At 38.2% G+C, this 121,896-nt stretch overlaps 1 protein-coding gene across 3 annotated transcripts; it reads left to right on the plus strand.

Moving 5' to 3' along the window:
* The first annotated feature begins 55,081 nt into the window (after positions 1-55,081).
* SLC9A3 (solute carrier family 9 member A3) lies at positions 55,082-116,587 on the plus strand. Of its 3 annotated transcripts, none has more exons than XM_042806938.1 (16): positions 55,082-55,549; positions 81,615-81,917; positions 88,721-88,881; positions 90,938-91,016; positions 91,950-92,127; positions 93,035-93,255; positions 95,241-95,443; positions 96,248-96,337; positions 98,156-98,226; positions 100,471-100,600; positions 103,675-103,790; positions 104,416-104,545; positions 105,078-105,254; positions 105,813-105,888; positions 107,539-107,652; positions 112,248-116,587. In XM_042806938.1, the coding sequence occupies exons 1-16, from the start codon at positions 55,354-55,356 to the stop codon at positions 112,799-112,801; spliced, it is 2,799 nt and encodes a 932-aa protein (XP_042662872.1). In that variant the 5' UTR covers positions 55,082-55,353; the 3' UTR covers positions 112,802-116,587. The 3 variants fall into 3 exon arrangements, with proteins under 3 accessions (XP_042662872.1, XP_042662873.1, XP_032854798.1); XM_042806939.1 differs by having other exon boundaries at positions 95,241-95,377; XM_032998907.2 differs by lacking the exon at positions 112,248-116,587 and adding an exon at positions 109,402-110,595.
* Positions 116,588-121,896: the final 5,309 nt, after the last annotated feature.

Genomic DNA, 121,896 nt, shown 5'->3' on the forward strand with positions numbered 1-121,896 from the left:
CCCCAAGGATTTCTGTGGAAGTCCTGTAGGAAAACAATTTCTCAACGGAACAATAGTAAAGCTAGAAGATGAACTGTGTTCAAGACATATGACTACATTTTTCTTCAACAGCCTAATTTAGGGGAAAAAGTTGAGAAGGTGCTAAACCAGGATTTATTGGCCAAATGAAAAAGGGAGAATTGGAAGATATTAGATAAGGTTAAAAAAGGTCAATAAAATATTAAAAAAAAAAATCTGTGGCTTGAAGATACTGGCATTAAAAGAGCTACAAATATGTTATCTCAGTTTCAAGGTCATTAAAATATTTTTTTGATCAGTCAGTTCATGTTCCAGGAAACAGTTAAGCTGCGTGGGTTGGAAAAAAAAAGGAGGAGTAAGGACACCTAAATATATCCAACACTACATAATCATAAAATTATCCAAGTGTAGCAGCTTTAAGGATTGCGTAAGTGATTAGAATTCATTCTTGCCTCTGTTCCTGAGGTCTGAGATTCTCTATACCTGACTAGGAGCCCAGCACTTTCTCTGTGTGAGTGCATTTCTTTGAGGTCATGGAAGGGATCTCTTGAGATCATCTGTCCAGTTGCCCGCAGCCCAAAGCAGGCTCACCTCAAGCTGGTTGCTTTATGCATTGTCTAGCACTTTTCTGAATACCTCAAAGGATGGAGACTCTGCAACCTCTCTATGCAATCTGTTCCATTGTTTGAGCACCCTGATCATAAACATTTTTTTTTTCTTGTGTTTAAATGGTATTTCTTGTATTTCAGTTTGTGCCCATTGCCTCTTGTCCATCTGCTGGATACCACTGAGAAGAGTCTGGCTCCATCTTTATATACAGCGGGAGTGAGTGCACCCTGGCCAGGTTTGCAGGTAACACCAAGCTGAGTGGTGCAGTTGATAAGCGAGAGGGAAGCAATGCCAGGCTTGAGGAGTCAACCCATGTGAACCTCATGAAGTTCAACAAGGCCAAGTGCAAGGTCCTGCACCAGGGTGTGGGCAATCCCCACTGTCAATACAGGCTAGGGGATGAAGGGATTGAGAGCAGCCCTGTGGAGAAGGACTTGGGGGTATCAGTAGATGGGAAACTGCCTGTGAGCCAGCAGTCTGTGCTCACAGCCCAGAACCCCCCCGTGCCCTGGGCTGCAGCCAGAGCAGGGGGGGCAGCAGGGCCAGGGAGGGGATTCTCCCCCTCTGCTCCGCTCTGGGGAGACCCCCCTGCAGTGCTGGGGCCAGCTCGGGGGCCCCCAACAGCAGAAGGACACGGAGCTGCTCGAGCGGGGCCAGAGGAGGCCATGAAGATGCTGGGGGGGCTGGAAGAAAGACTGAGCGAGTTGGGGTTGTTCAGCCTGGGTAAGAAAAGGCTCTGGAGAGACTTTATTGTGCCCCTTTTATAAAACAGGGTTATACGAAAGACAGAGAGAGACATTTTATCAAGGCCTGTCATGGTAGGACAAGGGGTAATGGTTTTAAACTGAAAGAGGGCAGATTTAGATTGGATATAAGAAAGAAACTTTTATGATGAGGTTGGTGAGACACTGGGACAGGTTGCCCGGAGAAGTTGTGAATGGCTCGTCATCTTTCACTTGAAAAGGCAAGTACATAGCCTGCTGTGTTGTGTTTTGTATCTAGAGAGAGAAAAAATTTGGAATGTTGGAGACTAGTTCTCATTTCAGATCAATGTTCTCTATTGTGGTGAAGAAATAGTCAAAAATAAAGTTGCATTTTTTTCCTTTTTTTTTTATTTTTTAATTTTGGAGAAGACAGAAAATTGGAAGTTGCTGCAGGTTTGAAGTTTTGATGGAGCCCTGTGTATTAGTGGTCTGGAGTGAGTAATATTAGGACTGCTCTATCGGGTTTGGGTCATTGAAAAGCCTCATGTATAGAGCATTGAAAGGTGTAAAACAATTCAACTCTTCACTGTCACATTATGGTAAGCACTTGTACTGATCTGGGGACAGGATTTTATAAAGAGTCTAGGGAAGGTAAGCGCTAGAATTCTTTTTAATTTCTATGAGTTTAATGTGCCTAATTCCTCTAAAATCTCTTCAAAATCTGATTTTCATGACTGAAAGAATACAATAAATTAGATGCCACTGATTTCCATTAAATTCTGACTTGAGTTCTAGTATTTATCTATATACTTACACTTTATATGTATGTATGTCTGTATATATATATGTGTGTGTGTGTGTATATATATATATATATAACTATAAAGCTATAAAGTCCGTATCTTTTCTTATTGTTCTTTTCTCTCTTGAGTTCTTTGGCATGTTCAACTGCTCACCAAAGATAATACTTTGCTTTGATAACCACTAAGAAAAGTCTATATGCTTTAGTGAAGATGGTTAATATGAAGTCAGAATTGATTAAAGGAATTAATATATTATCAAGAGCGAAGAGTAAATAACTAGAAGGTGGTGAGATAACTGGAGTATTTTAACACATTTTTTAATAAATATTTCTACTAGATAAAGGCCCGGAGGAGTTGGTTATCCTAATCAGCATCATACCACATTTTTGACTCCCTTTTTTAAGCACTTCGATGGAAGCTGTAGGCTTATTAAGGCTATTCATAACAAACTAAAGCAGGTCATAGGACATTTTGTGCCATATTGTTTTAAGATAGGATGGGAAGGAAAAATATTTCTTACTGAAATTATGAAATAGCTTGTTAGAAACAAGTGTCACCCTAGAACCAGTTACCATAAAAATGCTTGGGTTGCATGCTCCTTGTGTAAAGGATTATGTGCTGCAAGGTCAGGAATCTGGACCTGATGACCACAATTTCTCTTTTGGAAAAAACCAAACCAACCAAAAAAAAAAAAAAAAAAAGACAGAAAAAAAGTAAACCCACATCTATTCTTTCATTTCTTAATTCTCAGTGATAAGGCTTTACAGGTATCCTGCAGTGTGCCACAGTCAGGGAAGCAAGTGTGAAACCAAATGTGAATACCAATAAATGCTTGCCATAGGTGTTTGTCAAAGCACTTAAAAATCTCTGCATGGAGTCCAGATAAAATCCTTCATGTGGAGAAACTTGTTTGTTTTCTGTTTCTTCATGCAAGTTTTACCTTTCTACTCTGCAGAACTGGCTGCTTACATCTACTTGCCATCAAACACAGATCAAGGCATTTGTGACTAGTGACAGTCTGATCTTCCACGGGAGAAGAGTTCTTCTCTAATGTCTACTCAGTCTTATGCTCACACTCCAAGCCAGCTGGGCACCATATTAAGGTCAGTGTTAACATCATTACTAAGGATGTTAATACACCTTGCCTGTCAGCACTGCCTTAAGTGAAGCTATGCAGCTATCGCATGGTCTAAATTGACTTAGTATGTGAGCAAAATGGTTGTGTGTCAGCCTGTGCAGATAAATGCTTCTTATCTTTGAGACATTGTCCTTACTATTACTGAGAGAATTATTTTACTCTTACAGTTTTCTTGATCATGTGTTTCCAACAGCAAATTTATTTTCCAACATGGCAGGGGAGGGAGGGGTGGGGGAAAGGTAGCCAGGTGGAATAATAAATTTCAACACAATTTATGAATTTGATTACTTCAAGGAGAAGCAGGGGTTATTTCCTCTGAAATACTAGTATCAGTGGTCTGTTCCAAATTTTCACAGTGGTAATGCAGGAATTAATTGTTTTCTTGCATTAATTACTGCTCAGTTTAATAAAATAGCCATTCGATAAATATCTGATGCCTGTTAATAATTGGTACTCATCATTAAGGCACGTTAATATTCTTTCATTTACATTCTTATAAAGAATTAAAGTTATGACCCATTAGACAATAATGTAACAAGCAAGAACTAACCTAGTAGTTTCAAGAATTTGAAGATCTCCTGTGCTTCCTGGCTTGCATACTTTATGGGGATACAAGATTAGCTGGAATTAAACGAGTGGTTTTTCTGTGCCTTAAAAGCATACAACCATTCCAGATGCTCTTCACCAAAAGAAAGCCTTCCATTTTCTAGTAGGGTTATTTTTAAATGACCTGTTTCTACTGAATATTCCCATTATTTTCATGCCATCTAGAACTCTGCTCTACCTGAGACTCAATTGGCATTAGAAACTGCAGATGACATTAAGAGCAAATTTTTACTTATTTGATATTCACGTCTTGTCCTTTTTGTGGTTTCAAACAAGTGAGTGAGAAATGCTCAATGTTCTAAATGGTGAACATTGTTACTAATCAAAATGGAGAGAATGGCTTCTGCTGCATGAATTAAAAAGACAAATATTTGTTCCTGCAGATTCTTAAAGATCAATGAGTTTAAAGCATATTACTAGTAAATACATACTTGATAAGCAGTATGATGACCAGGCAGGAACTATCAGAATATATAAACAACAATCATATTCTTGTGCAGTTTTTCAGGGTTTGTACTTGTGATGATAATTTTTAGTAAACTAATGTAATTAATGTAAGATGTGTTTGAATTCTGATGAAGCATGAAAAATTAGTAAATCAATTACATTAATATTCATTACTAATCTTTTTATAATCTCTTCTTCAGGTAGTGGCAGCTACTATATCATCCCTTTTGTATACTGGAACTGTTGGAGTTAGCTTACCTTTAATATCATGACAGGTACCTGGATAAGGTACCAATTTGTTTGTAATAACTCTTTGCATGTTGGATCATTACTATTTCTGTATTTCCAGCTTATCTCTATGATAAATTCCTGTATTTTCCCGTGTTTTTCATTCACAGTTAGAAGGTTGACCTTTTCTTTGTTCAGGAACTCACCATTAAACTTCCTTCAGCACACTTCGTGACTGTCGCTTCTGCTTTTCTGATTTTCTTTAAGTCGTTGCTCTAGATTGCTGGTTCCCTGAAGCCAAATAGGGGTGCCCCTCTAATGACCTCAGTAGCTTTCAGGATAAATGTTCCTTTATGAAACCTATAAATTTCATATAAAGGTGGACCAACTTCCTAACCTTAGAGACTTGCATAAGATGTTTGTATGACGGAGAACTGCAACACTCTTGTCATGCACTTGCAACAAGGGAATCTAGAAACTGTGGAAGTAACTAATTTCCAGAGGAGGGTAGTGATTTATCAGAGATGCCACTGCTTCACTGAAGCATGGAGCACAGCTGGGCATCTACCTGACTCCCAGGGGAATCCTCAATACCAGTTTAATGAAATTCTGCTGATTCTACTTCTCCCATAGCCAGGGGTTAGGACTACTTAGCATTCCCTGTTCCTTAGCATTCTTTGTCATAACTGGTTAGTTGAAGTAGCTCCAGTAAAGGAGACGTGTGGCTCACACTGGCAATCTGGGGTGTAGAGCTTTTTTGACAATGTAACACCTGTAAGTAGTTTGAGAATTATTCTTAAATCAATATTTGATTATGTGTTAGCAGCTTTCTTTTCATCCAAGTTGTTTCACTGACATCTATCACCATGGGTTTGGTCCTTATAATTTCAGAGAAGCCAAAATGAATGTGCTTTCAAAGTAATGCTCCCATTAATTCCTGTGCTACAGTCAATTTATGTTATCTTCAACCTGACTTTTAAACAATCTAAACATATTCAGTAACATATTCAGTTCCTCTGAAAAGGATGCAGGTTATGTTGTAAGACACATAGCAGTTTCTTTCATGACAGATTCAGCCCACAGTGTGTAAATGTCTTTAAGGAAATTAATTGGGTTGGTTTGGACTTTCTAACTTCAAGACATAGACATTGCTCTTGAGTCTAGCAGCTGGTAGGTTTTTAGTTCTGGGTCAGATAAATCCATGAGCTGATGTAAAGCTTGGCATTGAAATTTACATGCTTTCAAGAGACATGATGAGTTCATCCAATAGCTCACCACTACTGAAACTCTCATCTCCATCCCCATTCCTAACCATATGATTTCTTCCTTCTCACTTGCACAAGCTGTGGCACTCGCTAAATCTTTTTCTGAGCCAATTCTACTCCTCAAGGCTATTTGTTTCTGCTTTTCCTTTTGCAGAAATGGTCTGATAGGACTTGGAAGCATATACCTGCACCATTCTGACAGATTTTAGAAAGAATTTCGGAGGTTTAGAAGACTGGTGTGAAGAGTGGAAAGTTAATTGTTTTCATATTCCTCACTCCCAGAGTAGTTCTGCACTTTATGCACTTATGGATTTTTTTTCCTGTTACACATTTCAGAAACCTCTGCTTTGCTAAATGCTCCATTAAAGTTAGTAGGAGAGCAGTACTGCTTACCAGCTGGTGACTGATTTGCCTATGTAAATTGAGCTCCTAATAAATCTTCCAAAGGACAGAAAAAAATATCTAATTAATATAAGTCTTCATGATAGGCATAGAACTGAAGATAGCAGAGGGAAAGCAATTGCATTTATTGTTTACTTGTTTCTATAGATGTCAGTGACTGTCTCAATATATTTTCAGAATAAGTATGGAGGAAAAAAAATACCTGTTTTATAAATTCAGATCAGTCCATTATGGTGAAGTTAAAAGAAACAGCTGAGCCAATCTAGTAACTGCAACTTCTGGAAAGAGGTATCCTCGATCCTTGCTCTGCTTCCAGCTACACAGTTCCACTCACTCCTTTGTACCGACTTGATTTTTTGCTGGACCTTTCTGTGATTGATCCAACTTATTAATGTAGCACAAGGCTGTCTACCAAGCTAAAGCCAGGGTAACTTTGGTGACACTGAGTGTATAGCAGGAGCAAGACAGCCATTCACCAGTGGTAAGCCTTTAGATCTCCTGAGTTTGTCTTACATTTCAGTCCGAAGATGTTTTTTTTTTTTGTTTTTTTTTTTTTTTTTTCCCTAGACCACCGTGGCTGTGCAAAGTCACATTTTGGTACTGTAGCTACAAAAATCTTTGTCCTGGATTCAGTTGCTTAGGACAAAGACTTCATTCTCACTACACTATTTTGTACACAAATAGATGGAGTAGTGTGTGGGTAAGTGTGGTTCTGTCATGTTTCCCATGTCATGATGCAAAAAGTCTATTTTTGACTCAGTTCTTCACTAGGGTGCCTGCTGAGTGATGATCTGGGACAAAACACAACCTTCATGTTATACGTCCATGGGTGACTCCTAATTTTACCAGCACACTAAATAATTATTAGTGTTAGGAGATAAGGAAGGAGAACACATAATGTGGTTTGGGTAGATCTAAGATATATTGAATAATTCTCATTCACTTTTATATTTTTAATTCAATGCAAATTTTAATATTGTATCATTTTAATGCAGACAAAATCTGTAGCACGTTTCTAATTTTATCAGTCTCTGAAATGTTATGACATTAAAATTACTATGAACGATAATAGGTTATTATTATTTCCCACTTAAGTCAAAAAGTTTATGCATAAGAGGAAATATTTTAATCCTAACTATTTGCAGATAAGATACTGTCATGAGATATACTGGTAGGTATAGTAAGTAAACCCCTCCCATTCTGATACATTAACATATAAAAAAAGGCATCTCTTTCCTCAAAGTAGGTAAAAACCCAGTGGTAAGAAAAAGAGTAGGATAAGTCTGTTTTAGAATTCTTACTTTCAGCATTGCATCAAGAAACAAAAGCTTGGGGCTACAGTGTTAAGGAATTTAGAGAAAAAGAACAGGTGGAGTTCAGTCAAAGAAACAGTCTGTAGCTCTAATTGTTGTCAAAACTAATTTTTTAAAGCAGAAATTTTTTTTGTCTGTTTTTTTTTTTTTTTGTTTATTTGTTTGGTTTTTGGTTTTTTTTTTGTTTTTTTTTTTTTTTTTTTTTGTGTGTGTGTTTTGTTATTTGTTTGGTTTGTTTTGTTTTAAAAAAAGGGGGGATCAAGATGACTGGAAGTAAAGTTTAGTCATGTTGAACAAAGGCTTATTACTGGGCAGAACAGGAATAACTGGGAAATAAAGTCCAAAATCAGGGCAAAGACACCTGTAGCAGAATTGTTAACAACAAAGGCAAGGAAGTTTAAACTGTCCCCTGTGCTTTTGGCCTTACTTGTGTGCAGGCTGGGGAACTAGCTAGAAGCATCTTCTCTTTGGCACTTCAGTTATGGTGTTCAAAGCATTCCAATATAAGGTTAAATTTCCAGACAGATGAAGCAGAAGTAACAGAAATGATATTAAACATACTTGCTCTCTGTTGACACAGTGTTCATGTACCCTGTCTCATTTCTTTCTGGATCCTAGTGGCTCTTGGATCTCATCTGGGTAAGTGAACTATTAGGTGCTTACTTTGTTATTTCAGATGCACATCCTTATGATATTGAAACTTTACTTGTAGTTTGTGTGAAACATTGTTTGAGTCAGTTGTTGGAAATTTACATTATATCAATATACAAGTTTTAGAATAAGCTGTCTTCTCAAAAATGTATCTTATTTCTGCAAGTGTAGTAAACTGAATTGGCTCTCCAAGGAGTCCGATGAGCCCCAATGCTGACAACAGGTAGTTCATAAATATATACGTGCCTGTGTGGGAGGAGAAATAGGAATTAGACCTACATATTTCATCCAGGTAAACCAAACCCTAAAACTAAAATTAAAAGGGTCTCTTTCTGTTTCATCCAGTAGCTGTCAGGGGTCTCTGCCTTGGTGCTTGCCTGACATTTTGTTTTCCGCACGTTAACGTGTGGGGCCTTAGTCAAGGGATGCCCTGATTCCGAATGCAGCATGTTAACCCTTATACTCAGTTTCTTCTTTAAAATACTCCTGGAGTTCAAGATATAATCTTCTCCTGAAATTAAAACCTACTTTCCTCCTTTTTCAGGACATAACTGTCTAATCAGAATGAGCAAGTATCTTTTTGGTAGTCCCAGTGGTCTCTCTTGTACTTGACTGGCCAGCGAACAACTCCTTTTCCCTCCGTGACTCATTGTCTGTGCTTCATGGTGAAGTGAGCTCTACACGGGATTTTTGTATTCTGTTACCATGCCCGTACAGAAACAAACCCAGCATAAACACCTACACGTGACAGACCTGTGTAATCTGCCACTGTTTCTTCACTACACCTAATAATAATGAACCTCCTTGGAGTGACAGTATGTGTGGTGTGACTGATTCCTGAAATCCCCTACAGCATAATGTAATAAAAAGGAAGTAACCAGCTGTTTGCCAAACAAAAATCAGCTTTGTGTGAGCTGTTCCGACTTGTTTTTTCAAATCCTATTCAGAGATACAAGCTTTCCTGAGGAATTTTTATTTGGAGTGTGGCATGTGGTTTGCTGATGCACAGTGGCCAGCAAAATTAGCCTGATGAGCTGACTGTGTTGAGTGACGTGCCAGTTCAGAGGTTGAGAAGTGTGCCTTTTAGTGTTAAGGATGTTGTGCTTCATTACAGACTAATGAGAAAATTAAATTATTGTTACTACAGCTTCAGAAAATGTCTTTGAAACTGAATTGACAATTGATCCTAAACTTGCTATTGAAATAAAATATTTTTTAATTTTTCCATTTTTTTATTTTTTAAAATTCACGGGGTGGCTTTCCAAGGTACTGATGAATTTGTTCTGATCTCTGTTAAATCTCAATTTCCTGAGAATTAGAAACACTGTATAAAGTTTATTGTATCTCATTTGAACTATCCAGGTCTGTTCTGCAGCAAATAGATTTCTCATTAATATCAGTTTTGGTCTAAGAAACAATGAAAATATATTTGTTTTTATTATCCTTTTACAGAAAGGTAATAAATTAGAACTTTTCTTGTGTTCAACAGCTATCTAGATAAAAATTATTTAAATTATTGACACAGTATAATGAAACACAAATATACCACTTTACTATCTGTAGTTTTTCTAGTCATAATTTTGGAATTCCATCATCAGTCATTTAATACTGTGCTGCAATGACTGTCATCATTACAATTTTTTTCTATCCTTGACCTTTTATTGATTTGATTGACTAATTCATCAGCAAATACTAAATGTTTTACAACTGTTCAGTTTTGTAGATGAAGCAGATGAGTTCTTTTGGAATACCAACCTGTTCCAGAATGCCATCTGCTAAAATTCAACATCTTCTCCAGTTAATGATCATGGTGCTTCATCCTCAGTGTCATATGTACTGTCCCTGTATATCTACACATAGAAAATATATAAAATTAAGAAATACACACACATTATATTCACTCTAGTGAGGAAAATTACAGACTGCTAAACATTGTACTTTGGAGGAATGCATCCTCAGCATATAGAAGGGTATGACTTTTTTTTTTTTTTTGTGATTTGAGTATGTTTCTTTTTCAAATAGCAACTAAAACCATAGTTTTAAAAAAGCTGTTTTAATTGACAGTGATATGCTTCTTTACATGCATGTTGTTATGAAATCTAAGAACACTTAAGCCCTGCGAGAGTCTAAAATATATGTGCATTGAGAGAAATATATTTTTTATTGAAGATTTTTTTAAAAAAATAATGTAATACATGTGAATCAAGTGTAATACTGTTGCTTTTGGCTGCAATATATTTTTAATCTCTAGGTCAATGATATTATTAGAATTTTTTTACCTGCAACTGAGATTAGAAACTATTTCCATCAGACACGTGATGCTTTTCTCAACCTGAAGAAAAGATAATCTTCAGGCTTTTGAATCATTTTGGTATGGTGGGAAGAGCTGCCCCCACGGTAACATCATCTACATTCAGAGAATGTACAGTGCAGTAATCTGTAATTCATGTCTATTTATATTAATGCATTGTAGACCAGTTCTGGGGGAAAATAAAGTAGTTTATATTTGATACTTTACAGTGAGACAGAGTGCTCCAGACTCCACTGCTCTGGCTGGGCTGAGAAAGAGTGACAGCAGCCCAGGACTAAGGAGGCTGTTGTATTTAAGCCTGTGTCACAGGGCCCTTGATATATGTTTAAGCAACATGCATCCATTGCAGTCCAAATTGTTGTATGAGTTACTACAGTCATTACTAGAATGAGAGATTCCCAAACTGTACGAGGTGCTGCACCCACAAGCCCTGTTCTGGCAAGAACTTGTACACCACTGGACAATCCAGCAGTGATCTTACCATGGTAATTTTAGCTTCTAAGTCTCTTTTAATATAACAGAGCAGAGTGGCTATAATGCAGGTGAGAATTTGGGACTGCAAAAGACCATGACTACTTTTTTCTTTAATTTTCAAAACATTACAGAAAGGAAGAAGCTGGTTAATGCCTGTCTTTATCTGTCTGTGTCAGTATGACAAAAATTCAGTTTAGAATTTTAAACATCATTGTTTACAATTTACTATAGCACCTCTGCTGGTGTTTCCTTCTCCAGGATCTGTTCAGTTTTCTCTAAAAGGAAGTCTCTTGAAATAGCAGGTGGCTGCAAGATATTCTGTGAAGATGAAGCTGTGAAACACTGGTAAGGGACTATGCATACTGACAGCTATGAATCTTTGTCAGGGGACATTGTGGTCTGACTTTTGCTGGTTTTCTTCTGGAACAGATTCCTTGTGCATGCTAACATTTTCCTGTGAGTGTTCTGATGCGACTTCTGCAAGGAACAGGCAGCATTCTATATCCTCTGTATTATGTGGAATACTTAGTGGAAAAAATAGTGTGCTTTTCAGTGTGCAGATTACAACCAGTTGCATAGAATTATTTTAGTGCATATCAGATTGCTTCATATGGAGACAAAGACCTCCATATCTGTTAATATGCTTTCAGTGAACTATGTGGGTAAAACACATGCTAAGTTACAGAATATGATTATTCTCCTCACAAAGTACACAGAAGAGATCGCTGGAGAGAGGAATTTAGAAATGTCAGTCCTTCCTGTCACATGTAGAGGAAAGAAGCCCTTACTCTGATCTTTTTGTTGGGAGAACGGAAAATGATGTTCACTGAATTTAATTATTAAATAAAAAATAAAATTAAGCTTCTTTTCTTGTATACTTTCAAGATCAAAGTTGGGTTGTAGTATTTTGATATTTTAATACAGTCTGGGAAGGCCAGTATAGAAACTGTTTTTCAAATACCTCAATTTGATTTTTCTATGTATTATTTATTCTTTATAGAAAATGCTGATAAACCAAGTAGTTAAGCATAGGTGTGGTACACTGTTGTGTATTTATGTATATACAAGAAATAGGCTATGTTTTAAAACTTGTTCAGGTAATATTACATAACTCAACTCTGAGCTATTAAATTATCAACTTTTGTATAGCAATTAACTTTTGCTTGAAGTTACCTGTTAATATTTATCACATAATAGTTCTGCCCTAAAATGATTACTTGTGAAACAACATGTTGATTTGCAACCTTGTTTGAAAACATAAGAAACTACACTCCTTCATACTTACTAAACTTACTAAATAAGAGGGAAAAGTAGTAACTGATATGCTTTTTACTGTAATGTCACTTGAATTGGCACTCATAACAGGTATAAATAAGCTAGCATCAAATCTGTAATCTGAACACTGAGGCATGCTGTGTTCAGTGTCTTTTGTTTTGCAAATGAGATTACATGAAATAATTAATCTTATTTTACTTTATGGTGTTTCTGGTGGTTATTAGGGTAATGAATAAAGACCAGGCAGGATTAGACCTTTGTGAGGAAACCTGCAAATATCCGTAAATGTTACAGCAAGGAGTGATGGTTACTTGCCAGATTCCTTGCAGCAGGTATTCAGTCAGTGCCATGGCAGGACACTTCAGTTGTCAATCTTACAACTAAAACCTTCCACTCATATCCAAAAAGAAACCCATTTGCCGATGTCATGCAGCTAGTAAATTAAGTACTTGATTTCCTTTGGATACTGTACGTTTGAGATACTGCAAAGTGTATAAATTTACATTCTGAGTGTATTTTTCCAATTTCTGATGATAGTCTCATTGACTTACAGAGCACAATGCTAAGAACAGTGTGTCTTTACTGTTCTCTAACTTTCCTACTGGTCTTTTAATTTGGATTCAACTTCTGAAGTAAAGTAGTATTCAACTTAGAAGTGTCACATGCCTGTACGGTACAGACTTAAAATAAAATTTGAAAAAAAATGGAATTTTAAAAACGAAAGGAAATTATATAGGTCTTTAGACTGTAGAAACAGATGTTTAGGAATTTCATAGTGCAAGAGATAGGTACTAAGGTATTTAAGCTCTCTCACTGATCTTATTTTTTTTTTAGTTTTTTTTTTTTTTTTTGACCATTGGATGTTGAACTCATAAGGTCACTGTCTTGAACTTCAGTACCAAACTGCTACTCAAGCCCTAGAGTAGGTGTCTAAAATTACTTCTGTGGAGCTTGTCCTCAGTGATCAGCCAAGGTCTGGATGTACTCTTGAGAAGTGAGCAAATCAGTGTTACTTTTGGAGAGACAACCACCAAACTTATTCACACTTTTCTCTGTCCAAATACTTTCTGGATGTATTATTCTTTGTATACATGTGTCTATTAAATGTAACATACAGCCTTTAATCTTTTCTCACAATAATTGCCTACGTTTCTTAATTTAAAAAAAAAAAAAGACAATTGAACTGTAACTAAAAAAATGACATTTCTCTTCTAGACTGACTTTTTCAAGGGATTTATGTGAAAACAGATTGTGAATCTCAAGTTTTACAGTTGGTGATCTGATCAGATGCTTGCTTACTCCTGAAGGTAGCATGTTTTACAGTTTTTTTTCTCTTGTGCTGTTTTTCTCTGTCCTCCCTTATTCCAGGTCCCGTTACTGTCCCTTTCTTTGTGCATGGCTGGTGCTTGTCTGACTCTCCTGTGAGATGTTTTAACTCACTAGCAAGGCAGAAAACTGACATATTTCTTGGTAAGCCAGGTTTTTGTTACTTTACTCAGTTAAAGGCACTCATGGAAAGGTCCAAAATCCACCAGAGAGAGCAGAAGACATGGCACATGCTGAAGACAGGAAGATGAGGGGTTACATGCAGAAGGGAGCAGAAACTCACTTTTTGAAAGCAGTGGACATCACTTTATGTTACCTTATACGGAGGCATCTCAAAATTGGATCTTCACATCTAAAACTCTCTTTGTAGTCTGTGAAGACAGACCTCTCCACATGATAATTCACCTTGTAAGACAGATATCTAAGACAAGGTGTAAAATAATTTTTTTAATTACTTTCTCTCCACGGTTTACAAGGGGAGTTTGTAGGTGAACGGAATGTTCACATTATCTTTTAAATTAAGGGAGATCCTGGATTTCAACAGGTCTTAGAGATAACATTTTCTTTCACTCTGTATTTTAGGGGAGGATAAGGGCACACACATATTCACTTACCACAGTTTAACTGGTGAGTGGTCACTGGCTATGATCTGGTACCTCGCCAGCTTGAGGTCACTAGTCCATACTCTCAGCCTCTGCTGAGGCCGTAGTCTGCACTGGCAGGAAGAACAATTTCTGAGATTGGCTGATGTAAATTTGTTTGTTATTGTTGCCCTGGGAACAATAGGAATAGTATATGACACAAGCCAGAACTGTATTATCTTAAAAGACATCTGCAAGGGATGCTGTTGTTGTAAAGAGCTGTCACAGGTCAAGTGGAAGAGTAGAGACGATAGTCATCACGGGGGTGTGGTGCAGAGTATGGGCATGACATTGATTACAACTGGTATCCTAGAAGCAAGCTTTAACAACAGTTCCAAAATGGGGCCTTACAACATTTGTTTCATTTATACTTCCTTACCTGTAATGTCTTTATACCTGAGCTAACAGCCCCTGATAATATTATTGTAACAGTTTTTACATGTCATAAAATACTGAGCATTTATTTCCAGAAAGGATATATACTCCATATATTTCCAGAAAAGGTATATACGCCAGATCCCTTATTGTCAGTGTAATGTAATTTCTGTATTTTATTACTTTTTCCAACAGATGGCAGTAGCTGCTTACTGACTGGTAAATTAACACCATTCGTAGTACACTCTATAAACAGAAAGCAGTGAAACCCAAGTATGTTCATATATAGGTACTTAACACATAACTGACACATAACTGTGTGTGTTACAAGTGTGTCACCTGTTTTCCATATATGAACACGAAATCCTTTCTGAGTATTTTCCTTTTGAGTCTGTCAGTTTGCTCAGAATTGCATGAGAGTATAAAACTAATAAGCCTACTGTTGGACTACTGAAGGCTAAGGACAAATATATCTCAGATCATGCTTTGTTCTGAGGTCGTTAGGGTTTGTCTATGCTTGGATTCTCTTGTGGGTTACCTTGAACTGGTTCATTTTGCAATGTTTTGCATCCAGATTAGGATGCTTTATTGCAAACTATCTGGCATTAAATTGTGCTTTTACGTTTGTCATTTTACACTTAAATAATATTACAAGTTTAATTGCACCAAAACCATTATGGATGATTATATATTGTGAAACATGTCATGTTGCAAAACTGTCAAAACCTGCCACTGTTTATTCTAATACGCTTGGCTGCTTCTAGGCATTCTGTTCATTCATGTTGCCTCTTCTGCCCTGGAGTCATGGTAGGGAGGTGGTTATTGTGCTGTTTAAACATTGATCTGAAGACTTTTACATGCCTAAATCATAAGGAGTTCACAAACCAGAGCTCTTGGTGCTTCAAATGCCACATACGATGATGGCTGAGGTCATATACTGAGAAGCTTAGAGTGGAGACTTTTTTTTTACCAGAATGATCCTCATTACTTTAACTGATCTGCAGTTATATAAACAACCAACATGATGCAGATGAAGGAATACATGAGATGAGTTCTGGTTTTACTAAATACTTCATAAGTAGATTTGGGATGAGAATTAATATGATCTTCTATTTCTATGAAAAGTTTGATGGTATCTTGCTAACTAGGCTGTGGCACTTTCAGTAACACAAATACAAGAATGTCAGACACATTGGATCTCGTAAACCCTGATAGAGACATGGAGAATTAGAAGACCCTGAAAAACACTGAAGGATTAACATGAACCACAAGCAGAGGACAAAACCTGTGCATGGGGCCGAATTCAGTGAATAAAAATTGATACAGTGGAATATAATTTCAGAGTAGGTGGGTAGGGGGATGTAAATAGCTTAATGGCTTGATTTTTCCAGACTTTCTTTGCTTCATGGATGAAGGGCCTTTCCTAGCACCTTGCCTGCACGCTGGCTGCTGTTCGGCTGTCCTGCACACCACCTGCTAGCACTTCCCTATTTCTGTAAGTACCTACAAACAGGAACAGTGTCCCACTCTGTGTCCCTGGTCATGGTGCTTCCCCTCTTCACTTCTGCCTAGCTGACTCTGAAAAGGGTGATAGCCAGGTGACTGTTCTAAAGAAAGACGTACAGAGAAGAGGGACTCAGTACGTGCTATCTTGGAGAGAAGGAAAGAGCACGTGTAACTCTCAGCTTTTCACTAATACACTGTCATCATGTGGCTTTATAATCCTCCCAGGAACAGCCAGCTTGTCAGTGGTCTTTTATTTCTCCAGGTTGGCAGGGCAACAAGTTTTTGCTGTGATGCTTCATATCACACCTGGGGAGTAGCAGTGTACAGGAGGATGCTGATTTTTTTCTGCTTTTTGCCTTATAGCTCTAACGCCGTGGAAAAGAACGGTGGGAAAAGGGAAAGGGTAGGGAATGATGTTGCAAAGGGAAATATCTTTCTTGAAATACATAACAAGGTTGTCTTTCAAATGTACATAGTGCTATGAAAGCATAGGCCATAATTTTTATAAGAATAGTATTAAATTTTTGGTATTGCTATGTGTTGAATAAGAGAGTTGACTTTTTCTTCTCACTGTTTTGGGTCACAGATCCCCCTTTTATATCATCATCACCACAGCATATTCAAATACTCTGAAACAACATGGGAACTTCAATCTTGTTACAAACACTGTATTACAAGCTATGCATGAATGTGTAGCAAAAATAACACTAAATATGATAACACTTATCAAATCTGATTAAACTGTGATGCCAGTACACTGAGCCAAGAAGACATGTAGCATTCCTAAGACATGTCGTCTGTGAAAAAAATGCGTACTGTTGAAAAGCTGAAATTAGTATCAGTGTATGAGTACAATACATCCCTCATTTTTTGAATTTGTATCATTCCACTGAGTCCTCCTTTCTGACTTACAAGCTTACATTTCTCCTACTCCCTTGTGCAAGATTCTCTTTTACTTGCTCTCCTGAGCTTCTGCAAAACACATCAAGCAGCAATCAAAAGGAACATGTTTTTTTTTTCCTCTGGAATCTCTGTCTGTCTTTCAGTCTTTTAGATGTGCCACTGTATTATGTCTTGGTCTTTTTTATATATCTCATTACTTTACATATACAGACCAAACATTAACTTACTTTGGAGAAACATTTTTCTTTGTTTATGAACCTTGGGGTATAGAGTAAAAAACCTGGAACATTTGTACAATCAATAGCCTCCTTTGATTTAGAGAATGTCAGCTATGTAAAACAATTTGTAATAATCAATATAGACAGAAGATATATCTTGAGTTGTCATATGGTTCTTGGATAGAGTCACGTGTCTCTATTATGACAGACTTAACATTTGAGATACTTATATGCCAAATTAATTAGTAGTAACCAGGGTGATAAAATAACCACTGTCACATGCTTTTCTGTCTTGAGGTTGTTCTCATGTATGGGAGGTAACCTCTGCAGCTATGGGACAGACTAGGCAGAGAGTTCTAAGAAAGTGATTTTGAGATCCTACAGTTCTGCTACCGTTTCATGCCTGTCTTCTGGCCCACTAATGAGTAGCATTTGACTGAGCCCAAACCACTGCCTTCCTTTGCAGGTGACCCCGATTCACCGGTTATTCTCTGCTTTGCTGTTGGTAACACAACTACCTGCATTCATCACAATTTGCTCCAGACTGTCTGACTTCACTTTGAAAAAGAAATAGTGTTATGAAACCAAAGTGGTAAGAAGATCAATAGCAGAGAAACTTTGCTAATGACAGGGGATCTTCAAGGTTGAATGAAGTTGCAACATAAGTGCAGTTGGTCAGACTGACTGGGCCGTGGGAGTGCTCACAATAAGCTTTGTACAACTGTACAGACATCAAAAAATTAGTGGAATCTAGTGCCAGTGGTCACAGACATACCACACAGTGTCCTGCTCCATCCACTGCTGATAAGCATTACAGAGGCAAGATGGATGACTGGTGAGCCACATCCTGTAACAGGTCATTTCCACGTAATTCCCATGCAATTGTAAAGGCAAAGTCCATTTTTGGACAAGTCAGATAACTTTGACTCCTGGACAGTGACCAGCTTCCCTGCTCTCATGGAGTTATATCCCACATCCCCAGCAAACATGGATCACTCCTACTGTTTCAGGCACAGGGCTGAAGATTACTTCTCTGACCTGGAGAGAGAGGACATGGAAAAGTTGTGCTGGCCTCTCCTCAAACTGGGTACCTTCTCAAAACATGCTTATGAAATGCAAAAGTGCTCCTAGGCAAGACACGGTAAGCTGCCATAATGCCAAAATGATTTGCTGTGACCTTGCTCCACTGCAACTCAGTCAGTGCTAGGTGCACTGCAATCTGATGAATATTGTACTGTCAATGACATATTTCCAGTGAAAACTGTATCTTTCAAGTTGTTGCGGGACTAAAAATATGACATGCCTTTGGCTTCTAGACTAGTCTGTTCACACAAATTCTATACAATTGGGTATGCCTGACCTTCCTGACACAGATATTGTCAAGTTTCTGGAACACAAAGAGAACATAAGCTTCGGTAGGCAGTGAGAAGTTGTTCACTGCTACAGACTGACCTTTCCCAGTCCATGTAAGTGTTTATCACACGTGCATTCACATCTTGATTTCCTGGCAGGAATATTTAGATGACATGTAAAATTTGTTGGAGTGCACGGCTTGTCCTGGAGATGATAGTGTTTTTCTAGGTGTATAAATCCATGCATTTGTGTGAATCACGTCGCTGCTGAGATAAGCAAGTAGGTTACTACACCTAGGAGCCAGCTAGCTCCTGTTCCTAGGTATAGCCTCTAACATCTGTTTACAAAGCTGTTTGTATGAACACTCCCTAGTCTTTTTTGGTCAAAATAAGCTGACTGAGCAGCATCTTATCATTCATACTTTTTATCCTGATCCCGTCCAAGCTTGTTTTACTATGAGCTTTACACTCAATATGGAGCATGTGAACAAATACACTGCTCCAGGGAAGGCAGAGTTCCTTATATTCCAAAGACTGGCTGTATGATAAACATTACTTAGTTTGAATCAGAATTAAAAATCCTGTCTTAGTACAAGAATGCTATAAGAAATTCCATAAAAGCATTTCTTTATATACTAGTTTGAAGAATTCATTCTGGTTCTTTTTCTTTGCCCTTAAAAAAAATCACTCTATGGCAGCTCTGAGTAGTTTTAGGTTACAAAAAGATGGGTTATTTTGGTCATTCTGTGTATCCAACTACCCCCAAGGTGTGGAAACTTAATGAACAAGCTCTAACAGCAAAAATCTTTACAAAGTGTTTCAGAGTTTTCCTCTAATATTTTTTTTCACATGAGGAAAGGATGTACACATACCAGAGTGCTATGGGGCATAACCAACAAATAATTATGGTCTGTGAGTGATTGGAAGGCAGTCAAGGATACCATGCCGAGTCTACATTCCCAGTATTGTCTTGTGCTTCCTACTATAACATTCTTCAGCAGATGGAAGCAATCAGTATTGAGCATCATGTATGTGTAAATTGTGTCATTTACAGTCCACTGTCCACATACTGCCACGTAATTCTTTAAAAATACAGTCAGGCACATTCAGGCTATTGTGAAAAGTAGCTAAGATGGTATTGTTCCTCCTTCGTTTTCAAGACCTCTGGAGGTGCTTGTGGTCGGGACAGGAAACTGATAATTTCTGTGCCAGAGGAGCTGCCTTGTTCCTTTAGTCTTTGCAAATGGAACTGGAGCCTACATAATCCCAATTTTTATTTGACCACAGAGAATTCACTTGGGAGAGTTCATAGCTGAACGTTGGCTTCCAGAACTGTGCCATCCAGTTTGAATGCAGAGTCAGCAGGCATTACACAAGTGGAAACAGCTTGGCTGACAACAGTTGCAGACATAGTGAAATGACAGGTGAGATGAAGGATCTTCTGACTCAGTAAAACAAGATATTTCACTAATCAGCTAATGTAACTGTAAGGGCACGGTCTTTTGTCAGCAAAGAAACAACTGAGACAGCTTTGAGGCAAAAGCTGACTCCTGAAAATAATAGATTTGACAGGTACGAAGACAAGTCACTAACCTGTATCCTCTCAGGAGTAAGGAAAATTCCTGCTTTTTTTTTTTTTTTTATTTTTTTTCACCACTAGAACAAAAGGTTATTTTATTTAAAAGAAAAGAATGTTGACATAGTTGGGTAATTCACTTAGTCTGTGAAATCGTAAAGCAGCCAAGGACTTCTGCTTGATCACTAAACTAGTGTTCTTTTTTAATTTTAAGTCTGACATTCATAATGGTGTAAGACAGATTAGAAGTACATTAATTAGAGTTTAAAGTTTTAGTCTCTCTACTTCTCTATGTGAATGTTAAATGTAAGATTCTGAGTTTTGTTTAATTATAAGCAAGATCATAATTCCAAAAACTATGCAAGTTTAACAAGACTGAACAAACCTGATCAGGGGGTTTTTGTTATAACTTTCGAGGTTTTGACCTTTATTTTTCTGTCTTTCAACAAGACGCAAAGCCCTGTGGGCATTTCTCTGCATAAAACGTCTGCTTTTGAATCAGAACTTCATGATTTGGTGCTGTCTAAGCAGAAGACATCCAGCATCTAAAACACCTCTCCTAGTAGAAACTTGGGATCCCGATGGAAACATTTCACCTACAATGGGACTCGGTGAATAAAAGTGCTGGAAATTTGTCAGTCAGCTGCACCTGGAATGCATGAGGTCTAGGGAGGGGGAACTGGTAAGTTTGGTGTAAGCCATCTTTGCTAAATAAGGTTCTTCCCCTACTATTCTATCTCCTCACAAAATCATGTATTTTAGAAAGTTCTCATTTCCATATACCAAAAGGCATCCTAAAATATACAAATTAGTTCTATTTTAAGATGTGTGTTTAAATAGCTTAAAAAAGAATGCATTTTAAAACTTTCTCATGAACTATATTTCATCATTGCTAAGCCTACACAGACTAGTTTCTGCTGATAAACAATCTATTCTGAGGATTTCAATGCAAACTGTATGAATTGTTACAGGGTGCAGTCTTGAGACTACAGTATCTGTTGATTAAAATATTAAAATGGATGTGTTCTTACATTCTAGTATCAGGAATACAATTTTGCTGATATCTAATAAGACAATTGGTAACACATTCAGTAATTCAGACAGTAAAACCAAGACTGTCCCTGCTGCAGGGTTGAATACTTACAAAAAGAAAATCCATAAATATCAGTAACAGGAAACTGCTGTTGTGCAAGCACTGTTATATCTTCTGCAATAATTAAGAGGTAATAAATACTTACAATGATACGCACATGTGCACAAACAGACACAGACACATCCTTTTGTATGAGAGTTTAAATGTCCCTAGAATTCTTGCATTTTTGGCTCAATTTGATTCAGTTACAAGCTTTGAATACCCCACCTAACTTGCGGGAAATCCTTTCTCTGTGTTTACAGACTTTTTTTTTTTTTTGTGTGTGTTTACTTCATGCAAACCGAGAACAATGGTGGCTTTTTTTTTTTAATGCTTTTTATCTTTTGGAATTGTTAGAGGTCCCACAGCTCTGCTGTCACTAGGTCACTTAACAGATAGTTTAGCTTTTCCCAGTTGCGTGTCCTGTAACAGACTACCTGCTTTGATACTTAAAGTCAGGATTCAAAGGCATCTGTTTTTTAATGCTGGCTGAAGTGTTGCATCTTTTTAGAAAAGGTAAAACTGATTTCCTTTTTCAGAGACAGCGTTTCAACTGATATAGTAATGGCAGAGGGATGTGGTTTCACTCCTTGCATCTGGTCACAGGGTATCCTGTCACATATCCCTGGCGAAGCTCGGTGACAGGGACATGCTTGTGCAGGACCACAGGCACAGCCCTACCCCAGCCACCCCTCCCTAGGGCCTGTAGCTCCGTGAGCACTGGCTGGGACAGGGACCAGGGCTCCGCAGGTCTCAGCTCAGCTTTTGAGGTAGTCAGTGAGCTTAGGCAATCCACTTTATCTCACTGTATTTCGATTTTCAAGTGGTAATGATTAAGACCTCTTTCCACAGCACATTCAAAAATTCCATGTCAGATCTAAGTCAGAGTATTGTTCAACTTCTCATTTTGTAAATACCTGGAGTCTAAGTATCCTCATCTGGCAATCACAGACACTCTTTTCCCCAGGTACTTTTTAGCTTATGTTAAATAAAATACAGGCATAGTGTCCTGGGTTGAGTGAGTGGTGGAGTTTTTTGGTAGCAGGGGAGGGGGCTATCGGGGCAGCCCCCTGTGAGAAGCTTCTCGAAGCTCCCCCAGCTCCACGTCAGCTCCACTTCTGTTTGGGAAATTGAGCCAATTGGCTGTGCCTCTGCAATAACGTATTTAAGAAGGGACGTGGTGATGAGCAGTGGGACTGGTGAGGAGGAGTTGCTGCGGCTGCATGAACACCAAGGTCAGTGGAGGAACAGAGGAAGAAAGGAGGGGGGAGGTGTGCCGGAGCAGAGACCCCCCTGTATCCTGTGGTGAGATGGCAGGGTGGCCCCCCCCTGCCACCCATGGAGATCTACGGTGGAGCAGACATTGATTTATGGCCTGTTGCTCCTGCTCAGATGATCAAGGTTCTGTGCCCGAAGAAGGCTGGGGTCTCATGGGAAAAGGCAGCCCCGCTGTTGTAGTTGGGTGCTGGGAGGATTGCAGCATGCGGGGGAGTCCCACGCCGGAGCAGCTCGGGAAGGGCTGCAGCCGTGGGAGGGAATCCAGTCGGAGAAAGTTAGTGACCCATGACGGAGCAGTGTGGGGAACGCTGCGGCCCGTGGGAGGAATTCAAGTTGGAGAAAGTTTGTGGAGGACTGTCTCCTGTGAGAGGGGGACCACGATGGAGCAGGAGGAACAAGTTCCGGACACTCCCCTCACCGAAGATGGAGAAAGTGGCAGCGCTGACTGCACCCCCCATTCCCTGCCCCTGCGCCCCTGGGGGAGGAGGTAGAGATATCAGGAGCAGAGCTAAGCCCGGGAAGAAGGGAGGGGTGGGGGGAAGGTGTTCTCAAGATGTGGCAATGCTGCTCACTGTCCTACTCTGTTATGTGTTGTTAGTGTCTGTAATAAATGTATGTTCTTTTTTTCTTCCCCTAACGAGTCTGACTTTTTCTCATGATCATAAAAGGGGGATTTTATCCCCATCCCAGTCCTATCTTGAACCCCAAGCCTGGCTCTCTGTCCCTTCTCATTGCCGGAGGGGAAGGGAGAGAGAGCTGCTGCATTGTGGTTGGCTGCCAATCAGGCCTAAACCACGACACATAGGTAGAGATAGAAACCTATCACTCAGACACCTAGATTGTTTATAGATCACTTTACTTGATTTGATTTGGATCTTTAATTGTATAGTAAATTCCAGTGTATTGTAACATTAATTTGGCTAAAAATTGACAATTTGATGTATACAGATGATGAATGGGGAAATGTTTCTATTCACAAGAGCTTAACATTGCCAAAAGAATGTTTAAAAGTCATGATATACATAGTCTTGCAAGAAAGAATTTGTTCAATTTTTTAAAGGTTACTTATTACAAGTTGTCATATGTATAGTGCTAGAACCTAGCTCATGAAACAGAACTTTAAATTCTTTTTCATTCAGAAGTTGATGAGTAGTATTATGCAATTTGTCTAGTAAAATTAAAGGTGATCTTAAAGACTTTGTAAAGCATTAATTCTTCGTAAGAAGGTAATTCATGTACTTTCTAGCAAAATCCAAAGAAATAGCTGGACAGCTAATTTGTAAGGGTGACCCATGTCTTTTGTTTGTAGTTGAGTTTAATTATGAGAGAAAAACATACAAGAGACATGTTATTTAGAAGATAATACAATATAATGAACTTACTATATGTTATTTTTACTGCGTAAAGAAATAATTTAGTAAATGCTGCTAGTAGGTTTCTTAAATCTCAGGTGCTATCTACTTGAGTTTTGTCTTTGCTTGTGTGGTAGTGGCTGGGGAACTTTTTTCCTTTGTTGATGCTTTTCACTTTAGACATAATATTATGGGGGTTTAAGTATGTCTTAACTGATTTTGAATCTGGTCTGTTACTTCTTCCAGGTTATTTTTCCTTGTTTGTAGCATTTCATAAGTGTAATCAGTAGACCAAAATCTAGGTCTTGTGTGGCTTTGCACATATGTATTTCTGTTGCCTGTTCAGTTCCTCATTACCAAGTCTGCAGCAATGCCAAACAACAGTGAAGAGATGTAATCCTGTATCAACCCAGTGGTTCCACATGGAAATAGTCTGTTAATCTGGTGGTTAAAACCCTACAGATCATGCATCTGAAACATGATGATATCGATGGCCAAACTGGAATTCCATAGAGCTGAAAATCCACACTAGGTCTTTGCAGGATAATGCCTTCTGAAAAGAAACAAAATAGCTGTTGGGGTTAGCTGACTGTTCTGTGCATACACCTTTGAATCTTGTTACTGTGAGTACCTGCTAATGTACAGTATGTTTAATATACAGTAAAAAGAATAACAGTAGCTCTGTTTTCAACTTTTTGTGAGCTTTGCATGCTGCACATGATGCTTTTGCATCATGCAGCAGAAAGCTTTTTATGCAACAAGGATTATCAAGATTTCTCTCCAGTCACACTCAGTGAAATATCCCTTGCTAGATATTCCATCAAAAGTTCCAAGTTTCTTCCAGTGAGCAGTGGGCCCCTATTTCAGATTTAACTCAACAGTTCTGTCAATTTTAGTGGTAGGGAGGCTGCTTTAAAATCACTGTTCTGACTTGAGTTTCTCCTTTTGCTTCTCTGTTTATCAGTTTCTTGATTATATTCTGTATTTCTCGTATTCCCATTGGACTGATGGTTCATGTATTTCACCAAAATCAAGTGATGTGCTGAGTTAGTGGACTGTGAGAATTTCTTTGAAATCCTGTGCCATTCTGCTTATCTGCTTTATCTCAATTATGAGTAAGTTGATGCTGACTGAATAATGGGATGTTCCTAACACATGCATGCAACCTGACCTGTCATGTCTAATGAGTCCTTGACTCCTTCAAGACTATTTTAAGTGTTTGGATCATACTGCTTAGAACAGCAAACAGAGATGAACTTGCAACATGATGCTTTCCATTGCACACTTAATAAATGGCTCATTACTTCAGATGGACTCCCCCCGATAATGGTGCAATACGGTGGAATCTTACTTTCACTATAAAGCATATCCTTCTGTCCAAAGCCTGAAACCTTGGGTGTGTCTCCATCGCAGAGTGCAGCTTTACGTAGCAAAGCTGGAGCTAGTTCTGATTAAGCTGGTATGTCTACAGAGGGCATCTGAGTGCCATACAGAGATACTAGCCTTGATTCCCAAAGCAATATAATTACATCAGCCCAGACTGCACTCTCAATAAGATATCATGCTTCCCGGTAAGAATAATTACACAGCAACAGACCTCTACACTGAAGTGACCACAGTGCTGACCCCTTAGCTAGGTAGTTTCAAATCATCGTAACTATCTTGATAAGCCTGTGCCTTGTGCTGCAGGGAGGTATTCTATACGGCAATGCTGAGATATTGTATCATCTTGTATTGTTGAACAGGGGGTTATGGGTTAAAAAGGTAAAACTTTCCTAACTAATCCAACTCTGCTTGCAATTTCAGACTTGCATTCAACTGTTTCCTGTAATGCATCTGAAAATAAACATGCTGCTTCATTTCATTTCTGATAAATCAGTAATTATTCTTTTTCCCCAGAAACAACATTCAGTCAGCTATCAAAACCCTGGGAAGGGCAGAGCTCACCTCAATTTTATTAAGGGTGCAACGTGCTGTCTCCTCAGTGTTCAGCACAGATCTGTTCTCTGCTCTTTGCCCTGAAAACAATATAGTAGTTGTGTTATACTCAGACTATATATAGCACTTAAGAGATATCAAGGGTTGACCTTGACCTCAAGCCCTCCCAGATACTTAAGCTTTAAGGAGTCACCTGATGGAAGGTAACAGAGGTGTTTTAGCCCATTTGCTTCTTTCTGAAAATTTTATTATCAATGCTTGAGGAAACACACTGACTGAATATCTTTCTCAGTGTCATATTTTATGTGCATTTATTTAAAAAGCCAACGGAGACAATGGGTGCATTGATGGTTATGTTTAACTGTGTTTCTCTATACTGCATATTTATTTTGATGGTGATCCTCCATTAACAATGAAACCTCTTTCCCTCTCAGTTTCCCCACCTAAGCTCTTTATAATGAGCATAAAAAATAGCAAGGTTTTTTTCCCATTTCTTAGGAAAAAATTATCAGTACAGTCCTGAATTACCTGAAGTATATTACAAAATAAACTGCCAAGGATTGACTTGCATGCTATGGCCATTTGTTGTAAAAGAAAACTAAGCAAAGTTTATACTATTCCAAGTCTACACAAGATTTTTTTAATGCAAAAACTATGTAGCCATAATGTGTGATATTAAAATCAATAACAACACAGTGCCTTACCCCAGTACTAAGCTTTTCCTACAATAATAAGTTTAGTAATAATAAGCTTTCATGAGTAGTGTGTGTGTGTGTGTGTAAATTGGTGTTGTCTCCCTGCTCTCAGCTGTGTAGTTCCCCCTCCCCAGCTTTTGCCAATACTCATTGGATCACATGGTAAGTTGACTCAATTCACTAACCAAACAAAAAAAAATTGCATGTTTATCTTTAATTAGCTCACAGTGCAAGTAGACAAGTGCTAAAGTTAACAGGAAGTGAAAAGTTTGGTTAGGAAAGGAAGATGGAGGACAGAGGAAGTGGGATTTCTCCTTTGAGTTATGAAAAATTATTAATTTCACCTACTGTAATAGAAAACCACATTTAACTATACAAATAGACTGCAAGTACGGTGGCTGTTCTGCAGAGACAAGGATTATATCAGTAAAGAACATGTTCTAATGCACATTTCTCATTTCTTTAACTTGTGTGCTTGAGAATTTATAAAATACAGTCATTTGCAGAATGGTTTACAGTCATTAATAAGAACAGGCACAGTGTGAATGTAACTCATCTTCTGGAGGAAAGCTACACATAACTGTTGAAGTATTTTTGATAAAATCCTCTATTATCATCTACATCTAATATATACAGCAATGTGTTACATTCACCAACATTAATTGCTAATAAAAAAGGTATTAATTAAATGACTCATTAGGTTACATATTGCTAAAATCTGTTTTTAAAGAAACCTGAAATAAGTGTCAAAGCTGTTAGACAAATTTAAGATTACAGATTCTTTGCTCTTAAACAATTTCAGTTCAAAATTCAGTCAAGCTAGTACAGAATATGCTTGAATATGCTAAAGAGTAAACATAGTTTATCAGAGAAGAGGAAGAATATCTCCTGATGTTACATTTCTAAACATGATCTTCAGAAATTGTTTGGTTTTTTTTTTTAATTTTGTTGTTCATAAATCATTTGCAGGTCTGAAGTAGAGAAGCATCTAGACCCTTCTTTGAGTAGCCCTACCATTGCCAGCAGAATAATGATCTGAAAATTCTGTCCAAACTTCCAAGCTGAAAAGTATAGATACATCAGCTTACCCTAGAAGTTTTTGAGGTGGATCCATCAGGAGCTGGAGTCTTGAGGCTTTTGTGCTTCCCAGTGGGATACAAGGGATGCCCACACCATGACAGAGGAGAAAGGATGAGCACTCTTACCATCAGCTGGGTAACTGTTTTGTTCATAGGTACACAAGTTATAAATTATGAGCTGCAAGTTATGAGTTAGAGAACTTGTAAGTTAGAGACCTCATGAATTAAGTGATGAATTAGTGAATTCACTTGTTAGACTAGTCTGTACAAAGGGATCTGAGCCCTTGTTTGTCATATTTGTTAGTTTTCTTTCCTAATGAGCTCACAAAATAAAAGTTTAATTTACAAAATACATTGTCCTGTACGTTTGAGAGACCCAAACAGACAGTGACAGATGAGACAAGAAGAACACTGAGACATTCGGCCCCACTTTAGAAAAATCACTAACAAATGGGGAAGAGACAAATGCTACAGAGGGATGTAAATTTACTTTGAAATATGCTGGACGGATCTGACCCAGTCCCACCACGTACTGGTGTGGTACTTGTGTCCTGATAGGACAGATAGCCACTGCTGTTTCCATCAGTGGAATCACAGGTCAAATTCCCAGCCTTCCAGGTTAATCACTTTAGGGACAACATGGCTGGAAAGTCAGAAATAGAAATTTAGCAAATAATTTTAAAAAGTCATCTTGCCTTCAGAACACTTAGATGTTGGAGATGCACCTTATTCAAGTCTGATTTAACTTTCTGTGTGAGCCCAGATTCTCAATATCTTAGGTTAGGCAAAGCTCTCTTGCCTGCAGGACATTGCTTTCTTTATTACCGTTTAATTTCCCATCCCACTGCTTCTCAAGCATAGTCCTTCGTGGAAGCATCAAGCTTCCATGCAGTGTGACAAGTGTCAATAATACAGCATGCTAATTGTTGCAGAAAACCTAATACATATACTCAGCATAAAATGCAAACTGGTATTTGTAATTTTACTCAGTTTTGCTCTCCCTCTGTCCTATCCCCTTCTAGTCAAAACCATTTTTTATAGTACATCTATATGTACTTTCCCAAAACACTAAATTTTGTCCACTCAGAATACTTAAAGTTGAATTTTATTTATTATTCAAAAATATATACTCCAGGCATATAAACTTAAAAAAATCCACAAGCGTAATGATTATTACCCAACAATATATTTTTCCTTGTACACCTCAACAAGAGAAGCATTAAGGGAGTACAATAATAGGTTGGATTTTGATGTCTGCTCATCTCAAGATGGCCAATCAATAAAGGAAATGCTGGGTTTTTTGAGTTTGAGCAGTGATCTGATTATTTACCTAATGGAAGAATCTTATTTTTAAGGTTACCAGTCCATTGTGTGCTATCAGATCAGGTAAAGTTTAATATATTACTTCCTGTCGCACACCTGGTCTAGTATTGGGAAAGGATTTAGGTGCTTATAGGAAGAGAATTAAATGGAAGAACATCACACTCATTCAACTGCAAAGTGCAGATTATTTTGCACTTTTTCTCATCACTTGATATGAGCATAATCAAGATATTATGGGCAAGTCCAGAGGAGGCCACGAAGATGCTGGGGGGGCTGGAGCAGCTCCCCTGGGAGGCCGGGCTGAGAGAGTTGGGGGGGTTCAGCCTGGAGAAGAGAAGGCTCCGGGGAGACCTTCGAGCGGCCTCCCAGGGCTTAAAGGGGGGACAGGAGAGGTGGGGAGGGACTCTGGATCAGGGGATGTAGGGATGGGATGAGGGGGAACAGTTTTAAGCTGAGAGAGGGCAGATTTAGATGAGATCTAAGGCAGAAATTCTTCCCTGTGCGGGGGGCGAGGCGCTGGCCCAGGGTGCCCAGAGCAGCTGTGGCTGCCCCCTCCCTGGAAGGGTTCAAGGCCAGGTTGGATGGGGCTGGGAGCCCCCTGGGCTGGGGGAAGGTGTGTTGGAACTAGATGATCTTTAAGGTCTCTTCCAGCCCAAACTGTTCTATGTTTCAATAATGCGCATGAATAACAATGGTAATGTATTATGTACATTTTGCATTCAGAAAGAGGTCATGTCCCTTCATTTCACTTTAGAAATTCAGAAGTTTCAGAACTGGTTTGACTGAAGGTGTATTTGTCAAGAATGGTTCTACCCTGAGAAAGCCCAGGCTTAGAAGTTCTCCCACTTCAGCTGAGTTGGTAAACTCTTGGAAATAAATAACAAAAGGTGTCCTTCCTCAGTGTTGTCAATGGAGATCAACAGTCTACAGAAAAACAAATCAATAATAAAAAGGTTCTAAATTACCTAGTTGTAAAGCCTGTCCTTAACTAATGAATACTGTTAGCTTTCTTAAATATTGCAGTGCCACAATTGTACTAGTTATCCAATTGCCATGAAGTCTGTATGACAGATAAGAGAGCAGTCTAAAATATATCTCGTAAAGGTCTAAATATATACACACATGCATATATATAAAAATGAAAACAGCATCACATTTTATTCATACCATTTAGTTCCCTTCTGCTACTCCTGTTACAGATTTAGAAGGAAACTAAATTATAATATCAGACCATGTATTTTTCCATATATCATTAGGTCAAAACTTTAAAACATCCCGCCACATTGTACTTTAGATTTCATGACCACACTTCTTTATTTAGCTCATCATTCAAGCATGAAAGGACTGTGTAAGATAAGAAGAAGAACAGAAAGGATCAGTAGAAAGAACAAGGAACACCTAAAGCCTTATGAACAATTGTAATGAGTCAACATCTTGCATCTTGAAAGATGCTACACCTAGATGGGACAAGTTCAGTATCCAAAAGTTTCAGAAACTAGTTCAGGTTTAAATACGTTCCTTAAATACAACCTGTGCTGGGGTGAAACCCAGAAGCAATGAGAAATTTGGATCCCATTTTATTTGAGCCAAATTTACCCCAAGAACACATTCTGCAAGTCCATGAAGGAGCTGAGATCAGAATTAGTATAGAGGACAGTCCAGGGGAGTGAGAAAGTCTAAAACTAGTGGCAGATGTTGAGTTCCAGCAAAACTTGCTGTAATAGGAATAAGCCAGAGAAACTTGTTCTTTAGCTTAGCTTGACCCTGTCAATCAGCAGAAATGTGACAGAGAGGGAGCTTAAAGGCAACCTTTTCTACAAAGAAATAGGAAACAGTTGTTTACTTATAAGGCTTATTGCCCTAAAACTTTATCCAGTCTGGTCCAGGACCACACTATAGAAATCTTAGTTCTGCTTTCACTCTTTCGAATAAGTTTAATCCTTTACCCTGAAGAAAGAAATGCATGTGGACTATTGCAAATTAAATAATACAGGGAAGGAAAATACTTCAGGTTTCATAGAAAAAGAATGTGAAACATATATACTGCCTTTTTGGTGAATTTGAATCAATTTTTACTTCATTGCAGTCTTTGTCCAGGAGAATTTTTACGTGTTGGTTACTTTAAAAATGAAAACCAAGGATGGAAGCAAACAAACAAAATTTATAGGGAAAGCAAAATTCTAGATGCTGTGTCTGGCTAAGTCTGGAAAAAATCTTAGTTAAAGCAAGACTTTTAGGATTCTGGCTCTTTAATATGTTCAAGTGGAGTCTGCAACCTTTTATAAATTTTCTTATTTTTCAATAATTATATTTTCCTAGAACTTTGCATACTAATCTAGCTATTTTTATATATAATTAAAACAAAGTCCTGCATATAAAGTCTTGCTTTTAAGGTTACTTGTATGAAATAATTAAAATGAGCAGAATAAGTATGCTTTTCTTCCCTCCAGACCTTGTTTCATCACCCTTTTCCATCAGTAAATACTGCCTTCTATTCCTTTGCCTACAACTAGGTGAAAATGAATTAGAAAGAAGCAGTAAATCTAATTCATATAGAAAAGATGAACTAAGCACCAAAAGGAAAGTGTCGGGTCTTGTGGAGGTCAGAATTCCTACATAAATATGGTCAGAGATTCAGTTCTCCTGTGACTTATCTGGACTAGGCACTTACAAAAGGAATTGGGGAAGAAAGATCCTCTCATACACACTTTCTTTTTCTTCTCTGTGCAGGCTACCTACCATGTCAACATCCACAACCATCTCAGAGCATGGAGTCAGACAGAACACATGGAGGAGGAACAGTCTAAGCCTGACATCGCACATGCCCCAAGATGATGGCCCACACTGCTGATTGAGTAGTAAATTATTACCCCCTTGAAGCAATGAGGAAACGATGTATATGTTTTTGCCCCTGAGGTGTGTCTCTGGGACATAGTGCCTCCTGTGACTCCCACTCCCATAATGAAGGTTAAACACCAACCTTTGCTTAGGGCTGTGCCCAAAGGTATAGTCTACCTCTCAGAACCAGATTCAGGCTTTTATTTCTGGCCTCAACTGTATGCAGTCAGCCGAGATAATGAATCAGGCGAGTGCATCCATGGAGGCCCTGTCCTCCATTGTAGTGGTGCTAGGCCATGTTTGATACTCCTGAATCAGTTTTGCATTATCACACTTGGTTGTGGGTGAAACGTTGAGGCTTCTGGGGCTCTAGTTTTGTACAGATGCAGACGACATTCAGTCTCACTGTATGTTTTTGTTGCTGCTTTTGCTTTCCCATAGGTGGGCTGAGCTTTGAATCTCAATGAGACAGATAACCAATGCAAAATGAGAGCGAGTGGAATGGGCTGTAGAAAACTTTCAGTTGATAAGACATATTCTCAGAGGGACTGTATATTCATTAAAGAATTCATGATTTGGGCGATGGTCTTTCAATTCTGTTCTGCTTCCTGTATGTATGTGGCTGTGGAAGCTAAATGTATTTTCTTTTCTAGACTTTTCCAATATTCTCTCAGATTTGAACTTGGCTGCTAATGTGCACGTTGTAGTATATCTCACGGCCATTATACAGTGCTGCTACTTCATCACATATGTGGAAATGGTTCTAAGAGTGTTTGATTGACTCTATATGTGGCCAAATAGAGTTCTAAACTGATGTGAATATATTCTACCAGTACTATTTGTTACTTCACGTATTCAGTAAATATTACCCAATTGCCATAATTTTCTACAAGGCTTCCGTGGTGCACTTCTACATTATATGAATTTTACAGTGCAAAGTATGTTTGACTTAAACTAGGAGGCATGTATAGGCTTCTCACTTGCTTTAGCACTCACTTTATCCTGCTAATTCTTTATTTCAAGGCTACTGGATGGCTTGGAACAGTCATTAGGATGTCCTACATCTTATTATCTGCAGTATTACTAGCAATTTTCTGGATGTCCTGAGTTGGTGGTCACTGGAGGCAGTAGTGTGAAGGCCAACACCTGATGGAATCCCCTGTATTTTTTAGTTTGCATATCTCCACCAGGCTAGGTTGTTAAACTTTGGGACATATTGTAAGTCTTTTTCATGAGGAAGTAGGATGGAGAGCATTTTGGATAACCTCATATCTTCTTGTATTAACAACTAAGGAACTTACAGGATACAAATAGATATGATTAATATTTATATGAGCAGCCCGGAGTTTCCCGAAAGTGGTTATTAAGTCTCCACACATGCATATTACTTCAGTTAGTTTATTCAGAGAGATTCCCAGGTAAGAGCCAAAGGTCACAAAATGGCCCTTTGCTCTCCTTGGTTAATGATAGGCTATAGGCAATAGAACTCCCTGGTTCATCAGAAATATCAATATTCCTGTGTCCTGAAATACAGAGGGTAATGAAATGTTAAACAGTGATGTACAGTGGTAGGTGGTAATACAAGAAGAGAAACGTGTTCCTAATGGGTTAATAACCATGCACTAGTCTATCACAGAAGCTGGAGAGAAATTTCCTATTCTTTTATCTTGGCTATAGTTACTAATATGCCCATTTTTTCTTCTCTGTCTCACTTTGATGTCAAAATAATTATTAAACAACTAAGTACCCCCATTTGGCAAATGCTCTGTATAGAAAGTCTGTCCACAAATATAAGACGGTGAGACTGAATGACAAATAAGTATACCTTGTACCGACTGGTGCAGATTTGCTAAAATGCTAGCAGAAGCCCCCACAGAAAGAAACTGTTAATTGTCTGTGAATAATCCTGTCACAAGGAAGAATGCGTATGTGTCTCAAAGTGTGAGTAATTTTTTTAATGTGATCCACTTCACAAGAGCCTTCATAACAGTTAAATGTGGTTTAGCAACAAAGACACTATGGTTTAATGGCCTCCTTTGGTAACTCCCTGACCAATTAATTACTAACATGTACTGAAAGAACACATTGCATCTGCCGAACTTTATTCAGGGGCCTGGGTATTAGCTTTAAGAAATACAGTTATGTGTTTTGTCTGGTTTCTGTGTATTTTTGTTCCTGTAGAAATAATGCACTGAAGTATTCTTCCTCCTGGGCATAGAATAAAGACAACCACATATGTTCTGTACAAGTGATTCCCACTTGCTTATTAATGAGTGGTTCACAGGCATAAGACGCATGGGCACTAGAGGTGAAGTGTAGCACAGCACCCAAATAAGTGGATCCTCCGTCTGTTCTGCTGTCTGCACCAAACACTGCTGGAAGCAGATGTGTTGAGGAGCACAGTGCAGGGGCACAGTGAGAATTGCAGAATGGCATTAGCTGATCTTGTCTCTTTGGCCTTGGAAGACAGAAAGTGGCAGCAGCAGCCCTGGAGCAGGGCAGGGTGGAGGCTTGGATTTGGAAACTCACCCCAGTGAGATGCAGAACATTGGCAGATTTTTCCACGTGATGCAAGCAGACTCAGAATCCACAGCCTGAATCTGAGCTGACTGTTACTTGGTGTTCCAAAGCAAGCAGTTGTGTGTCTTTTCTGCCTGACAGTAACTTTTTTTTTTTTTTTTTCCATTTTCTTTTTGCAAATGTATAGGAAAAACACTCACTGGTATTCCTGTGTATCTGTTCTACAGTTCAAGGAAATGCTTCTCCTTCCTATCTCCCTGTAGATTCCCCCGGTGTATATATATATATATCTGACAAGACACACTGTTACTTTAAGGTAAAGGTTTGAGTGTACATGAACACCAAGACCAATGTGCTTCAAGCCATCTAGTCTTATTGGAGCCAAATTACTTCTTGTGAAGTTATTTCAATCAAAATCTCAGTCCAATTAAAATATTTCCATAATATTAATCTAAAGTTATTAAAAGATATTCACTTATATTGTGGTCATTTGAACTCTTACCATGTTAAACCAATAAGGGAGAAACATTACCACTGAAAAGGGTTTAAGTGCATGGCTCTTAGTGCTCTTTAATTTCTTTTGTAGCAGATAAAATATGCACCCCCCTTTATTCAGTGGCAGTAACTTCTTTATCTACTGTTATGGCTCAAAATTCTGACTTGACTATACCCCTCAGATGAGTAGGAGGGCATCAGAGTTTCAGGAGCAACAAAGTTTGCCTCTGGAAAAGCAAAAACAGGATACAGGATTTGCCCCAGGAAATTTAAGCTAGTTTTAAAATGAAAAGCCAGTAGACTGAAATGAATAGGTGAACAGTGACTAACATGTCTGTGTACTAAGTATTCTTTATGCTGTAAGATACTTTCTTATTTGATCAATGAGCAATAGAAGGAAAGATATTAATTTTCTAATGTTATTGTTTTTATTTCAATTTTCAGTTTTAAAAATTTTAATGATCATGTAAAATTTATCCTTTTGTTGCTTTGGTCCTTTCACTATTGATTGTGTCTTGTTGTTCAATAAAACAGGAATGTTCTTGTCTAGAAATGCTTTACTCATGTTATTTTTACTGTTCAAAAACATCTACCTGACAAGATCAGGTTGTTGGATGGCCGTGATACTCAGGTATGCAATTTGAACTATTCTGGGAGTGGCAGCTAAAAGGAGTTTGAACAACAAAGTCTACCAAGGACAAGTCCTCGTGGATATGACTAAACCAGCTGAAAAATCCAAAATGAAAGTAAACCCTTCACAAAATTCAACCAAGTGTGCTAATGGGACAGCTGAATTGTCTTCCTTTCACTAAGAGCTGCTCTTAATGGACTCCTTAGCCACCCTACATGTGAACCACAGCTGTAGAACATGTAGTCAGCAGAGTCTAATTGCTTAATCCAAACAGAAGCAATTCAATCACAGCTTTTGACACAGATGCAAATTCCTTCTCAGTGTATATCATGGAGGAAGTAGAAGTTCTGCAGTATTACTTCAGAACTGTGGGAGGATGTAAAATGGAGGAGAAAGACAGGATGGCGACAGTGGAATAGCTGATAAGAAATAAAGGACTGGAAAATTCAGTAAGAAGACATTGTCCTATAGCATATAACAGCATGAAGATCCAGCCTCTTGAAACTAAAGGAGTTACAGTAAGTTAAAATTAATATAAATAAGAAAGAAACAAAGCTTTATTTACCAACTTTTGAAGCAGACGTTCCTTGAAGTAGAATGCTAGTTTTATCTTAACAAATTTTGCCTTCACCTTAAAAATAAAGTATGATTTCTTGAGTCTTAAAAAATCTTGCTATGATAATATGAGTCATCAAATCTGCAAAGATAGGTACCTGCAAAGATATTCACCTCCTCTTTTACTTGCATGAGAAAGTAAAAATCAACCAAAAAAAGAGAATCTTGGTTATTTCTCTCCCCCACTGAAGTCTGATAATATTACATGCTCCATCAACTGTAGAACTCTAATAACTGGACAACACTATCACAAATCTTACAGTGGACGGGAAGGAATGGCAAAAAAGGTTTCCTCCTGTTGTGCACGTCTCTGTTCTCAGCTTCAGCCTCTACTATTACAGAATCTACCACCACTGACTGTGAGACAGATTTTTTTCCAGATATAAGAATCAGTATCGGCCTGAGAAAGAAGAGCCCTGGTTCCTAGCAAGATAAAATTATGCAGAGGCGTCAAGACATGAAGTGTGTGCCAGAACCACGGCCTTAGGTCTGGTTTACTACAGGTAAGCTTGCTTAAGTAGTACCTACTTAGCACTTTCTATTTCAGGGAATTTCCTTGCACTTCCACATAAAAATAACTCATCCAGAGTCTCACTGTACTCTTCTTTTGCCCTGTGCTCACCATGTCCGTTTTTCATTTCAGGTGTTTCTGATTTTCATCATTACTCACACTATTTATACTGTGGCTTCCATTAATACCTAAAACCAGGGTCTCTGACTTTCCTTCATTCATATCTTCTCTCTTTATTAGTTCTGTAATTGAGTGTCCTGTGGTTACACCTTGACAGCGAAAGCTGGGGCCATTCATGCTAAGAACCTCCTCTAAAACCTAGGGAGTGAGAAAGCAAGAATAATTATATTCAGTTAGTCAGCCACATGTATCCAGGCTACCAAAACCAGAAGTATCAGTAAGACCATAGGATGGCTTGCCAGCTCTTGCTATACAGTTAAATAATGATGTTGTGATCACTTCTGCATCCATATCTCAGAGAGACAGTCACCATTCATGGGTGATGCCCTATGGTTGCTCAGTCTTTGAGGAGATGCAGAAGAAGGATAAGCTGACATCCCCACTACCCTTAGTAGAGGGGAATGTGCAGTGTTGTTCTCTGTTCCATTGCAGGCAGAGAAGCAGGCTGCCATAGCTTGCATTTCCTGGGATCTCTCAGGGAAATTTCACAGCCATTTCTCACTCCCTGGTGCATCTTCTTCATGCTACAGTTAGTTACAAACCTTCCAATGAACCAAAAATCTGTCAGAAAATATTGATTTCTTGATCCATGATATCAATACTTTTTTTTTTTGTTTCTTTGCTGCTGAAAGTCGTGGGAGCCTGATCTGCCCCTCCACACTGGGGATCCTGAAGGGCTGGTGTGGGTTTCGGGGTCCATGGCCGCTGGGCAGCCTGCCTCGAGGGCAGTGTTGATTCCCACCCAGGATGCTGCAGTTTCCCAGAGAAATTGTCATTCCTGTCAATTCTGATTAATAATCTGTTAGAAGAATACTAATAGTTACATGAACTTTAAATTCCCTGAGCAGCTGTAGGGCACCTGGGGCACTTTCCTTAGAATATCAGGTTCTGAAAATATAGCTAAATAGGTCATCAGTCCTTTTCAGACCAAATGTAAACTAGAGGAAGCAAACCCTGCTTTTCACTGAACTTGACAACTCCTTGCACTTCACACCTCCTTCTGCACGGACTGCATTTTAGTAGACATAGTCTAGACACCAACATTCTGAAATTAACTCAGTCTCTGATATGTTAAACCTTAGCTCACTTCTTTCTTCATATGTTACTGTACCAGAATAACAAGTTGTACTTGAATAGACACCTATTGTAAATTGGAAGAAATATGGGATGTTTGTTAGGGGATTAACGTCTGAATTAATACAATCTAAGTTTGTTTTCCAAATATTTCTGTCCCCATTGATCAGTGTCATTTTGTTCATCGTCTTGTGTATTACAATCAATAATAGGAAAACATTGTTTTTCACTACACTTAGTGGAACTACGCTGGAATATGGCGATTCTTAATCAATTATGATTGCCAAAAATGAACTCCATACAGAGCAATCAGAACCAGGCCAATTTATCCCATTCACGCAATGTTTACAAACAAACTAGTGAAAACAGAAATGGAACCCGGGTTCCAGTCAGGTATTACTTTGTTTCAGAATCTGCCTTATTAATAGATCAGTACTTGAAAAGCTAACACCCGTGGCAGGAAAAAAAACTAGAGAACAGTTAATTTGCCCTAAAAAAGAATTTAAAAGAACGACTATTTCAGCACTAATAATAAGTCAGCTCAGAGAATAAAATCAGTGATTACTTTGCACGTGATGACCACTTCCATCTTTGTTATTTATAGTCAAATACAAGATGAATTATTTTTAAAGCAAATTCAATGATAACCATAATTCCAAGAGAACTAGACTGCTTACTAGAAAATGTTTTCCCTGAAAAAAATTAGTGAGTCATGAAAATATTAAAAAGTCTGAACCACTGATTTTGAATGATTCAGAATAGAAATGATTAGTTTTGAACAGTAATATGAATTTTACATTTGTTTTACTGTATGAAAAAAACTGAAACCAAGTAACTTGGAAAATAATTTAAGGTAATTATCTTTTCTAGAGTGAAGGATTTCAAGTTTCCCAGAAATTACTGTTTTTCTTTTCAAAAATTTTATATGAACTTCTATTGTGATTTCACCCAAACCGATATCTTTTTTTCTTCAATTCTAGTGATGTAGCCACTGAATGAGAAAAAAAAAAATAAAATATTTGCAGTGCTCTAAGTACATCCCTCCAGAATCCAGTAGAAAAATAAAAATATAAGCGACAGGTGTGTTTGCTGCTGTTGAATTTCATAAGTCTTATCAGGCCACAAACAGCAGTCAGGCTGAGAAAAAGGTAGCACTTCTGAGTTTAGGACATGGGACACATAACATAATAAATGTTATGAAGGTGCAGTCTGCATTACTCCTCTCTACAGTGATGGCAGCCCTTAAGTCCTAAAGAAAATAATTGTACAAAACCATTATAGATACCAGAGTATTTGGCCAAAGGGGTTATCTATTTCAAGATCAAATTAGGCTTCTGAACTAACCTCACACTTGTAATGTTGGATTAGAATGATCACTAAATTGTTATGAATTTAGGAAAATCCTGATCGGAGTAGGCTAAAAATTGTTGTGAATTATAAAGTTCTGGCCTTGAAATTATACTAATGACTATATGAAATATGATGAAATAATCAGACAGGTAATGTGCCCGCTGCACACAGTGCTTCATGTGTACCAAATCTGTGACTGTGTAATATAAACCGGAGACTTCCAAGCTAGTAGCTGGGTGTTGTGATGCTATATTGCATTAGACAACCTAGAAAATGCCTTCCATCACTCCCAGTAAGTCTGTGAGAGATTCGGTTAAATGACCCAACAAGTCTGTTCCTTATACTCAAGATCTTATATGTAAATTATTTGCTGTGAACGTGCCAAAGTGCAGACAAATAAATATAAAACATTGCTCAGTGACGTGCATCCTACAGTAATAATGTCACTTTTGTTTCTCCAAACAACATAATGCTTGTACTGTAACCTCTAGTTCATATTTATAAAATAAGGTATCTTTCCTTAAAAACTCTCATTTTGGCTGAGCTTTTGAGGTTATTTCCTTAACCATGCTAAATCAATTGATTTCATGTAGCCCACTTGGAGCTTTCAAAGAATTCCTGTAACTTATACTGCATGTATGATTTTTAAATGTTGGATCTTTCCCTTGTTCTGTTGTTTGTTTGTGGTTTGGGATGTGTTTTTTGGTTGTTTATTTTTTTTTTGTTAATTTTCTTTAGCTATTGGAATTAAATAACTGAAAGCAAAAGCAAACATTTCTTAACAGTTGGATTAAAATAATTCTTTTCCTTCTGTCAGTTTTCAATTTCTTGTTATGTCAATATTTCACTTGTTCTGCAGTCTTTACACAATCCTCCCATGTATAGCTATACACTATGTTTAAAAAAAAATAGAACCACAGAAAAGCTCTCTCTCAAGTGTATTAAATGTCAATTAAAAGAAAAAAAAAAAAAAAAAGCCCTGATTTCTAGATATCTTTTATGATCCCAGGTAAAAGATTATCCGATTCCATAAGTAAAAATACTACTGTATGCCTTCCCAGAATCCCAGGTGCAGAATAATCATTTGCTTTTCTGCCATGAGCTATCAAACTGTTTTAAAAACATACTTTCTATAGAAAGTATTTTAATAGTCATGTTGGAATGTACATATATTTTCAATATAAAGTCAAGTGCAATAAAGCAAGTTTTCTGGGAAAAAAAAAACAACATAGCAGCAAAGTCAAGGTCTGTATTAGTTTTTTTTTTTTTTTTCTTTTCAATGGAATCCTGTGGTTTCTGCTAAAACATTTGCAAATATGCCAGGTAACAACATGACTTCTAAATGATAACATGCATGAAGCATATAAAAAAAAAAAATAAGCCAAACAAAAAACCTACAAGTAAATAGATCTAGTTGCTGAGTGTGTATTCCCTACTCCTCTGTAATGTCTTTGGTGGGGTAGTCACTGTATTCGGTTTCCTAAAGCAATACAATTTACAAAGACCCCCAAGAGGGAAAGGATGACCAAGATTATATTAAGCTTTCTGTTTGATATATGGGAAGTTACTCATAGCTGTAAGGAAGAACAACATGTAGAAGTGGCTTTGTTGTTGTTGCATTTGTTTCATTGCCAAGTTTAGAGTTTACTGAGGATTACAGTTCAGTTTGCAAACTAAAGCAATGTCTTATTTGATCTAAAATAAGATCATACTCTCATCAGTTCAAAAGAAAATACGAGTCATTTTTATATAACTGTGAAATTGCAAAGAGATTTTAGCCATTGCAAATAGTGCTTCTGAAAACAAGTTTTCAGCTGATATAGTTTCCTTGGTAACAATTGATTGAAAACTTTTGATTCAGTAGAAACCAAGCCTTAATCTCTCTCCTTAAAAGAAGTGAATGTGTATACCACCGTTTGGTTAAAGATGCATTAATCTGAAATGTATTTAAACTTAAATTAAAATAACTTCCAATTTAATACGCTTAAAAATATGCAAGTGATATTATGTTACAGAAAGTAGTCAGGAAAAGATAATACTCCTGCGAACTTCAGAGGAACAATGATGTTAACAATGATGAAAGTCAGTGTTGATTAAAGCAAAGTATTTGACTGGGGGGGGGGAGGGATCTGAACTACCACTCATAAAATTCTAAATAAATCCTATCATCTTCAGGACAGGTTGCTTGTAAATAATTTTTGTCAACTCAGAAAAAAAACAAAACAAAACAAAACAAAAACAAAAAAAAAAAAAAAAAAAACAAAAAAAACCAAACAACCAACCAGAAAAAAAAAAAAAAAAAACAAACAAACCCAAACCCTAAAACCAAACCCAGACAAACCTGGCAAGCATGTAGGAGTAATAAGGATTTGGAATTTAAAAAATCCAAAACAAACCCAAAAAAACACAACAACAGAAAAAGGGGGAAATAAAAAAAAGATGACATGGAAAAGAATTAGAAAATTACTGAAGTTGAAATTGCAGTCTTATTTGGAATATTTTGTTCACTATCTGTAACTTCAGGCCACATTCTTCTCACTTAATTGTAAGAGTATCATTGAAATGGCTAAATTATAAACATAGACCCCCGTAATCCTACTTTCAATATACAAAGCATAAACAGGCACCTCTAGAAGGTAATTAATTTTTATTTTTGAATGTCCTGAGTTTTCCTACGGAGAGCCTGAGTCTTTCCATTGAATACAAAATACTGAAGTGAACATGGTCCGAACTTCAGTGAGGTATATAATGTAAATTAACCTGTATCCAAATCTGAAATACCAAAGTAATAACTCAGAATGAAGCAATGCTGAGGAAGCATGGGAAAAAATCTTGCATCTAAAGAACAAATAAAAATAATTATATGGTTTAAGATGAAAGTGAGTAAGATGGTATATGGTAATTTTACATGGTAAAATAACACAGGAAATAAGGCGAAACATTTTCTTTTCCCTATCACATAATAGGAACAAGGAAGTATTCTGTGAAATTATGGGATGAATTCAAAATTCATGAACAGGAAAAAAAAAAAAAAATCACTCAGTCCATAATTACAATCCTAGAAATTAGAGGCGGGAATAGCAAAGTGGTTAGTCAATGCTCATGGGTGCCACATTATTCAAAGAAATAATAAAATCACTGAATTCTCTGTTCTGTAAATCTAAATCCTGTCTTTTTATTGTTTAAGAACTCTCCAGGCTTAAATGCTTACTTGTTTTATAAAAATGTCTCTTGCTTATATAGAGCCTAATCGTTCCAAATATTGTTTAAACTCAACCCCTGCTGATAATTTTAGATTTTTTTTTTTTAAATTGAATTGTTCATACACTACTCCATTCTATTTCAGAAACTTTCTGACCTTTCAGAAACCTCCCCTATAATGAGAAACTGACACTGTTTAGCTTCTTTTTCCTCTGTTAGATTATTTTCTAGGTCATGAAGTTTCACATTAAATGAGCACCACTGCTGGAGCTAAATGTGATATGATCATAAGAATATAAGAAAGGTCACCCTGCTTCAAACCAGTCACCTAGTTCTCCGACAGTGGTAAAGACTTGATGCCTAGTAAGGAGTATGGGAACAGGATAAGTATGCCTCTGGTATTTTTTTCCTGGAAGGAAACTGTCTATTTATTGCTGGAGTTTTGTTTGAATTTTGGTTTCCAATTCCTTTTACAATCTTGAGCAGCCTGCAGGTTTTGAAGGTGCCTTGGAAGTAGCTAATTGGGATTGATTTATTCTTTCTCCATAGATTATATTCTAGAAACTATCAAGAGAATTTAAATGATTTACTTCCACTGAAATACTGTTGGGGCCCTTGCTCTTTCCTCTCTCACACAGCCTACAAATCATTATAAACATACTCCCATTGATAAAACTGAAAAGTAAATGTGATTTTATGAATGCTCTCTGATATTAATATCACCAGCTAAATTACAATACACCTATTTACACATAAAGTGGGCAAAATTTAATCTGTTGTATTTTACTGTGGGAGAGAAAGAAAAGGCATCTGTGCAAGAGAAAAATGAGAAACAGAGATGTTTATTAATATTTCTTGTAGATCCATCACCACTGATAATCAAGAGTATTCAATCTTATCTAAAGATCAGAAATGTAAGTATAAATAAGGAGTTGATATGACAAGCAATTTGATTCATTCTTAAATCTGGTGATCAGCCTATAGTATTCAAGGATGCAGTACCCCTAGGCAGTACACAGATCCAAATTAATTAATGCAATTAGATCATTTGATATACAACACAGAGATGTTTTGATCTCACACTTTACATTTTGATGTCTGCTTTTTAGTGCCACTCAGGTTATACATAATGGCTCTCTCAAAGTGACACAACATACACATTGTTACTTTATCATTTCTCTTAGCAATTTGAGAACTCTGTGGAAGTAGGGCCAGAAAGCCAAATGCTTTCCTTTGAATCAAAATATGTCATCCTTGAGGTTCAAGAAGATCTCTGATTTAACTGAATAATGAGAACTGTAATATGTAGCTTGTATTCACATCCATACTAGACACCAGTTTATAGTGGATTATATAGCCTGTGCCTGGTGTGCTTGCTTTAGAAGGTACTTGTTACTTCAACATGGCCATGTCTATTTTCACCCCTGATATGACATGGAGGAGTGGGATATGTGTAGTGGTTGCAAGGTCACTAGCACAGAACATGACAATGCAAGGCGACACAAACTAATTTAGGAGAAACTAAGACTTTATTGCCTGACCCACGGACTATCACAGTTGGTGTACAAGGAAATAGAGAAATAATAACTTGTAGGTTGTGTGGTTTCTTTCAGATACAGAATATGGCACTGTTGAAGTAGCATTCTCTCTGTCTCTCTCCATAGAAAAAACAATTAGGCAACTTTGAGTTAAAAAGAAGGTAAAAATGGACATGTAAAAGTAGATTAAGGAAGTTTTCAATTTGTTTAAGAGGAGAAAAAAGTAAAGCATGTGGAATGTTGAGATCATAGTTTAAAATGTTTTCATAAAGAGTAGTAAAAATTATTTCACTGAATATCAACATGGAAAGTATTAGCTGCGTTTCTCAGTGAGTCCTCTTTTCACAGTAAAAGTCAAATGAAGTATAAGTAATAGACAGAAGTAAAAATGCAAGGTTTAATTGCGCACTGTTTCCTACCCTGTATTAATACTAATATCAAGATCAGTAAGTCTGTAAATGTCTCTGGATCCCTACAGTAATGTTGGATGCTTGCTTTGCTAAGCACATAGTAACTAGAGAAGTTACAGAAAGAAAAGGTGAAGACAGGTGTTTATGAGGTAAGAGACACAGGGAAAAGTAGAATTTTGTTGATGGTCAACTGTGATGTTGATTTCCCAAGTGTAGCATCATAAAAAATACTCTTGCAGGGAAAAATTTGGGGAATATGTTTGCAATCTGTGAGCTACCTTGGGAAAATCTTAGTGCTTTCTTTCATATTTTTGGAATTTATAGTAGGCTTATTGTTTATGATTCATTATGAAATACAGTCCAGAGAGGAACACTTTTTGGCAGAAATCAATATTAGACTTTTCCATCTCAAGAAAATTGGGCTTTTGAAGAATTAAATTACAGCCCTACATTTTTTTAGTAAAATTTTTTTTTTTTTTAAATATTAAAACAATAGCTTTTATTTTGTAGAAGATGATAGAAAAGATGGAGGATTAGGGAACACAATGGAGTAAAAGCATCCTAGGTAATTTACTTATATTTAAATTGAATTAAACTTCTCACCATTTCCAAAAGGGAAGGATTTTTATGCTTTGGCTTGTGTCTGTTTGTTCCTCTTTTCACTTCTCTGGGACAGATGACTTTGATTTCTTCCCTTGCCCAAGCTGTGGAGCTTATTACACCTTCAGTGAACTGGCCTAGCTTACTAACTCATTAAAAAACTATTCTGGTATTTTTTGCTGGGCTATGAGAATGTTGTCAGGGACAGTTCTGTTGACCCTTAAAGCCAGCACAGGCTGCAGTAGTGAAGAAGCAGAAAGAGATACAAGCTGTGAGGGCCTCTCATTCTGAAGATGAGATCACAGACTCACGGGATGACTGAGGTTGGAAGGGACCTCTGGAGATCATCTGGTCCAACTTCCCGGCTCAACCAGCGTGACCTACAGCTGGTTTGCTCAGGACCACATCCAGACAGCTTTTGAATATCTCCAAGGAGGGAGACTCCACATCCTTTCTGGGCAATCTGTGCCAATGCTTGGCCGACCTCACAGAGAAAAACTGTTTCCTGATGTTCAGAAGGAACCTCCTGTGTTTCAGTTTGTACCAACGCCTTCTTGTCCTGTCATTGGGCACTTCTGAAAAGAGCCTGCCACCCTCTTCTGTACAACTTCCCTGCAGGTATTTATAGACATTGATAATATGACCCCTGAGCCTTCTCTCCTTCAGGCTGAATTGTCCTAACTGTCTCAGCTTTTCCTCACAGATGAGATGCTCCAGTCCGTTAAAGTTAGATGAGTTCTCAAAACTTTCACTTCTCAGTGATGAGGCATTAAGTAAGCTCATCACAGCATTTGAAACTGCAGGCTCAGTTCATCAAAGAAGCAAAACAAAGCTTGATGCCTATTCTCAAATTCAACCCCAAACTTTCTCACATATCTGAAAATTTGATAGGAAATCACAGTTTTTCAACTTGATCACAGCAACTTTTGCTGACCATGTGGTTTTTCAAAACTGTCATAAACTCTGATTTGGTTTAGAAATTCAAGTTTTAGGGAGGCCTGTTTTTAAATAGAGTTGCTGGGTCTACATGTGGATAACTAAATGCATTAAAAATTCAAATAGCTAAATCTGTTGGGCTGACAATTTTCAAAAAATGTGAACCTGATGAAAGCTGATTTTGTTTTAATTCAGCAAAAACATTTTAAATATTCTTAAGCTAATAATCATGAGGGGAAATTTTGCCTCATTTGTTAGTGTATACCATGCTGCAACAGCATTGCATATTCCTTCAGATCGTATATAACTGGAAGTTTGTCACGTATAAGCAAGAGAATTAGAGGTACATAGATGACGCTCGTATTTTAGGACATGCAAATGTTTACCACAACTTCATGCAGGAATACCACATGCTCAGTGTTCTGTTTTTCAAGGTGCTAAGTTGTTGACTGTAGATTGCAATGGTCTGTGGAGACAACTACTATTGAAAAAGGACAGAAAAGAATCAGGCTGGAAGGAGGTCAAAAGATGAATACCTCAAGGTTACACTTTAGGGTCCATCTTATTTAATATTTTTGTCAATGCTTTTGGCATCCACAACTGAATTGCTGATGATGCAAAGTTTGGAGTCGCCATCCATATAGAGGAAGATTGTACAGAAAGGGCATGATGATACTTGAGGACTCAAGTAATTTTAACATATTGCAATTCCATACTATGAAATGAAAGAGCATACAATAACCACAAAACAGTCATCAGTAAGCTAGAAGCTCATTCACTGGAAACCAGTGGAAAAGAGTAGGACTTGGGTATATTCCTTGATTTCAAGATGGGTATTGTGATAGGTTCCGGGATGTAGCCATTAAAAACAAATACCGTTCTGGTGTCTTTCAGGACATATGTTTCAGAGGAAACACTGTTACCAGCCTACAAGGCTTAGTAAAACCCCACTTTTGTGTGTGTCCTGGTGAGCTCTGTTCAAGAAGAGTTAACTCAAGCTTCCTTTCAAAGAAGGACTACTCAGGTGCTTAGGGAAAGGGGAACCTGTCATATAAATGCAGACCAGCTCAGGTTAACCTAGTTTAGGTTAAAAGAAATGCTGAAAGAGACTATGATAACTTTTACAGAGTAAAAATGATCAGAAGAAAAAACAGTGGTAAAGGACAAGGCTCACACAAGAACAAATAAGTTGTGAACTTTCTGATGAAATTAAGGCTACAAATTATATTAATATTCCTAGCCAGCAAAAATTATTTGAGATAATATTTTCAAGACAATGTGTAGTACATTTATTCAGGAAATACACTCCTGTAATCCCAAGAAACTGGATTTAGTGACCAGGGCAATCCTTGTAGTCTCAACTTCCTGTATCTCTCTTCAGTATTAACTGCATTTCCATGCATTTTTTGTCACTTTTTAAGGCTAGGGTGCAGTACATAAAACTTGATGATGTCCTGAACTGAGATTAGGCCGGTGAAGACCTTTAAGAACAAGTACCTCTGATTTTAATATCACCTCACTTCAGGATTGCAGTGGACTGAAAGCAGAAATGGCTTATCAAAAGGTCCAGGGCAGAAATAGAAGGAAAACAGTAAGAATGTGCAGCCAGGGGTCAAGTGATAGGATTGAATCCTTAATCCCAGACACAAATTCTCCAGCAGCTCCCAACGATGTGATATGTCCCTGTGTCATCTGTTGATGCCATCATATCGAACAGTGCCTCCAAGGTGGTTACAGCAGTTAAAATATAGAAAGGTTTTCCAAAAGACTTGTTTACTGTGTGGATTCTAATTTTCATGTAGCAGAAAAAAATAATAACTCTTCTCTGCAACTATACATCCTATTTTTCTGTATTTTCAAAAGTGTGACTTTGTAGGAAACAGCAGTTTAAAATCCATTAGTCTGACAAAACCTTGATCCACTGCATGATTTTATTCATACAACTTCATGAGAATAATGTTGTAATCAGTTTGTTTCTTGTTTTCACTTTAAAATTACCATGATAAAGTTACTTTTTTTCAATATATTATTTGATTCTAAACAGAATTTTTGGAAATTCAGTAATAATAACTCTGATCTTCCAGATGGCAGAAATTTTTCAAAGCAGATTGATGTAGTTAATTATTAAATACAACAGTGTCAAATTATTTTGCATGTTTAGAAAATAACCCTCTTCCTGTTTACATATTCATTTGCTGATCTTAGTCAGTTAGTTTATGGCTGCTATTTTGGTAATGTGGAAGTGCATGCCATGTATATGCTGCACCTCACGGCCTTTGGAACTTCAGTGAGATAAGCAGCAATTCAGTTCAGATTCCCTCAATTCAAAGTAGAGAACCCTTCTACTTCAAAGAATCTCTGTCACTTTTTACACCAGCAGCAAAGGACTATCCCTTCCCATTTCACTCCACTACTTACCAATCAACTACAAATATATACTGCATTCCTTTTAAATTGACATTTGAAATACCATATGCAAACTCCTTTAAAATTATTGTAACTTCTAGAACAGTTAGTGGAAAGATATATACTAATATAATAAAAGTTTTTAAAAGTCCAAACTGGTCGAAAACCAGTTTTCAATTGTTTTTTTTTTTCTCAAAAATTATTGAGAATATCCAACAATTGTTTTTACTTCAGTGCAGAACAAGATTAAATCAGGACCATCTTAATTTCTTCTAAATCATGATCAGTATCAGGACACTCACTTGAAATGTATGAGATTCAAGATTATGTCTTTGCACTGAGTTAGGCAGATTATTGATATTATCATCAGCTCTGAAGTTTTTCCTTCCTCTGTGGCTTTGACCAGGAATACCATTCTGACCATGTGAAATCTTCCTAGAGAACAATTCATAAAAACATTTGTGTTTTGGTTAAATGTTTTGATTTTAATAAACTGGAATTATGCAACAAAATTCTCCACCACCTCTGATACATCATTCTTAAACATTCGCAAGTTTTAAACTAAGCATTAACAACCAGGAAGTACTGTTATTTATGTCTTCTTTGTTGATCAGATTGCCATAAACAATACCTTAAGCCATAAAAAGTGTTGGCAGATTTTGTTTGTATTGTAGCTGATTTAATTATTTGACTCTTTGGTTTAGCTGATTTAAGTTCAAAGTAACTGCTAATTATTACATGATTATTGTTGCACATCAGCCAAGGTTCACTGTTTCCTTTATCACAGTTTAGATCAAATTTAAAAAGCAACAGAGTTTTGCTCTGACAAAAGTTCAACTGACGATTAAAAATATTTCAGAGGAAAGCTCCTTTATGTGTAGTGACAGCGCAGAGGCTTAGATTGGGTGTTTTGAGGTTAGGAAGCATCCTGAAGGTAGGAGCAGCTTTAAACAAGCATCAGACCCAAGACACCGGGGGGGGGACCCTGTCCCCTCACGTTTCTGGGTCCCTCTTGGGTCCAGGCAGGCTGCGGGGTCACTTGCTCTGCTGGAATAAGCTTGGGACTGGGACAGGTAAGTAACTGTACTGGTGTTGCTGACTTTTGATATGCTCATTAAAGCACCCAGGTCCCCCCTAGGGCCAACCAAACCAAGCTTTGCAGACCCCTGCAGGTGATTTAGGAAGGGCAGGGAGGACAGGAGACACCTTTGTTCGTTTTGGGTGCGTGGGGGAATCTCCACCTGCAGATACCACAGCTGCTTTTGAACAAGTCCTATGTGCCTGCCCAGAGAGATGCTCTGGAGGTGACATTGAATTCTGTAGCTGCTCTAGGTGAAACCAGCTGGACTTTTTAATGCGACCATGTGCACGTTAAGCTAGGCAGAGGTGGCATGAACCATGGATTTCAGAGAGGCATGGTATATGGGGAATCAGAAAAAGGAAAGATTCCCTCTCCATAGGTCAGCCGGATATTAAGATCAAGAAGCCTCTGAGCCTAGATACAAACCCAAGAAATAAATGTAAACTTATTGTGCTATAAATGGAAACTATTCTACTTAGCTACCGTTGTTATTTAAGGGTTACTTGTTTTTCCTCTAAGAAACTCAACTTTGTTTTCCCTCTCAGGTTAAGCTGCAAAGAGCAGAATACCTGTACACAGAAGCAGTTCAGAGATAGGCACTTGCATTTCCTTTTTTTTACCTATTCGATCTCTGAAATCTGTAGGTATGGTTTTCAACACATTCTTCCCCCAGCCTTTTTAACATAGAGCAAAATGACAACTGATTTTTACAGATGAGCAAATACGATCTCCCTTATGACCAGGAAAACTAGTAATGACTTCTGTCTTGAGCCCAGTACCTTCATTTGTGTTGGTCAGGCTGATGTGAGTACCTGGAAGAAGGATATGTAGTGAGAAATTACAAAGCTGAATTTGAAAGGATAGAGAGAGTCATGTGGGAGCTTAAGTACTGGGAGGAAACATCATATACAGATAGGATTTTGGGTGTTCCATAGGTCTCAGTGTTTGGGATTTTCGGTGAGTTTTGACAGAAGACATGCATGAAAAGGAAGGAAGGCAGAGACCAGGAGTACAGAGAAATAGAAGTGGGATGCCAAAAACCATGGGAATGAGAACCGTACAAGAGGGAAAGTGTGGAATATGCAGGCTGTCACAGAATAAAATCTCTGCAGTCATCTTTGAAAGCCCAGAAGAGTCCCTAATATACAGTAGAAGACTTTTAATTTAAATTGGAACTTAAAGAGGGAGGACTTTTAATACTTTTAATACAGATGGTATTTTTCTGAACATGCTACAATTTTTTTCTGAAACAATAGAAGAATTTTCATTGAAATTGGAATTTAGAAGAGGGAAGAGGTTTAATACAGATGGCATTTTTTCTGAACACACTATGATAAAATATATTGAGGTGTCTGCTGCTATGTAACAACTTCTTTTCCTACCCCCTTACCTTTTCACTGTTCATTACACTGAGAGCTCACACAGATACAGTCGCTTTTGGAGGGGGCCATCCTTAACTGAGGTCATAGGTGGGGTTAATGTTTGTCACTTGTGCCCTCCCACTCCCACTAGATTAGCTGCTAATCTAATGTAAAAGTGGGGGTTCATTAAAAACAATAATAGCAACAAGGGAACAGGAAAACCTCACAGTCCGCCTGAAATGTCTGCCATTTTCCAAAATATATGAGGCTAGAAATTGAGGGATCTGGTAAAAATCCCTTTTACTTATTGCCCTTAAATTCAGTTATGTCTTGAAATGAGTCATGAAAAATCCAGCTAATCTCCCATTCCCAGCCAAATCCATTTTCACCTACCTCTCTGATTCATTCATCTTCACCCTAGTCTTCATTTTGTTCACTTAAACTGCTACTAATGTGTGTGGGCTGAATTAATACATTGGTTTTCAAAATGGTTTCAGAGGTTCATATTCAGCATGCTGTGGCATAATGCTCAGCAATGTTATTCAGTCCAGCAACATTTGTTCAAATCCTTGCAAAATAAACTTGCACAGCTACACTCATTTCACTTGGAAAGAAGTTTGCAAAATGTCAGCTGTTGAATTAAGTAAATTCACTATAAATTCATATGGTTCTGCATTCATCTGCATATAGACCACATCAATTTTCAACAAATCATAGTTATATTGGTACAATGCCATTCATAGCAACTACTCTTCTATTTGACTATGTATACAGTTGGAATTATGGCATAAAAACATATTCCGTAGTATGTTCCTTATGGCATAAAAATATATTCCTTTCAGAGTCTTACCTTAACCTGTTTATGCATTTAATAGGCAATAATATAAAAAGAGTGTATTCCTCTGAGGAAAGACAGGAATGATAGTAAGTGATTTATAATGGTTTATGTTGCATCAGGAGATTTATCACAGTTGATTTGCCAATTCTTAGCTACTTAGATTTATTTGTTTTCCTTTACAAAAGTTCTGGGCTCCACAGGAATGCGCTTCTTAATTCCACCTCAGTTTAAACACATTTCTTGTGAATGCTAATATTGAAAGTTAATTGTAACTTCTACCCCTAAGTTAGTAGAACTGAAATACTGTATGTGCTTTCTGAAGAAAACTAATATAATTTTAAAGATTTCAGTTTATCAGTTGGAGGGTTTTTAAACTGAAATTGTGTTTACCTCAGCTTTAAAAAAAATCCTCAAGAAGTAATCTTTACAGGGCACAGATGATGTGAAGGGTGTACAACACATTACTAATTCTTTTCTCTAAGCAATTATTTACACAACAATAATGTACACATTTTTTTATACAATTTACACAATTATTTACAAGTTATTTGCAGAAGCAACAATGTTAGAGTTCCTTTAGTTGGGAAAATAATAATAAAAAAAAAATCACTCAGGACACAAAGCCATTATTTTACCGTAAGTAGAATTCTTCCTTGTGTGATCTTTTTGGAGAGTCGGGAAATATCAGCTATGGTGTGATATCATATCTTTATTGCAAACATACTACTCAAGCTAGTGCTTTTTGTTACTGATACAGGATGAGATCATAGGAAACCACGTCAGGGCTTCCATCAAGAACCTTCCGGAAAATGGAATCTATTAATAAATACATAAATGCAAATGTATTCTTGTACGGCTATATATTCTGTACATGAGTTCATGTATATTTGGTGGACTGTTGGTTTAGCAGGTGTTCACGTACCTACAGGAGGTTCATGACTGCCAGTTCCTTCCTCTGTCCTCTCTGTATCATACTAATATATTAATGAATTGCACAAGAATTCCCTGATATGTACAGTCATTTGATATCCAGCCTACTTAAAAAAAATTCCACAAGCAGTCGGATGATAGGACAAATGTCACAGATACACCTTGAACCATTCATTAACTTGTTACTGTTAAAGAAAAACACAGTGCTGGCATTTTAACAGTGTTGTAAACCTTGTTTTGAGAGGATTTTGTGACAAGCAAACTTACGTACTTTTGTAGCAGTTTGGACCAAGGCCTTAAAAAGTCCTTACAAATTCTAAAATTCTCACAAAACCCCTTTAGGGCAGGTTGCTGGGCATTATGCTTTCAACCGAGGAGCATATTAACATTAACTTGTCTGTGCTAAGATGGTATTTCCAACATTTTTTTGTTTGCTAATACCGGTTTATCCCCACCAGCCAACTCAGAAGTGTCATGTCACTCGGCTGCTGTCGTCACTACTGTCATGAGTAGAACAGTACCTCAGGGCAATCAGAGGCATGATCTTGGCTGCAGCTCCCCCACGTGAAGCGTAAGCCTTTGCTTATCTGTAGAAAAGATCCACTGGAGAAGGCTTTCTCATTTTTCTAGCGGGTATTCTTGATCTATGACACTTTTGTCCTTCAGCACTTTCAATAGTAAGGTTTATTTCTAACCTAGTTATCATTTTGTGGAACTAGATTTGGGAAGAATCACCTATATCAGATGGGACGCTGTGGCAGTTGTGGTGCCCTCTTGTCAGCTGCCAGATGCCAGGTTTAATTGTGATGTGATGGAATAAGTTGTGATAATAAAACCAGTGCTGACATCTTGCCTCTAACGAAGTTCATTGTTCTCCTAATACCAGCAAATGGAACTGACATTAACAGTTAGGAACTACTACTATCCACAGGGCTCAGCAGCAGGTTACACAGATGATCAGCAGCTACTTACTTGCAACTGTAGTTCTCTCTCAATAAAGTCAATGCATAAAAACATTACTCTCCTATCAGCCAGAGCCATTTGTAGATCCTTTAAAAAACTTGGGAGCAAATTCTAAAGGACATTTAGTTCCCCGAGTCATACTCTGAAGAAGACAAAAATAATATATATAGGATTTCAGTTGTTAGACACTGAAATATTCTTCATGTGTTTGTCTACAACATTTCCTAAATGCAAATAAAATATTTTGCTGTCTGTCATGCTTCCTAAAAAGAGTTGCCAATTCCATCTTCAGATTGGCTCTTAGTTTAAAAAAATTCCTATATAAGTAGCAGGGGAAACAAAAAATCCCAATGTGTTTTGTTGTTTGAAGAAAGGGTCCAATGCAAGGTCTGCACTTGCTTTGAGGTAATAATAACTGAATCTTCAATGCAGTAACTCAAGAGAACTTTGCTCCTTGAGTTCCTTAGTTAAATAAGATTAATATGTGATAATGATAGAAAGCCTTTTAAACAATATTACAAGAAATTTTTTTTTGTTTTAATTAACCAGTTAACTGATTTCTAGAGTGTCTTGGAGTGATTTAAATAATTAAAATAGTTCCTTAATCTTCCAGACATTTTAAGGGAAAGCTCTATCAAGTTCATTTCTGAACTCTTGATAAAACCAACTCTCACACAAGTAAACCAAAAAGTGGTATTTTTTTTTTCCCACAGAAAGTGACAGGAGCAGTGGGCTGCACATGGGGCCAGCTGCATGGCTGGAGGACAGGGCAGAGGAGAGGAGCTGCTGTGGCCGCGGTGGGTGGGAAGGTTGGCTGGGAACACGCTGCTTTGCTGCCTTTTTTCTGCAGGGTGATGCTTATCATGGGCCACCTGCCTCCAACACAAAACATGGACCGTCCAGGGCATCAGGCAAATGTTATCAGCAAGAAAGAAGGCTTTAGGGGGGAAAGTGGGGACCGTTTAGAGGTTTCACGTTCATTAGGACCAGGAAAAAACAAAAACAAAAAACAAACAAAAAAACCCACACACACACAAAAAACAACAACAGCAACAACAACAACCAAAAAAAAAAAAAAAACGGGAAGAGGAAAAGAAGCCAGGTAGCATTTTTAATATAGCACATCTGAACAAACAGCTGCAAGCAGATGTGAGCGGCCAGGCAGCCCTCGCCTGCTGGTGTCACTTCCCCGAGCAGCGTGGGAAGAGGTGCTCTCTGGTGGACAGAAGAAAAAAAGCCGGTTTTGCCGAAATCTGCTCTGCCTGGGTTTGCTCTAGGTCCCGCAGCGCGCTTGTGGAGTGGAGGAGGAGGAGAGAGCGCGTCTCCCCGGCGTGGGACGGCGGGTCCGAGGGCGGGAGGCTGCGCACCCAAAGCACCCGAGGGCTTGCGGATCTTCCGCGGACCCGAGCGGGGTGGTGGTGGGGGGGAAGAGCTCCAGAAGCTCTGGGTCCCTCCTTTCCCAAACCCCACGTGCCGCGGGCGGGGCCGGCGGCCGCGACCCCGAGCCCACCGCCGTGTCCCCGTGGTGTCCCCGCGTGTGTGTGTCTGTGTGTGTGTCCGTCCGTCCCCCCCCCCCCCCCCCCGGGCTGGTGCTGGGCCGGGGCAGCGCCGGCTCCGCACCGCGGGAGCGGGGGAAGCTCCGCCTCCGCCCGGCCAGGACCGGCCTGATAAAGGCAGGTGCGGGCGAGCAGCAGGACCCCAGCGCCGAGCATCTGCCCGTGCACGGAGCCCCTGACCCCCCTCCTCGGCCAAAAAACGGGTGGCGAGACGGGACGGGACCGAGACACACCCCCACCCACCCACCCACGCCGCCCGCCGTCCTCAGTCGCGTCTCCGCGAAGGGACAAGGACCTCGCCCCCCCCCCCCCGCCAAGGAGCTCCGAAGAGGCGGAATTTCTGCGGGAAGGGGAAGCGGGATTTTGGTGCGTGGCTTGGAGATGAGGCAGGGATCTGGAGTGGGGTTCCTCCTGGGGCTGATGGCTCTCCCAGCGGCGCTGGGACAGAGAAGCTCGGCCAGCCCTATAAATAGCAGCCAGCCTCAAAGCTTTGCCATCGTCTCTTTCAAGTGGGACCACGTCAAGGACCCTTATGTCATCACGCTCTGGATACTTGTGGCCAGCTTGGCCAAAATCGGTGAGTCTGAGGTTCGACATTAATACCCGTCCTCTCCCTTTCCCTTCCCCCCCTTCCCCTTCTCCCACCCGACGTAAATGAAGAAAGCTGATCATAAGTCCGCTGACCCGTCTTCAGAGGATTTACTGTGCTCTGTCCTGATTTCCTAACGCTGCCCTACGCGGTGCTCAGCGGTGCGATTTCCCCCTGTCCCAGCGGGTTACCCAGTTCGTTCCCAGCTCCTGGGACTGCGGCTCCTGCCTCTGGCTCCTGGCAAACCCTTGCAGTCCCTTGAAACCTCGCCATCACTGCTGCTCCCGGGAAAAAAAACTATTCACAGAAGTGAAAGGGAAATCGGGCCTTATTGCTTATACAATACCTATTCCAGTTTATGGCCTGCCATTCTCCTGATGAGGATTGGTAAGCTGTATTAGCTGGCACCATCAAAAATAAACGCTGCAAACGACACGCATGAATTTAGCATTCTCTGCTTTGCAGTGCGTTGCTGAATTCGTGAAAGAGCACGGTTTATAGGGGAAGGTAATACGTATTATCAGACCACCTGATGCAGCTGAAAGAAATACCAGCTTTCGAGCACACAGAATTTTCTTCAAGAAATTGGAATCAGTAAAAGCAAGGACTTAGACTAACTTCTGTGTAGTTTAAGTGAATTTATATGAATGCTTTAACTCTTGGGTTCTGAACTTTGTGACTTTTCCAAAAGCAACCTTATATTAACAACACTGCCTGCTGAACTAGAAGAGTCACCGGTTAATTGGAGTAGATGTTATTTGCTTCATGCTAGTCTTTTCAGTCCTTTTATCTTTAGGTCTAAAAGCAGACCTCCGGTTTGGCTGACATTGAAAATATCATTTTCAACTTTCAATTAATTGTCTCTAAAATCAGTCTCAACTCAGAATATACGATCAGCTCAAAATCCTACTAATCCTTTTCCGTACTTGCACTGTTAATACTAATTTGGGATACCAGAATCACATTCCATGGATTTGGCATGTCACAGAGAATGGAAGATGTAAAAATGTCTATCTAGGTATATTCTGTCTAGCACATAAGATAAACACAGTGAGACTCTGGTGGAAAATGCTGTCTCCAAATCCAAATAAAACATTTTAATGGCTAGGAGTAAGTTATGTAGAGGTGACACTGTGAAGCGTTTTTCAGTCATACCTGCATTTTGGATTTCACTTGCTTAACCATAGATATATAACTAAATGGCTTCATCTGAATCACTGTTGGACTACACCTTGCAAATAGTTTGTGTTCAGGAGGTTGCTGCATTACCTAGATTACATAGAAATACAGTTTTGTTTTAATTGATTTTTATTGGTGAGTTATATCAAGTAGAAAGCTGGGGAAACCAGGTACAGGGAAAAAACAGTGACAATGTTGAGTCCCTGTAAAATTGTGCTGACTAAACTAATGCACAGGTTGCTCATTTGAACCTTCTTTTTGAGATGCTCTTCTAAATAAATATTTGCCCTTTGTGTTACTAAGGCTTTGCTGTTTTGTACATGTGCCACAGATGTGCAGAGTAACACTAGTATTGCACAATCATATCAGCATTGTGTCAGAAATTCAGTGAAGCTAACAGGACAGGTAGATTGTCCTATATTTAAATTGCAATGGCCCGGATTAAGATTATCGTGGATTAAGATGAGCCATTTTACCATGAAGTGCTGGATATAAACTCTTGATAAATCACTGATTGTCCTTGGAGTTCAGGAGCTGAATGATGCTGGTTCTGTTTTTAAATTCTTTGCACTTCTTTCATGGCTGCACAGAGCATGTCACTAGTAGACAGCATCCATCCTCAACTCCACTATTTTTCTTCCCCAAAGCTTCGAGCTTCATGCTTTTCTCACCTCCCATTTGTAATTGCAATCCTCTACTACTCTGGATGTTGTCTCTGAAGAAGCAATGGACAGCTGCTGTATTCCACTGAGAGTCTATGAACGCTCCTGCTTCCCCCACCAGTCACAAATGAAATACTGAAAAGTAGAAATGTACGCTCACTATGCAACAGCTTCTTAATGAAGGAAGCATGAAAGTGTTCACATAAATCAGTGAGAAGGGGAACTGAAAAAAAAAACGCTTGTCAGCCTTCTATCTGCCTTGGTGTGTCAAGGGTTCTGGAAAGTAGATCAGAAATCTATCAGATTTTGCATGGTAAAAATGTTGTGCTGGATCAAAGAAGTTTTATACATTCAAAAAAAACAGACAGAAAAGAGCTGAGGAAGAAAATACACATCTGCCCCCGTGTCTCTTGCTTTACTACCTGAAGAAGGGCAAAGGTAGTGGAGTCAAAATGCAGGTTTTGCTGTGGGTTTTTCAATAGGGGAGGAGCTGTTGTAACACATGCAAGCTCACTTCTCCATGGCTACAGAGGCTGGGAGAGCTCTTTCACTGGTGGATGATAGGCAATTGGGTCAGCAAAGGGTGTTCTGGGAACTACAGTTGGGGATGAAAAATATATGAGAATACTTTGCCTTCTCTTGCGTATAGAGTAATTTTAGGGTTTTGTGGGGTGTTTGGTGTTTTGTTTTTTTTTTTTTTTTTTTTTCTTTTGTGTGTGTGTTTTTTTTTCCTCCCCCAAAAAAGTTTCATTTCATGATATTATATGGCTGGGGGAAATGCACATTTAATAGCAGGTTCTTGTGATACTTCTGGGACTTGATGGTCATGCTGTGTACATTCAGAATGTAAATTGGTGCTGACAAGGTATTCTGCAACATAAACAATTGTATGTGAAATCTTGTAAGCACCCCAAATAATGAAGAAGTGTAGTGTTTTGGGCTTTGTGGGAAGGAAGGTGTTATTCTATTTTTTTCATATGAAGAATACTTACATCTCTTGGGCAAGTCTAGGTATTGATACAAATGAAAGTGTGGAAGAAGAGGCTTCATACAGTTGGCTTTCATGCACTATAGGAAATAATTTGTGTCTACTATGAAACTTATGATACATCTCAGTGTACTCTTTTACATAGTACAATTGGTTTGATTTGACCCTCTTCATTTGAAATGTTCCAACTCTCCATTCTAAGGTACAGAATGTTCCACTTTGGCTAATGATCTTTATTTCCTCTTTTGATAGGCTCCCTTATCACTGCAAATGAGTATCCTTATGGGATAAGGCCAATAAACTACTTACATGTGTAAAGCTAAGCCAGAAAAACATCTTATCTACATGAAGAAGGTACATGAGGTACAGCTGAGAACCCTCCTAGGGGACTTCAGTTGTCCACTTCCTGGTACCTCAGTTCTCCAGATGAAACAAGCAATAGCAGTGAAAAAAACTAACCAACCAAACCCAAATATATACATGTATGTATATACAGTTATAGACTAAGGCATTTCCTACTGTAATTATGTTGATAAGGGATGTAGCATTTTTAATCAACATACTTGCACAGTATAGTTCTAATTTAAGATTAAATGCACGTGCACAATGACCAGCCTTGCACGTGATTTTTAAGCTCACTTTCTCATGTGCTCTTCTCCTTCTTTATATGTATTTAATAATAGATCACATCTTGAAAATAACCTTTTTATAAGCAGACATGTAGAAGATATAAACAGTGGCAAGAAAGTCTACTACAGAAAAAGCCAGGAGGAGGAGATCAGAAAACAGCTCTGCAAACAAGTAGAAGGAAAGGAATAATCAGCTCAGGAGCTAAAATTGGGCAAGAGCAGAAATAGTTTAAAATCTGAATATTGTATACAGCTTTTTCTGAGGATATTTCTGAGGCCATGTCTGTTGCAAAAAAAAAAAATATGTTTTTTACTTGGGGGAGATCCACTGCATACTTATATACTTGTTCAAAATCCTAGGAGTCAGAGAGAGATTGTATTTATATTTTTATTGGAGGTTATGTTGGGAAACATGTAAAATTCCTACTTGTGGTTTAAGTCCTTTTGTGTAGTATAACATTTTTTCTGGAGGATATTAATTGCTTGTCCCACAATAAAATAAAAAATCCCTACAAAGCAGTCTTTCTGCCTGTTTAGCCCCCTGAACTTACTCAATGTGGAGCAGATAAGCAACTGTAGGAAAAGGTGGGCAAGTGAGTGACTATGAACAGGAGTGAGGAAGGGTACTTAGCCTTTGCATTACCTGTGAGTCAAACCTCTTGCCAACTGTTTTTGTTGGTATAGTTTTATGCTAAGTCTAAGAGTGTCACAAAAGCTGTTTTTATTTATTTTTTTTTTTTTTATTTTTTTTTTTTTTAGTCTGTGTAGTTGTGCACAAATTCTAAAGGCTTTTATATTCAAAATTTAAAAGCAGGAGTGAAATTTTAATCCAGGGCAGCTGGTAAATCGGTCTTCGGGAATGCCACAATGCTTTGGTGGAGGGGGAAGTGATTCAATAACAATGAGCAAACACTTAGGAGAAGGCTGGCCTAGTGCTATCTCAAAAAGATACTGTGTCAGATGGACTTGTTGAGTCCATCAGCTCCTGGGACCCCAGGAGGTCATGAGCTGTAAAGTATGCTATATCTCTAAGCCTACAGAGATATGGGTTCCTACAAATGCTCTACTTTCTGCATGCCCAGGCCCCTTCACACTGTCTCAAACTACACTGAGAAAGGAACTCTTCAGAGTATTTTGTTAACACAAACAATTGCTGTGGAGAATTTTAAGCATGTTAGGGATGGGCTAGGGAAGGAACTGTGAAATGCAGGTCTAACAACTCATCCATTTTAGACTCCTGGGGCAATATTTTCTTTGAAGAAATCAATACCCCTCCCTCCAAAGCAAGCTGTCAAAACAAAAGCCCATTTGACTTCCAAATTTCTCCTTCTGGCATTTTAGCACTAGTGAAAAGTGTAAATTGTTTAGAGAAACTGATTTAGGGTATTGTATTAATAAGAGCAAAAAATGTGAGAATAGCTCTCCTGTTGGCACTTCTTCAGTAAATAACATCTTTAGGTAGAAATGTTGAAGGATACTTTATTGGAAGTATTTAGCTGAAAAATGGGGTCAGAGACTGAAATGGTGAGGATGCTACCAGAGCCTGCAAAGCTTAAACTACCAGCCTTGTCATGATTGTAGTGCTTGTTAAAAGCTGCCTTCATTAGCAAGTGATAATATGAAAAAGGACTTTGCATTGTGACTAGGAAGTCTGGACTTGGTTACCTTCCCTCATAACCTGAACAAGATAACAAGGAATAAAATGTATCTTTTATTGTGAACTCCGTAGAAGCTGAAACAGGTTGGCATACTTATAAGGGAGGCATATGCATTTCCTTCCTAGATATAGCCTTTTACTGTCTATCTTAAAAACAATTACATAGAAATGCTACAAATTTGTGCTGGCAACTATGTTATATAACCGGGGTGTCTTCATTTTAGTAAGATGCTGTATTTCCTCTTGCAAAGTGCTGTTTAGAATACCTGTAAGCTTGGAATGTTAAGTACTGCGAAATCTCTGCCTTCTAAGGAATTACGTTTTGTATGCAACATTTTAGGCAGCTGAAAAGAAGACTTCCAACACAGAATGATAGCTTAGCATTTCCAGTTCTAGGAACAACTGTGTAAGCCATGTCTTTATTAGATTTTTGATCTGTAAGTGGAGGCCTATTTCCACGTTTTATTTCCATTTTACTCTTGTACCTTACTCACCCTTTCCTTGTCCTTCCTGCCTCCCTGAAACACACATCTCTCTTCTCCCCCCTCCCCCTCCAAGTCTTGCAAGTCTCAAGTCTTAATTATTTAGAGTAGGGAAGAAGATATCAGGACAGTATAATTCTACAAGATTCAGATTACATCCCCTGACGAATAGCAAATGTACAATGGCAACTTGTGTGAATTACATAAGAAAACAATGGCATTTTGAGAATGGTGGTGAATTGAATACAGTTCAGACATGCATACCTAAGAAAGGATCTCTGCCATCAATTACTTGCAGGCACCTGTGTGCAAAGTGCTTGGTGTTCTCTGTAGAACAATGGAATCCTTTTAATACTGTAGTCCTAGGATTGTTGAAACCATTGATTTACTGTCTTGAGAGCTAAAGCCACTTATTACTAAGAGTGATCTACAAACCCCCAAAGTGACTGTAAATCTCTCATGTGGTAATGCAGCAGACCACAGGCCTGCAGGTAGTAAATGCAAGTAGCAAACCCTTTCAGGTGTACACAGGTTCTTCAAGTGAAAGGCTTTGTGAGGTCCCCTTTGTTTTTGTGGAGCTTTGTATGTTAGAGATGCTTAGCAGGGAAGTGGGTATTGGAAATCCTGAATTATTACTTTGAGCTGGCAGTAAGAAGGATGCTTTTCCAGTTGTTTTGACTCATAGCACCAGAAGTCTATCAAAAGTCAGTGAGTTTCACCACCAGTTTTCCTAAAGAAACGTTTTGAATTCAGATACAAACCTTCTCTCCCTATTTACCATGTTTTAATTGCTCTGAAGTAATGGATTACTGAGTTCCTCTGTACCTTCTGTATGGGTCTTTCTATTCCAAGATGAAGTGTTGAGTCCAGAGTTGTAGAAGAATATTTCTTATTTGAATATTCTTTTTGTTCTTTCAGGAAATTGTCTCTGATTTTTCTAATCCCTCTGCAGTAGTGCAGTTAAACTAATGTCCCAAAGAACTAGGGGCTCTAATTATTCTTCAGCTTGCTAACAAATGTCACCCATTTAAAAATACAGACTGTTAAAACAGCCTTGGTAAACTGCAGAGCATGGCTGGTTGGCTCTGTTGTAATATTTTGAGTCCTTTTGTAAAACGGTTTACAGAGTGTTCACCACTATGAAAGGAGTGACTTGATACCCAATTGGCTGCTATGTAAAGCACTGTAAAGTCATAAATACTGAAACTACAGGCTGACAAGGAAGAGCAGACCGAGATGGAATGCAAGACCTCAAGTGGAAACATTTTTAATTAAGGCACGAATATTTAATGTTTATTCATGGCAGAAGAAAACTGGAAGATATTCTGAAAGGCCTATGCAAAACCAGGGTTTTTAAGTAGATGGATGGGAGGGTTTTCTCCTTTCAATAACTGAAAGTAGAAGTCATTCTGGATTCATTAATATGTGCCTAGGTGAGTTCTGCTTTTATCTATTGAAAGACAAAATTCCTCAGCCTTTTGTCAACCCTGAATGTTAAAATAGCAGCAGTCAGACACCAAGAAAGAAAATATCTAAGTAGATTGTGTACCGGTTTTCAAAAAACATTTGGTTACAATTTTCTCTGCTGCAATTACAGTTTCTTAAAAGTGGGGGAAAAAGTGGAAAGTGGAAGCTTTATGGATTCATTCACTACCAAAAGTTGAGCTTTGAGGAAAATATTAAATATTCAGAAACCTGTAAAGGTCTTGAGCTAGTAAGATTTCATAATGAAAATCTCCCAAGTGCAAACAGATTGTAAACTGATAGAGAGACTTGTCTAAACACAAATCTGATTTTATGTTATCTATTTTGTCATAGTTAAAACATTGTAACTCCTTTTATTAAAATGAATATTATTACATTGGTTTGGTGCTATAATAGTATTCCAGGGACTAGATGACATAGGTTGATATAAGATGGCTTTATGTTAATATAAGTACATCAGTACTAACAGTTGTACTGGTGTTATAGTTATGTGATCATACATAAAGCTAAATATAGATGTACTATAGAGTTATTACAATCCTCTTACTCCAGTGGAATAGCAGTTCTGGTGAGTATAGGGATGTGGATTTTCAGACCCTGACAGCTTAGACATATGCTTAACAAATTCATTTAATAAATGTTATTTAGTGGTTTAAGTGGTTACAATATTCATGCTGGAGTGAATGAAACAGTGTTTGAATGCTTGGTCTTCTGTTCCAGTACATAGTCTAGAGTTCAAACTGCCACAGTACTTGGTTTGAATTAAATTGCCAGATTTTCCACTGAAGTAGCTCTTGTCCTCAGCTATTTCATCTTACTTTAGTTCTGGGGCTTACTTTGGGACAATAGTGAAGTGGGGAAAAGTAATCTTTCGAATTGGGTCAGTCAGTGATGAGTGACTGTGAGGCTTAAGTCAATGATACACCTCCTGTGATGTAGCTGTATCTGAAGCTGATGGCTAGGGAGAAAGCACACAGGAATACATGCAGTGTCCTGTAACCCAGGCATCATTTGATATTTTGCTGGACACTGGATCTCCTATAGAGTTCAAAGAATCATAGAATCACACACTGACAGGATGGGTGAGGTTGGAAGGGACCTCTGGAGATCATCTGGTCCAACTTCCCTGCTCAATCAGCGTGACCTACAGCTGGTTGCACAGGAACATGTTTAGATGGCTTTTGAGTATCTCCAAGGAGGGAGACTCTACAGCCTTTCTGGGCAATCTGTGCCAATGCTTGGCCACCCTCACAGTGAAAAGGTGTTTCTTGATGTTCAGAGAGAACCTCTCATGTTTCAGTTTGTGTCCATTGCCTCTTGTCCTGTCGCTGGGCACCACTGAAAAAGAGCCAGGCTCTGTCCTCTTTGCACTCTCCCTTCAGGTGTTTATAGACATGGATGATATTCCCCCTTGAGCCTTCTCTTCTCCAGGCTAAACAGACCCACCTCTCTCAGTCTTTCTTCATATGTGATATGCTCCAGTCCCTTTATCATCTTCCTGACCCTTTGCTGGACTCTGTCGCTATGTCCATGTCTGGTATGGAGGAGCCCAGAACTGGGCTTCAGGTGTGGCCTCACCAGTGCTGAGCAGAGAGGAAGGAGCACCTCACTTGGTCTGTTTGGCAATACTTCGCCTAAAGCAGCCCAGGATACCAGTAGCTTTCTTCACTCTAAGGGCACATTGCTGGCTCCTGTTCACCTTGGTGTTTACTGGGACCCCCAAGACCTTTTCTGCCAAGCTGTTTTCCAGCTGGATGGTACCCAGCACATACCTGGTGCATGGAGTTGTTCCTTGCCAGGTGTGGGACTGTGCTTCTCCTTGCTGAACTTCCCGAGGTTCCTGTCAGCCCATTTCTCCAGCCTGTTGAAGTCTCTCTGGATGGCAGCGTGACCCTCTGGCCTACCAGCCACTCCTCCCGAATTTGTGTCTTGAGCACACTTGATGGGGGAACACCCTGCCCCATCATTCAGATCGTTAATGAAGATGTTGGACAGGACTGGGCCCAGTACTGACCTCTGGGGTTACACCACTAGTTACCAGCCTCTAATTACACTTCGCACCACTGATCCCCACCCTTGGGGCCCGGCCATTCATCCAGTTTTCAATCCACCTCACTGTCTGCTCATCCAGATCCTACAGCAACAGCTTGAGGGGCTATGAAACTCTTATGGGAGACCATGTCAAAGGCTTTGCTGAAGGCCCAGGGGACATTAGCCACTGCTCTCCCCTCATCTACCAGGTCTGTCATCTAATCATGTAAGTTAACTAGGTGGGTCAAGCATGACTTCTTCTTTGTGAAGCCATGCCGACTACTCCTGAGGAATTTCTTGTCCTTCGTGTGCCTGGAAATGATTGCCAGAATTAGTTGCTCTATCAGGGAGACCTGCAGATCCTGGCCTTTAGATTAGCAGTGTTCATACATGGATGGACCTTTATCCACATCATACCTTGTCAAAGAAAGAAACACTTCTGCATGCTGTTCTGATGAAATCAATATACTTTGATTAACTGAAGCAAAATCTCATGCTAATATACAGAGGAAAGGAGAGCACCTGGTGGCTGTATGGTGGCCACGATGATCATGCCATCATGTATTAAAGAAAGGAATGACAAGGTACCAGCATAAAGTTTATCCTCTAACCTGTGTGCTTTCTGATCAGAATGGATTCAATTTTCTGATCCAAATGGCTTTCATTCATATGTCCTGACTCTTCTGCTTTCTCTTAGCTGACACAGCATGAGTTCCATCTCTTATTTTAGACAGACCATTCTCCAGGATGAACTGATATTCTAAGGAATAGTATTGATGGGAACACTCAGTGAGATCTACCAACTGGTAGTACCAAGCTCAAGGAGTAGCTAGCTGATTCAACAGGAACATGTATAAACCTGGAGGTGGTGGTTGTAGTGTTCACTGCTTCCTGCAGAACAGCATGATAGCTCTTCTTCTTACAGACTGCTCTTCTACCCACAGCTGTATGCCAGAAAGCACAATTCTGTAGTTCCTCCTCCGTACTAGGTTGGTATTTCTTCTTAGTCTTCCAGTTATCTAAATGACAGCACTGGTACTTTGGAATGTTACCTCCGTTTCCCCTTTTCTAATGGGATCTTTCTTAAGAAGACTGCCTTTGTTCCCCTAAAAAAAGAACCCTAAACCCCAAAAAATAAATGTCAAAAAGCCAAACCAACCAAGCAACCAATAAAACCTCCTCAGGTGAAACTATGTGGGTGGGTATTCCATCATTACATTTCTTTCCTACAAGAAAGACCAGGAAATTTCCAAGTCCATGATAGTTATGGTCATGGTGGTCTCCTATTGCTTCCTTAGATGATACTCATTTATTTCTTATCTTCATTTCACTTCACAAAAGATGGTGCAAGCTCTGACTCTGAATAGGCAGACATTTGAATTATTGAACTGGTATTTTGTTGGGGTACCTGGGGTACCTTATTGGAGTGCAGATGAAGATATTTTGAGCTCAGTTATGCTTAGATTAGTTGCCATGGATGTTCATTAGTGGAGGGTAGTGTATTCTTTTTCTAAGTAGAAATAAATTCTTGAGTGAATACTGTGCTTATTCTCATGTTTCTTTAATACTTGCTACCATAGATGTCATGTGGAAAATAAATCATAGATGTTTTCATAGGCAAACAACTAATTTAATTTGAATGCACACTTGTCCTAGTGTAACAAGTTGAGTAAGATAGTCTACATTTAAAAAAAAATGAACAATTTTGTGTTGATCAGGGGAGTGATCAATAATGAAAAAAAGTAATATAGAGAGAACTGTGAGACAAAAGACAGGATGGAAGCTACAGATGAGAGTGCTATTATGTATGTGGCATAAAAATTATGTAATTAGATTGTGAGGGAAAAAAATCAGAAAGCATCTACATATTTATATTCAGTGTCTAATAAATGTATTAATACATTTCCAATTTTCTTAATTTCTATTTTGTTATCATGAAGTTAAATATTTGACTATCGCCTGAGGTTTTCTGATAACATATCTTCCATTCATCAAAAGGGGTTTGTCATAAACTACCGTCTGACAGATGCCATCAATATGTCCATTAGTCATAATCTCTTACCATGAATTAGCAACATAAGATATTTTAGACTTTGCTCTATAGGGCTCCAAGAGGATAGCTTGTTCTCTTGGGCAATCTATCCTCAGGAGTACTCATCCAGTGGTTCTACGTGTCGTGTGGAGTACGGTGTATCTTAGAGGATGCTACCTTTTGGAGGTGTAAAAAGAATGCATAGCAAGGCTTAGTTTTTTCTCCACTGACAAGGCATTTCCTAGACAAGATGAATAGTCAGCATGACTTTGTTCTCTTCAATGTTATGCTAAGTATTCCTTCAAATCAGGGAGCCATCTTTCTACCTGCTCCCAATAATCCTATAAATCTTCATTTTATCTGGGCTTTTTAAAGGTAGCTTATGTACCTGTCAGTTGCTGTATTGCTGCTGATCTGTACGTGATCATACCTGACAGGTTTAAAAAACCCAGTATGGTGCAGCTACTCACAGTTGCAGAGTTTGAAGTGCTTTTCTATTTTAGTATTTGCCTTTTTTTTAATTTTTTTTGCCTTTTTATTTGTGTGTTCCACAATCTCTCATGCAGCAAAGTCTTATGATCCAAGACAAGAATGAAAGATAGGTTGTCAAACAAGGAAGATGATAGCTCACTCAGGCAGGTTCTCTAAGTGGTAGTGTAGCCCCCATAACACAGTCTGAAACATGTATCCCATAGCAGTGAAGACTTACGTTGCTTATGCAGTGAAAGTATCTGGAATGAGAAAGCTGGTAATGTTACTTTGTTCTTGATAATATTTAGAAAAAAAGGTCTGCACTCTTCCAAATTTTTTCTTAGAAATAAAGAATATAGCAAGTTCAGAAGCTATTTTTTTTTTTTTTTTTTTTCTCTTCAGGATGTGACAGATATGACATTGAAGTCAGTGGAAGATAAATGCTTTGTAATTCACCTTTGCCTCCTGTCTGCTCAAATTAATTCAATCAATTTTCAGACATTCTCTGATCTGAGGATGAGCTTATTACACTTCACATGAGTCTGAAAAAAGGGCTGTCACATTTATCATGGAGTTAAGGGGAGCAGCAATTCATTAGTACTTAATACATTAATCTTATTTGCAACCTTATGTTCCCTAGCATTTCAGTAAACAGAATTATGCCTTGTTTGCTTGTCTTAAATACTTGTACTGAAGAAAATGGTAATTAAGTGAAAAGCTAAAGCTTTTTGCTTTGAGACAAAATTATTCTTTTTGAGTGCTCAATATAGCATATTAATTCTTTAGCCTTTCCTAAGGAATACAACAGAGATGATCTTACTGAAAACATAGTTTTCAAGGCATGTTCACTTGAATAATGCTGTTTGGTGTTTGAAAGTATGAGGATGTAAAAACAGCAGGAGGAAGTATGAAGTTTCCTTCTGTTTATTGTGATTTAGAAGTAAAGATTAAAACCAGTCCAAGATAAACCTGCCACTGTAGGTGGAAACTCAGCTTGTGTACGGGTACTGAAGCTCTTATGTCAGGAAAGACCTACCCAAAAGTAAGGATGAATGGTCAATAGCTATATTTTCCTCTTAATGCTGGTGTAGCACGTGTTCTCTGTCACATGAGGGAGGATCCCAATATGCTGAAAGTTAGTAGAACCTTGTCTATATGCCTTCATCTGATAAATGTTTTATGATTATAGTCCAGTGAAGTGGTACTACAGCCAACAGTAGCGTTTGTGCTGTAATGGCTAAAATACAGTATCTGTACCTGGAGATGAAAGAAACCTGGTAAAGAGCGCCACACATTGGGAACTGCTTATCGGTTAAGAATATGATGGAAGTACAGATAAACCATCAAGCAAATTCAGTTGCTGACAAACGAAGCACTCATAACTGAAATGAAAATTGTAAAATATATCCTGTATAAAATATGATTATTTAGATGACAGTGAACATGGTGGAAAGTGGAGAATCCATAGATTTAAGGAAAATTCAGCTGAGACTTGGCTTCTGTCTTGGTATTTTTTTCCTCCTTCTCATGACTAGCAGTATATTCAGGTACAGGATTTCAAGAGATTAATGGGAAAAACAATATTAGCAGAAAGTCTGTCTGTTCACAACACTTGTCTTAGAACAAAAGCAGGCCTAACCTACCTGCATTTTTTATTTTACTGTTGGTATAATGCAGTGTCAGTTCAGCTAGGTCTTTCTGTCAGGTTGATGCTTTTCCACTCCAGCACTTTTTTCCAGGACCTACCCTGGCATTTACATGTATATGAAGTTGCTACACTAATCCTTTTAGAATTAAGTCCACATATATATATATATACATTATTATTTTTATTATTTTTATTTTTTTCCAAGTTATATGATTTCTCTCACTTATGATTTATCTGTATGTCAGTAATTTAACTCCCTTTACCGGACATGACCCAGCAATGTGTGCTCACAGCCCAGAACCCACCCGTGCCCTGGGCTGCAGCCAGAGCAGGGGGGGCAGCAGGGCCAGGGAGGGGATTCTCCCCCTCTGCTCCGCTCTGGGGAGACCCCCCTGCAGTGCTGGGGCCAGCTCGGGGGCCCCCAACAGCAGAAGGACCCGGAGCTGCTCGAGCGGGGCCAGAGGAGGCCACGAAGATGCTGGGGGGGCTGGAGCAGCTCCCCTGGGGGGCCGGGCTGAGAGAGTTGGGGGGGTTCAGCCTGGAGAAGAGAAGGCTCCGGGGGGACCTTCGAGCGGCCTCCCGGGGCTTAAAGGGGGGGATGGGAAAGGTGGGGGGGGGACTCTGGATCAGGGGGTGAGGGTAGGATGAGGAGGAACAGTTTTAAACTGACAGAGGGCAGATTTAGATGAGATCTAAGGCAGAAATCCTTCCCTGTGCGGGGGGTGAGGCGCTGGCCCAGGGTGCCCAGAGCAGCTGTGGCTGCCCCCTCCCTGGAAGGGTTCAAGGCCGGGTTGGACGGGGCTGGGAGCCCCCTGGGCTGGGGGAAGGGGGCCCTGCCCGGGGCAGGGGGGGTGGGACTAGGTGACCTTGAAGGTCCCTTCCAACCCCAACCATTCTGTGATTCTACGGAAGTTTAGCTCATATATATGTGGTAATAGAATGCAAAAAGAGGCACTAGTGTGACTGTACCAGATATAACATTTGATTCATACCGAGTTTTTATGGCTCCCAAAAAATGAATCTTTGCACAGATGCTTTTAGGAATGAATGCAGAAACTTTATCCCATGTCAGAAGGGACCTGACTACATAAAGGTCGTTTTCCTATATAAAGGAAAGAATCCTATGTTGATATGACTTTGTACTCTCTGTCATGTTTAGTCTATGTGTGTGACATTTAGGGATGTTGTTTTTTCAGTTAGGAAGAGATTTGCATCTGGTTTCTACCCTCCTTTTTTCTTAAAACAAGCAGTCATCTTCAGTAACTAAAAGGTTTGAGTTGTGAGATACTTCAAATACAGCTTTAGCCCGTTGCCTTTTCCCCTCCTTTTTCTTTCTTCACTGTGGAAAATCAGTTTAAACTAATCTCCTTGTGAACCTCCTTTTGCATGCTAACCTTTCTCATTTCCCCTATGTATGCACTGCAAGACACAAATGCGTAACTGAAAAATACAAAGGTCTCATGATCACCTTCCTACCCTATTTTGAAATAAACCTATTTTCCATGTATTACATTTTGCAGTATGAGGACACTATTTAAACTATTGTTCTTGCTGTTGTTATCATCGTGTACTTCACATCTCAAATAAAATAATGAAGGTATGAGAGTTAGCATATTAGCAAAACTAAAAGCTGTAAGGACAAAAATCTAAAGCCAGGTTAAAGTGCATTGAATGGTAACAGTATCTCAGAGACATTTGCAAAAAAAACATTAGAGTGATATAAATTAAGCTCCACTTTTGTCTTTCTTAAATCTGTGGAAAAATAAACCATGTACTTGGATTTCTGGGTAAAATTATTTCCTTTATGGACAGGAATAAGTGCATTCAGTAAGGAAGTATGTAATGTGTTCAGCTCTCTATTGCCTAAGCCGGAAATTCTCAGGCTTGATTGGTGAAAATGATGCTTTATTTACCTTCTATGGAACGAACAGGTGTAGTGTGCAATTATTGTAACATGAGAATCCTTGCCTATTTCTTTCCTACATATCACCTTGCTCAGTTCCTTAACATTTTATTTCTGACTAGCACTACTGATGTTAAAAGTGCCATTCTGTCATTAAATAAAACTCCACAAAGGGAATTGTATAAGGAGAAGCAGGTGAGTAACAAGTGATTTCACCAGCATTCTTATAGAAAAAAGTTTCTACTTGCTTCTCCATTTCCTGACAAAGCATTGGAATCCCAAATCCTTCACTGAGGAGCTTCCACCGCCCTGTAAATATCTTGGGGAAAGTCTCTGTTTTCATTCTGGACACCTTACGGTGATAGGGAGTGCTTCTCTTAAAAACATTTCTAACCTGTTAGTTAAAAATAATCTCACCCAGAAAATCTGAGATTTCCAAATTCCTAACACATGTAAACAACATACTCAAGTTTCTGAAATGACAAACAGGAGTTGTAATCCATCATGAAACTCTTCCCTTATCAAACTGTTGGAGCCTTTCCTCCAACACAAGACTCTGACAAAGTTTTGAAGCCTCGCACGGTGCACAGTAGTATTCACTTTCAGTGGAAACTAGCCAGGTATGTTTTCTTAACTCCTCCCAAATTAAGTTTGTTTTCAGTTTTAAGCAAGAGCTACTTGACATTTGTGATTTTTTTGTGATTTTTTTTGTGACATTTGTGATTTTTTTTTTTTTTTTTTGTGCGTGTCTGTGGGCATCACTCTTGACTTTGAATACCCCACTGCTTATTTAATTTACTGCTGTAGCCAGGAATACTTCCACTGTAATCCCATGCTATTCCAGTTGCACTAATTAAAACCTTGCCAGGGTGGAATGTAGGGGGCAGGAAGCAAGCAGTCTACCAAGGCTTGCAAAAAGGTGGTTTCCTACCTCATGACTTGGAGCAGCTTTCATAGCCCTTAGGCTTTAATTATGTCCCTCATGCCCTTCTTAACAGCACAGCAATCCTTACTGTGCCCTGCAAGAAGCAGTACTGGGCAAGAACAGGAAGTCCCCATAGTGTAAAGAAATTTTCAGAATTTCAACCTACTATTAGGATTCATTAAATTCTTTCTTCTTCATCTTCTTTTTCTTCTTTGTACAGTGAACCTGAATCAAGGAGAAGAACTGGTTCTGGTTTGTGTTCAGGTTTTGGTAATTCTTCATGCAATTTATCAGGACACCAGAGCAACTGTTTCCATATATTACAAGTAATCCATTTTTTTATCTGTATGAGCAAAAGCCAAAATATTCCCAAAGTGAGACCTTTGTTTCAATTCATTTATCATATTAAATTGAAGGTCAAAAGGAAAAAGATTTCTAAAATTCATAGTGTGAAATGAGTTAATTCAGCATTTCTTGGCATTTATTTAACTCAGTTCTCCCCATGTTACTGGAAAATAGTTTGGTATTTTAAAAAATTTTAAAAATTGCTTTCAATATCTGTCAATAAATTTCAGTGAATTTTTTAAGATAATTTTAAAGCCGGAGCAGTTGCAATATATACTATTAATAGAAAGTAAATTCTACCTTGTTTTCATGCCCCAAAATGCTTTTTAAATTTTTATTGTAAAATCAGTCGGTTTTCTAGACCTCAGGCAATCATTTTAGTCAAAACTTAGTGATCAGAAAATTACTGCTTATTCTACTTACAGTTATTGCTGACCCTTGAACATGTAATTGGAAGAGGTTACGAGAGAAACATACCATTTTTATTCTTTTGTAGACAGAGTAGCCCTAGTACGTAATAGCCTTCAGCTGTGCTTTACATTTGTATTTAGTGTGGAATATCATGTACTGGCAGCATCCTAAACACAGAAAACTCATAGTACACTTAACTGAGTTCAGTCTGTGATGAATAATAACCTGAGCAAGGAGATTGTCTTTAACACTTAATTCTAATACCTTTGCATAGGAAATGAAGCAGTTTTATGATACCTTTGCTGTCCTGTTTTATATCCTCTGCTATACTTCAAGGTGTTTCTAATGTGTACCTTGCTCTCATTTTGAAATATTATTTTTGACTGTTCCCATTTTTCTTTCAGTGTCGTTCAGTTCCATAAGGGCCAAATGCTACCACACTTGCACTGCAGTGGGACTGCTCCTTCAAAAAAGAACTATTGGCATAATTATGATAAACTGTACCTGACTGTTTAAACTTCATTATGTTCTAAATCCTTATAGAGGTAATAGTTGCTTACTCACACACTTCTTTGAATTTGACTTGGGGCTATCTTGTTATGTTATGACCTACCAACTGGGAACCTTGACCTGTATGTTGGTTGCATTTTTAATTGCTAACATTTTGTTAATTGTTCACCTACAAAGAACAGCGACCTAAAATATCCCTTTTAATAAGCTCATTACAATGCCGTACACTTTGTAAATGGTGATCATTACATATGTGATGAATAAAGAAAGCTTTCTTGATCTGGATAAAACCAAACTCAAACCAGCCCATCTAAGCAAGTTAAATATGAAGGACTTTGTGCCTTGCTTAGGAAAAATATGTCCAAAATTGAGTATGAACAGTATTAATAGTCATGTTCATGTAGTATATTTTAAGACACTACTCAAAGACCTATGCCAAAACCGATTTTTTACTGCTTGTTATACAATACACGTCTATTGTATCTCTGAGTTTCTTCAGCTATAAAATATCTCTGAGTTTTTTTCAATAAATATTTCAATTTTTGCTAGATTTAGTAAAAGCATAAGGTACTGATTAATCATTTACGATTTGTCTAAATAATAATGTTTAGAATAAATCAGTAAAAGCTTTTTCTTTAAGGGTTTTGTACCACTTGTATATAAACAATTCAAAATGGCAAAATCAATTCATAAGACTTGCAGAATACCATTGTTGCAAGGTCCACAGAACAGAATCTGAAGGACTATAAAATATGCTATCAGTCCTCCTGACCAGGAAAAAAAACCTGAGCGCACTTTGTTGATAAAGATTAGAAAGGCAAATACAAGTAATAACGATCAGCTTCAGCCATGTTCAGTCTGCTCAAACACTTGTTGAAGAGACTAGAAAAGCAGTTCCCTAGTACTTTGAATCTTTGCTTCAACTGAACAGCTCTTAGAACACAAGGGAAGATTTCTTTCTCCTTGATTTAGGCCTAAATTCATCTGTTACTAAGACAAGGGATGGAACAGTTACCGAGTGAGTAAGGAAAGGACAAGGTGAAGTATGAAACTATAAGAAGGGTATTTGTGGAAGTCACTAGAGTTTAGGTTTTGTACCGATCTTATGCAGGGTTTTATTTTGTTTTGCTTTAATTTACCACTGCAGAAAGGGGTGAAGTATCCTAACCGAAGGTTTCTGATGACACATTTCCCTAGGCATTATCAGTATTCATGTAGCTCTGGCTGTTGTGCTAGAAAAAACATATAATTTTGAGGGCTAGGAGAAGGGATAAAATACGGGAATACCAAGGGAAGTTTCACTGCGAGACCAATGACAAGAATTTCTGCATGAGGCTGTGAATAAAAAGAAGTACACATCTGTATGAAGTGAATACAGGATGACTGTGAGTCACCAATATGATAGTGAATCCAGGATGTCACTGAACTATAGATTGTGATAGGAAATTATTAATGTTGTTGGACCTGCTTCTACCGTGACTCATGCAGAGTGCAGTCTGTATTTCTGATGACTCTGAGTCCACAAAGGTGAACTCAGATTGAAATAGAGTGAGCTGAAATGAAGACTGAAAATAAGTGGTTTAGTTTAACAAACCAAAGACAGGCAACAAAAAGAGAGTACATACGCACAGAGTTCCTCTCTGTGCTTATATATTAGAAAATGATGGATTCAACATTAGGGAAAAAGAACTATTTAAGAAAATTGATATCATTGTCACCAAGGAAAATGGATATAAAATAGCTGTGAACAAGTTCAGGCTAGAAATCAGAATGAAGTCTCTATGCAATGAGGGCTGCTGCTATATGTTCACATAGGCTAAGCTGGAAAAAAAATCCTCTGAAATGAGGATCATTAAATGTAGTGGTGTGAAAATGGAGGCCCTGGCTACACAACCAAACAGCTCTTCTAGTTCTTATGGTCATAATTAAAATTCTTAGATCCTCTGTGCAGGCTTCATAAGCAACGGTAATTAGTTAGAAGGTATGCCTATGGCTATGCAGGAAAGAAATGCTGTGTTTGGTAAGTGTGGCAAGGCTGGAAAACTTAGGCAGTTAAGTCAGGAAGGAGACCTTTAAGAGATCCAGTACAATTGAGGTCAATGCACAGGGATGCAAGCCGGGCACATCACGTGAAAATAATAGGAGTTACAAGGGTAGACCGGAAAAAATGAAAGACATATGAGTATAAAGAAACCACGTACAGGAAGTGCAGGAAGTTTATTAGAGAACTAGTAGGTGGCAGGACTGTTGAGAAGTAAAGGGAGCCATAACAAGAGATAAGAGAAATATAAATACGGGAAACTTCATTACACAGGAAATTGTATCAAAAATCATCTCTTAGTAGAACAGTGGAATAAGTAGAAAGGAGACTTATCAGAAGAGCATGTTCTTGAACAAATATATTAAATAGATATCAATTAACACTAAATACTTAAGGACAAGTAGCAAAACCTCTGGAGAAATTTGAGATTAAATATGTAGAAGTAAAAAGGAAGTTGCCCATCAAACAGAAGACAAGGTGACTGCAGAGTGGAAGAGAGCTACCCTTCCTTAAAAATAAAAAGTAATATAGGAGAAAAAAACCCACAAACAATAATGGTCATTATTGTTAAGTAATTTTCTGAAAAATTGCAACAGTGACGTTTCCTGAGGAGTTTGTATTGTCCAGTGCTTAAAAATCATTCACTATTAGTCTGGACCAGGTGATGTGCAGAACAGAACTGACATACTTTGCCCTCATGAGAGGACTACAGCGAATACTACAGGCAGCAGTAAAGATCAGGAATTATAAGAGACTGTTAGTAAACCAAGAGTTAGAAGTAATTTAAAACCAGTGATTGTTCAGCCCCTTTTTAGATATTGAGGGGGTCAGAGTATCTGGATCTCCTACATATACAGCTGAATGAGAAAAATTGTCAAACGCTAAAAAGCTAAAATAACCTTCTAAACGAGTTTGCAGATAAAAGTCGGGGGGAAAAGGCTAGAAAACACACAGTCCTCTCTGCCTCATCATCTATACAGAGTTCCTACGCTGTGGCCGCGATTCTGCGCCAGGGCTGCTGCTGGGCTGGGGCTCCAACGGGCTGAGCTCCTGCGTGGGGACAGAGCGGCCAGGCACGCTGCCTTCTCGGGGTGCTGGAAGCAAAATGATCCCTTCGTGAAAACGTATGGTCTGTATTGTATGTTAGTGTGGCCATTCCCTAGTCAGGTAGCCCAACACAATAGGAATGGATTGGGACTTTACAGAGGTGTTTGAACTGCGTTACTGCCCAGCTATGCCCGATCAGTTTAGCTCACAAACTGATATTTGCTTGTACTTTGAGCTATTATACAGGCAAGGTAAAGCAGACTTTTCCATGTGTGTTACTGGAATACATTTCAGATACATGATTTTTATTTTTTAAGAGAAAACATATATCTGCAGAGGACACTACTAAAAAAACTGCAGAAAGGGTAGAACTAAACAATTTTTAAATAGAATTTCCACTCTATAATGCTAAGGAGAACATGAACAGGTAGATAAGATAAGAAATGAAAATTTAATGCTTGCCAGTCAGAGTCCAACTGCTGGAAGATATTTAGAAGAAAGATTTCCCTTTGGGCAGCATATTTTGTTGTGGAATTTTTCATGCCTCTTCTCTTAAGTAGCTTCTATGTTACACCGTTATAGGAACTTGATTACATATTGCCTGGAGATACTATGATTTGCATCTCTGTAAAGGTAAATAATCATGAAGAAAAGTTTGCAGCACTCACTTTGGTCAATGGCAAGGGTTATCAACAGCTACAGAGAATCAAGTCTTGGATCTCAAATTAGAAGCACTCATTGCTTAATTTAATATGGTAACCTTATCTTTATATGTGAATCTAAAAAGTCAAAACTAGAAAATAGAGTAATAGCATACTATCAGTGCATATTTGACCCACGAGCAGAAATGTATATGGTAGACCCCACCCTGATCACTGGTAGCGATAGGATAAGTTGAGAAGTGTTTGCAAAATCGTATCTATGCATTCATGGGAACTATAGAAGTGATAAATCTGAAAAAAAGAGGTTGAAATTCTTTTAATAATCTATATTATTTTGTGATTCCTTGGATTTTATCCAAAGATACATGGGAGAGAAACTTTAGCAGAGAATTACTGGCATTATTGTAAGTCATTTCTTGATTTTTCTGGATGACATGTTGCATACTGTGCACATGCAGTTGGTTTTGTGACTGACTGGGACAGTGATATTAGCTGAAAAAATTATTTCAGTGTTTTCATGGCCTTGATTTTACACTAACAAAGTTAATGGAAATGGCATTAGTCACATGAGATAGTGTAGAAATGACCATATAAATCCTGAAATTTGACAGTATGTTAAATAGGTAGTTTCAAATTTTTGTTTTTTGCAGTGCTGCATTTTCAAAAGGTGACATATCTATCTCGAATTGTTCATTTCAGCTGGAAACAAAGCACAAAATTCTAGAACTAAGTCATTGAAATGTTTCACTTGATAAGCAAAAATCAGTATTCATTAAAAACAGGTGCTGTTAGAGATAGTTTGGGAAGAAATATGGGAAACCCAACTTCAGAAAAACTTTTTTTGTGTGTCTACAAATATTAGGTGACTTGAGCATGAATTGTACATTATCTATTTTATCATTCTTTTATTTATTATTCTTGCTGTTTAACCAGTCCTTTCTGTCTTCATTCAATTTAGTGAATGAGAAAGGTTGTTCTGTTGAATCATTTTGCAAAGCAGTCTCAGATGGCCTTAGAAAGCAATTCCACTGAAAGATTTAAGTTACTGCATTTTTAAAATGTGATAAAAAAATAACTTACTACTTAAAGTATATTTCTTCCTTTGCGTCAAAAGAAACTGGTCCCAGCCATCAAATCATAGAGTGCTAATTTGTTTTGTCTTTCTCGTCAAATACGTTAAATGTCACAGTCCCTTTTCTTGGATCTCAAAGGAAGTCTCAGAAAAAATTTTCACAGGAAGTTTATACTATGTAATTGTTTCTTAGCTTTGTAGAAAGCTTCTAATTCAGCAATGCTCAGCTCGAATTTAAACACAGTTTTTCCAGTAGCCAGTCCAACCCACTTTCAAGCCAGGTGTAGCCTGTACTGGATGGAAGGCATATGTTTAACTTTTTCGCTAGTACTGTACCTAGACACACGTAGTTGAATTCTAAATGATAAATGTTAAAATTTATAGATCACAAGATTGCCCTGTACACTGTTACTTCTTTTATGCCATAGACTGGCTACAATTTTTCTTTCTCTGCTCTTTCCCTCTCCTCACTAAAATATATTCATGTATTTTTCATTATTAACAGCAGTGAAAATATACTTAATTTCATCTATGGGTCCCTCACAGAGTAATTTACCTGAGCAGCACTGCATGCCATCCCTCCTGATATTTATAATTTTTTTCACAACAGAATCAAACTAAACTCCTTGTCTGTTATTGTTCAATTGTATTTTACTCCTCAGTCAGGTGAAATACCTATTTATGTTAGACATGTAGATGTAATTAAAGTTTCCGATTCTACTTTGTCATGGGGACATACATAATTTTGTGGAACTGTTTCTAGATCTCTCCTAAACAAGTAAAGGCAAACTTTATGAAAGTAATGTACTATCATTATGACAATTTGTAGCACACTCAGAATGTATCAGGGACATAATTTCAGGATAATGAATTGTTAAAAAACTGTTAAGGTATGAATTTGGAATTAATCTATCTCTATCAATTTCTATAAATGTAATAATTACTGGTAATGACCAATCTTGATTGAATAAACTTTATGCACAGAGCCAAAAAAAAAAAAAAAAATCACTATAAGTGCAAATATAAATTCAAACATTGACTTAAGTTCCAATTATAACTTAATCTAAAACTAGTTTATTGAATTTCATCAGTTGTGGTATTTTCCTTTTACATATTTCTATGTTTATAGATATATTGCATAATAGCAGCCTGCAGAGTTAGCCAGGCAGTTACCTTAAAACAAATACAGTCTAGTGTTCAGGTTTTACTTGGGCCAAATGTAAAAAAGAGAAGAGACTTCTCAGGAGTCCTGCTTCATGCAATAACTTTCCTGTCCACAGCCTGCATTCCTTATACTAGCAGAGTTGAAGAATTTACTGCTGATAATGTTAAAATCTGGTACAGATAATCAATCAGTTGGAGTTAAAGGCAACACAGACAGATACAATGTAGCTGATTCACCCAAACATGCGATTTCTAGGAGGAGACACTGTTACAACCAAAATCAGGTTGGCTTCCTAGCACTCCCTGGGAGAAACTGTTTGTGGTTTGTAAAGGTGAGAATTCTACAGAATATGAATTTTTAGATAGACATTGGGTTTTTTCCAAATGCCTAATTCTGACAAGTCTTCACAGGTTTATTTCAAATTTTTAACTTTAACTTCTTGTAGTCGTGGCTTATCTACAAACGTAAGAGTAGGGAAAACAGACTTGGGTTAGTAAGACTAGCTCAGCAACATTCATTTTCAGGGATAAGGAGATAATCCCTACTCTGTGAGGTGATAAATTAGTTGATAATTCACTGACTGGAAATTCAAGGAATCAAGAATGGCTAGTAGAAAACACTTTTGAGAAGTTAAATGATACAATTTATACACATGGGATACTAGCTAGTTTGTGCTTCTTTATTTTTTTTTAAATGTGTACCTAAGGGATTTTATTATAAAGAGAGGAAAACTGGGAAAACCCACAATCTTTGTTTCTGTAAGGTGTTATTCAGCTATTGATTGCATGACACAGATAATACAGAAAACTGTCAAGGTTTAGCCAACTTCACTGAATGCAGTTTGCTTTCATGTGTGACTGATTGCTGTTGTACCAATCCCACTGTGAAGCTATGTTCCAACATGGCTTAGTTTTCAAATCTTATCTACAAATACTTGGGAACATCTACAGTCATGCTCATTGTTGACGTAGGCAGGCCATTGTAATTTTTCTTTTTGTGTTTTCTATTCTGATGGATGTTTTACAAGTAGTAGGAACCATCTATAGGGCTACTATAATGACGGGTGATGCTTCTTACATTGCCTGTGTAGATGCAGCCAAGATGAAGACAGACAGTTCAGGAATGGGGCCCTTAAGACACTCTAAAAGGTAACTAGTAAATGTTTGACTAGGACAAATACTTGGCTGGGAGGAAAAACAATGGTCTTTCAGTAAAGTAACTTGGTCTATGATCTCTGCATAGTCATGGAAAGATTCTTCCACTAGACCTTAAAAGACTGGAATTCTTAATGATGGCTTCTTGTCCAAACTAGTTTTGAACTAACTTGCATTAACATTGTAAAAGGTTCAACACGGTTCTAGGCTGATGCTCAAGCCAGGAGATAATAGGTGGCTTTTAGTGCAATTTTCTTTCTGAAGTGAAAATCACATTTTCAACACAAAGCTATATAAGTAAAATCCCATTTATTGGGTCAGTATCACAAAGTGCCAGGGTTCAGACCATCTAGGACACATCAATATTTAAGACAAACTGAAGGAAAAGCTCATAGAAAACCCAAGAAAGTCAGTTGGCACACCTGTGCTTCCTTATTATCCAACACCATTGCCACCTTCTCCTTTCTAATGTTTCATCTTTCTTTGTAGACCTGACTTCTCTCTGGTTTTCCCTCTGCTTTTTTTTTTTTTTTTTTTTTTTTTCTCTGATACCTAACAAGTGCACTATAAATCTATGTTGCCACATATATTTGTAGTTTTATTTCTGTTTCTGTCATCTTGAACAGTCTGTTTTTCTTGTCTTGGCCTTGCCATCTTTCTGTATCTTTAGGTTCACTCATGGCACACTGTAATTTCTCTCCCTGTAATTGTAATTTTACATACCATTACATGTTTTTCTATCATATATACCATATTCTGTTCATCTTTATTAACATATTAGACATGCTACTGTAAGATACAGATTTTATGACACTGTTTATATGAAATAAAGTGGCCTGTTGCAGAACCATATACCATGAATATATCTATATATGAAGAAGGCATCACTAAAGCCCCCATTCCGCCAGAAAGCCTCTGAATTAACTGAAATCCTTACTGGGGAGATTTTGAGGAAGAGGCCCAAAAGGGTTCTCCCATGGTATCTGACCCATTCTGCTCCTGCTGCAGGCTACATTGCCATATAATATTCTTCATAAATTTAAAAAGAGTTGTCTTGAAATTAGTCCTTCTTTCATCATTCTTCTCCCATCCTCTAATAAACCTGCTAGTAAACCAATCATTTCTAAAGACAGTTGTTGGGAGATCAGATGTGTATTTTTAGATATAGAAATAAACCATAAAGTCACACATTTCCAGAACTTCTACCATTTCTTTTTCAGTCTTGCGCTTACTGCTTTGCAAAGAAGACCACCTTTTCCTAGACAGATCCTGTACGAAGAAGATAATCCAGTAAAGGAAATAAATGTAATGGATTATTGGTTTCATATAAGTTGGAATATGCTGGATAAAATCTGAAAATCAACCTTTTAATTTTATTTTATAAGTGGTTATGTTCTGGCCTTGTCTGTACCCCATGCATTCCATACATGTCTTGGGTCAAATACCAATGAAAGCAGGAAGTCTGTGAAGTCAAAGTTGCAAGCTAACAACAGTTGTTGCTCAAATTGTTTCTCCATTCCAATTCTGACAAATGGTTTTTCTCTTTCGTTGCAGTTTTCCACTTGTCCCACAAAGTCACTCGGGTGGTTCCAGAGAGTGCTCTGCTGATTGTTCTCGGTCTCTTCCTTGGCGGCATCGTATGGGCAGCAGATCACATTGCCTCCTTTGCCCTTACACCAACTGTATTTTTCTTCTATCTGCTGCCCCCCATTGTTTTGGATGCTGGATATTTTATGCCAAATAGATTGTTCTTTGGAAATCTTGGTTCCATCCTTTTGTATGCTGTAATTGGGACAGTATGGAATGCTGCCACAACTGGTTTATCTCTCTATGGTGTCTATCTGACAGGAATAATGGGTAAGTTTGACCTGTAAAGGCACAGTTCTGAATGCTACTGTATGCCAGCTGTTACTTTACAACCTAACAACCCTCTTCAGCAGAAAAATCCAATTTTAATGGGAATAATTTGTAGGGTTTTTTTGCCAAATTTAAGAATGATCTGAGAAATCTTCCCTGAAGCAAGCACAAAAGGGACTTGCACCTGTGTCTCATTACCTTGCTCTAAATGTGTGCTTACGCTCTCAGGATAAAGCTCAGGGTTCATCCTGCTAATGACATCTGGACAAAAATACACTCTGAAGGGCTTGTTTCTTATTGCTGTGATAGAAACCTTCAAAGTTACTGTGAAACGGGATTGTCTTTTCTTCAGTCAGCATTAATATTAAGTAAGCAATGATTGCTGAGTGGGTATGTACACATGACACATCTCTGTTTTGTCTTCTGAGGCTGGAAATTGTAAGCGAAGACCTACAGAGCCAAGCAGCACATGTAAGGTGCACTCTGTCTTAATTATACTACAATATAATGCCATGGGGCTGCTAGAAGAGGCACAGAACAGCAATTCTTAATCTCCTCATCAGGTGTGGCATGCATGTAAACAATAATCCACATCGTAAATGGATTGCATGTGTTCTGAAACAGGCATCCTATCTATGCTTTTTTAGTGTCTGTACTGAAGGAGCTCAGGAGCCCTTCTAGGACAAAATTCTCTTAGGTTAGTGAGTTCTGAGGTACCTAGAGGGAGGGCCCTTCTGAGCCTGTGCACTCTGCCCATCTGCTCTCGGCAGACAGAGCTGAGACCCAGACCTGAGTGAGCGGCTCCAGGACTGCGACAGCTACCTTGTGTCGTGCAAAAGGCTCCAACAACTGGTCACAGGGCTGTTTTCTAGCCACAGGGCTGCAAAATCAACTCGGAGCAATTCACCACATTGACCACAGACCTCCTTTTCAGTCCAGATAAAACCAGTGCCTCAAATGTCAGAAGTTGCAGATACTGCAGAAAAACTCTTTGTGATGAAGAATTAAACTATTAGCTGATTATTACAGAAGAGAACATAGTAAGGTTTTCCAACCTCACAAACTGCTCCCATTGCCCTGCACAGGGATGTAGCAGAGTGTGGGGCTGAGTTCTTTGAAACTGAGCATAAGATTGGGATATCTGTTCCATCCATTTTAAGGGAAACCTGTGTTGTCCTTATTTGAAAATCCCAGTCTGGAAGAACTAGACCACAGACTTGTTCATATAAGAGACATCTTACATAACTGCAGATGTTTTTAATACAGAAATCTATGATAGATTTAGCTTACATTTTAGATATTTACCTTACTATAACTCACATTTTATAAGTAACGATTTTTCTTTAGAAGATAGGAAGGTGACAGCTCAGATGCAGGCACTATTGACTTTTATAGGTAGGTAAGATGTTCTATGTGCGTTCAACCTGTAGCTACAATATCCTGCATGCACAATTTCATATTTATAGCTAAATACAGGTTTTCAGGAACAAAAAAGACAAAAGGATATTGCCATTGCAACAGATTGGACAAGGATTTATTTCTTTAAATATCCAAGCTGCTTGGAACAATTTTAAAAATATGAACAAAAATGTTTTATTAGCATTCTGTTCTGGGAAATAGAATGAATGATAATTGCATTTTAAGATATGTTGATAAAAATAATTAAAGGAAAATCATTGACCTCTATGATGTGAAATGGAAAAGCCAAATGCTTTCCCAAATATTTCATTTAAGTGAAAAACCCATTTATCTCCTGCTCTCCTTCCAATCTGTAAACAATTCTTGACTAACTGTAAAAGGTGAATTTCATGGCTTCATGTTCTGCTTCATCATTATTCAAATCTTTTGGTGACAGTATATGCTAGAACTCTGAGTTTACAGCTAAACAGGAGAATCAGCCCCTATCACAGGTCAGAACTAAAGCTCTACAAAGTAAAAATAGGGATGTTAACAAAGGCAAACAATAAACTGGCATGCCTGGAGAATTTAAATGTTTAGGATGAGTGTTAATTGGTATACTATGGGGACCTGTCTTTAGTACCAAGACATATTTTAACCTACTAGAGTTCTAATTTCAGCTCTGGAAAAGACCAGAGAAGCCTGTCCCTGATTCAAACTATGTCATTCTCCAGCAAAGCTAAGTAGGACTTTAAAATATCTACATAACACATACTTACCAATCCACTAAATACATTGTGTTGACCTCCAAGATGTCAGCAAGATCTGAGCACCACACATTGTGAAAAGCCTTGCTGTTATTACCTACTTTGTGAAGACAGGAGAACACTGAGTTACTTAATTTCTTGAAGAGTTCATAGGCAGCCTCTAGTTGAAGTTCTATGGCATATTTTTGTTGCTATTCACTTTTTCTACAATTGGAGTGAATAATAGTAAAAGTAATATCATAAAAATGCAGGAATGTATATCCACCACACACTAAGATGAACTGAAAACGAACTACTTCCAACTTGAGCATTGAATGGGCCTGTAGTACTGTCCATCAATATGAGAGTGCATAATCCAAATTGGATTACATAGATTTCCTACATAAATAAGCAGCTCTTTGTTTATATTCAATATCCCTATAGATATTATAATTTGCAGAAGAAAAAGAGAGGTGATAATAACAAAGAAATCCTTCTTTAGAAGTGAAATTAAAAGATCAGCACCTCAACCATTAACTAACAACCATACCATTGCAATTGGCTGATTGCACCTAACTGTTCACCATCTGCTGGAGAACTAACACATGCTGCACTTCTCTGTGGAATAATTATGTTTGTGACTGATGCTTAGAAAAGTTTTTCTTGTACGATCTGGGTCATAGCAATGACATGCTGAGCATGTGTAGGAGTCTTAAAATGGGTCCAGCAAACTTACCTTGCTCCAGTGTCACTGCTGGCAGCTAGTCATTCCAGACTCTGGTGAGCTGGAGGAAGCAATGGTCATGTATCATCTGGAAATAACTTGCCTTATTATTCTAAATAAGAGTCTGATTTAGAAACCCCATGCCTCTTGACACTGCTTTGTAGGAATTATAGATGTGTCCTAATCTTTCCATAAATATTTGCTCACCAGCTTTGCAAGTCTTCAAAGAATGTACCAGTGATTATAATTGGTAACATATAAAAAAGATAAGCAATCTCAGCGAGACAATTTATTTTTTAAAGCTTACGTTCTATTGTACCCTGATATCTGAGTTATTGTCATTGGGCTCGTTCCTTCCTTAAGCATGGCAGACAAGGACAACATCTGATGGAACCATTACTTAGATCCAGGTTCAAGGCTGTTGTCAGAATTTTTGGCACAGACTTCAGCTCACTGCTTCAACTCCTCTCTCACACTAAAAGGAATAGATTCAGTCCTCATTCACAGCCCAACATGTCCACCAGTGAACAAGACTATTTCTCCTTTTTGAAAATATGAAGTAGTTATATGTCTGTGCAAACTATACATTTCTGTTTTCAGGGCCTTACGAGGTCCTTATAAACTGTATGGAGAACACTGCAGATCCTCTGATTGGCAGACAGCAGCTAAGAGAATATGTACTTCTGCAGCTCCCCCAGATTATTGTCCATTGTTGTGTACAACAGGGTGCTGTTGACTTCTGTCTCTGGCTGCCCATGTAAGTGTCCTCGTGAGTAAAAATGCCCATGCCATTTTGTATCTCAAATATTTGGAACCTAGTTCAGGTTCCAATTAGCTTCCAAGCACTAACATTCTGGATTTAAAAAAAATTATCTTGTAAGAGTTCTTGCTAGAGGAGTGGCCGTGTTGTTCTGGAAGTACCTTACAGGCGATATTGATCCTTTTGTTATGGCTACTGACTGTCCTTGTCTGACTCATGCTTCCAAATCATTTAATCAGATGGATTTTTCCCTTACCTGTAGAAATCATGCCTGATACAACTGCCTGTTAAATTTGGGCATGGGCCTCTACACCGTGTTCTAATGAATGAACTCCCAACATATTCCTTCTTTGTTCTTCCTCATATAATTTTGGGTTTCATCACCTCTTAATCAACCCTGCTTCCTCCTCCATGCATTAACAAACACAAAGGGAATTTTCCCGTTCTTTATCCTTTCAGAAATCTGTTTCCCAGAAGAAATGACTGGGGTACCACTCTTGATTGCATGAAGAGGGTAAATTTTGCAAGACATTTAGGAATCTGAGCAAAGTGATCTTTGTGGCTCTCCCTTTTCTGTTACTTTTAAAATTATAACGATGTTTGTCTCAGTCTCCTTGCATAACTGAACAAAATAACCTTAATAACTAAAAGAAGATTAAAAAACCTCAAAAAACTGGGTTACTTTATCACCACAGTTTTGTAGTTCTAAAACTTTTGAAATAATTGCCAAAATTCCTAAGGGGCTACAAAACAAACATGTTGAGGTACATGTTAGCCCTTCATTTGTTTCTATGATCCACTTGTGGACAATTTAACATTGGCCTCATGAATCATAATTCGGGAACAAGTGTCTTAACTGCACCTATAAATGAATGTCTACTTGAATAAGGAGGCCACGAGTAGTGCTTAACTGCATTGAGTGCAGTTAAGCCCCTCTGTAGCAGTTCTTAGAGACCAAGAGTCAAATCTGGTCTGTGGCATGAGGTTTACTTCAGGAGTACTGGTATATTCTTACCATCTTGTCAATTCTCAGTTATTCTGAGATCATTTACTCAAGTTAGACAAACCATACCATGCATAAATACAAAACCAGTTTAGATCTGGAAATATTTATTTTAAGTGGCTTACCGTAAGAACAGGACTCCCTGCTATTTCTCCCAGAATCAATTTTGGTTCACATGGGCCAATGCTGGATCCAACAAACCTTATGGGACACAAGGTGACATTATGCAGAACTTAAGTAGTTTCTAAACAGTAGGTTATAAAAGTAGGTGATAAAAGGAAGACCAGGGAAAATGTGGGCCCTCTCCAGAAGGAAATGGGAAAACTGGTTACCCAGGATATGGAGAAGGCTGAGATATTCAATGACGTTTTTGTCTCAGTCTTCACCAGCAAGGGCTCCAGCCACACTGCCCAAGACACAGAAGGCAAATGTGGGAACTGGGAGAATGAAAAACTGCCCACTGTAGGAGAATATCAGGTTTGAGACCATCTAAGGAGCATGCAGGTGCACAAATCTATGGGACCTGATGAGATGTATCCGTGGGCCCTGAAGGAACTGGCAGATGAAATGTCTAAGCCACTATCCATCATATTTGAGAAGTTGTAGCAGCCTGGTGAAGTTCCCGCTGACTAGAAAAGGGGAAACATAACCCCCATTTTTGAAAAGGGAAAAAAGGAAGACCTGGGGAACTATAGGCCACTCAGTCTCACCTCTGTACTTGGCAAGATCATGGGATCATGGAGAGGATCCTCCTGAAAACTGTTCTAGGATACATGGAAAATAAGGAGGTGGTTGGTGACAGCCAACATGACTTCACTAAGAGCAAATTGTGCCTGACACATTTGGTGTCCTTCTGTGACGGGGTTACAGAGTTGATGGGTAAGGGAAGAGCAACTGATGTCATCTACCTGGCCTTGTGAAAAGCATTTGGCACTGTCCTGCATGACACCATTGTCTCTAAAGTGGAGAGACATGGATTTGTTGGATAGACCACTTGGTGGATAAGGGATTGTCTGGATGGTCACACTTGAAGAGTTGTGGTCAGCAGCTTCATGTCCAAGTAGAGACCAGTGACGAGTGGCATTCCTCAGGGGTTGGTGTTGGGACCGGCGCTGTTTGACATCTCTGTTGGTGACATGGACAGTGGGATCAAGTGCACCCTCAGCAAGTTTGCTGACAACACCGAGCTGTGTGGTGTGGTGACACACTGGAGGGCAGGGATGCCATCCAGAGGGACCTGGGCAGGCTGAAGAGGTGGGCCCATGCAAACTCACGAAGTTCAGCAAGGCCAAGTGCAAGGTCCTGCCTGTGGTTTGGGGCAATCCCAAGCACAGATACAGGCTGGGTGAGGAGTGGCTGGAGAGCAGCCCTACAGAGAAGGACTTGAGGGTGTTGGTGGATGGAAAACTGACTGTGTGTCAGCAATGTGTGCTCACAGCCCAGAAACCACCCGTGTCCTGTGCTCCATCAAGAGAAGTGTGGCCAGCAGGTCAAGGGAGGGGATTGTCCCCTCTCTGCTCCTCTCTCTCCCTCTCTGTCCAGCTCTGGGGCCCCCAGCATCAGAAGGATATGGAACTGAGGAGGCCACAAAGATGATCGGGAGGCTGGAGCACCTCCTCTTTGTGGACAAGCTGAGAGAGTGGGTGTTGTGCAGCCAGGAGAAGAGAAGGCTCTGGGGAGAACTTATAGCAGCCTTCTAGTGCTTAAAGGGGGCTACAAGAAAGGTGGGGAGGGATTCTTTATCAGGGAGTGTAGGGATAGAATGAGGGGTAGTGCTTTTAAACTGAAAGGGGGTAGATTTAGATTAGATATAAGGAAGAAATTATTTCCTGTGTGGGGGGTGAGGCGCTGGCCCTGGGTGCCCAGAGCAGCTGTGGCTGCCCCCTCCCTGGAAGGGTTCAGGGCCAGGTTGGACGGGGCTGGGAGCACCCTGGGCTGGGGGAAGGGGGCCCTGCCCAGGGCAGGGTGGGGTGGAACTAGATGGTCTTTAAGGTCCCTTCCAACCCAAACCATTCTATGATTCTGTGCCATACTTTCCAGTTGGTGCCTTAGGGTCCCTATTTTCAAGGATTTTGAATTATTTCAAGGATTATCTGCGATATCACAGTCTGTCATTACTATAGATAATAGAGAGCTATCTCTGCTTATACATTGTTTGCCTTGTTTTTGAAGGCCACCTGGATACTGGACTGCTGGACTTTCTCCTGTTTGGCAGCTTAATTGCTGCTGTGGATCCTGTAGCTGTTCTGGCAGTGTTTGAAGAAGTCCATGTCAATGAAGTTCTATTCATCATTGTTTTTGGAGAATCGCTTCTGAATGATGCCGTAACTGTGGTAAGTAAATTATATATCCCAAAGACACTCAAACTCTCGAGGGTTTCTTCTGAAGTGTATTTTCCCCTTCAATGAAACACTGTATGATCTATGTGTATCTATCCATGGGCTAGTGTAGAGTAGCTCATGGTGTTCTCTTGCTTACAAACACTGTATTGCAAAGTTTAAATGTTTGAGTGTGAAAGCTATTCGGAGCCTATAAATCACATAAAAATATACATTCCTGGGTCGTATGAGCATAAAAACATTTAAAATGAAGTTTCAGGTGTGTACATTTTATTTGTCTTTGCTGTTCAAGTAGGGCTTTCACGACTTACTGAAATTAGTTCCAGTGATTTTAATTCTTTCTTCTCTGTTTTGATGTACATACTCTTTTCTACATTTTTCCATTATGCTAATAATTTCTATGCATACTTCAAATATATAGACAGCAAGAGAGTGAATACTCACCCAAGTGTTTATGCCTGTTCTGTTTCTTCTATCAGATGTTTATCAAACAGATATATAACAAAGAGCCAATTTGGGAAAAATTGTGGGAAATTTTAGAAAGTTTCTGGTCTGGTTTGGATTCTTTTGGTAACATGTTAATTTCTGTTTTGGTTTTGGCTTTTTTTTTTTTTTTTTTTTTTTTTTTCCACTTAGAAAGAAAAGAAAAACTTCAATAAACTTAAAACAATCCCAAATTTATACGTATGTTTTTATTTTGATTGAAACACTTTTTCACACAAAATTTTTCTCAGCATAAAATACAGAAATAAATACAATAGTTTTGTAGTGCAGTGCTAGTGGGAAGGGACCAAGAAGTCCTATGTCAGAAAGATGCTGGGCAACTGTGTTGTTATAAAGCTTCACTTCGCTTCATGGCTCATCTCCTGCTCCTGCTACTGCAGAACCCCAGTGGAGGGTCCACCAGACTCAGTGACTTATTTTTTTGCAACCAAGGCAGCAAGGCACTGCAAGGTCACTGACAGCAGCCTAACTGTTCACATGAGTTTGAAAATGCCATTTAGGACCTCCAGAGAAACCTAACTGTCTTTAGATATCAGTCTCATTAGGACTTTTGGGATATTACCAAAAACAAATATTAAAATAAACCCTTGATGAACTCAAGTATCAACATCAATGGCTTTCAGAAGGAAAGGAGTTTTTGTTACTGTGAAATGAATACAAACACTTGCTCTACAAATAAAAGGAAGTTTGATTGTTGAAGAAAATCCAGAAGAGCATGATCAAGAGTCAGAAGGCACAGCCTATGAGAAAGTTTAAAACAACTGGGGTTCTCACCTTGAAAAAGGAAAGACTGGAGGACAGAAGAAAGTGGATGATGTAGCATTCTTTAAATGTAAATATGTAAAAGACCACTGTTACAGAACAAAATAACCTGTATGCCATGATTGGGGTAAATATAAGAATTAACAAGCTTAGCTGCAAGAAAGAAAGCTGAGAAAGCCATAGTAAAGTTCTTCTCCATCACTGGAAGAATTAAGAACAGACAAGCATGTGTCAAGAATGATGATCATACAAACCTCCTTAGGCAGGGGTATGGATAAGAATTCTTCACTTTCAGCACTATCACTGTTAGTCAATTATTTTAAAAGATTTAGTACAATTATTATAGTTTATTCTCTTTTATGTTTAACTTATTTTACATATGTTTAGCCTATTTCAATCCAATATTTTATTATTAGCACATTACTATTATCTTATTATCTTATTTATCTTATACAGGTGTTTAAAGAAATTTGTAAAATACCTGGGTTTTAGAGTGAGAAGTGCTTTAGAAAACACATCTAGATCTAACAGTGTTTCTTACAGATAGAAATCATATTGAAATAAGAAATGGAAAGTTTTCTTTTTAAAACTTTTCTTTTCTTCTTACTCCACTGCATTTCTTTTCCATTTTGAAAAATTCAGAAATGTGTGAAATCTCCCTCCACACAGAACTTCCCTTAGGCATACATAATTTCAGAATTCATAAAGTTGGGGCCCATAATGAAATTATTTTAATAGGCTTACTTCAGAAGCAAATATTAAGTTAGTTTACTTTTCTTTTCAGGTGCTGTACAATGTGTTTGAATCTTTTGTTACAATAGGTGCAGCAAATGTGACGGGGACTGACTGTGTCAAAGGCATAGGTGCGTAGAATTGAATTCTGTATCATATCATTGATGTACATGTGCAGACTTTTAAACAAAGTATTATTAATTAATTAATTTATTTATTTATTTATTTATTTAAATAATAATAATAATAATAATAATAATAATAATAATAATAATAATAATAATAATAATAATAATAATAATAATAATAATAATGCTATCAGTAATTTATTTTTCAGCCCGTTCTCTTGTCGCTCATATTCCCACACTCCTGTGGCACAGATGAATGTCTTAAGAAAATAAATAAGTGAATATTCCTGAATATTTGGGAAACTTAATCAGATTTGTTTTCTTCTGAGGAGACTCAACAGATGTGGAGTTCAGTTGTTAAGACCACCAAACTTGATAGCTATACATATTTTATTTGTATTTTATAACATGTCTTTAGTTTCAGCCTATGCTCTCCCTACATTCCAGGAAACTTGAGATTTCATATGGGCATTCTCACTCCTTATCACTGCTTGTCATCACGCAATGTTTGTTAGTGACTATTAAGAAATGTTATTTAACTAAGAATTTAGTCATTACTTCCCATTCCAAGCATGACATAATACTACATTATCTTATGAATCAATGTTTTAACAGTGACTTTGGCATATTCTAATAATACAGTTTTGGAAAAGCATGAATTTACAGAATGTGGGAAAAAAAATTGTTCTAAGAAATGTAATGGGGTTTGAATAAACATAAAATGGTGATGCTTAACAGAAAGTAACCTTGTTTTTTCCACAGAATGCTGCATTCACATACCAGGTGCTCAAAAGCAATTAATGTTGTTGCATTTTAGAAATAATTTTCAACGTGTCCTACAAAATTTTCTCTGATTCACTGGCCACACAATAAAAGAGAGCTAGCTCAAACCATTGTATTTCTACTGTTTAAGCTGTGTTTGGTTTTGTTTTTCAGTATCATTCTTTGTGGTGAGCCTGGGTGGGACACTGGTTGGCATTTTCTTTGCATTCCTGCTCTCATTGGTCAGTCGTTTCACCAAGCATGTGAGAATCATTGAACCTGGATTTGTGTTCATCATTTCGTACCTGTCATACCTCACAGCAGAGATGCTTTCCCTTTCCGCTATCCTTGCGTAAGTCTCTTTTTATTACTGCCTGTGAAGGGGCTGAGAAGGGAATATGGTTTTTAAAAACATTGAAAAGAAATACCTAAATTATGTAGGACAGCTATTGAATAGACACTCATGAAGCTTATGTTGAATATTACTATCTTCACACTGCAGTAGATGATAGTTTGCAAATACTGTCATTCAGCCTTGAAAAGGAAAGTTTTGAAAACTTTAAAAACTTGAAAGTTGTCCAGTATTTGCTGTGCAAGATGAGAACTTCCTTTGCAAAATACATACTTGACTCTTTCCTCTTTGTTATTAATAATACTTCAGTAATTAAGTTGCCCATTTGTATTGACATCTTTCCTTATAATTTGTAATTAAAACAATGTTCTTCTAAGGCGCCATGTGAATGTCCATTATTTGCTGCTCTCACTGTCTTGACTGGGCTGTTAAGGCTTGCCTAAATCTTTTCTGTTTTGGTTTGAGTACCTCTGTGGTCTTTCTTCTTTTAGTATCTATTGATTCCTGGCATACCTTTCTCCTCAGTTTTGCTTGTCATGCTTGTAGATGCTACAGTGAGTATGTTCAAGATCTGAAAATCTTGCTGCAAACAGATCATTAATTTAAGACGATGTCTAATGTAAACAAGATTTAAAATTTTGCATGTAAAGCCGTATGGTAATCTGAAGAGAATTAAAGTCTGTTGCTATCTAATGATATGCTGTTTTCAGACCTCTTGGGGTCACCTCAGGATGAATGTTTGAGATATGCTTTTTACCTTGATTAGACTCCACAATCGGTCGTGAGTATATTTTTTCTTAGGAATTAATGATGGTGTTTTATTATTATATGACAGACAGATGGAAATAATACTAAATGTTACAACAAATATTTTCTAAACAATTGTTTCCTTTTTTTTTGTTTCTAGGATAACTTTCTGTGGCATTTGCTGCCAGAAATATGTCAAGGCTAACATATCTGAACAATCTTCTACAACTGTCAGATATACCATGAAAATGATGGCGAGTGGAGCAGAAACTATTATCTTCATGTTCCTGGGAATTTCAGCTGTAAACCCAGATATCTGGACTTGGAATACAGCTTTTATTCTGTTGACTCTGGTCTTCATCTCACTATATAGGGTTATTGGTAAGGGGATGACCTTCTTCTTGTCCTTGCATTGTATTGTTGATGCAATCACATATTATTCTGGGAAAAAAAAAAAAGATGAATTTGGAGTTCTAGACTTGTTCCTTTTAAAATATTCCATTAATAGTTTATGGTTGAATTTATGGTTGGTTTTGGGGTAGGAGGGTAGATCTCTACAGTAAGCTTCATCATATGCTGAAAATACGGTAGGATTCCACTTTTGATGACACGTGAGGATATGACTAGCCCAGTGGTTAACATGCATCACCCAGTGGCTAACCTTTGTCGAGCCAGCACATGGTATTGGCAAAATCTCCCAGAGAAATGAACTTTGTTCTTTAACTTGCAGCCTAACAAAAGATGTGAGTCCTGTCAGCCATCTCTTCCCTTCAGCTCTTTCAATTTGGTAATAAAGAGATTGTCTTAAGCTAATTTTATGGTTGACTTCAGGTTTGAGACACACAGTGATGTAAGACCATACATAATTACACTGCAGGTTCTGTGGCTTAAGAAACAATTCTCAGGGACAGATGAAAAACTGAGTAAATAAGACTGTGGCAAGTAGGGATTACTTACTGTCAATTTACTGGGTTTATATAAGTTTGCAGACATTTCAAAATATCAAAGACAATTTGCCCAACTATGTAGTTCTACTATTTAATCACTGTTTTGTGAAATAGCAAAGGGGCTAAAATTGCAAAAAAGGTATAAAATGAAGTACTTCTGGAGAGTAACACACATAGTGATTTGGTGTATGTACTTAACATCTAGGAATAGATTAAATGGGTTTATTTGCCTGTTTGTCTTGAATTAAATTCAAATAAAAGGTAACTCATCTATCTTTCTGGAAGTTTTCCTAGACTCTCTATTCTTATGCTGTCTAGAGATTCCTGGGCTGAATGAAGTGCCTAGTCCCATGTCCTCCTTTCTAAACAGTTTGTAACCATTATTCTTTTAGCCACCTCTTAGTAACCGCTGATGTGCATGAAGTGTTTAAACAAGTTTCCAGTAGCTTGACTTTGTCACTTGTATTCCTGGAATGAGTGATTAATAATTCTGTAATAAGGATGATCAATAATAAAATAGTAAATATCCAGCAATAGCAATATGCATCCATTAAAGTAATTGATCTTAGTCTTTGATAATTTACTAAAGACCTGATAATACTGGGTCTTACGTAATTGCAGATCTCATTCCCTTGGAGGAGTCATATTGGTGGCGTGAATTAATTTTCAAGGTTGTCTCCACCTGAGGCCTTGCTTACAATGACGTACACATGACATTTCCCGTAGCACAAGTCCAAAGTTCTCTAAAGAGAGCAATACCTCTTTTGCACCAGTTAACACTGGGGGCCTGCTGCAGTGGGACAGACATGCTGTGCCACTCTCGGGAGTGGTGAAGCTGTTTTCCTTCTACAGGGTGGGACCTCAGGGAGACGTTGTGATTTCTAGAGCTTTAGGTCTCCTACAGCAGGCGGCATCTCACCTGTAGGCCTGAAGACAGTGTTGGCATAACTGCACAACCCTCCGTACGACAATGACATTAATGTCACTTTTATAGTGATTTGTAAATGGTACCACACTTACTGCCTAAATCAACTCTGTTTCAACTCTTTTTCTGTTAGAAGACCCTGTGCATATCACTGACTACGGTGCTAGAAATTCTATTCTTTCTCAACCGCAAATTTCAAAGGTCAATACGTAGCAGAATTTCGCCTGTAGTGCCTATGCCAGAGGGCAGCACTCTCAGCAGCGCTGATGTCTCACAGAAGCAGCTTCATCCGATTCCTTTGGCTAAATGTAAAGGGGAAGGCACAGCGTGGGCCTGTCCTCCTCCCTGGACGGGCAGTGATGCAGAGGGAGAAGCAGATGTTGTAGAGAATTTGTTCTGAGCACAGACTGGTGGCACCGTTTCTGTTACACATGGTTGGGATATTGACATTTCATAAGGGTATTTCTAGACATGCTGGCATTTGTTTTTTGTAGGTGTAGTTTTACAGACATGGATTCTTAACCACTACAGAATGGTCCAGCTGGAGATAATAGACCAGGTGGTGATGTCATATGGCGGACTACGTGGAGCGGTTGCTTTTGCTCTGGTTGTACTTCTGGATAAGGACAAAGTGAGAGAGAAAAACCTATTTGTCAGCACAACTATCATTGTTGTATTTTTTACTGTTATTTTCCAGGTAATTCGACTTCTTAAGTATGCTTCTTGCAAGGAGAAGGAGTCCCCCAAAAGTACCAAATGCTTAAAGCAGTTCTCAGCTGAAGGTTGCATATTGTTTCACTGAACTGAAAGCATAATTGAATTTGTAATTTTAGTAACAAAGATCCTATTTTATGTTTTCATATGGCACCACAAGGGACAAAACACAATTTCCTCTGTGCTAAAAAATGTTCAGTCTTATCTGCTTGGTATTAATAGTACTCAAGTTAATATCTGATTAAACATCCTTCACCTCATGTGAATAGCTATAGGGAACAGTCCTTTTTATGGGAAAATACAGTCATTAAGTTGCTCTGCCTGAGCCTAAGTCCTTGTTTTAAAATATAACAGTAATCAGTGGGACAAGAAAGTATTTAGCATACAAACAAAATAGCACTTTATGGATGAAAAACCATCATTTTAAATGGAGATATGTCAGTGTATACCAACTTGGATTTTTTTCTCAGATTTATTATAGAAAGTTTAATTGTGGTCACAAACTCTTGATATGTGCAGAAAATACCACAGTCAATGGTATAGGAAATACTTTAACCCTTCCACTACCATATTTTTCATATAGAAGATATATTTTTTCACTGCTTGGTGTCTTCAAAACTTTGTAACAGGAACTGAGGGTACTGCATTATTTTATCTTCTAAAGGGGACAGAGGAAGTATGAGAACCAACATATAACATACAAAAATGTTCTGTTTGTCTTTAACAATGACAAGCTGGAGGATATTCTAAGATGATTCCTAAGTATTTAACATGTTTCAATCCTTAGGGACTGACTATCAAGCCTTTGGTACAGTGGCTGAAAGTGAAGAAAACTGAACACAGAGACCCAAAACTGAATGAGAAACTTCATGGCAGAGTAAGATATTTTTAAACAAAAGTATAGTATCTTTTGGATTTTTTTACAGAGTCTTAAGAGAAAAAAAAAATGGAGAAAATTTATTTTTTGGAAGGGAGGGGGGAATCAAATTTCAAGTACAAAATCCTTGAAACATTTCAGAAGTTATCTATAAGGCTGTAATTTTTCTTTGGCTTGAGTCCTGTGATGGGCTGCTCAACTGAAGGTTCCGGTCTTTCACTTGAGAGTTTAATTGAGCTGACAATACTGGGGAAGAAGCATGACAGGAATATGTTTCTTCATCTAAAAGAGAGGGACATTTGGCTGAAGATTGCTAGTGCAAAACATGTGGAAGTAAGTTTATTTTTCCTTCTTAAATATTATGGAAAAGATATGAAAGCGGGCTTCCTAGCTTGTATATTACAGAGAAAGGTAGTCTGCTGCCCAGTGCAGATGTTAATTACATACTGAAATTCCAGATTAATGGTAATAGTTTTAGTTCAGTGTGAAATCTGTGTATGCCTGCATTTCTTTACCTTTTAAAAGATTTTGAAACATGATCTCTTCCAATTCACTTTCACATAAGTAAAAGAAAACATAAATTTCCAATGTAAATACAGCTTAAAGGACAAAAGACAGTAAGACAGCTTTCAGACCCTTCTTCAATTCATAAAATTTTCAGATTTACACAGCTATCCTGCATTGAGTATTTAAACACATTCTTGTATGAGCTTCTAATTTTGTCTGTTTTCATGGCAGAGGTTACCTGAAGTGAATTAACTTAGTGAGGGACAGGGTTTGTTTCTGAGGAATTCTTTTACAGACTACTGAATAAATACATCATGCTTTTGTTATCCAGCAACTCAAATTTCCATTTCTGTTCAAATTTTTTACTATTTGAAAATCAGGATTCTTCCCTCAGGTGAAGAAATAGTCTGTCTGAATTTATGGGATATACATTTACATGTCAGTTAGTAGTGCAGACCGAGCAGTAATGTTAATCCTAACACTTTGTCAAATTGTATGTACTGATTCACCATTTCCTAGAATATTCTACCAGATATTGTCTCAGGAGGCACAGTGCTCCTAGAACTGTATAAATTGAAGCCTTCAGAGAGAAGCAGCACTGTCTGTTCTTAGGGAGTAGGAGGGAGACAACTTATTTATAATACCATTTTCTCCACTTCCGTATTAGATATCTTCTGAGGCAGTAATTAATATTATAATCAGGAATAATCCATACCACCCATGTTGTTCTAAACCTAGCATGCTGCATATTCTGCAGCAGTCACTCCCATGTTCAGACTGAAAAGTTACCAAGCAAAAAGACAAGTTCTACCTGCAACTGCCTTGGTTTGAATCAAGAGTTATAAACCTCATGATTTCTATCAACCATCTAAAATACCCAGTATGGGATTTTGCCCTAGATATCAAAAGAATGGTGCCTACTTCTACTCTGAGAGAAGTATGGATTCCTGCAAAGTCTAAGAAGAAACACTAGGGAAATTTTTCAACTGATTCAGTCACCGATACAACAGTGGCTGATGTACTTCATAGGTCAGAAATGGAGATGGTAAAATAAGTCAATACAAAGAATTAAATGAATGTAAAAATGGGGACTTATGTACCTTCTTGCTGAGCCTCTCGTTAGAAAGCTCAGGACCTTTGAAGAAAAGCATATAGTAGTTAATATTTCTGTAAATGGGAAAAAAATCTGATTGGCAGCAATAAAATTTTCTGTGTAGTCACTTGGTCTAACGTGACATAAATTGATTGAGCTTTTTTCTAACTATGCCTTTCATTTCTATAAAGGTATTAATTCCACTTTCACTTTCCTAGGCCTTTGATCACATCCTTTCTGCTATAGAAGACATTTCTGGACAAATAGGACATAATTATATGAGAGACAAGTAAGTAGTAAGTAATTTGGAGTGTTGAAATACTGCTAGGAAATCCTATGTGTAAATTATGACTTTTTAAACCTATGAATTTAGGGACAGCAAGGATGTCAAATGTAGTTTAAAATGTTATGTACTAGAGATACTGGAAATATAGCAAATTTAAAAATAGTTTATTTTTGTCCCCTATAACTGGAATATTTTTTCTTCCTCGGTTCAGATTAGGCCTTTGCCAATGCCTCAATTCACATCCAAGGATCAGCTTCTCTCAATATTTGAGAACTGACCATTTGCACAAGATTTAACCTAAAATGTTAATGTTGGTCCTTCTCTGTAATACTCTATTTCACAAACATTATTTGTGTGTAGAGACACTAAATAAACTCAACTATGACTGTGCTAGCTGTTTATCTTATTTATATAAAGGTTGTGTTCAACACCTCTGAAAGTGATGGCAGAGGGTGCTTTGAAATGACTCTGATAATTTAAGCCTATTAATTCGAAACCAATAATGAATATTATGGATCATTTCCAATCCCCTCTGTTTATAGTCTATTCATCTTGAGAGAAGCAATATTACTCAGCTGAAAGATACAGACACCATTTTCTTTAAAGTACACATGAAGAGTTACTACTGTGATAGTGGACTTCCATAATCTAGATGAATACCTGTGAAAAAAGGCCATTAAATCTGGATATCTTTAAGAGTGTTATTTAAGGCTAGGCAGTTCTCTCCCCGGAGTTAGGTCATCTCATAGGTGCAGTCATGGTTCTGACCTGCTAAGGTCTTGCTAAGTCTACATGTCCACTCCAATCCAAATTCCAATCCAGTGTGGTTGTGTTAGCTTTCTGCAGAGCCCTCCTCTAACCCTTGCTGAGAAGCTGAGTACATTATCTTAGGTTTAGCATTATGCTCATATAACTACACAGCTTCTAGGCTGGAGCTAGATCGTATGTGAGCTCAAGCAGAATTGCTCACCCGTCTGTACCCAGGTATAGGGACAAACTCCTTCCTTTCCTTTTGCTCTTTGTTCATTTATGTGGTGAAGAAATTTCATGTGGCATCCCAAATAGAACATCCTCTGTCTTTTGGTCTACATTTTTAGTTTAGTTTTTGGGAATTAGTTTCAGCAGGCTATAATACAGGGGAATATATCCCCCAGTTTTGAAATATTTTCTTGAAGATGAAGCTAAATATTTTTAAAGTGGCAGATCAGAGTTTGACTTCCTAGATGTCAGAAAGCAATCTCCCTGAGTAAAAAGAGAAGGAATAGCTTACTGTAGATTCATGGTCGAGTGTGTGGTTTGATGACTAATGTATTCTGATCGAGACCACCTTAAGTCTGCTTCTTTTGGACTATATATACATGAAAGTGCCGCCACCTCAAAGAAATGGCATCCCCTGGCATCCTCACTGATGTGCTCAAGTGTGGCAGCTTGTCAGATGACATGTGAGACTGCTTGTCAGATGTTCTGGCTAGAAAAGAGGAATAGTTATGAATTCTGTGAATAATGTTTAACAACAAAAAGTTTTCAGCTATCTGAATAAAATTTGTAAACTCAAAATAGCCATTGGGCAAGATGGATGTAATCACTTTGAATAGTGGTCTCCAAAGTTGCCTCATGCCCTTTATAGAAAATCATGAGGAAGGTAGATGAAAGTAAAGCAGCCTTTATCTTCTGGAGCCTAAATATGAAACTATCCTACTATCAGACAAGCTTGGAAGTGTAAATCACAGAAAACATACATAACTTCTATCGCCCAGAGTACATGGATGGCATGAATAAGTGCTTTTGGAAGGGCATTGTTGTTGTGAACTGATTTTCTAGGCCAGCTGGGGAAAAGTGAATTCCCTTCCAAAGGAGGAAAGAAAATGAAACTTTTAGAATGAAGCCATTAAATATAACTGCATAATCAGAAGTGGAAAAATAAGGTAGCACGATCTCCCAGAGTATAAAATGTCCCAGTAACTCTGAAATCGGATACTGTAATCATAGCACTCTTGCCATTGTAGTAGTGTTTGGTAAGTGAACCTATTAAATGCTTTGTGACAGCTGCATAACTCTGAAGCAGGCTTTTCCTTAACTTTCTTTAAATGCTAATTGAAAAGCTTCAAAACATAAATCCTTCACATTGCTATGTTCACCATTTTTTAAAAAGTGCTTGGCTCACAAAAATATCATTTATGCTAAACTAAAAATGCTGTGAAACTAAAATTGCTTGTTGCCATTAACACAGTTTGTTTAAATTATCAGGTGGTCCAATTTTGATAGGAAATTCCTCAGTAAAGTACTGATGAGAAGGTCTGCTCAAAAATCAAGAGACCAGATCCTTAATGTTTTCCATGAACTCAACTTGAAGGATGCAATTAGCTATGTGGCTGAGGTACTTATGAACACTTGTTGACATATTATAGCATCATTTGGGTTTTGGTTTTTTTGTTTTGTTTTGTTTTGTTTTGTTTTGTTTTGTTTTGTTTTGTTTTGTTTTTAATTGATACTAAAGTTGATATATTGCAGGAGGTGTCTAAAAGAAAACTATTTTAATTTCTATTCTGCTTTTTTTTTCCTAAATGTGTTTTGAATTTCAATATCACCTGTTTGAGTAGCTGTAGTTCTCAGTATTATGCCTGATCCCCAGCTATGAGTATATTGTACTCCTGTCAGTGTACTTTTCTGTTGGATTTTATGGAATAACTTTGTTTCTATAGACATTGAATGAAGAAGTAATATAATTCCAAAGGGATCAGGCAAACTACTGTCTTTCTAAATGTGTCAGCAGAGTCTGGCTCCTGCAGAACAGTGGTTCTATGTGATGACAACTCTGATTGAAGAAGCTCACTTCCAAACGGTGTGGATATATGACCAAAGTAGTGGACTGCTATAATCTCATTCTGCCAGACCACAGTAATAAAAAAAAAAATTGGGAAGGGTAACTTAAATTCAATGCAATCATAACACCCACACTTCAAAAATTAGGGTTAAAGTGATATATTACAGATATCAAATGCAATCACAGAATTGCGAAGTTAGAGAAACTTAAGACTTGAAACAGGAGAAATTTTTGAAGTTACCAAATGGAAAAAAGTTACTGCCTTCTGCCAGAGTACCATTCCCAGACTGGAGCAATGTTAACAGATTGCGTAAGAATTCTTAATCTTCTTCAGTATGAAACTGGCCACCTTAGTTCAAATCACCACAAATGTGCAGTATTCATACAGTGTAGAGGATAGTTTTGAATGGAATATTTTAAACAGTGATCTTTGAAGTGATTATCTATCTATGCCCATAATCTCCAAGTGAAATAATTTTCACAGTTAGGTGATATACCAGTTAATTTCTTTAACTAAAACAAACACTATTACTATATTACTATGACTGATACTACTACTACTACTAATCTCTTTTCTTTTTTTTTGAAAATGAGCTATAGCCAGGCAGACTTTTTCCAGTAAAATACTGGAATTTCAAATACTGAATTCAGAAAATAAGATGAAATTCAGAAATTACGTTAATGTGAAAAATAGGGAGTGATTCACAAGATAAGCAAATACTTCCTTTAGAGATTTCATAAATTGCCCATTCAGTTTTCAGACCATTTGAGCTCAAGAACTAGTTGTCTTTCTTGTGGTGCTTTCTGGGTCACACCTCAGAGGAAGAAAGTTAGATAATAACTTTGATGATGTTGAGCATAAAATTCATATTCAGATTCACTGCTGAAGATGTTCAGCAGATTCATTACAGTATTTTTTTTCTTTTACAGATGCAAAGGCCTCTATAGATCACTAAATCATGTATATTTAACCCCAGAATATTTACCCAATAATGTCTTGAATCCCATATATTAACTTTAGATTAAGTTAGATTACTAATTTTTTAGAACAATTACCTTTTTCATTATACCTTAGTTTAGTTCATAACACAATGAAACTGACTTTTGCTACCCTAGTCCAAATGCTATTTGTGTATATTGTGTCTTGCAGAATCTATTGGCAAATGTCTACTGATATGATACTAATAGACAAAGAAATTAAAAATTCTTCAGGTTCTACAAAAGATTCACAACATGGCTTCTTCCAGTGGAAATTAGTCATGTTAACATGCCTCATCATCATGAATTTTGAATACTAAAGTCATTCTACCTTTCTCACATTAACATTTGCTTCAGTGATACACCACTTTAGCAACTTTTCCTTGACTTCTGAAATATATCTTTGAGCCAATTGTCTGTGAATTACAAGCTGACATTAAAATGGAAGCAATTTCTTCCAGAAGGAGTAAAGATCTGCCTCTCCCAGCTGCTTTTTCTCTTCTCACTTGCAAGAAACTGAGGTGTTTAAAAACTTTTTAAAATATTTTCTTTTTTCCAGATCTGCTTTATGCTGCATCTGTACAATAAACAAGAGCTTGAGATAGTTCAGTCTGAGCCTAATTAAATTCTTTACAGTTGGGCAGGGAGAGCCTAAGCCAGGCAAAATGAAAATAATCCAGAGCAAGGGAACAGAAATGACTTAAAATACTTACAGTTCATAACTTCTTCTGGCTAAAATTCCTCCACCGATGATATGGCATGATATATGTAGGAAACATTACACTTGATTTGAAAAGAAATTCAGACCCAGAATTTACTTTTTTTTTTTTTTTTTTTCTTTTAAGTTTTCTGCCTACAAAGGACAGATTGTACTTAATGCCACTGACCTGATCTGACCCGTACTACTGTAACATGTATATGGGCTACCACAGTAAAAGGAAACATCTGTTTGATTTACTCTATGAATATAAAAATGTAAAGGAGACACAATACAGTTAAAGTTGGACAAATGTAGATAAACTCGCTTTCAATATTCTGCAAGGGAAATGTTTTTTCTTGGTATATACTTTACTACAGTTTAAAATGTAGAGACCCACTATGCAATATCCCTCTGTTGTGATTCAAAACCATTGATGGGTTCAGCCTAGGTAACCATGATGTTGCTCAACAGCTACCTTTCACCTAAACAAGAGATTATACAAGCAGTAGGGAAAACTGTACTGTTAGTGCAGTGATGTGTTGTGTCATTAAGATCTGCATAGATATCCCTATGTACTTGGTTTACAATGTGGTACAAAACAAAAGGTCCATTCCTGAAAGGGTCTGTGAAGAGAAAAGAGTTAGACTGCAAAAAGTGCAAGGCTATAACCTGCAAGCAGATTGAGGCGTAAGAAATCACTCACCTCCTCAAAATCAATTTACAAGAGTAGGATAGTTTTCTCCTAGCTTTGTTCATTGGGATAACATCACGCAAGGTAAAGAAACCATAAAACCAAAAAATGGTCTCTATTTGTTACCTAAATACAACTTCTACCCTGCTTCTTGTGCCATCTGTGTACAGCAGCCTCACAAATTATCCACCTTTTCTGAGACACATTTTGCCCTAGGTGTTTACAGCTGTAATATGTCTTGTTTCTTTCTGTGGCTAGGGAGAACGTAGAGGTTCCTTGGCATTTATACGTTCTCCAAGTACAGACAACATGGTAAATGTGGATTTCAGCACCCCACGCCCAAGTACTGTGGAAAGTTCTGTGTCTTATTTACTGTAAGTAGTGTGGACTGACTGGGGGAAGGGGGTGTGGGGTTTTTTTTGTTATATGTGAGGAAATGGAAACAATGTTATAAAATTTGAAAAATGTAAATTATAGGGACTTCATTCGCTACTATTTTGAACTTCAATTAACCTTCTCTCCCACATAAAATGGGTATACATACAGTTATATTGTTGTCTTTTACAGACAAACAAATTTTTGCAGTAAAGGCTGGTAAGATGAAGCAGACATCCACTTTAGAGTTTTTTCATGTGCCTTTTGTTCACCAACTGCTATAGACAGGGCTAGACGTCATTTCTATGTCTGCTCCACAAAAAATTGAGGAAAAAATTTGCTTCTTAACTCTTTTCAAGATTCTTTCACCAAACAGACTGTGTGACATGTAAACTGAGAAATTAATGCTACATCCACCCAAAAGACAAAAAACAATAATATTTTCATATTTTCCATTAGGTATTTGATCACTCATTTTCATTTAGCTGATCTTAACTTTTCCTTTTATTTTTTTTCCCCTTCATCTTGATTTCTCCCTCTTATTCCTCATTTTCCTGTTTTTTCTTCCTCTTTAGCAATTACTGATTTTAAAAACTTTTGTTTGCATACTGTACTTCTCTTCAGGAGAGAAAAAGCTGGACCAGTTTGCCTTGACATGCAAGCTTTAGAGCAGAGGAGGAAAAGTATCCGAGACACAGAAGACACAGTCGCTCATCACACACTACAACAGTACCTGTATAAACCCAGGCAGGAGGTGAGAGCAGAAGGCTAGCACTGGACTGTTTTCCAGTCTAAAACAAGGACACATTAAGAACCAGACCTTGGGAACAAAACTCAAAAGGAAAGAGCCCATCTGTAAATCTGCACCCTTGAGGAAGACAGGCTCTTTGTCTACATTCTTTCTCATTTATGAACATGCCTCTCCAACAGAATTAGTGCCTTTGATTTCACTGAGGCCAGGGGAATAAAGAACTAGGTCCAATACAGGTTCTGAAGCAGGATTAAATGGAGTGTATCATTTGAAGTGATTTAAGACACTTGTAGTTAGAGGCTTACTTTGAATGACAGTCACTCTTATGTACTTAAAATTCCTGGACATACACCTGTTTCATGGTGAAGAAAGAGAAAGAAAAATACGAGTTTCATTAATGCCTTCAGACTAGTCTTTGATTAATTCTTGTTTATGGAGTTGCTTACATTTGCATGACACTGATTGAATGCATTGATTCAGGGCTTCCAGCTGTATTTCTAAGTAAATTAATATTGTCTTCCCTTCCTGGCCACAGCACAAACACCTGTACAGTCGACATGAGATCATGCACAATGAAGATGAGAAACAAGACAAGGAGATTTTTCATAGGACAATGAGGAAGCGCTTAGAATCTTTCAAGAGTACCAAACTAGGAATAAACCATCCCAAGAAGCTCAATAAAATCCACAAGCGAGACCGGGGCCAAAAAAGGGTAAAATACTTTCACGAGGACCCAGATGTAGCCACCTATTATATAAACTAAGGGGGTGGGGAGGGCACGGAGGACTCTGAAGGGTCTCTGTCCTATAGAGCTTCATTAACTTAAAAGGCCTAAGCAAGAGGAGATTAAACCATGAGATAACTCAAGGGGCATCTTCTCACATGCTGCTTTTCTCTATGCTTTGGGACCCTTCCTCTGGGTGAGATTTTTGTTCACTTGAAACACAGCAGACCTTGAGCCATGCTACAACACTGTGGGGAGATGTTTCAGGGTAGATGTAGCAGGGTAGGATGACAGTGTAGAGCATTCCACAAAATTTGGATGAAACTAAGAGGGAAAGTACAGCATAGAAACAGCCAAAGTTCTTTTATTTTCCTGTAGTGAGTATGAGTGTAGGGGGGGAAAATAATGACATCCATATTGAGTCTCAAGGAAAGATTACAACAGATTTCAGGGTTATGCTGCTGAACTCATGATTTCAAAGGATGTCACTGCCATTGCTATCTGATGATGGTAGCGTTTTTGGTAACTTTGTTTGTTTTCTTTCAGCGGAACAGCAGTGTCATACCAAATGGAAAAATACCTTCAGAAAATCCAGTACAAGATTTTACTTTGAAGGAAAAAGGTAAAAAGACTCTTAGATCAGTTTCATTAACTGCATCTTACCCAGTAAAGCATCACTGAAAAATTTTGTGATATGCAACAGTGAAGATGTTATTAAAATGGGACTTTTAGTTATAATTCAGAACTCACAGTGGGGATCTGCTCCATGCTTAAATGTCGTGTCTCCATGATTTAGAAGTTGTTTTTCTAGGCAGCTGGATGACACACCAAATTTTAATTGGCCTTTTCACTCACAGTTTTAAAATTTCACATTTCAATTTTGGTAGTGGCTACAATGTAGATGAACTTTCAGCCTCTTTTTGGATAAATATGGACAATGCAACTTCAGCCATTTTTATTTTTCATCATAGCATGATGTGTCTGCCCAGGACACTGTGCCATATAAAATTCAGTAGTTGAGATGTCATTCCGATCTGAGTTAAGGTCCATTTGTTTAGACAGGTCTGAATGAAAGTTGACATTAAGCAAGCACGTTTGAACTCGAGGATAGCGTAGCTTTGAAAGGAACACACAGTCAGAGGGCAGCTTCAGCACTGACTCACCCTTGGTGCACACAAGTCAGCCTCGAAAGTGTAATCCGAAGGTGACTGGCATAGGGAGCATCCCTAGTGAAAGCTGGTTTTGCATGTAAAGCCCCAGATTCATCCATCTCATGTTTTAGCCATCTTTTGGCATTAATACCAGTCATAGCAAGTTGTGATGGACACTAACACATTTGCTATGTAATTATAAAATAGTATGTGTCACTTAAAAACTGAAACATTGTTTTGAAAGCCACTGAACTAACTCTTATTTGTGTTCTTCCCTCTGTTTATGCATGCATCCCTGTGATCTCAAAAAGAATTGAAGTAAAGTAGAGAGGAATTAATCTTTTCTCAGTAGCTCCAAGCAAAGATATTTTTCTTTATGTGTGTTCTTTGAATAATTTTCTGAGCATTATTTTTCTTTGACTGACAGCGGCAATACAGTCTGGCTAAATAAGTACAATATTCTAGAAAATTTTTGCATGGGAAGAGCTTTCTGAATATTTCTAAGTGGGTCATTCAATGCTGTCTTGTTAAAGAACACTGTGTATAGATGTCATCCTCTTTTTTTAAAAAAAAAGTTCAGTGGAAGACACTTAAGTGTTTTAGCAGCTGGTGAAAAACTGATTCTACTGCTATAGCAGCAATGACCTCAACAGGTTTGAAATCAGTCAGGATACTAATGCTGACCTTTGTCAAATGATGAAAATGCAGTGACTGGTCATTGTAGTGGGATGACATTTGTCAACACGTGCCCATTTAAGACACAAAACACAGCAGCAGCAGTGGTGCCATGTCACGGGTTGGGTTATTTCAGTCCCAGGGAAGCAGACATTGCTGTTAGCCAAAAGATTAGCCAGACTCTGAAATCTCTATCATAGCACCAGATAATAATGAAGCCGAAAACCTGTTTTGAGTTTCTTGATGTAATTGGTATCTAAACTGCAAACTCTATAAACATTCACATTCAAATTTCAGTGCTACAACTGTTGATTAAATTTTGCCCTTATCCAGACCATTGTTAAAGATGTATCTTTGATAACTATGTCAGCATCAAACCAGCATGGAATAGCATTTTCTATCAGAACTGATACAAATCTCTAATCAAATTGGACTTTGTTTTCCAGACTTGGAGTTTTCTGAATCAGAAGAAAATAATGATTATGAAACTTTGCATCTAGGCAAAGGAGTTGATTTCCTGGCTAATGTGACGAAGCAAAATTTCACAGACACTCCTAATGGTAAAAATATTAATTACCTACAGAAGGGTTTTTTTTTTTTTCTCAAACTTAAAAAAAAATAGTAACATGTATTTTTTGTTTGGTTTTGATGTATTCTATTAGAAAATATATTTGTTTGATATTAACATTAACAAATACAAAGTTTTGGATATCTGGAGGTATAGAGAGCATCAGATTTGCTACTGAACATGACTGTCTAAACCAGACCTAAACCCACTAATTATTTCTAGCAACAGAGAACGTTATTGTAGAGTTGTCCTACCTCACAAGACATGTCAATACTAGTCTTTTGGAACTGTTTTCTACTTGCATTTGAAGCACTTTGTTGTGATAAATGTCATGCTTCTTCCTTCAGGCAGGATTTCTCCTCTTAAATTCACGACTCCCTCAGATCCTTGCAGGCTCATAGAGGTCACTGAAAAAGGCAGATTTGCAGCATTCCTGGAGTTTTCATTGGACTTGATTTCCAGCCCTGAAAGGCTCCAAAATATCAGATTCAAGGTGTATCACTATATATAACAGAAATGACATGATAAATTCATAAAGTTTTAAAATTTAGTATTTAGCACTTTCTTGTTTGAATGTTCAGTATGGTTCATATGTAGCATGGTGCATACAGTGAAGAAAAATACTTGTGTCTACTCTTTCAGCAGACATGCTGATACAGCCTTTTCACTGTTCCATGACAAATTCTGTTCGGGAATATACAAAGGCATCCAGAAATCAATCCAGAGATAAGTGGATGGCAAGATGCAGACTGTTGTGGTTTGAGCCTACTCAGCAGCTAAACTCCCCGCAGCCGCTCACCCACCCTCCCCCCACTTGGGAATGGGGAGGGGATCGGAGAGGCAAAGGGAGACTCATGGGTTGAGATAAAAACAGTTTAATAACAGTAACAGAACAATACGCTGACAGCAGTATCAACGGGTGATGTACCATACAGCTGCTCATCACCCGCCTGCTCCCAGCCAGCAATCCCCAACCCCAAGGCCCCACAGCCACACTCCCAGAAGTGGCAGCCCCTCCCGGCCCTCTCCTGCCTTTATATAGTGAGCACAGTGTCACGTGACATGGGATATCGGCCAATCGGGGCCCAGCCCTCCAGCTGTGCTCCCCCCGCCCCCGCACACAGGTGAGGGCACTGGGCCCTGGGGAGCCCCTGGGGTCTCAGGGGGCTGCAGCTCCTCCCGCTGCCAGACCAACGGGAGCTCTAGGCCAGCCCCTACCAGGACACAGACCTAGACTAATTTGTAAAATTTCTTCTTCTGTTGAAACACTACAGACATGACAGATGTCAAAACACTCCTGTAACTTACTTTTTACTGTTCTGTGGCCTGCTTTACCTTCCTCACACACATCTCATTCCTTTATGGAGTTGTGCAGTTTATGCTTTTGCATTTTTTTTCCCCATCTTTTGTTTCTTTTTTATGGATTTGATTTGAATATTCTGCAGTTATTTTATATTTTATTTTGCTTAAAATTTGCTGACTGATTTCTTCTTTTGTTGATTTTATTTGTCTCCAGCTGCTCCAAACATAGCTGCAATATAAATCCAAAATGACAGCAATAATCAAGTTTGAAAGAGCAACTTGTGTGTGTGTAACGGTCTGTGTACTGGTTTAGGCACACCAATACTGTCATGAATCAGCCTATTTTTTTCACACTACAGCCATTCCCCCTTTACAAAGCATCTTGCTATATTGCCAAGAAATTATTAACTGTATTTGTCACTCGTGAACTTTTTTTTAGGAATTGATAACCCAGTATTTTCAGCTGATGATGATCAAAGCATCTACATGAAGTTCTCACCATGGTTATCTAGTGAAGATACTGTGGTACCGTCACAAAGGGCCCGAGTGCAGATCCCATACTCTCCAACCAACTTCAGACGGCTCACTCCATTCCGGCTCAGCAATAAATCAATAGATTCCTTCCTGCTAGCAGACGGCCCAGAGGACCGACCCAGGTCTTTTCTCCCAGAATCAACACATATGTAATATTTTAAAAGATATTATCACCTTTATTTATAATCAGACTTCCTATCAACCCTGACTACTGACAAGTAAACTTACTTTTCTGATTTTTCTTCTCCTAGAGCATCTCTTTCCTTCCTAATTCCTTTGTACAACTAAACACCTTCTATTTCCCTCCAGCTTGAATAACAAAACATCTTTCTATTTTCCTTCTACAGAAGAGATGTCCAACAATTTGGGGTCTAATGCCTTCCTATTTTTACAGCAGATAAGGGTCCTGCTCTTTGTTTTGGCTTGAATATGTCAAGAAAATAGTATTCCAAACACCAGAATATTGTGCACCCATTTTCAAGAGGCTCCAGGTTTCTTGATTATTCCGTTCTAGATGATAAAATTTGTACCTGAATTCCCTAACAGGAGTTGGATAATTCCGATTCAAGCCCCTTAAACAGTGTCTTTTTGAGTAACATTGTCAGTACTGTCTGCAGGTGCAAGCAAAGTAGTCTGAAGCCCCAGAAAGACAATCCAGTTGCTGATGCCAAAGCATGTGGTTTGCCCATAAGAGGTCAGATGAGTCGTTTAGCCCATCGGACTCTATTGCATTTGGATGTACAATAGGAGCAGCAGGGCTAGACCGACAATGAGCTGGAATAAGTCTCTCATTCTTAGTATGATTAGAATATGATTTTTGACTCTATGGCTAAGAAGCCTTGAGTCAGTTCCGAACATTTTTCCAGGTTATTTATCCAGTACCCAGGAAGGAAAAATGGTCCCACTGCTACAATACAAATATTCAATGACACTGCTGATGTAATCATTAAAGTACCTAAGAAAGAATTTAAAATGAAGCACATTTACTAGAATGCATCAGAGTTCCCTTGCAAAGGTAGAGATAATTATACAAAAGCCATTCTGTGGCAGAACTCCAGTTTTGCTTAGACCTTTATCTTTAAACTGTGAGTTTATCTTAATCCATACTTTATTTTGAAACCAGAAAAATTCTGAGATTTCTGTTGCAGTGAATAACTTGTTGCATTTAATTAAATTGACTCTGGGTTTAAATGAATACCCTAGATGCCCTTTAATTCTCGCTTTGTGGAAATTTTCCACACCATAAAAAGCAGCCTTCACTTCTATAATCAACCCAGTCAGTGCTGTAAATGAGGTGGGTCAGGTCACAGTTCAGGTATCATACTTGAATAGAACATAGGGCGCTGTTGGGATTATGCAATGAAATGCAATAGTCCATTTCATCATGAATTCACTTTTGTTGACTCTGTGATCACAGATGTATGACTCTGTGCATCAACAAATAAAGGAATGTGATTAGTTGAAAGTACTTCTGTAGCTAGTTGAAATTTTCTTCAGACAAAGATCTCAGGGTAAAAGTGAATGATGGTAATTTTGATTTGAGAAGAACTTCATAACCTTTTAAAAAGAAATAGAAAAAGAAGTTCCATTTTTCTTCTGGCTTCTGCTCCTGCAGAATATGTGCTAGTTCAAGTGTAATTACAGGGAGCACACCACTTTCTTTACTGGAGTGGCCTGTAGGTCTCTGGTTGGTTTTAATACTCCATTCCTTATCAATGCATCTTTCATTATTTTTTTAAATGATGTTTTTAAACGAACACTAGATTAATTAAAGAACTGTGAATTAAATTCCAATATCCTGATTAAAAACTTGAACAATGAGCAGCATTCCAAATGGAAAACTTCTCCTTGACAGTTAACCACACTGAAATACTCTTCACTTCTTTTCCTCACTTAGAACATGGTCATAAAATATTGGTATACGACTCGCTAAACATTTTCTTGCTAACCTTTGTTCTTTTCCTCCATTGTATTGCCTATTTATAATTGACTTTATTATTAGGAACTGGTATGTATAAGATCTTGTGCAGGTATCTTTGATATACCAAAATCACTGGGTTTTGACTGATGTGTTTTGTAAGAAGTGTTTTGGGAAGTTAGATTTCCCAAGCTAATAAGTTTAGACCTTGATTACTTTCTGAAATAGTTCTCTGAATTATCTCCTTAACTCACTTGTCCTAATGGGAGAATGATGCTGAAATTTCAATTAGAATGTTTAAAAACCAGTGTAAACTGGAAGCCAAGGGGGGAAACGTGAAGCTTCTCTGCATAGTCTAAAGAGCACAGAAAACTGATCACAGGCTATGGTCAATAAAAAATTGACTCCCAAATTGACTTCCACTATCAAAGGTGATATCCTTTGCTACTTGCTTGAAAGAGCACAATTTATTTCAAAAGTTTCTGAAAGATTTCCTTGCTGAGAATCAGGACTAAATGTTTCAAGATAAAGATACAACTTAAAGACCAGATGATGGATCTGTCTTGAAAATATCTGGAACAGGCAGCTGTTCATCACAAACACTGAACTAAGTTTTGCCTGATACTCAGTAAGGATAAGAAGATTAATAAACTCACTTCAGGCTGTCCAAGACAGAAATTGGGACAGGGTACAGTTCCCCAGCAAAAAAAGCCATCTTAAACCTAGACTTTCATAGGACTTCCATAAAAATAGCCAAAAGCAAAGCCCAGTAGCCAGCATACTAGTATAGAAAGTGTGTATTACAGATGTTTCTATTTAATTGTGCTCTCTAGGTGATATGGACCATGATGTTGAAATGACAGAATACTCCTCTTCAGATGACCAACTAAACCAAAACCAAAGTGTTTCAGTGACTCCCCTCGACTTCTTCCCATCTTGTCTTCAAATGCCTTGGACACAAAACTATTCTTCACTGGAAAACAGAGGGAATATATCTCTTTCTACTGTCTCTGAGTATATAGCTTCTTGTGACCCAGATGTACCTGATCTCTTCTGGGAAGCAGGTACCGATACGAATAACAAAGAGACAGTAAACTCAGGTTATGGTTCTGAGGTGAGCTACAAGTCAGAGAATTCACAAGAAGAGAATTCTCTACTTATGTTTGAAGGACTGGAAGACTCTTATATGAAGGAGCCCCAAGAGAAGAAAATGTTGCTTGATGTACAAGGTAATTACAGATCTGCTGCAGCCAGACGTGTACAAAGCCGACGTTCTTTCCACAGGCCAAAACCTCTGCAACACCCTAAGCTTCAGAAGCTAGCATCTCTTCCAGCATCTTGCCATGTCCCTCCACATTCTTTGGAACAAGAGGAAACACAGTTGTGAGCCAGGACTTACTTGAAAGGAGAAGATAAGAGAGAATAACTTGGACAAAGGGCTTCTGTAAAAATAGAGACCAACTCATTGGCTCATGGGATCTGCTCTAGAACGGTTTCAGATGGCAAGGGAGTGGAGTCTCATGATGTCAGAAACAATGGAGTTTTTCTGCTGCACTTACATTTTTAAGTTCTCATTCATAATGAAAGGGTGCATAGTGAAGGGGAAATATGCATCCTTGTTATTTTTTCACGTAGACTGTTACAAAAATTCAATATTATTTTTGGAGGGCTAAACCAAGAATCTTTTCAAATGGTAAATCCTTGGGTTTTTTACATGGAAATGGTTTATTATGCCATTATGCCATAAATACATTTAAAGAAATAGGCTGCATTTGCTGCTTCAGTAATGGAATTCAATATTTATGATGTATAAAATTAACGTAGGAGAAGCCAATGGTTAGCCTCTTGCCTGCTAAGTCTACTCTGATTGAAATGGATCAGTGCCTTTTATAAGTGAAAGCTAAAGAAAAATATTTTCCTCCTCTTGAATATTTGTGTCACTGAGTAGTTGTGGAATATTGACTTTCGTGGGAAACTTTCCAGGGAGAGGAAAGTCCTGGCATCTTGAAATTTAATCAAGGACTCCAGGAAGTCCATTTCCTTCCTTCACCTTCATTTCCTCTACTCAGTAGCACTGGAATGAAAGAACATCCAGAATTAGCTCAGAATTCTAGTTTGTGTGGTCACAAGCAACTAATTTCATATTCTTAATTAAGCTGCTCTATTTTAAATAGCCTCACTCAGATAGAAGTGTAAATATTTGTCATTTTTACTGCTGCTTTGGAAGACACCTTCCAAATTATCTGTTAGATTATCTTGTTAATTTATGTATCACTTTCAATAGCTGATCAGGATAACGGTGTCTCAGATGCTATCCTGTGTTTTGCCACATGCTTTAAGTGCCACAATGACTCAGGATGTTGATGGTTCCAAGTATTGTACAGAGGTAGTTTGGCTACTGTGCATGTATAGACCTGTTTGTGTTAGAAACTTGTTTTATTTTTTTTTGTCCCCAATTTTCTTTTAAATGATTGTACTTAAGGTTGCACTAGATGCCTATTGCATATGAATCTGATCTACATCACCTTGAAGACAGCTGGAGACATCAGTGAAAGACAGCTCAGATGAAGACTAATTAAAGTGAAAACTTTGAGACCTCATGGATGTACAAGACTGTATGCCAGTATATAGTCCTCTGGCCTATCTGTATTTTGCCTTGGATGATTCCAGTACTGAAATTTTTACTTGAAATCTTCAGTGGTATATGTTTCAAAGGTTCTCTGGCATCAATAGAAGATGAGTGCTTAGCCACTTCTGTGATCCTCATGTGTACCTTATTTCTATTTGATATCAAGCCTAAACCATTTGTAAATGAGTTAAGTCAACTTCAGGGAAGTATCTGAATTGCTTAAGACTGGATCCAACAGATACTTCATTTGGTAAATTTATCTATAGGAATTAGTGGTTGTTTCACTCTGCCTACCCAGATTTTGAATGGGTTCCAGGTGATTCTGTGTCAGATGTCAAATCTGAGATTTGCCCAGATACTCAAAAAGAAGGGAGCAATGTGTGAAAATTTGTGCCCGTACTTTTTTCCTATTTTTGTCATCTTTGCTAAAACTGCCTGTTAGGCTAGTGTAAATTGAAGAGATGTGACGACAAATGTCATATACAAACCTAGATAGATACATAACATATGCCTATAGAGACTAGATTCAGAGTATTGGTTCTTTTGATATCAGCCTACAAGCAGCCACCTGTTTGCAGTCACCTTGGGCACTGATTCAAATCAGTGTCCCTAATTGGAAAGCTTCATCACCCAGAGCTACTGTTGTTAATGAGAGTCATGAGACATAAGGCTGTCACCAGTAGGGATGCTAATTTTATAATTCAGTAATGTAAATACAATTTTTTGTGAACTGACTACATATAAACATACTATCTTGGTGAAGTAGAGCATATTAATGCTGTTCCAGATATTATAATTGGAACAAGTATTTTAGTCATTGGCATAGAGGTGAAGTGCAGTGTGCCAAAATCTAACCTCCAGTCTTGTAGCATAATGCTGAAGAACCAACACCAAATTTGACAAGATCCTTGTCAGGTGTTGGCTTTGAAATAAAACCTTCATTTCTTATTGCTGCTGTACAGAGGTCATTGCTGTGTTTCAGTTGGAAGAAGAACCACACTGTGGACATGTTTTCTGCATGCTAGTTAGAACATTCCTAATCTATTTGTGTAGAGGCTACCTCAGGAAAATGTTTGTAAATTGTCATCAGCAGATAGGAGTTTTCACTAGATAAATTGTGCACACACAAGGGTATGCAATTTTAAATATCAAAGGATAAAAGATTTTTATGTTCTTGTATGCTTTTATGCTAAACAAGAGAGGATCGACAGACACCACAGTGTTTACAAACACAGCAGTCTCTGTGAAAAGTCAGTAGGATCCTGTATGCTTTTGAGAGGGCTGTGGACTCTAGTAGTTTTTGCAAAACAGAGAGGAGCATTATGCCATTTGTAACAACAGAAGATAAGGAAAGACACTATGTACAAAAGGCATAACTCTCCATTTACTTTCAAAAGCCTTAAGCATTGTCTGTTGTGTCACCATAGTCAAACAGATGAAAGATAAAATGGACAATTCTGATAGCAAAGAGACCTTTCCCTGGAATAGCTTGCATGATTTCTGAAGCTCTTATACCTCTGGAAGATGTTTTCCAGTATAATTGCCTCTACAGCAAGGTTTTGTTTGGCAGTTTCTCAATTTGAAATATGATGGAAAAAAACTCCTCCTGTCTCCAATTTCTATGTTAAGATCACACTCTTTGCTAGAGTACAGTGGGTTAGAACTCCTTGGTCTTTTTCTGAGGCAATTGCTCCCAATGTCTACCAGGGTATAGACAAAAAGAAGGGTATAAGAGTTCATAATCTGTATCACTTTTTTTTTTTCCTCCATACTCTTATTATGTACTTTCACATTTCAGTACATGTCCTGTGGGTGCAAGTATTTGGTTGCTTCTTCAGCACACTTTAATCAAGTCAAGCACCACTAATTTCCATCACAGCAACATAGATTTAGTGCTGCTGAGGATCTGGCTCTATGTATTGGCTTCTTTTTTACCATGTGAATTAGATTGGAATGATCAGTTGGTAAATCAGTTTACCTCTGGTGAGGGCAGTTCAATTCTTGCTTCCCTGGCTGAAAACTCTGTCTCTAAATTTTTTTTGGTGACATGCTATGTCAAAGAAAGGCAAGTTGGGAATTCCACAGTCACTATTTATTGAACAAGTAACTACGGCCTACCTTGTTATAAAAAAGATGAAATGCAGAAATATTTGGTGTCTCTTCTATACATTTTGCTCCATGGATAAGGTTTTTTTTAACAGTGTTTATTATGCTGCACTATGACCTAGAAATGTTAAAAAAAAAAGAAGTGTTGCCTGCATTCAGATGAATTCTGTCTCTCTGAGCTATGAAGCTAGTTATTGAAATATATGAAATTCTATTTTACAAATATATGGTCTAGCTGGAGATTTATGTAACAAAAGTTGAAAAATAATCATGTGCCTTAAATTGTCACTCTTTGGAGTGCTGTTGTTTGGAGATTTTTGTGTGTACTTTCCAAAAGGTGTCAACTTACTGCATATATTTTTAAACAAGTCAAGTTGTTCTGCTAATGTGTCTTTATGGAAATATTTTAATAGTATATATTAATGAGAAGTTTGGCAATAAATTGTATCACTTTGGTGGAATCACACTGATTTGGCAAGTGATTTAGAGAATCATTTATTCAGTACATTTAGAGATTTTCCCTACAAGACTTCTGAGAAGTTTGTATTTTTGCTCCTAAATCAAAGTTAAAAAAGGCAATAGTGTGCGGCTGATAATTCATGTCATTTATAAAATGCAAATCATCAAAAGCAGCAACAGAATTTGTAGAAGATCTCCTGAGTCTCTCTGACAACTGTGACACTTTTTGTGTAGTTCTACCCTCACTGCAATTAATAGCAGAATTCCCATTGACTTTGTAAGCAAATATTTCCATCCTTAGAACAGAAGGGTCCATATTTTATCAAGATATAGAGCTATTGTCATTATAACAACACTATAATATAAACTTTACATATATGATAGCATCTCATTATAATATCATTCTTTTGATGCGAAGATTCTAGAGATCTTTTTGGGTTTTGTTTTTCTGTGCAATGCTTTTTGAAAAGTTGGTAGTCACTAATTGCCAGCCAGCTTGATCTCCTACACAGAAAGCAAGGAAACTTAATCTAAGCTATTTTGTACTGGATGAATCAATTTTCCTTGAAAGCATCCCAGAGAAAATTACCATTTCTACTGTCATGCTGCTGTCAGGGTGTCTCCATGCCTGACATTGCTTCCTACAATAGATAGGAGGCATGGGGTGAAAAAACAACTTACTTAAAATTTATTTATAATGTAATGGAATTAAGTATTTAATGGAGTTAAATAAACATTATTTTCTACATACAGATTTGAAGAGATTTAAAAGGATAGCGCGAATGACCGAACCATATGCTAGCAAATAAGATGCTGCAATGGCAAAATTAGATTGAGCTGGTTTTGTGGTATGCCCATTCAATAGCTAATTAGCTAACAGTTAATTAAATGAACAATGGTAGGGGGAGTGACATTCCTTGTCACCTTCGTTGATACGCAAAGCATACAGAAGTCATGAATAGTCACTTCTGTCTGAAAAAATTAACTCATAAATCAGTATTGAAAGCTATTGGTAAAGATTCTGATAGGCCAGATTTAATGGCTGCTTCATTTAACAAGCCAAGAGGTACATCACACTGAAACAGCTCACAGGCCTTTGCAAAATGATGTGCACAACACAACTGGTACACAGAAGGTGAGAGAATTCAGTGCCATTCATTGCTTAGAAACACAAAACAAATACAAAGCTGTGGTCAGCACAATAAACCCAGGCAAGGTAGAGTGAGCAATCCAAGAGGTTTTACACTATACTCCACATGAGCTCTGATTCCTGATAAAAACAGTGAGATTATAACAAAGTTTCAAATCCCAGCTGTGTTTTCAATTTTTTAAAAATGGTGTTGGTGGACTGAACAAACCACAAAAAACTTAATATTCTTTTCCCTTCACATCTCCTTTCCCCACATTCTGTGGGGCATCTCAAAGCTTCGTACCTCAGAGATTTGTACCTCATGGATATGGAGGTAGAGAAGGGCTCAATGCTAGTTATTAGTGATTTCAGCAAAACCAAGCAGAAATACAGAGTGGCATATACACATTGGCTTTTGGCATTGGATCTGACTCACTTCTCAACTTGAACAGAAAAGAGCAGCTTTTAGAAGCTACAACATTCACAGCATGATAAAGTTAAAGAAGCTTGGTGTTGGGGCACACAGCATTTATTGCAAAGTTGCTGCTTTGCATCACTTTGATTGTAATTTCATTTTGTTTGCCATTTTGTTTGATTTATAAATTGGAGTGTATTGTTTTCATGGCAATTACATTTGTTTCAGCTTATATTTTTTGAGTATTGGAGCTCTATATTTAAGATGTATCTTCATCTACTGGTATCAGTTTATATCAGCTCCTGCTACGATACAAGATAATGTCTTCTGCAGTCATCATATGTCATCATACTTATCATAGCCAATGTCAGAAGATAGTCTTCTACCACTATTTGTTGTGTCATGGTTTTAGCAGAAAAGACTGGAAACCCCGCCTTCACCCCAGATATTGTGTTTTACAGGAGGATGGAGAAGCTTTTGTCCCAGAGCTTTTAGAAGCTGGGTTTCATGTTCAAGCCAAGACACAAAGTAAAGTTTGTTCAACAGTGGCCTTTTGCCTATCTAAAGTCAAAACTATGTATGCCCAGGGAGTTTTTAACATTCTAACGCACTCTGAAATCCTAACCACACCTGAGGTTCAAGTTTCTGTACCGATGTTATACCCTAACTATGCTCAACAGTTATGGAAAGGGAAGACGGGAAGAGAGCAGGCTTTTGGTGAATTTGATAGTTGTGGATCTGAGTGATACCACGTCTTCCTCACAGAACAGGTCCTGCTGATCAGTTGGCTAGGTGATGTGACACACAGAACCTGTACTGCCATCCATTACAGGTGAGTTGGTTGGCCTGCAATGCCTCTGTCAAGAACAGTCTGGGACACATAACCATCCAGTGTTGCTCTTGTTAGACCTACTGCATTCTGTTATCTGCAAAACCTGATCCTTCTCATTTGTGTGCATTTATCATCTAATTATTCGCTGTTCTGAAATATGAATGCATTCATCTTGAATCCTGAAAGTGTCAGTATTACCCAACATGCAATTCAAAGAAATAAATTTTGAATGTGTGTAACTGGGCTGTGAACTGTGGGGCTATGGATGAGTGAACATTTGGCTGATACTATATAAAACAGAGAATCAGAGAATCAGAGAAGTTAAGCTGGAAAGGACTTCTGGAGATCATCTGATCCAATCTCTGAGGAGCGAGCTGAGGGCTAACTAACTTAGAGTTAACCGACCAAAGTCAAATCAGGTTAGAATCTGGAATGATGGGGGAATGGTAGGATTCACCTCTTTTCATACACACACTTTCAGCTCTCAAGACTACTTTCTCAGCTCACCAAAAGAAAACTGACCTTCCTGGAAGAAGGCCATCAGGGTATCCCCCAAGAGACCATTCCGAGTGCCTGTCACCCCTGGTGTCTAGAGGTTTACACAGGAGCCAAGAGTCGAGACTGAAGAGGGACACGGTATGGTATGCTCAGGAAAGAGTGGGCTAGGATCACTCCACCAGCCAAATAAAGCCTTCTGCATATACTAATCCTCAGCATGTGTGATAAAGGGTGTTTATTATGCTGATGTGTGCAGCACTAATTTTGAACATGTGCCCTTTTCCCTGTAAGTACTGACTTATCTTGTATGAAAGACACTGCTCCTCTATTTCCCTGAGGTGGTAACTACAAGTATGATCCTGGTCACAGGATTAAAGATAGGTAGTCTTCATTTTCTTTAGCTTTAACCAGCACTGCATGAAGCTGTGCTGGTAGTGCTGATCATGTAACTGCTCTGCAACAGTCCTATATGTGGCCAAGACTTTGCAGGCAGTACTGAATTCTGCTTTCCAGCAGTCTTCACCACAGACAAACACCTATCATTTAAACTCTGCATTTTCTCTGGAGCTTTCTTCATTCTTAAAACATCAAAAGACCCCAATAACGTATGTACATTTTTTTTTTTCCTAGTCATCTTCCTTTGAGAGAGAGCTGCATTACAGCCTGCTGTATGAGGATTTTCACCCAACGCAATGTCTTTGTGCTGCACGCAGAGAAGCATGGCAATGGGTGTGTGTGAAGGGAAAAGGCTAGAAGACTGGATCACAAGGTAGGGAATACAACCTGAGGTTGTCTCAGCCATACTGCCTGTTGGAGTATTCTGGGGTGTATGTAGCCACTACCGAGAGCTGGATGCAGGACTTGGTTGGCCCTGTTGCAGAAGGCACCTAAATGCAGTTCTACTGCAAAGACAAAAGAAGCTTAAACCAAATAGATAAATTAATTTGCTCTGTGTTTGTAACCAACATCTGGTCTCTATAAAGTGTTTACACTATTCTGATCAATCTACATCTTTAAAAATCACTGATTCCAATTTTTAAATAAGAAAAGGCTAGCTTTAGAGTCCTACTTCTGGCCAAATAGCTTGGGGATTTTAAGCAGTTCATAGTAAGATTTGTGCTATTTTGATGAATTAACATGTCAGTTAGGAGTTACCAAATCCAGCAGCCCACTAGAGTCAAGGCTCCAGTAGGTCCTGGTCCGCAAGCTGAACCAGTAGTGAGGCTGCACATGTATTTCTGATAGACACATGCGTGCACACGCACACCCCCACACAGACAGATATACATTACACATATACACAAACACACAGCCAACCACACAGATCAATCCGTATGGAAAAAGCAGCACTCACATAAACACAAACAGCACCGCCAGTCTCATTCTATGCCCCTCTGTGCCTGATCGGGATGAAGGTCCATTGATGGAAAATATATACCCGTGTACAATGTGGATCCCTCTGGTAACCAGCTCTAGGCAGTCTGTCCAGTAACTGGCTCTGCACCTCAGCCTCCCCACCTGCTGGCACCCGAGGCCTGCAGCCCTGCCCCAGTTTTGGTACTCAGACCCCTCACTCAGACACACACGCACCCCCAGACCCTCCCCAGCACAGACAGAGGCACACGAGGGGCTCTCCAGTAACTGGCCATAGATACAGTCTATACAATAACTGGCCTTGGATCCCCCGGCCTTCCAGATACTCTGCACACTCACACACACAGCAGAACCTCCCCCCACCCCCCCGCCACACACTATGGCTTCCCAAGTAACTGGCCTTCAACACTCAGGCGACCAAGGAGCTGGCCTGGAACCCTTGATCTCCCCAGCTGGCTGACAACTGGGCATACAGACCCCCAAAGCCTGCAGTCACATTGCAGTTGCTGGTACTCAGACCCTCCTGCACAGACACACATGCCGTGGATCCCTTCGGGAACTGGGCTTAGACACTCGCTCTAAGCACGGGCTAGCCCTTGGATCCTGCTGTCTCTTGGTGCCTCCTGCAGAGACACACACATGCAAATGTGTCTCACAGTTGACCCCTGGACCTTATGGTCCCTTCAGTAGTTGTACTGGACCACCTCATCCCTTCTGTAGCTAACTCCTCCATTTGCCTTGTGCACTGAGACACACACATGCAAACAAGCCTCTCACTCCAACCCCAGGCCCTATGGCCTCTCCAACAGCTGGCTTGAACCTCCTGGTCCCTCCAGCAGCCAACTCACATACCCTCTGGTCTCTATAATACACAGCCCAGACTTACAGTTTCTTTGATTCCGGACTTCCAAACCACTTATCCTACTTGCCAGCTAGTTTGGCTTGGTATTTTCCAGTGCCACCTACACTATCCACACCATACGCACTCACTCTGGTCTATCCTGTTGCTGGCACCACTGACACATAGGCCCCTGTGAGCT

Source organism: Tyto alba, unplaced genomic scaffold (genome assembly GCF_018691265.1).
Source record: "Tyto alba isolate M040663 unplaced genomic scaffold, T.alba_DEE_v4.0 Super-Scaffold_48, whole genome shotgun sequence".
NCBI lineage: Eukaryota > Metazoa > Chordata > Aves > Strigiformes > Tytonidae > Tyto > Tyto alba.

Excerpts from the sequence above, each read along its gene's own strand:
- SLC9A3 (XM_042806938.1), top strand. The coding sequence starts at position 55,354 with ATGAGGCAGGGATCTGGAGTGGGGTTCCTCCTGGGGCTGATGGCTCTC. Across the intron at positions 92,128-93,034 it reads TCCCTTTCCGCTATCCTTGC|GATAACTTTCTGTGGCATTT; the intron begins GTAAGTCTCTTT and ends TTTTGTTTCTAG. Across the intron at positions 98,227-100,470 it reads CATAATTATATGAGAGACAA|GTGGTCCAATTTTGATAGGA; the intron begins GTAAGTAGTAAG and ends TTAAATTATCAG.